Here is a 122600-nt window from a genome sequence, read left to right on the forward strand (position 1 = left end):
GCCCCTCGAAACCCCGCGCGGCCCCAGACCGGCCTCCAGCCGAGCCCGGTTTGGCGGCGCCCACCCTGTCCTGCGCCGTCGCGCCACCGCTAGGCATGTCGGGAGCGCGGCGCAGGCCGGTGGCGTCCCCACAGCGCTCCGTGCGCGTGCGCAGCGGAGCCGCGCCCCGTTCCCAGCAGTCCGCGCGCGTCCGCCCGCTTCCGGCGGCGGCGCGGGTGTCCGGAAGCGGTGGCCGGCGAATCCCGCGGCGCCAGCTCGGGCGGCGGGAGCATGCGGGGCGGCCGGCGGCCCGCGCGCAGCGCCTTCGTGTCGGCACGGCGGTGGCGGCGGCGGCGCGCGGCGCCTCCGGCGTGAGCGGCGGGCGGGGCGGCGGGCCGCGGGCTCGGGTGGCGGGGGCCGCGGCGGCCTCGGGCGCCATGTGGAGCGGCCGCAGCTCCTTCACCAGCCTGGTGGTGGGCGTGTTCGTGGTGTACGTGGTGCACACCTGCTGGGTCATGTACGGCATCGTCTACACGCGCCCGTGCGCCGGCGCCGCCAACTGCATCCAGCCCTACCTGGCGCGCCGGCCCAAGCTGCAGGTGAGCGCCGCGGCCGCCGAGCGCGGCCCGCGGGAGCTGAGGGGGCGCTGCGGGCCGAGGGGGCGCTCCGGGCCGAGGGGGCGCTCCGGGCCGAGGGGGCGCTGCGGGCTGAGGGGGCGCTCCGGGCCGAGGGGGCGCTCCGGGCCGAGGGGGCGCTGCGGGCTGAGGGGACGCTCCGGGCCGAGGGGGCGCTGCGGGCTGAGGGGGCGCTCCGGGCCGAGGGGGCGCTGCGGGCTGAGGGGGCGCTCCGGGCCGAGGGGGCGCTCCGGGCCGAGGGGGCGCTGCGGGCCGAGGGGGCGCTCCGGGCCGAGGGGGCGCTCCGCGCGCCGGCCGCCGCCCCCACGGGGCCCCCACGCGGTCCCCACCCCTCCCCGCCGCCGGCCCCGCTGCCGGCCCCGCTCCGGGCTGAGGAGGCGCTCCGCGCGCCGGCCGCCGCCCCCACACTAGGCACCCCTGCCATACCCTGGTGTCACAGTCCCAGGTCCCGGTGGACCCATGGCAGCCAGAGTCTGGCTGCACTGCCCCTGGCCGCAGTCCACTCCCGGTGGACTCCCAGGCCCCGCATGTCACTAACTACCAGGCGGGCATCCGCCCCCCGGGAGGAAGCCCTCTGTGCTGCCATATGTTTCCCGTCCATTCTGCTTACCTGTCCTCTCCTTTCCAGCTGAGTGTGTACACCACCACACGGTCCAGCCTGGGGGCAGAGAACAACGTGGACTTGGTCTTGAATGTGGAAGACTTCGATGTGCAGTCTAAATTTGAAAGGTGTGAGGTGGGGTCAGGGTGTCAGTGTTGGTACCGTGATGTCAAGGTTTAGCACTGTGCGTGCGGTGAGGTTATAGCTTGGAAACCCTACACAGTGCATAGCAGGCGATGACTTTCTGTCACTGGGAAGTAGTGGCTCATGCCTATAACCCTAGCTACTCAGGAGGCTGAGGTCTGAGGACCGTGCTTTGAAGCCAGCTAGGGCAGGAAGGCCTGTGAGACTCTTCTCTCCAATTATCCCCCAGAAAAGCAGAAGTGACCTTGTGGCTCAAAGTGATAGAGCTCAGGGACAGTGCATAGGCCAAGAGTTCAAGCGCCATGAGCCTCCTAAAAAAAGCTGACAAAGTTTTAGAGAATATTTGCCTTCAGAGTCAAGATTCTACCTTTCCTCATTGGCCCTGCCCAGGAGGCTGCACACCTCTAGTGAGCCAGCCCCCCTGGCCCGTGTGGAAGCATATTGGCCAGGTCCAAGCACCACTTTGACATAGCCTCAGATCCTAAGGAGCTAGGCAAGTGACCAATCCCTCTGAACCTTAGGAAAGGGAGGTGGGAAGTGCCTGCTTCCTCCTTCATGCACAGTTGTCCACTGCTAAGACATGCCAGAACAAGCCTGCATCGGGTTCTGCTTCACAGATGTGGATGCTACTTCTACTGTGCTGGGCTCTGTGCCAGTTATTGAGGACAACTAGTGAGCATTTCATTTCTGGGCCTGGAAGAAAGAGAAGCATGAGTGCCCTGGAACAGGCACCTACAGCCCTGAGCCTCACCACTGCTTTGCTGTCCAGAAACCCCAGTGTAACCCCACACCTCTCCCCCACCCCCCAACACAGAGCCATTTGGTGTCCTGGGAGGTACCTGCTTGTGTGGTGATATAAAGCCTGTGTTTTTCTCTGGGTAGAATTCTGACTGTAAGATTTGTAGAAGAGGGAGGAGCAGGTGCATTCATGGTTGTACACAGGTGGAATGTGTGGGTTCTCACAGGAGCTCTGACTTTGGAGTGGAGGTGAAGAGCCTGTTACCTGGGCTGGCACCTGCAGTACCCCCTGGTGAGGCCTCCACTTGTTTCACAGTCTGGGCCAACCAGAGACCTGAAAGTTCATCTTCAGTGGTCAGTAGTCTCCCACTTCTTCTTTAAAAATACATCAGAAACCAAACACCCACCCACATAAGTATTGCTGTGCTTCCTCATGGGTGATTGCAGAGTTGTTCAGGGTCTGAATTCTAGTGCTGAAATTTGTGGGTTGGATTACTTATTGTGCTGTAGAAACCAGCTGTCTCTTGACCAGCTGTAGCAAGTTATTGCCCCCTATCCTTTTTAAACCTTGCTAAATGGAGACCGAAAGTCCTGGCTTGTTCACTGTTACAGCTACTCGGGATTTTCAGAATGCTCAAGACATGTCTGTTCAGGACTCAATAAATTCACAGGCACATGGGTTTCGTTTCTACTAGTTCTGTGCTAAAGTTAGATGATGTGAAAAGGCATTATCTGAAGAGATTTGAGTAGCCTCTGCATGTTTATAAATATAGAATTAAAGTAACTCATGCGTTTGAAATGGTTGGTTTTAGGACAGTTAATGTTTCCGTACCTAAGAAGACAAGAAACAATGGGACGCTGTACGCATACATTTTCTTGCATCATGCTGGAGTTCTGCCATGGCATGATGGGAAGCAGGTGCACCTGGTCAGTCCTCTGACCACCTACATGGTCCCCAAACCAGAAGAGATGAACCTGCTCACAGGGGAGCCGGCTGCACAGGTGAGACGCTGCCCCCCAGACACCTCTGCTTGGTCTGCATCGCACAGTTGGGAGGGAGGGCTTCGCTGCTCTGAGGGCCGCTGCCCACAGAGCTGACTTCCATCTAAAGAGCTTCCCAAGGGTCTTCAGATCTATTTTATAACAAGCCAAGGGAGCACAGCAGCTTCTCACTCCACCCAGGTTCCTTCTCAGCAGCGGGCCTTCTGCATGCTAGAGGGACTGTGTGCTCCTCTGAGGGCTGGCTCACGCTGCAGAGCATAGCTGGGGCCTTCCTGTCTGAGCTGTCCCTTCGGGTTGCACTTTATAATACTTTGTATTGGAGTGAGTGAGCAAACACTTACTCTAAGTTTGTGATTCAGAATTATAAAGTACAGGTTCTAGACCCGTAGAAAGTTAAATGTGCAAAGGAAAGTTAGAAACCAGAAAAATGTCACATGAGAACCTTGGATAAAGGAAATCTGATATATGGTTCTGTTGAATAGAAGATGAAGTAAATTGCAAAATAAGATGGCAGCTCTGCAGGAAGCAGCATGATTTTAAAAACCCTCTAGGCTCATTCCCACTGTGTCCCCTCAGGAGTGGTCCTCATAAAGACAGTGGCCCCTACTCCTGGTGTCTTAAGTAGTGAGTGATGGGTGTGGAGAGGGGCTTCTGGAATGTAGCAGATTCACTATGAAAGCATGTTGGTGTTACTCTGATGACTACATCTAGTGAAAGCTGTTACAATATTGTTAAGAAGGAAATAAGATGATATTGCTTCCTCAAATACCAGCTGGTGTTAAGATAAAGTATGATTATGTAGTTGCTCTGAGTGTTTTGACTTTGGGTTTTATCTCGAATATGCCCGATCCTGGGCATGCACCCTTTCCCAGTCACATCTGCTTAGTGTGCCAGTCTCCTCCCCACCTGCAGGGCTGTTAGTTAGCTCCTGACTGGTGCAGTCTCCACCTCTCAAGACCACAGGAGTGGGCTGAAATTGGAGTCTGACCATATGGCCAAGGGGAAGGGGAAGTCCCATGGTCAGAAACCGGCCCCGCAGAGTTCCCATGGCTCTCCCGGCTCTCCTCCCCACTACATCTGGCTGGGCCCTCCCAGAGCTCCCATGGCTCTCCCGGCTCTCCTCCCCACTACATCTGGCTGGGCCCTCCCAGAGCTGCTGACAGGTCTGCTGCCTGGTCCTCTCCATGTGTTGTTTCCTACTTCAGTGTGGCCTCTGTTTTTCATTTGTAGCAGCAAATTGAAGCGGAAAAGAAGCCATCAAATGCCCTGGATGAGCCTGTCTCTCATTGGAGACCCAGGCTGACCCTGAATGTGATGGTGGACGACTTTGTCTTTGACGGGTCCTCGCTGCCTGCGGATGTGCACCGGTACATGAAGATGTAAGTGTCAGGTGGGGCCTGCAGAGGGGCGGCACCGCCCCCCGGAGCTCACTGCGTAGGGGTGGGGGGTCCTAGGTCCAGGAACCTGCTAGAACGCTCGACAGGCTACTCCAAGAGTGAGTCATGTGAGTGCATCCTGGAGCCCCAGTGCCTCACCTGGTGCTGAGCCGCCGCTCTCGGCTCCGTGGTGGCATTGGTGCTGCCCGTCCTGCATCCCAGCCTTGAGACACACATGAGCTTTTTACAACGTGGCTCATTTAAATTCACCGTAGACCAAGACTGTTGCCTTGCCTACCATTGTGAGTTGGGTGTAATCTCTCTCCTACCTTTGGGGATGCTGTGTTGATATCTGGTGGCTCTGGGAGTGTCTGAGAGTCCTTTGCTGGAGTTTTTTGTTGCTACTGTGTGTGTGTACATGTACATGCCCGTCCAGGGGCTTCAGTTCTGGGTCTGCACACTGTCCTGGACAGTTCATGCTCAAGGCTAGTGCTTTACCACTCGAGCCACAGCTGGGTGTCTGTCTTTTTGCTGGTTAATCAGAGATGAGAGTCCTTTGGACTTCCCAGTCTGGGCTGACTTTCAACTGCAATCCTCAGATCTCGGCCTCTGGGTAGCCAGGATAAGACTTAAATATGTATATATTTTTGAGGTGCCTTATGTATAGTAATTAAGTGATTCATGCCTGACCTATCTTCCCAACCCCTATCTTGTTTTTCTTCTTTGCTCTCCTATGCCGGGGATCAAATTCGGGACTTAGGATATGCTAAACAACAGTGTTATAAAACTACATTTTTAGCATTCTTAAGTCTTTTTTCTTTTTTTTTTAAATGTACTAGTTGGTGGGAGCTTTAGCCCCCTTTTCCCTTTTTGCATTATTTTCAGGACTGAATTGTCTTGGTGTAGATCCTTCCACGTGCCCCATACTCCCTCCTCTGTGCTCCCCGTGGCCTCTGGGTGACAGGCATGCACCACAGCACCAAACCATTCAGCCAACCTCAAGCTACAGCCCCCAGTCTCTGTCTCCCAAGCAGCCAGGATTGCAGACCTGAGCCACTACACCTAGTCTAAGTCTTATCTGTAAATAGGTGGTTGTGCATATGGCCCAAAGTGTAAGAGGTACATAAAAGGTCCTCTCATGAAAATCCCACATCTTGGGGCTGGGGGTTTGCTTGCCTGGCATGCACAGAGGCCCGGCTTCAATTCCCTGGTACCACATACATAGGAAAAAGCCGGGCGTGATGCAGTGGTAGACCTCTAGGCTTGAGAAAGCCCAAGGACAGTGCTCAGGTCCTGAGTTTAAGCCCCAGGACTGGCTAAATAAATAAATAAATAAATCCCAGATCTAGCTGGGTGCTGAGGGCTCAAGCCTATAATCCTTGCCATTCAGGAGGCTAAGATCTGAGGATTGCAGTTTGAAGTCAGCCTGGGCAGAAAAGTCTCTGAGAGAATTTTTTTTTTGGGGGGGGGTCTGTTGTGGGCTTTAACTCTATGCCTAAGTGCTTTCCCTGAACTCTTCAGCTCAAGGCTATTACGCTGCCACTTGAGCCACTTTTGGTTTTCTAGTGGTCAATTGGAGGTAAGAGTCTCATGAACTTTCATGCCCAGGTTGGCTTTAGACTTTGATCCTCAGCTCTCAGCCTCCTGAGTAGCTAGGATTGCAGATGTGAACCACCAGCACCTGGCTCTGCAAAAGTCTCATCTGCAAGTAGGCACTCAAAAGCCGCAAGTGGAGCTGTTGCTCAAAGTAGTAGTGCATTAACATTGAGCAGAAGAGCCCAAGGACAGTGTCCGGGCCATGAGTTCGAGCCCCACAGCTGACAAAAAAAAAAAAAATCCCAGCTCCGTCTTCAGCCTCCGTCCAGTGTCCTCAGTGGTTATGGTCTGTGCACGGGGTTTCGTCACCTCTCTCTGTTGGAGTGGAGATGGGCCCCTGGCTCCTATAACCTGCTGTAGAGCACATGTTTATCACGCAGTGTCAACACCCTATCGGGGAGGGCTGTGTCCTGGGGGTGCAGTGACAGGCCTGCTGGAAGGCGGCCCTGGGGGAGCTGGCTCCTGAGGACCTTGTGCTTTTCCTTTCAGGATCCAGCTAGGCAAGACGGTGCATTACCTTCCCATCCTCTTCATTGACCAGCTGAGCAACCGGGTGAAGGACTTGATGGTGAGCCCCGCTCTCCCTTAACTCGCTCTGCCCATAGTCCACCGCACTGGTGAGGTGGGCTTGGGATAGGTCTGCTCCATCCAGACAGACGTGGTAGACAGGTTGTATCTGGACCCCTCTCAGGTGTGTGGCTGGGGAGGCGCGCCACATCCTGAATTGTGATTGTGTCTGCCTTGCTGCTGGCTGCGTTCTGCGTGCTCAAGCCCCCTTTTCCTAGTGCAGGAGGAGGTATCACACACTCGGCTGGCAGCCACACAAAGCCCACATTGCTGCGTCGCTTCAGGGCACCTGGGCAGTCTCAGATCCCAGGGCTGAGCCTGTAGGAAGCTAGAGATGAGTTTCAGGGCCCAGCCAGAGGGAGCTGCAGCTTTGCTCACGACAACGCCAGGCCACAGTACTCTTGTAGGCAGCTCAGGCACTCTTCTATGAGGGAAAGAAAGATGGCCAGCCTTTGGTAAAGAAAATCCTAATTAATATTTAACATCCTCCGCACCAGGCCAAGCTCTTCCTGGATGCTGTAACGGTTGCTCTAGGAGCCGTGTCGCCCTCCTTGGTTCTTAGCTGAGGTTACATGGGGTAGCATGGGGAACTCTGGCTGGGGTACGTATGAGCAAAGTGTGTTAGTGAACACCTCTGTCTCTTCGCACAGACAAGCCTGCTGAGTCTGAGTCCTAGTGGGTCCTTGTATTGGAATGGCCATAGGTTGTGTGCTGAAAGGAGCTTCTTGTTCAGACAGGGGCCTGCAGACGACCAGCTTCCTCAGGCCGCCTGCTGTGTGTCTTTAGGGAACCACCTGCGGGGTACCAGAGGTCCCCCTGCCTGCAGTAGGCCTCTGCACTGCATGGGCCCTAGTACCTGACCACCAACCTCAGGACACCCAGGCCTGCTGGCCAGCTAATTGGCATGTTTTAGACATCAGCTCCCCTTGCCCCACCCAGCACAGTTCATCAGGGGATTGGTGGGGGGGGTCCAGTGCATGGTTGGGGTAGGTGGCACACACAGTGCATTCCATTGGAGTGGGCCCTGGTGCCTAGGGCTGTTCCTCACCACCAGGGCGGCGGCATCCTGGGTGCTGGGGGGTGTGGCCCAGGGCTCCATTTCCCTGGTAATGCCTCTCTACAGCTGTGCTGTGTGGTCAGCTCACTCCTTACACCACCTCTGCACCTCAGAAGGTGCCAGCACCATCCTGCCACTCATCCGGTGAATCCAGCAGGTTCCTGGTGGTGGCGGCGGTAGTGGTGAATTGTCTCCTGACCTCGGAAGGGTCCACAGGGTGCTGCTCATTGGATGAGCTCACAGCAGAGGTCGTGGGGAGGGTTCCGTGGACTTAGGTCGTGGAGAGGTGAGCAGGGCACTAGAGTTAGGAGAACTGTGAGTGGTCACCCAGCTGACATGGCAGCTGGCAGCTCTTATCTCCTAAGGGAAAAGCTCAGGGCAGGGTGAGCTGCAGAGCCCACGGACTGGCATGGAGCCACCAGCTGTGGCAGTGTTCTGGAGTGCACTGGCCATGGCTGTGCAGGGAGCCTGGCATTGAGGACTGCTCCTGAGAGCCTGTGGCTGGGCCCTGGGTCCTTGGCAGTGGCGGGCGGGCCCTCACCTGTGGTTTTCTTGGTGGCAGGTCATCAACCGCTCCACCACTGAGCTGCCACTCACCGTGTGCTATGACAAGATCTCGCTGGGGCGTTTGCGCTTCTGGATCCATATGCAGGACGCTGTGTACTCCCTGCAGCAGTTCGGTGGGTATCCTGGCTGGGCTGGGTCACTCCAGGAATAAGAGCACCCCCTGAAACGTGCTGTTCGTGCCGTTCATTGGGTCTCTGCTTACCTCCTTGAAATGACCTTGTGGATTATTTGCAAATGGGCTTTATTCAGAAATAATGCTTCAAATGCTATATTTTCAGGCAAGAGAACTTTTGCTGCTAGTTTAAATTCTTTCTTTTCTTTCTTTTCTTTCTTTTCTTTCTTTCCTTCCTTCCTTCCTTCCTTCCTTCCTTTCTTTCTTTCTTTCTTTCTTTCTTTCTTTCTTTCTTTCTTTCTTTTTTTGCCAGCCCTGGGACTTGAATGCAGAGCCTAGGCACTGTCCTTGAGCTTTCTCAAGCTAGAGCTCTACCACTTAAGCTGTGTATGTGGTACCGAGGAATCAAATCCAGGGCTTTGTGTATGCTAGGAAAGCACTCTACCACTAAGCCACACTCTATCTGAAGTTTAATTTAATTAATTAATTTTTATTTATTTATTTATTTTTGTTGGTCATGAGGCTTGAACTCTGGACCTGGGTGCTGTCCCTGAGCTCCACCTTACCCCTTGAGCCACAGCACCACTTCACTTCCGGTTTTCTGGTGGTTAGTTGGAGATAAGAGTCTCATGGACTTTTGTGCCCAGGCTGGCATTGAACCACCATCAATGCTGAGATCTCGGCCTCCTGAGTAGCTAGGATTATAGGCGTGAGCCACTGCACCCAGCTGAACTTTAAATTTTCTGCATTCAGAAATAACTTCATTCTGAAGGCTCATCTTTCATTGGGTTGTGCGTCTTTTTTCTTGCAGGGTTTTCAGAAAAAGATGCTGATGAAGTGAAGGGGATTTTTGTGGACACCAACTTGTACTTCCTTGCCCTGACCTTCTTTGTGGCCGCATTTCACGTGAGTTCTTGGGAGGGAGGTAGCCACAAGTGCTGAGGAGTCTCCTTAGCACTGACACCTTCCCACGGGCACCATTTGACGTCCCAGCAGCACTGGGGCTTCCAGGATCCCCTGGGATCTAGGATGTTGCTCCTAGTCCAGCAGCTTCTGGATGTGTGATCGCTGCTTTGGAGGCAGTTTTCGGGAGAGGCTCTGTAGTTGTTTGTACAGTGTCCCCAGCACTGGGTTTAACTTTGCAGAGTGGTCATTTTGTGGTGTAACTTTTATAAGATGATGTTAATTTGAGAAGGCATTTTGCATGTAGCCATGCATTAGGCCCAGAACCCAGAGCTCCATGAGGTGGTATGCTGGGTGGAGTCTGAGTGAAAGACTGAGCTGGTGGATCTTCTGGGCACCAGTCATGTTAGTGGTTACCTAAATCGGGTGAGAAGCCAGTGTCACCTCTCTTTTTTTTCCAGTCCTGGGCTTGAGCTCAGGGCCTGAGCACTGTCCTTGGACTTTCTCAAGGCTAGAGCTCTACCGCTTGAGCCTCAACACCACTTCCGTTTTTTTTTTCTATGTATATGGTACCGAGGAATTGATCCCAGATTTTCGTGCATGCTAGGCAAGCACTCCACCACTAGGCCAAACTCCTGGCCCCCATTGTCACCTCTCGGAGAAGATTCAGTGTGCACAGCAGGGCCTTGTTCCTGAATTACGGGTGGGGCAGAGTGCACCCCAGGGCGGGGCAGGTAGCACCACATGCCGTCCCAGCCCTGTCCCTGGAACTTGGGTCAAAGCTCCTCTCCAACTTACACAGCTCCGGCTCGCAGAGCCAGTATAGGAATGGATTCCATGGGGTGTCCGGCCAACCCCAGGGCTCGGACCCCTCTCAGTGGCAGCTTTCCGGGAGGGGACTCATGACAGAGTGTCTGGGGTGCAGACTGCTGTCCTGTCTGTTCTTTGCAGCTTCTTTTTGACTTCCTGGCATTTAAAAATGACATCAGTTTCTGGAAGAAGAAGAAGAGCATGATTGGCATGTCCACCAAAGCAGGTAGGGTGCAGGAGTGGAGTGGTTCACCCCTTCATCCCGAGGGTATCCTGAGGCCTGCAGCCCTGGCTGACGGCGGTGCCCTCTCATCTCAGCCCCAGGCCCGAGGCCGGGCACGAGAGCATGGCTGGAGGTGGGGACAGAGATGGAGACAGGCGTGTGTGGAGTCTGAGCACACTCCAGGATCTGTTAGAGGCCTGGGTGATTGGAACATGGATGGAGCCGGATACCCACATTCCCCCTCTACCTCCTGCCAGCCAAAAGGATGCTGTCTACAGCTTCCAGAGGCAGTGAGAGAACCGTGTGTGTGCCCTCCCTCCACCTGTCTGTGGGGAGTTGGCGTTGGCCTCTAGCGTTAGGTTTAAATGGAAGACAGCCTTTATTGTTTTGTCAGGCTCGAGGCTTGAACTCAGCCTGAGCACTGTCCCTGGCCTCTTTTGCTCAAGGCTAGTGCTCTACCACGTTGAGTCACAGTTCCACTTCCGGTTTTCAGGTAGTGAGGTGGAGATAAGTCTCATGGTTTTTCCAGGCTGGTTTTGAACTGCTGTTCTCAGATCTCAGCCCTTGAGTACCTAGGATTACAGTGTAAGCCCAGTGCTCAGGTGCAAGATCTTTCTCTCTCCTGAGGACAAACCCTGGGTAGCTCCTAGTGTCACCAGCCTCCAGAAAAGGGGAGGGTCTCGGGCTGGCTCTGCGGGAAGACATGGGCACTCACCAGGGTGTGTCCGCAGCCCGCGGGTCCCCAGATGCTCACGGAAGGACGGACAGACTGGGATGGCTTTCAGTGTATATCTTGAGAAGGAAAAAGTACACTTTATAAAAGCCAGTGCTTTGTCACAGAACATTACGGCACAGGAGATGCAGAGGAGGCAAGAGCGTCCTAGTCCTAGTGACAGTAACGCCACACAGCTTGCTTATGGGTGTGTCTGTCACCCAGACACACTGACTGGCTGGCGCTCTGCCCGCTGTTCAGTTCTGTGGCTTTCCAAGAGCGTTCCAGAGCTGCATGGTGATTCTGAGGATAGCGCTCAGGGCCCTGCCTTGCCAGGCAACTACCAGCCAGTGAGCTGCGTCTCAGCACCCCCCGTAGAGGGGCTTGCGGTGCATGTGCACGGGGAGGGGGAAGCAGGCCTCAGGGTTGAGTGGCCCCCTCACCATGCCCACCTTGCCCCCAGTACTCTGGCGCTGTTTCAGCACTGTGGTCATCTTCCTGTTCCTGCTGGATGAGCAGACAAGCCTGCTCGTGCTAGTCCCTGCAGGAGTGGGGGCCGCCATCGAGGTGAGTCCTGGGGTCTGGGTGGACAGGACCCTCAGGGCCATAGGCTCCAGGGTTTGCTTGGCTCTCCGAGTCCTGAGCTGCAGGGCCTTCTGTGAGGGGCTGCTCACCTGTCCCCAGGAGTGTGCATGCTCAGCTGCTCAGGTGTGGGGTGTGTGGACAGTGCTCCCATGGCAGAGGGCGCTGTGAGGGACACTGTGAACCTGTGGAGGTTGCGTCCGTCCATAAGGTGCAATCAGCAGAGCACGGGGTAGCCGAAGAGGAGCTCGGGCTTTGGCTGGGATTTGAGACAGGATACCATGTGAGCAGTGACTAAAGCCACCTGGCACTTGGGGGGCCTTGGTGGCTAAGTCTGGAAGGAGGGCTGGGGCCAGGTCCAGTGAGCCCCCACTCAGAGCCCCGCCGGCCTTGGTTCTGGTGAGACCTGCTGCAGGCACCAGCCATGTGGCTGCTGGGCCTGCCAAGGTGTAGCGACCGTTAGCTCACAGTGGTCGTGGGGTCACTCGCTCCACATGGGCTGGGCAGGACTGTCTGCAGAGGAAGGGGGGGGGATCTGTTAGGTCCTGCCAATGGTCGCTGGGTAGGCTCAGAAGTAACAGTCGTACCTGGTGGGTAGCCCTGCGGTAGGGGCCACGCCTGGGTGGCCTGCAGCAGCAGTGAGGCAGAAGGAGGATGTGTGGGTAGGTGGGCAGGGGTGGTGGGCTGGTGGCCGTATGAATGGGCCCTTCCTGGGCAGCTGGTTCTCCCTGGTGTCTCAGAGTCCTGAGCATATAGTGTTTCCCTGTTTTCTCCTCAGCTCTGGAAGGTGAAGAAGGCACTGAAGATGACGGTGACCTGGAGGGGCCTGAGGCCACGGCTCCAGGTGAGCTCTGTAGTGAGCATCCTTTGCTGCTGCCAGACCCGCTCTCCCTCCCCGCCCCTGCCAGACCCCTGCCAGACCCTCTCCCCTCTGCTCTCCCTCCCCACCCCTGCCAGACCCACTCTCCCCTCTGCTCTCCCTCCCCACTCCTGCCAGACCCTCTCCCCTCTGCTCTCCCTCCCCACCCCTGCCAGACCCACTCTCCCCTCTGCTCTCCCTCCCCACCCCTGCCAGACCCACTCTCCCCTCTGCTCTCCCTCCCCACTCCTGCCAGACCCTCTCCCCTCTGCTCTCCCTCCCCACCCCTGCCAGACCCACTCTCCCCTCTGCTCTCCCTCCCCACCCCTGCCAGACCCACTCTCCCCTCTGCTCTCCCTCCCCACTCCTGCCAGACCCCTGCCAGACCCTCTCCCCTCTGCTCTCCCTCCTCACCCCTGCCAGACCCACTCTCCCCTCTGCTCTCCCTCCCCACCCCTGCCAGACCCTCTCCCCTCTGCTCTCCCTCCCCACTCCTGCCAGACCCACTCTCCCCTCTGCTCTCCCTCCCCACCCCTGCCAGACCCACTCTCCCCTCTGCTCTCCCTCCCCACCCCTGCCAGACCCACTCTCCCCTCTGCTCTCCCTCCCCACCCTTGCCAGACCTGCTCTCCTTTCTGCTCTCCTCTACCTCTTTTTGTTCCCTGTCTGTCCCTCTTTACCAAGCTGCCTCTGTTCTTAGGGTTGGGGGGGAGGTGGGGGAGGTTGTAGGCTTGAACTCGGGGCTTGTGTGCTGTGTTTGAGCTTTTTTGCTCCAGTCTAGCACTCTACCACTAGAGCCATAACTGTACCCAACTTTTTGGTGGTTAGTTGGAGATAAGAATCTCATGGATTTTCCTGAGTTGTCCCTAAACTGAGATCCTCAGAGCTCAGCTTCCTGGATAGCTAGGGTTACAGGCAGGAGCCACTGTGCCCAGCCCACCTGTGTCTTTCTTAGTTGTACCCGTTAGCATCACATCTACCAAAGGCCGGTGGTTGTCACCCAGGCCTGGGGAGGCTGACACTGACTCTGGTCAGCTGTCAGTTCTTTCTTCAGCCAGGAGACCAGATGCTGATCTCAGAAGCAGAGAGTCGAGCCTCTAGGCCTAAAGCCACCTTGGGGAAGGAAGGTGCCCAGTTTAGCATTCTCACTGGGCTCAGCTCCAGCCATGATGCTGAGAGACCCGGGCTGGGCTCATGAAGTCACCTGGGGGAGAGGGGGTGGTTAAGTTCAACCCCAGGTCTTGTTCGGGAGCTGTGTTTTCTTGGATGGACCTAGACTGCGCTGGCCCTAGGGGGTGGGGTGGGTATGGTCCCCCTTCGGGCAGAGGCCAATGCCCGGTCCAAGTCTGGGGGACTCAGGGACACTGGCTGGGCCGTGGGTGTGGTTCCTCTCACTGCCCAGTCTCACACTGAGAGCCTTCCCCGCCCACTGACGGCTAGCTCTGCTCTTACGACAGTTTGGCACCTACAATGAGTGTGAGAGGAAGACTGAGGAGTACGACACCCAGGTGAGCTGTGGGGGGCGTGGTGCCTACCAGCCACTGGGTCATGATTCCCTGGGGAGGGTGACAGGCCAGCCTAACCGTAGACCCCATGTGGCTCCCTGCTGGCCCGGGCCTGCAGCAGGCGTCTGGGTGGGGTGGATTTGGTGGGCTGTGTCCACATAGATGGATTTAGGTTTTGTTTGGATGCCCATCGGTTGCAATCACAACGAAGCTCAGATCAGCACAGCTGCAGGAACCTGTGATTCTCCCGGTTTTCTGCTGCTCCTGTTGATTGGCATACCCGTCCTACTTGCCTTGAATGAGTTGGAGTCCCTGTGTTAGGACCACCCAATACTTGGAGTTTGCACACCACCACTCGAGGCCACCATTGTCATGACACCCAGCGTGTCACCACCCTGACGTGGCGGGTTGAGTCTGGTTGTCACATCCTTCCCTCGGGAGGCACGTCTGCTCAGGTGTGTGGTGCACCTAACTGGCACGCGTCTGTCCTCCGCAGGCCATGAAGTACTTGTCTTACCTCCTGTACCCACTCTGTGTCGGGGGTGCCATCTACTCGCTGCTGAACGTCAAGTATAAGAGGTGGGTGATGCCGCGGCCTGACTCGGGAAGGTCAGCTCCTCCGTCAGTGCTTCAGTGTAACGCCTGCGGCAGGCAGGCTCTGTCCCCACGCTGCAGAGCCATCGGCGTTGCACCTGATCTCCTCTGAGACGTGCGTCCCTGGCTGTGAGGCTGGGGTCTGTCACCACACAGCACAGCACACGCGTGTAGGCTTCCCTCTCCACATTAGACAGGCCAGGTAGCATGGAGGAAGGACAGACTGGCAGAGAACCTGTCTGCTTTGCTCACTGCTTCAGCTGCACGTGAACAGGCAGGGGGACCGAGAGAGACTGTGGGCCGTTGGGTGCTGGCCAGAGGCCAGGCAGGATGGCAGCTGTGGGTCTGCACCTCACTGGGACTTGTGGAATGAAACGTTGCTGGGCAGTGCCCTGTCTCCTCCTGAACCTTGTGTTTCTGTCTGGAGCAGTTTTCTGTGCCAATGGTCTGTGGTCAGTAGAGGAGTCAGGGTGGGGCTTGGTCTTTCTGTGGACACAGGACCTCGCCCCACAGCACAGCTGCCCAACAAGGGCTGGGGATGGTGACAGGAGATTTGTTTTGCTTTATTGTGGTTGCTGGGGTTTATTATTATTTTTTTAATGAAATAACATTTTCCTTGTTAAGATATTTAGTTGTGGAAAACAACAGGCCTGTGTGAGGGCTGTGGTGTGGTGTGGTGTGAGGACATCGGGCCTGTGTGAGGGCTGTGGTGTGGGGACAAAGGGCCTTTTGAATGGGACGCCTCCTTTCTTTCCTTTCAGTTGGTATTCATGGCTTATCAACAGCTTCGTGAATGGTGAGTCCACATGCTGGTTGTTCCCGTGGCAGAGGCCACCTTTCAGCTCCTTCCGCCCACTGTGGCTGGCACCCAGCATCTGTGTTGAACAGGATGCGTCCCCCAGATTTGGTGGCTCCCCAAGAGCAGGCCACTCACGTGTTGAGGCCCTCTAGACCTCTGATCATTTAGAACTGCCCAGAGCTTCAGGCTAGAGGGGAGCTGGCCTCCCTGCGGGGCCAGCCAGGGAGCCTACCGTGCCCCTGCGTGTCCTGTGTCTGGACCTCTGAGAGGGTACAGTGCACACCTCCGTGCCCCAGGCCAGCCCCAGGGACGATGGCAGACAGATGTGCCCTTTGGGTGTGAGTGCACGCGGAGGTGACGGTGTCCTCTCCGAGGCTTCCGTGCTTCCCGCTGCTGAGCTCCTGCCTGGTCCATGGGCAGGCGCAGAGCGCAGGCCCTCCTGGCCGTGGAGCCAGGATGCAGCCTGCAGCACAACTGCTGCTGGTCTGCAGGAGCAGGAGCTGGCGGGGCCCGGGCAGTGAATTTCGCCTTGGTGGGTCTCTCCTCTGCAGGAGTGTACGCCTTTGGCTTCCTCTTCATGCTGCCTCAGCTCTTTGTCAACTACAAGGTAGGTCTGGGTGGCTGGCCTTGGCGGGGCCCTGCTCCCTGCTCTCCAGCTCACCCTTGTCTCTGCCGTCTCAGATGAAGTCGGTGGCTCACCTGCCCTGGAAGGCCTTCACCTACAAGGTATGTGTGCCTCCCAAGGGGGGGCGGGTGGCAGGGAGCCCTTCAGCCAGCCACAACTTTCGTGTGTGTGGCCCCATTCGTTTTGTTGAAAAAGAGCCATGGGGGGCCGGGAGTTTGGCCTAGTGGTTAAAGTGCTTGCCTAGCATGCATGAAGACCCGGGTTCGATTCCTCGGTACCACATACATAGAAAAAAGCCGGAAGTGGTGCTGAGGCTCAAGTGGTAGAGCTCTAGCCTTGAGAAAGTCCAAGGACAGTGCTCAGGCCCTGAGCTCAAGCCCAGGACTGGCAAAAAAGAAAAGAAAAGAAAAGAAAAAGAGCCATGGGAGCCCTGAAGCCCTGTCTCACCCCCAGCCCCGTCACGGCCAGGCCTGGGCTGGGTCGCTGCTCCGCGCCCTGTCCTCTGGGCCCTGGGTGCAGCCTGGGTCACTTGGGCTGACGCCTTGCTCCCCTGGCCACCTCCCTGTGGTGATGGCCACAGCCAGTCTAGTGTCATCCGTGAGGCCACACACTGATGTAGATTACAAACCAGCGGGGTTCAGACAGCCCCCCCTCCCGCCTCCCTTCACAGAGAGCGCAGTGGGGTTCAGACACCATCCCCTGCCTTCTCCCCCTGGCTGCAGGCTTTCAACACCTTCATTGATGATGTCTTCGCCTTTATCATCACCATGCCCACGTCTCATCGCCTGGCCTGCTTCAGGGATGATGTGGTGTTTCTGGTCTACCTGTACCAGCGCTGGTGAGTGATGGGGACTTGGAGTTTGATGGGACGGGAGGGAGGCCCCCACTCTGAGCACCGCAGAGGCCTGTCAGGTAGCCCTTGGGGTTCCTCCCTTCCACGCGGGGTCTGCAGCGCCCGGCAGCAGGCTGCATGGCCCCTCCTGTGTGTCGTTTGGGTCTGGGAGGAGATGTTTCCTTCTTTGCAGTGTGTCGTGTGGGGGAGGGGACTTTTTTTTTTTTTTTTTTTTTTTTTTGGCAAGTCCTGGGGCTTAAACTTGGGGCCCGGGCACTGTCCCTGAGCTTATTTGTGCTCAAGACTAGTGCTCTACCACAGTGAGCCACAGCACCACTTCCAGCTTTTTCTAAGTAGCTTATTTACTGCCTAGCCTGGCATTAAACCTGGATCCTCAGATCTCAGCCTCTTGCGGAGCCCCCAGCACAGCTTGGCATTTCCATCTTTTTGTGGCCTCTGCATGGCCTGTCTGGTGGGGGCCCAGGGCCAGTGCCGGGCTCAGGTCTGCAGCCCAGTGCCTGATGGTAAAGGTAGAGACGGGGTAGTGGTGAACTGCTCCACGGATGTGCCTGGCGCAGGGCCGCTCCTCATGTCCCTGCACTTCCCTGCTTCCTGCTGCTTTCTCCTCAAGGCCCTGTGTGTCCACTCCAGTCCTGCAAGCCGTTCATCCCCGCGGGACCCGGGGCTGTTGGTGGGAAAGTGTGTCAGTGTTAGAGCTGCAGTTGGTGTCTGTGCCCGTGGGGCTCAAACAGCAGGCACCGTGCCTCCCCACCCCGCCCCCGGCCCACCCCTGCCTCAGTGTCCTATAAGCAATGTGATGTTGACGAGGGCCTGGGGTCCCTGGACTAAGCTCTGGCCGAGGGAAGGCTTGCAGGGGCCAGGGCCCCGACTGGGGATGGTGCAGTAGCATAGTGGAGTTTTACAGACCACCGTGAGCACAGGGGTGGATGCTGCCAGCACCCTACCTACCCTTCAGACCACAGAAAGCCCTGCTGGCCTGGCCCTGAGCTGCAGAGCTGTCGTTACAGGCTTTATCCTGTGGATAAGAGCAGAGTGAACGAGTTTGGGGAGTCCTATGAGGAGCGGCCCAAGCGCAAATCTCATGCTGACTGAAGGCCTCGGTCGGGGCTGCTTGATGGACAGGGAGGCCCAGAAGCCTGGGGCATTCCCAGACGCCACATCTTCACGTTGCCAAACCCCTCAGCACCACCCAAGCCCCTCCTGACGCACTCGCCTGGACAGGACTCGGCCGCAGTGCTGGGCTGGCAGGGGCAGGCCGGCGGCCCTCGCACCCCAGTCCTGTGTGGCCTGTCCACCTCCACGGTGCCCTCCTCTGCTAGGCACGGGCGATCAGGGGAGACGGCGGGCTTCCATGTCGAGTTGTTTTTCAAGTGCTCTTTACGTGAATTTCAAATGCGTATGGAAATTAATTCCATACGAACTCTGGGATCAAATGGCTCTTTCCCTCTTGTTTAAAATTTGATTGTTTTCAGCTTAATGTATGTTTCTACTTTAAAATAAATTTCTCTGGCTGTGACTTTTTTTTTTGACCTGGAATAATGAAATCTCTCAGGTATTCAGTTTCACCTTTCCCAGAAATTAACACATAAGAGGGATTTATTTATGCATTAAAAGGTATAAATATGGCCTGTCCCAGCCTCTGAATCACAAATGTTCTCCAGTCTTAGGTCTTCGTTATTTTTTTTCCCCCAGTCCTAGGCATTGAACTCAGGGCCTGAGCACTGTCCTTAGGCTTTCTCAAGGCTAGAGCTCTACCACTTGTGGCTTTTTTTATATATGTGGTACTGAGGAATTGAACCCAGGTCTTCATGCATGCGAGGCAAGCACTCTACCACTAGGCCAAACTCCTGGCCCAGGTCTTGGCTGTCTAAGAGCCAGTTGTTAGGTAGTCCCACGTGCTCCAGTTAGTCACATTTTAAGAGATTTACTAAGGACTTGGATGTATAAGAGTTGGAGAGCTGCTACAGAAAGGCTAAGGCGATCCTGCTCACAGGTCAGGAAGCTGGACCCAGCCAAGCAATGGGGGAGTATAGAAACAGATTTTCTTATTACCTATGACATCTACTCCAGTCTGATCAAAATCGGTATTTCCAAATGGGCTTGTAACGAATGAAGACGGAAGGGCACAGTAGTGGGAGCAGCAGCAGACGGCTTCCGCTCTGCCGTCTCACAGAAGTAAGAATTGTTCCAAGGGACCAGGGCAGTTGTGTGGTTAGTCCAGCCACGGGAACGTCAGGCTGTGTCCTGTGGCAGTGTCTCACCTATCTTTCCTCCCTTCCCAAGTTTGGGTCTTGTGGTTGTCATTGTATGGTTCTTTCTTCACTGTACAATGCATTTATGTTTCCAGTACGTTCATGTTTTCAGTGTCCTGAGCAGTGTCTCTCCACACGTTTTCCATCTGCTCCTGCAGTGAGTCTCCTCATCCTCTCCAAACTATGTGCTCAACTCCTATTTCTTTTCTTTTCTTTTTTTTTTTTTTTTTGGCCTGTCCTGGGCTTGAGCTCAGGGCCTGAGCACTGTCCTTGGGTTTTCTCAAGGCTAGAGCTCTACCACCTGAGCCTCAGCACCACTTCCGGCTTTTTTCTATGTATGTGGTACCGAGGAATCGAGCCCGGGTCTTCATGCATGCTAGGCAAGCACTTTAACCACTAGGCCCAACTCCCGGCCCCCCTTTCTTTTCTTTTAATGGCACGGTGGTTTTCAACGCAGGGCCTGTCACGCAGGCCCCTTTTGCTTTATGTGCTTTATGTTTTCAGATAGGTCTGAGAGCCAGCCTTGGATCTGAATCCTTCTGCCTGTGCCTTCTGAGTAGCTGGACTCACAGACATGAACCACCATGCCTGACTTACTTATTGCAGTGGGGTCTGGCTAACGTTTTTCTTGGGTTAGCCTCCAGCTTTGCTCTTTCCTGTGTCTGCCTCGTGAGTACCTAGGGGCCCCTGGCACCCAGCTGAACTCTTAAGTTTCCTTTTCAGGGATGGGGGGACTTGAACTCTCACTTAGCTTAAGGCTGATGCTCTGCCATGAGCAACACTCCCACTTCCAGCATTGTTTCTGGTTAGAGATTAGTCTCACAGACAGCTCTGCCAGGACTGGCTTTGAACGGTGTTCCTCAGATCTCATCAGCTGGAGTAGCTAGGATTATAAGTATGAGTCACAGAGCTGGATCTAATTTCTTGAATTCAGCTCAGCTCTTTTGGTCACTTATCAGGAGCCACATTTTCACTTCGCCTGAAGTCTTTAAATTGTGTTTCCTAAACTACTTTTTTATCTAATTTCATACCTGATTTGCTTACGTATTTTCTGTTCACGTAGTTTTTTTTTTGTTGTTTTTCGTTTTTTCCTGGTCCTGCAGCTTAGGCCTGGGCACTATCCCTGAGCTCCTTTTGCTCAAGACTGGCACTCTGCCCCTTGAGCCACAGCTCCACTTCTGGCCTTTTCTATGACTAACTGGAGATAAGAGTCTCATCGACTTAGCTGCCCAAACAGGCCTTGACCCTCCATCCTTAGATCTCAGCCTCCGGAGTCGCTAGGATTAGAGGTGTGAGCCACGAGTCCCCAGCTTAGACACATTTTTTTATTTCTAGTTTTATCTGCTCCCTCCAAATCTCCCTGGTCTACCCTGACACCCTGCCCTCTTGTTTCACTTGGCCTCCTCGTGTATTGTAAACCTGTGTGTCCAGTACTATGGGCATTTCAGCTGCAGAACTTAGATGTCAGCTTAGGCTCTGGTTTGGGAGGTGCTGGCTCTTACTTTGTACATCCATTCCTGGTGTTTTTTTTCCATGTGTGTGTGTCATTTTGATTTTGTTAAACTAAACTATGAATGTAAATCCCAAAATGCCAGCAATTTCTTCTGGTAAGGATTCAGTGTCTGGTAGGGTCCAAGTGGCTCAGTGGATTAGAGCCCGTGCAGAATCCTGTTCTGACATGCCACACACAGCTGTCGGGCTTGGAAGACTGGAGATTCATCCTGAGCACTGCACTGGTATGTATGTGGTACTGAGGTGGCTTGAGTTCAGAGCCCTGTCCTTGCTAGCACCAAGCTCCAGCACTTGTTGCCTTCGTTATTTTCAGGATAGAGTCCCATGTCTGGGCCAGCCTGGACCAAAACCCTTCTGTTGACACTTCCCTCATAGACAGGTGACAGGCGACACTGCACTGGGCCCCAGCTATTGGTTGAGATGGGGTCTCGTGAACTCTCTGTTCCTGGGCTGGTCTTGAACCAGTGATCTTCCTGGTAACTGGGATTCCAGGCATGGACTCCCAGAGCCTGGTAGGAGTTGCATCTTTTAAAAACAAAAGGTATGGGCTGGGAGTTTGGCCTAGTGGTGGAGTGCTTGCCTAGCATGCACAAAGACCTGGGTTTGATTCCTTGGTACCACATACATAGAAAAAAAAGCCAGAAGTGGTGCTGAGTCTCAAGTGGTAGAGCTCTAGCCTTGAGAAAGCCCAAGGACAGTGCTCAGACCCTGAGTTCAAGCCCAGGACTGGCAACAACAAATGATAGACCTACTAAATACACTTCCCAGATGCCCCCACGGTGGTGGCTTGTCACCACCTGCTCTTGGTGAGTGCAGCCAGCTCACACTGCCTCACCTGCTCCGGTGAGAGAGGACCCCTGTTCAGGCCAGCTTCCTCAGAAGAGGAGTCCGCCAGCTGTTGGCAGCCACCCCGGCCTGCCCCTGTGTTTTCACAGGGGGTGGTAAACACACTAGATTTCATGAGCAAACTTGACCTTTCCACATCCCCGGGGATGGGCTTTACCCTGCCATTTTCGTAAATTTCATCAAATAGCTTTCAAAGGGGCAAAAATCCAAAGATGTAAAACAGGAACTAAGCTGTTTGCCCAGCTCTATGGATTAAACAACCACATTGGAAGGATTTTTTTTTTTGCCTTAAGTACATTTTATTGGTTTTCATTAGTTAAAGTGAGGGGAAAGCAAATAAAGGTGGGAGCTGTGTGAGCATGAACAAGGTGACAGCAGAGAAGGCAAAGAAACAGGACCCTGTGAGCTGCCCTGGCATCGACCTCTGACCTCACACCTGTGTGGGGACCTCACACCTGTGTGGGGACGCCAGCCGTGTAGCCACCCTCACTTAGTGGCTCCCCTTGCTCTCCCGTTGTCCAAAGGTGAAGAAGAAACATTGAGAAATTGCCATGTCATAAAATGATACAAATGAAGACCTTCGCTAAGAATTAATTAAGCACATGACCCATGACCACTGGGCCTGTGACAAAAGGCCACAGCAAAGAACAGCCATATAACAGGTGTGTGTGGGGGGGAGATTGGGCCAGCAGGTGACTGAAGATGGTAGGGCCAGAGGCAGGCCACCCCCTCCCCACAGGCTCGGTCCCCGTGGCCCAGCCGACCTCCTTCCTGGGTGCCACTCTGAATCCCTTCTCCATCCCCTTCAGCAAAAGAACTGGCCTTTTCGCTGGGGAGTCTGCTGAGGTATTCCCACCCCACAGCTCCTCCAGCCGCGGCCTTTCCAGGACCACTTTCCCCACGCCAGACCTGGGAACCTGTGTGTTGCAGCACTCTGCTCACAGCCCTCCTTGAAGGGCTCCAGGAGTCCATGTGGTGCCTTTTCCCTCTCTGCCACTGTGGACACACTCCAAAGGGAGATACTGTCTCCCTGCTGGCGGGGTGGCTTCATGTTGTGGAGCTGGCCTCGGTGCTGTGGCCTGTGTGAGTCCCTCACTCGCAGGAGGGATGGTGAGGGGAGCCTGTCCACAGATCACTCTGTGTTGTTGGCCTTCTTTATGTATTTACCTTATTATTGTTATTATTTTTGCCAGTCCTGGGTCGAGCTCAGGGCCTGGGCACTGTCTTTGGGCTTTCTCAAGGCTAGCGCTCTACCACTGGAGCCACAGCACCACTTCTAGCCTTTTCTGTGTATGTGGTGCCAGGAAATGGAACGCAGGGCGTAGTGCATGCTAGACAAGCACCCCACCACCAGGTGAGCTGCCCGCCCTGGCCTCCTTCGTGTTCAGGAGGTTTTTCCCTTGCATGGTTTGACATAGCGACACCAGTTCTCCGTGATGCTGGAGAAAAGTCTGGGTGGTTGACCCTCTTCCCCAGCGACTTGATGTGCATCATGCGCCCTGCCGTTTTCTGCCTTCCCTCTGGGTTACCACCCCGGTCTGCTCCTCTTTCCCCTCGCCTTGCTCGCCCGAGGCTGGGGCTCCGCCGCCGTCCGCGCCCCCACGCCACTTTGGGCCGCCCTCTTCAGCTCTGCCTCTCTGAGCACGTTCCGTGTGGCTTTCCCTCGGAACCCGACTACCTCAAGCTGGCCTCAGATCTCCAGGGGCCCGGGTCCGCCCTCCCCCGACACACCCCGGGATCCCCGCTGGCCCTTCCCTGGCCAGCCTTCTCCACGCAGACCCCGTCCCTGCCCGGACCCGCCCCCTCCGCCGCGGACCCGCCCCCTCCGCCGAGGGCCCCGCCCCTCCGCCGCGGACACGCCCCCTCCCAGGCGACCCCGCCCAGCCGCCGCGGACTCGACCCCGCCCACCCGCCGCGGACACGCCTCTTCCTCCGGAGGCCCCGCCGCCGTGAACACGCCCCCTCCCCGGCGACCCCGCCCCCCGGCTGCGGACACGCCTCTTCCGCCGCCGCGGACACGCCCCCTCCCAAGCGACCCCGCCCCTTCCGCCGCGGACACGCCCCTTCCTCCGAGGACTCCGCCCCGCCGCCGCGGACACGCCCCCTCCCAGGCGACCCCGCCCCGCCGCCGCGGACACGCCCCTCCCAAGCGACCCCGCCCCTTCCGCCGCGGACACGCCCCTTCCTCCGAGGACTCCGCCCCGCCGCCGCGGGCACGCCCCTCCCAGGCGACCCCGCCCCGCCGCCGCGGACACGCCCTTTCCGCCGGGGGCCCCGCCCCCGTGGCGCGCGCGGGCCGAGGCTGGCACGTGCGGGCCCCGGGTCCGTCCCCCGCCATGCCTCGCGGGCCCCGGTGCCGCGCCGTGCGCGCCCTGCTGCGCAGCCAGTACCGCGAGGTGCTGCCGCTGGCCGCCTTCGCGGGCCGCCTGGGGCCCGAGGGCCGGCGGCTGGTGCGGCCGGGGGACCCGGAGGCCTTCCGCGCGCTGGTGGCCCGGTGCTTGGTGTGCGTGCCCCGGGACGCGCCGCCGCCCCCCGCGAGTCCCTCCTTCCGCCAGGTGGGCGTCCCGGGGGCCTCGGGCGGCGGCGGGGGGGGGCCGTGCGGCCCGCGCGGCCCCGGTGCCCACGCGCGTCCTCTCGCCCCGCAGGAGTCCTCCCTGAAGGAGCTGGTGGCCCGCGTGGTGCAGCGGCTCTGCGAGCGCGGCGAGCGGAACGTGCTGGCCTTCGGCTTCGCGCTGCCCAGCGGCGCCCGCGGCGGGCCGCGCCTGCCCTTCAGCCCCAGCGTGCGCAGCCACCGGCCCAACACGGCGGCCGAGACGCTGCGGGGCAGCGGCGCCTGGGAGCTGCTGCTGCGCCGCCTGGGCGACGAGGTGCTGGGCCACCTGCTGGCGCGCTGCGCGCTCTACCTGCTGGTGCCCCCCAGCTGCGCCTACCAGGTGTGCGGGCCGCCGCTCTACCTCCTCCCGGGCCCCGGGGGCCGCGGCGGGGCCGGGGCGGCGCCCACGCCCGCGGACGCCCCTCGGGAGCCGGGCCGCGGGCCCCCAGCGCGCACCCGGGCCTACACGGAGACCCAGCGCTTCCTCTGCGCCGCGCGGGGCGCGCGGGAGCGGCTGCGCCCCTCGTTCGTGCTGAGCGCCCTGCGGCCCAGCCTGGCCGGCGCGCGCAGGCTCGTGGAGACCATCTTCCTGAAGAGCCCCGGGCCCCGGCCGCGCCCGCCGCGCCGCCTGCCGCCCCGCCTGTGGCGGGCTCGGCCCCTCTTCCGGGAGCTGCTGGCGAACCACGCGCGGTGCCCCTACGGCGCCCTGCTCCGCGCGCACTGCCCGCGCCGCGCCGCGGACGCGCGGGGCCTGGAGCGGCTGCTGCGCGCGCACTGCAGCCCCTGGCAGGTGTACGGCTTCCTGCGCGCCTGCCTCTGCCGCCTGGTGCCCGCCGGCCTGTGGGGCTCCGCGCGCAACCGCCGTCGCTTCCTGAGGAGCGCCAAGAAGCTGCTGTCCCTGGGGAAGCACGCGCGGCTGTCGCTGCGGGAGCTGACCTGGAAGACGAAGGTGCGGGACTGCGCCTGGCTCCGCGGCGGCGCGGGTGAGCGGGGGGCGCGGGTGAGCGGGGGGGCCCGGGGCAGCAGCTTCTGCAGCCCAGGATGTCGGGTGGATTCCGCCCGAGCTCGGCCTCTGGCCCCTCCTGGTCAGCCCGCAGAGGCGCGGGGTCGTGGGCGTTGGGAACAGCCCGGGACAGAGGAGCCGGGGACAGACAGGGAAGCCCTGGCGTGGAGGTCCGCACCCGCACCCCTGCCCGGTCACCTGTGGACCTGAGGGCAGGGCTTGGCTGCAGGGGTGAGCGGAGGGGGGGGGGCACCAGAGCCCAGTCTGCCCCGTCTTCAGGTGCTGTTGTGCACCTGTGGTTTTGTGTTTGTGTCCATCCTGGGGCTTGAACTCCGGGCATGGGGCGCTGTCCCTGAGCAGCCTCTGCTCAGGCAAGGCCAGCGCTCCACCCCTTGAGCCACGGCTCCATGACAGGCTTTGTTTAGGTAGTTGAGTGGAGACAGGAATCTCGCAGTCTTTCCAACCCTGGCACTCCTCCCATCTCAGCATCCTGTCTTTCCTTACTCCCCCCCACTCCTTCCTTTTCCCCAGTCCCGGACCTTCGAGGCTGAACCCTAGATACCATCTCTCGCTAAGCTGCCTGTGCCCTTCTAAATCTCCCTCCAGAAAGGACTGGAACCAGACAGCAAGGAAGCCTCACCCGCTCCCCTGGTTTTCTGGATCTGATGTTGAGGTTGGGCCTCTCCAGCCTCTCACAACTCTGTCTTCTGGTCACCGCTGTGCCAGAGGTGGACAAGACCACCTCCACTTTCTGCTTTCCTTACTAAGATGGAATGGCAGCCAAAGCAGACCAGACTTGCTTTCCATTTAACTTTCTCCCCCAAAGCCCCAGGACATTTACAACTCCTGAAAGAAGACGGCAGAGCCATTTGCCCACAATAGGTTTTTGAAAACCATGGCTCCATCCTCAGAGGCATGGCTTGGCCATACAGGCCACTCCTTGGCTGGTTCCATGGTACAGGCCACAGCTTGACCTGGGCTGTTACCTTCCTCCTGGGGCTTTGCTTTCTCCTCCTCTTTCCCCTTTGGTACGGCCACGGGTCTATGTGCAGGACTTTGCCTCTGCCTGCTGGCTGCCCCACCAGCAGCATTGGTCTCCATGGCCTCCTTTCCCTGCTCATTGGCTTGCTTGTCGTCCACTGTCCACACCTGTGTCCAGTGTGGTTGAGGACTGGGCCCCAAGGACTCTGCACACTTCCTCTAGGCCAAACTCCTGGCCCCATCGAGCTTTTTTTGTTCAAGGCCGGTACTGTTCCACTTGGGCCACTACTTCAGTGCTTACTTGGGGATGAGTCTCATGGAAGCCAGGGACCTGAGTCACACCTGTCACTACAGATGCTTAGGAAGCCGAGATGTGAGGGCTGTGGTTCAAAGCCAGCTTGGGCAGGAAAGCCTGTGGGACTCATCCCCAGTTAATCACCAAAAAGCTGGAAGTGGAGCTGTGGCTCAAATGGTAGAGTGCTGCTAGCCTTGAACACAAAAGCTCAGCGCCAGTATCCATGCCCTGCTGGGAATGTGGCTCGGTAGTGGAGTGCTTGCTGAGTAATACCACAGCACCGGGTTTAAACCCGAGCACTCCAGAGAAAACAGCAAAAAGCAGCTATAAAACAGGAAGGTAATTGATGTGACAACAGCCAATAATAGCTTTTCTTGGTACGATTCCTAGGACTTGAACTCAGGACCTGGGCACTGTCCCTGAGTTTTTGTGCTCAAGACTAGTGCTCTACTATTTAAGCCAGAGCTCTATTTCAGCATTTTCATCATTAGTTATAGATTATAGTCTCATGGACTTTTTCTGCCCAGCTGGCTTTGAACCATGATCCTTAGAACTCAGCCTCCTGAGTAGCTAAGCTGGGTATGAGCCATTGGTGCCTGGCTGTAGTCACACTTTTGGGGGACTGGTCCTGAGGCTTGAACCCGGGCACTGTACCCTGAGCTCCTTTTGTTCAAAGCTAGCACTCAACCTCTAGATTCACAGCGCCACTTTGGGCTTTTTCTGAGTGGCTTATTAGAAATGAGAATCTTGGGAACTTTCCTGTTCAGGCTGGCTTCAAATCATGATCCTTAGATCTTAGCCTCCTGAGTAGCCAGGATTATAGATGTGAGCCACCAGCCCCTGGCTTGGCCATCATATGTATATGTATGCTTTCTTCTGATTGATGCTTAGTTTTTATTTTATTTTTTGCCCATCTCAGGGCTTGAACTCAGAGCCCGCTCTATCATTTGAATCACGGCACCACTTCTGGCTTTTTCTGCATATGTGGTATCTAGGAATCAAACCCAGGGCTTTGTGCTAGGCGAGCACTCTACCACTAGACCACACTCCTGGCCCCTGATCGATTTTTAACTCCATTGTCTGTTGTTCTGTATAATTTTGTTTGCAAATTGATGAAGAATGTTTTGTGTTTGTGCTAGTGCTGGGGCTTGAACTTAGGGTTGGGCGCTGTCACTCAAGGCTACCACTCTACCAATTGAGCCACAACTTTACTTTGGGCTTTTTGCCGCTTATGCAAAGATAGTTGTGTCGTGATTTGCTAGTCCTGGGCTTGAACTCAGGGCCTGAGCACTGTCCTTGGACTTTCTCAAGGCTAGGTCTCTACCACTTGAGCCTCAGCACCACTTCTGGCTTTTTTCTATGTATGTGGTACCAAGGAATTGAACCCGGGTCTTCATGCATGCTAGACAAGCACTCTACCACTAGGCCAAACTCCCAGCCCCATGTCGTGAACTTTTCTGCCTGGGCTGGCTTCCCACCTTGACCTTCAGATCTCAGCCACCGGAGCCTGGCTAGCAGAGCTTGTTTGGTAATGCCGTGGTGGCAGTTTTCGCCCATGTTCCGAGCATGTCTGTTGTCCTGCAGTTGCTTGCCGCCATCACTCTTTGAGGGGGGCACTGTGTAAAAGTTCTGCTTGCTTCTGGGGACGTGGACACACACACGACATGCTCACACAACGTCACGGTGTGACTTGGAGGGTGGGTGTTGTTTATTTCCTCTGCTGATATTTATCCACATGAGCATTATGTGTGTGCACCTCAGAATCTCTACCATCGTGATTGCAGAATTCCGTCTGTCTGCCTCAGAGTCTTCCATACTGAGATTTCAGGCACGAACTTCCTCCTTTTCTTTCCTTCTCTCCTCTTTCTCCTCCTCGTTCTCCTCCCTTTCCCTCACCTCTTCCTTCTCTCCTCCTCCTCCTTCTTTTTCTTCTTCTTTTATTTATTTTTTTGCCAGTCCCAGGGCTTGAATTCAGGGCCTGGGCACTGTCCTTGGGTTTTCTCTAGGCTAGAGCTCTACCACTTGGGCCACAGCATCAATTCCAGCTTTTTCTGTGTATGTGGTGCTGAGGAATGGAACCCAGGCCTTCGTGCATGCTGGGCCCCCTGCCCTTTCATTTCATGTTTGTTATCCTCAAGAATTTTTTCATCTGGTCTGATGCCAGTTTGGCATTTATTGTCATTTAACTGCGTGACTTCATTTTTTTTTTTTTTTTTTTCCAGTCCTGGGCTTGAGCTCAGGGCCTGAGCACTGTCCTTGGACTTTCTCAAGGCTAGAGCTCTACCACTTGAGCCTCAGCACCACTTCCAGCTTTTTTTTTCTATGTATGTGGTACCGAGGAATCGAACCCGGGTCTTCATGCATGCTAGGCAAGCACTTTAACCACTAGGCCAAACTCCGGCCCCTGCGTGACTTCATTTATTTATGACCAGAGACATGTCTGAGTGTCAATCATGAACCTGTTCCTTCTGTCTGTGGGGCTAGGACTTACAAAGAGCCCTGTGTGTGCTGGCTGTGTCCCTGTTCCTGGGGTTTCTGGGCCGGGCTCTCAGTGTAGTTCAGGTTATCCTTGAGCCTCTGGGGCTCTGCAGAGATGACTCGTGCCACCCCTTCTCAGCTTGCTTTCTCTCTGTTTTATCTCTCTTTTCCTGTCATCTTTTGGATTACGTTAAGCATTTCTTTGCTCTGTAGGTAGTTGGAAGTTAAGGATATGGTTGCTTAGTTGTTTCTGAAGATTTTTAACCAAGTCTGTGATGTTATTACCTTCCTCCCAGCAGTGAGAGCCATAGCACATGGCCCTTCTTAGTTCTATCTTGGGTTATCTCTAAGTTAAACTTTGTTTTCTAAGGTTTTTTTCTTTTATTTAGCTCTTTTATTAGCTATGCCCCTAGGCCAGCATTTGTTGGTGAACTGGTGATAAAGTCTCAAGGATATTTCTGCCCCAGGCTGGCTTTGAACTATTATCCTCTAAGTCTCAGCCTCTCAAGTAGGTAGCTTGGATTACAAGAATGAGCTGCTAGTGTCTTGCTTTACTTACTTTGTGGTGCCAGCACCAGCTGTGGGCAGTCTGGAGAAGACATTCCTACCTTTTCCAGCCTCCTGCTAAGCCAGTGTTCTGTAGTAGTAGTAGTAGTAGTAGTGTGTGTGTGTGTGTGTGTATTTTTGTTCCTGCAGTTTGAACACAGGGCCTGGATTCTGTCCCTTAGCTTTCTTGATCAGGGCGGTTTACCACGTTAGTAGCAGTAATCCCATGCTCAGTTTGTTTTGGTGGTGATTTGGAGATTAGCATCTCAGGGGCTTTCCTTCTCAGCTGGCCGCCAACTTTACTCCCCAGATAGCAGATAAGCCTGGCAGCCCTCGGGAGGATGTGGGGTGCTGTGGACAGCGCCCGAGGTCTCGTGGCTGGGGTGTGCTGTGCAGCGGAGCTGCCGGGAGCTGGGCTGAGTCACGGCCATCTCCTGTTGCAGGGGATGTCTGTGCCCCAGCTCCCGAGCACTGGAGGAGGGAGGGGATTTGGGCCACGTTCCTGTTCTGGCTGATGGACACGTATGTGGTCGAGCTCCTCAAGTCCTTCTTTTACGTCACTGAGACGACATTCCAGAAGAACAGGCTCCTCTTCTACCGCCACAGTGTGTGGAGCCAGCTGCACCGCGTTGGAGTCAGGTACCACTGCATTCCTGCCGTCCAACCCCGGGTCCGGCCCCGAGTCCTGAATGAGGGGCAGGCGGGGGCATCGAGAAGCAGGCGCTGGCTGCCTGTGAAGTAAGGGGTTTGGGTAGTCCGTCTCCAGGCTCTCTAGAGCGGAGGAATTCAGGCCGAATGGAAGTAGCAGGGAGAAAACACCCGAGGCCTGGGAAGCTTCGGGGAAGGCGCCCTCTCTGGACAGCCAGGGCGTTGACCAGCCCTGCAGCCCGGGCCTGGTGGCGAGCGCCGTGAGCTCCCTGCTGCTCGGATGGGCACGGCGTCTCCGGCATGGCTCCTCTGTCACAGGCAACACTTGGAGAGGGTGCAGATGCGTGAGTTGTCCGCATCCGAGATCAGACAGCATCAGGCCGCCAGGCCAGCCCTGCCCGGGTCCAGACTCCGCTTCATCCCCAAGCCCTGTGGACTGCGGCCCATCGTGAACATGGACTGCATCTCGAGCCCCAGAGCTGTCTGCGGAGGGCAGAAGAGGGTGAGCGCACCTTCACCGTTCCATAGGGGCCTGGACAGGGCAGGCGCTCCTGCGTCCAGCCTGGCTGTGTGAGGACACCTGACGGACAGGAGACGGGCTCAGGAGCAGTGGGGACAGCTGCTCCGGGCAGGGGACACTCGGGCCATGAGAGGCCGATGCCACTGCCTGTTCTGCACTCCTGGGACAGAGACCTCCAGAACAGCTGGTGCCAGGAGGGAGGGTGGGCGGGTGAGGGTCCTGCCCCGATGTGAGTTGCTGGGATGCTGGAACCCTTGGGAAAGGGGTGTGGGCGGAAGTCGCCGGCCTTGGGGCAGCGGCCAGGCCCCCTCTGCTGACCACGCCCCCTCGCTGCCCCACCTTTCACCCAGTCCATCAAGACCCTGTTCAGCGTGCTCAACTACGAGCGGGGGCGGCGTCCCGACCTCCTGGGGGCCTCAGTGCTGGGCCTGGACGACATCTTCACCACCTGGAGGGCCTGGGTGCTGCGGATGCGAGCCCAGAACCCTGCACCCAGGCTGTACTTCGTGAAGGTGGGCCCTGGTCCTGGGCCGCCCGCCAGGAGGGCGGCCTGCCCTGCGCCCACATCCATGTGGTCACGGCTGCTGTGTCTTGTGGTCCTCCAGGAGTGGGGTCACCTGTGCACCCCACTGTGGGGTGCCGCTCCCCTCGGGCAGAAGCTTTGAGCTTGCGGGGGCTTCATGGACGCAGTGCACCAGCTGCCCTGGCTCCTCCCACCCTGTGCCCCAGCTCCTCCTCCTCCTCTGGCTCCTTTCAGGGTCTGAGATGGAGCTGGGGATGAGGGCTCTGGCGCCCTCGCTTGGGGTCAGCCCGGGAGCTGGCTGAGTCCTGGATGGCCAAGAGAGCAGCAAGACCTTTTCCAGCCTCCGGGTCCTCAGCCTGGGGTGGTTCGGGCGAGGCTGGGACATGGGCCTGCCTTGCTCTTGGGGTCTTTGTGAGAAGGCTCTGCTGGATTCCCCTGGAGTCTGAGGGTGCCGAGCAAGGGCCTGGCTCTGGAATCAAACACTCGGATCGGGCGGGGGTCCCGTCTTGGGGCAGAGCCTGCAGGACCCCTGGCTCCTGGGCCAGGCCTCACGCTCGGCAGTTCTGTATCTCGTGTAGGCAGATGTGACCAGGGCCTATGAGGCCATTCCCCAGGACAGACTTGTGGAGGTGGTGGCCAGAGCCATCCAGCCCGGAGAGAGAACTTACTGCATCCGCCACTACGCCGTGGTCCAGAGGACCTTCCAGGGACGTGCCCACCGGTCCTTCAGAACACACGTAAGGCCACGAGGAAAGTGGTTGTGACAGGGACATACAGGGCACCTGGTGTGTGTCCGTAGCACAGCACGTTGATGACCGTGCATTGTTACGTGGGGCCCCCTCTCCAGCGGGTGCTGGACGAGCCCCCTCCATCTTCACAGAGGGAGGGCTGGCACCCCGGTCTTGGGCTTCCCACCAGGCCAGTGGTGGAAGGATTTCACAGAGGCTAAGGCCTGGAAAAAGTGAGTACAACGTAGGGATGGCTTCCATTTCCTACGGAGGCAAGAGAGGCGTGCGTCCCCACGAGCCTGCGTGGCACAGTGGCTGTGGCTGCATAGGGGTTTCTCCCTGTGTGGCCAGGCCTGAGCGCCTGTGAGTCCATTGGGAGTTCCTGGTTTCTGCAGGGCTCCAATGCCCAACTGGACCCTGGTGCCTCTCAGGCTTGCCAGGAGATTGCACGTTAACTGTTTTTTCTGAAAACTGGCTTTATGTACATCTACCGTTTCTTTCTGCGTAGCTGGATTATTCTGAATCACTGCTTTTGTTTGGCTTAGGGTTAATTTCTTTTTTTTGTGGTGCGAGCTTTGACTGTGGATATTTGAACACCCTTTTCCACGTAAGCATCTGAAGACACACACATTTCCCTCAGACCTCTTCAGAATGGGTCCTTGTGATTTGGGATACAAAAATGGTCACCCCCAGCGGTCAGGGCCATTCCCTTCCTGTGCCTTCCTGATGCTTCCTCCTGTCCACACACCCCCTGCTCTTCAAACCCTCCTGGACACACGCGATTGCCGCTTGTTCTGGGAGTGGTCAGTCGTGGGATCGAGGCTTAGGAGGGCAGCTTCGGCGTTTGCAGCTCCGTCTGCCTGCTGCCTGCTGCTGCCCCGACAGCAGCTTGTGGCCTGGCTGGAAGATCACATACCCTGCTCGCCTCCTCATCCCTCCAGGTCTCCACCTTCTCAGACCTCCAGCCCTACCTGCGCCAGTTCCTGGAGCATCTGCAAGACACACGCTCACTGAGGGACGCCGTCGTCATCGAGCAGGTCCCCTGTGGGCCCTGGGTTAGGCGTCCCGGTGACAGCCTACTTTGGGGAGAGGGGACCCTGTGTTCCACGGCCCAGCGGTGGTTGGCAGCACTCTTCTGGCAGAGGGCTCTCTGGGCTGTAGGCCCTGTGCGGTCCTTGCCAGGCCCGTTGGTCCTTGTCCCTTCTCCGCTTGCTCGGTGGAGGGGCGGCAGAGGTTTGGGATTGAAGGCCTCGGGAGCATGTCCCTTTAGAAGACTGGCGCCCTGACTTGCTGCCTGGCCTGGGTCCTGGAAGGGGGCCCCCATGAGAGGTGCCTCTCGTGCTCTGTGGCTCTCCCTTACTGCCAACTGCAGTTTGGGGCAGCCGCTTGGGCATATTTTCTTCATCTCAGTATTCTGTGGGCTATAGGGGCCCAGACCCACCATCACAGGGGCCAGTGCAGGCCAGCTTTCAGATGTCATAGCCCGCAGGAGATCTGACCCTGGCCAGGAGATGGGGACCTGGGTCTAGCCTGACTTTACCATGATGCCTGGTGGGTCTGGGCGCCCTGTGTCCTCATGTCGGCCTCCCTGTCTGATTGCTTTTCCAGAGCTGCTCGCTGCACGAGGCCAGCAGCGACCTGTTTGACTTTTTCCTGAGCTTTGTACACAGCAGTGTTGTGAGGATCGGCAGCAGGTAGGAGGCTCTGCTGTCTGTCATCTCCCTGAGTCCTGAGGCTGTGGAGGGCACAGGGGCTCACCTGATTCCGTCTGCTCCTTGCTCCTCCCCCTCCCCCCCACGTGCCCCGTTTGCGAGTGGCAGCTCCTGCCCAGGCTCCTCGGGGACCCTGGGGCACCATTGCCAGCGGGCAGTCCACGGCCCCGGGTGGGTTGGGAGTGCTAAGCTCTAGATCCCTTTCCATTCCTAAAGTTAGCGTTGTTATTACACGGTCGTGAATGCTCATTCCTTTATGGCATGCATTCCTGCAGTATTAAAGTGTGTGATCTGTGCGTCCTGGGAAAGATGGGGTGGCAGGTGTACAGCAGAGTGGATTTTGACAAGGAAACTCAAGTGAAGGAGTTTCTGTGTTCTGATGGGTCATTGAGTGCTACTGTTCCTACGTCTGTGTCCTGCATCAGGAAAGGGTCTGTCACCTACTCCCGAGAGGAGGCCTGCCGTGACCTTCCCCACAGTACTTCAGACCACAGCTTAGTGGGGAGCCCCGGAGCCTCTGCTGAGGGGACCTGGCCTTGGGGCGGCTGGGCTCACCCATGGCCTGGCCCCTGGGCACAGCTCTCTGGACTGTGCCTGCCCCGCCCTCCTCCCCCTCTTCCTTGCCCTTGCGTGTTCACAGGTACTAGCCTGTTCCCTGAACAAAAGTTCTGATCATTTTTTTCCCCCGTCTATGACCGCCTGGAGGTCATCTGTATTGATGTGTAGAGAAATTGCTCCAAAAGTAATAGGTCCCGCTGGGCCCTGGGGCTCACATGGGAACCCTAGCCGCTCTGGAGACTGAGGGCTGCGGATGGCACAGCCCCCCAAGAGGAAAGTCTGAGAAACCCTCATCTCCGTTAACCACCCGAAAACTGCAGGTGGAACTGTGGCTTCAGGTGGAAGAGTCCTAGCCCTGGGCAAAAGAATTTGGGGACAGCTCCCAGGCCCGCATTCCATTGCGTGTCTTACTCTTCAGTTAATGGAGTCAGTGTGATGTTGTCACAGCAGCCCAGCATGCAGCGAGAGCTAAGGGCGGGGTTGTGTGTGTGTGAGTCCTGTGGGAAGGGGTGGTGGTCTGTGCACATTTGTGTCAGATGCCAGTCAGAACCCCTGTAGCCTGCTGTCTTCAGCCCTCGTCTCCTCACCCCAGATACTACGTCCAATGCCAGGGGATCCCGCAGGGCTCCATCCTGTCCCCCCTGCTCTGCAGCCTGTGCTACGGAGACATGGAGAACAAGTTACTGGCTGAGATTCAGCAGGATGGGTGAGTGTCTTCATCCTCACTGGCCCTGTGTGGGATGTGACAAGGCCGTCACTCTGGCCCCCCACGGGGTAGCTGTGACACAGCTCTCTGTGAGAAGCAGGCAGAACTTTGGCCAGCTGGACCCTGTGGCCTTGAGCAGGTGGGGTGTTGGCGGGGTACGGGCCAGCACGCGGGACCCGAGCTCAGGGGACACTGACATGGGAGAATCATGGTGCCGCCTTGGGAAGCAAGTTCTTAAAGCTCCATCTCCTCAGATAAACAACAGTGTGGTGTGCACGTCTCACCCTAGAAAAGGTGGGGCCACGGTCCTGGCACAGCCCTGATCTCAAATCAATGGGGAGGAGAGATGATTCGGTGGTAGAGCCCCTGACTGGCAAAGACGAGTCCGTGAGTTCAAACCCCAGTACAAGAAAATAGGAGGAGGAAACTGAAACTTCCATTTAACCTCTTCAGAGAATATTCCTTATTCAACTTGAGTTTAGCTGTTAAAAGCATTGAGCTAGAAATCCTCACAGGGTAAGAGTGTTTTCAGAGTGTAACCCTGATCACTCACCAGTGAGACTGCTCTTTTTAGAGTGCTCTTGCGGTTGGTCGATGACTTTCTGCTGGTGACGCCTCACCTGTCCAAGGCGGAAGCTTTCCTCAGGTGAGAATAAATGTTTCTGTGTCTGTGGGTCTCCGTGAGGTGAGGGTGTGTATGTGTGTGTATGAAGATCAGTGTGATGAAAGAGAGGAGGGTAGGGTGTGGTCAGGTGTGGAGTCTGCAGGGTGGAGGAGGAGGAGGAGGAGGAGGAGGGGTGTGGTCAGGTGTGGGGCCTGCAGGGTGGAGAAGGAGGAGGAGGAGGAGGGGTGTGGTCAGGTGTGGAGTCTGCAGGGTGGAGGTGGCAGGTTCTTGTTGCCCTTTGCTCCCTCCCGGGAGTGGAGTTCTCTTTGAGTGTGTCTCGGGGTTAGAACCTGGTATGAAGAAGCATCGTCTGATGTGGATCTCGACCTGGCCCCTCTGCAGATGGGGTCCCCCTGATGGGCTCTCTGGGTCTTCCACACATTTCAGAGGCAGGCCGTCGGTCCAAGCACTCCTTGCAGTCACACCTCTCCGGGTCTGACTCTCCAGGGCCCTGTGCTGACTGGCACAGGGCAGGGCTGGGTCCCAGGTCCCGCTCTGTGGACTCCAGGTCCACTGTGACCGTGGCTGTGGTCCGCCCTGGTCTTCTGCAGGGTCCTGGTCCAAGGTGTGCCCGCATACGGCTGTGAGATCAACATGCAGAAGACGGTGGTGAACTTCCCAGTGGAGGGGCTGGACTTGCCGGGGGCTGGGCCAGTCCAGCTGCCGGCTCACTGCCTCTTCCCCTGGTGTGGACTGCTGCTGGACACCCAGACCCTGGAGGTCTTCTGTGACTACTCCAGGTGAGGCCCACCTGGTGGCGGAGGCCTGACGGCTGTCTTTTTAGAATTGTTCTTGTTTTGTGTGTGTGTGTGTGTGCGTGTGCGTGTGTGTGGGGGGGTCATGGAGCTGGAACTCGGCCTGGGCACTGTCCCTGAGCTCTTCAGCTCAGGGCTACCACCCTACTCCTGAGCCAAGCCCCACTTCTGGTTTTCTAAAGGTTAATTGGAGATAAGAGTGTCAGGTCCTTTTGTGCCCAGCCTGGCTTTGAACCTTGATCCTTAGATCTTGGCCTCCTGAGTAGCTAGGATTGCAGGCGTGAGCCACCACACCCTGCCTGACAGCAGTTTTGCAGGAGACATCACCAGGGCGGGAGTCGCCCACTTCTGTTTCTGCCCCAGGCAGCAGAGAAGACACAGCGGGGCAGACATGTACCTGCTTCACAAGTTTCTGCTGCTAGCTTGGAAGAGGGAAGGTGCAGGAGAGTGCCAGGTCTGACCCCGCATGGAGACTCATGCCCACCTCATCCCTGTCCTCTGAGTGTGTAGAGTCTGTAGAGGTGGGGTCTCACCTCCTTCCTGTGTGTGGAGTCTGTAGAGGTGGGGTCTCACCTCCTTCCTGTGTGTGGAGTCTGTAGAGGTGGGGTCTCACCTCCTTCCTGTGTGTGGAGTCTGTAGAGGTGGGGTCTCACCTCCTTCCTGTGTGTGGAGTCTGTAGAGGTGGGGTCTCACCTCCTTCCTGTGTGTGGAGTCTGTAGAGGTGGGGTCTCACTTCCTGTGTGTGGAGTCTGTAGAGGTGGGGTCTCACCTCCTTCCTGTGTGTGGAGTCTGTAGAGGTGGGGTCTCACCTCCTTCCTGTGTGTGGAGTCTGTAGAGGTGGGGTCTCACCTCCTTCCTGTGTGTGGAGTCTGTAGAGGTGGGGTCTCACCTCCTTCCTGTGTGTGGAGTCTGTAGAGGTGGGGTCTCACCTCCTTCCTGTGTGTGGAGTCTGTAGAGGTGGGGTCTCACCTCCTTCCTGTGTGTGGAGTCTGTAGAGGTGGGGTCTCACCTCCTTCCTGTGTGTGGAGTCTGTAGAGGTGGGGTCTCACCTCCTTCCTGTGTGTGGAGTCTGTAGAGGTGGGGTCTCACTTCCTGTGTGTGGAGTCTGTAGAGGTGGGGTCTCACCTCCTTCCTGTGTGTGGAGTCTGAGGAGATGGGGTCTCACTTCCTGTGTGTGGAGTCTGTAGAGGTGGGGTCAGCTAACCTGAATGCAGACCTGGGGCCTCCACCTGAGCAGGAGGTGTGAAGCCCCAGTGTCCGGGTGGGAGTTGGCATGCTGTCTGTCTGTTCCTGGTGTATGGTCCCGCTTGTGGTCCCGCTCCTGGGTCTCTGGCCAAGTCTGGACTCTCTTGCCTCCCAGATGCCCTCTGGGAACTGGCACCACAAGGCCTGTTGTGCCCAGTGGGCCCTGCTCTGGGCCTCCGGACACTGATCGCTGGCCGCCCTGGCCTGGCTGTTGCTGTGCTCAGCGCCCAGCGTGGACTTGTCGGTTTTGACACCTCTGGCCGGGTGGGCCCAATTCTGACCTCGGTCCCAACAAGGGGACTGGACCCGCGCTGGGTGCCATTGCACCCCCTGCCCCACTCCCAGCTTGAACTGAGGGCCTAGGCGCTGCCCCTGAGCTCTTTTACTCAAGGCTGGGGCTGAACCACTTGAGCCACCGCTCCCCTCAGCTTTCTGGTTAATTGGAGACGAGTCTCCCAGGCTTTCTTGCCCAGCGAGACCCTCAGACCTCAGCCTCTTGAGTAGCCAGGATTGCTGTTGTGTCCCCAGCACCCTGCTTTGAGTCTTTGAATGAATCCCTTCTGCGCACCTGGAGGAGGCCAGAGAACAGGGCACCCTACAGTCGAAGCCAGGTGGGCCCAGAACGAGCAGGAAGGCGTCGGCTGTGGCACCCGTTCCAGGAGTTGCCAGTAATGCTGTGGTGTGGGAGGCCAGCGTGTGCCCAGCTGTGTGAGCAGAGCCCACACCAGGCCTGGGCCGAGCTCAGAGTGTGACTAGAAAACGTCTCAGCAGAGGAGAATAGCTTGGCTGCCATTGCGTGTACTGGCAATATCAGCCACGAGGGAAGCTGGAACAGGAGGATTGCAGTTCCACACCAGCCAAAGTAGGGAAGTCCATAAGACTCGTCTCTCTCACCACCAAAAGGCTAGAAGCGCCAAGTGGCGGAGCACTAGCTTTGAACAAAAGCTCAGCTACAGAGCCCAGGCCCTGGGTTCAAGCACCAAGACAGGCAAAAAATAATAAGCTAAGAGAGAATGAGAGCATGGGGATTTGTTCTAATCCCCAGGCGTGACGCCTCTGCACCCTCAGGTGTCCTTCCGTGGTGTGTACATGCGTGGCCCTGTACATGGCATTGTGCATGCTTGTACTTTACACCTTCCACACGTACTGAGCCTGGCCTCACCGGACATAAGTTTCCTTAGTCGTGGGCCGTTATTTACTGCCAGGGGTGGCCCAGCTTGCCGCTACAGAGGCCTGGTCCGTTGTTGCACACTCGTTCACATTTCCACACGTGCCATGGCACCGACAAGTACTTAAACATGCTTGGGTCCACAGGTGGGCTGTGCACACACCACACGTGTCCTTGACAGCCCCTCACTCCTCCCTGTGTCCTGCACACGTCCCGCAGGCTCTGTGAGGGCGCCATTCACAGACACCCCTTCTCCAGGAAGGTGCCCTGGAGCAGTGCAGGCAGGCGTGGTGGATTTGGAGTCTGTGGAGGGGGTTAGTGTTCTGGCTGGATGGCATGTGGGCTTGGTGGTCCAAGCTCAAGGGAACACGAGCACTGTCGGCCGAGTCCCGAGGGGTCTCAGTGTGCGGTGTGGACTGTGATCCTGCCTAGTCCACTGCTTCTTCCTCTCCAGGTAGAGCCGAGAGCACAGGGAGGGCCAAGAGAGTGATGTGGGGTCCACCGGCGGGGAGGGGGCGCACAGAGGGGCTGGTGTGGCCGTCCACACGGCGGGCGGGGATAACGGGTGACTCCCTGTCCACAGCTACGCCCAGACGTCCATCCGGGCCAGTCTCACCTTCCACCGTGGCTCCAGGACAGGGAAGGGTCTGCGGCACAAGCTCCTGGCGGTGTTACGTCTGAAGTGTCACAGTCTGTTCCTGGACCTGCAGGTGAGCAGGGCGGGGGCAGCTCACAGGTCTGAGCGCAGGGCCCCGTGAGCCAACAGCACGGGGTTAGCCGAGTGCGTGTTGGCGTGCACGCATGTCACCTGGGCACCTGTGCGTGCCTGGGGTGGGGCCTGGTTTCCATGGTGGGCTGTGGCCCCCGTGCGGGCCTGTTGCCCTCCTTGGCGGTTTCTCTGCAGGCAGCCTCCTCCAGCGTGGCACGTGATTGCGGGGTGGCGGGTGTGTGCTGTCTGGGAATGCGACTGAGAGTTGTTCTGTGTCCAGGTGAACAGCCTCCAGACGGTCTGCATAAACGTGTACAAGATCTTCCTGCTGCAGGCATACAGGTGTGCCACGGCGTGCTGCCACCAGAGGGCGGCACAGGAACGGGATGCGGGGAGCCCTGGCTTCTCCGCCCTGAGTACCGTCCAGACTCCATGTTAGGAGACACGGTGGCACCCACGGTGTCTCTGTCAGAAGTGGCATTTACAGTGTCTGCACTGGCCACGTTTGCCGGAGAAGGAAGAGGCCTCCGTGCGTCTACAGCTGATGTGCCAGGCTGGGACTGGAGCCACAGTGGGTAAAGAGCACTGTGGAGTCAGGACTGAAGGTCAGGGAGGTGGATTTGGGACCCCAGAGAGCAGAGGAAAGAGAGAGACTAACTTCCTGTGCCCCCACGTGGAAGGAGGCCGGCGTCCTGCCAGTGAGCCTGTCCCCAGGGCTCCAGCCAGAGCCCCCAGCCTCAGTGTGGCCTCATGTGGGCCCTAGGTAGAGTCCGCGACGGGAGATCGGCCAGTGGAGCCCCTTGCCTTTCTTGGCAGGCACCAGGCTGGAGTCCTCAGCCAGACAGGTGTTCTCCCCGTCAGGGACGAGCTGGATATGGCTGGCTCGCTGTGGGGTTTTGTTCTGGAGCTTGAACTCAGCCTTCTACTCTGGCTTAGCTTTTTTGTTCAAGGCTGGCACTCTCCTCCTTGAGCCACATCTCCACGTTCAGCCTTTTGCTGGTTTATAATAGATGGAAATCTCGAGCTGGACGTGAGCACCTGTAATCTTAGCTGCTCACTGGCCCGAGGATTTCATTTCAAAGCCAGCCCAGGAAGGAGACTTTGAGATTCTTATCTCCAGTGAAGCACAAAAAAGCTGGAAGTGGAGCCATGGCTTAAGTGGAAGAATGCTTAGGGACAGAGCCCAGGTCCTGATTTTGGAGCCCCAGGACTCCTTCCCTTCCCCCCCCCCCCAAGAAAAAAAAGAACCTCTGACTGACTTCAAACCTGTCTCAGCATCATCCTGAGTGGCCAGGATGGCAGCTGTGCCCTGCGGATGCCTGGCTGGCCTGTTCCTTTAAGAACATTTCTGGGCCTGACCTCCCTCTGTGGCACACTGGGCGGCAGGCCACCGTGCAGCCGAGTCTGCGTCCCTGGCCCATGCGGGGTCTGGGGGTCAGTGAGACGGTGGAGGGGGCTTGCAGATGTGTCTCTGTGTGAGACACACACGGTGCTCTTGGTGGGCTTGTGTGTGTCACGCAGGCTTGCTGGTGACAATGTGGTATGTAGATGAGGGCACACATGCTCGTGGGTGTGTATCACAACACGGTGGGCAGGCACATGTGGGCGTGTGTATGTGACAACGCGGTGTGCAGACTCGTGTGTTCACATTTGGTACCCCCCCCCCCCCCCCCCCGTCTCTGCTGCAGGTTCCATGCCTGTGTGCTGCAGCTTCCCTTTGACCAGGGAGTGCGGAAGAACCCTTCATTCTTCCTCGGCCTCATCTATGACATGGCGGCTTGTTGCTTCTCCCTCCTGAAAGCCAAGAACATAGGTGAGTGAGAGCGTCAGGGAGCAGGCTGGGTGCTGCATGGCCCCTGCTCCTCCCCTGGTCCTCCCCTGGCTCTCCCCTGCTCCTCCCCCTGCTCCTCCCCTGGCTCTCCCCTGCTCCTCCCCCTGCTCCTCCCCTGGTCCTCCCTTCTGGATCTCCCCTGGCTCTCCCCAGGTCTTCCCCTGGCCTGATCCTCCCCTGGCTCTCCCCTGGTCCTCCCCCTGGCTCTCCCCTGGCATGGTCCTCCCCTGCTCCTCCCCTCCCCTGGCTCTCCCCTGCTCCTCCCCCTGGTCCTCCCCTGGATCTCCCCTGGTCCTCCCCTGGCCCTCCCCTGGCGTGGTCCTCCCCTGCTCCTCCCCTCCCCTGGCTCTCCCCTGCTCCTCCCCCTGGTCCTCCCCTGGATCTCCCCTGGTCCTCCCCTGGCCCTCCCCTGGTCCTCCCCTGGTCTTCGCTTCCCCTGGATCTCCCCTGGCTCTCCCCAGGTCCTCCCCTGGCTCTCCCCTGGTCCTCCCCCTGGCTCTCCCCTGGCCTGGTCCTCCCCTGGCCCTGGACCCCGGGCCCCGGTTCTGCGCTGGCCCTCAGCCCAGCTTCCTCCCCAGGGCTATCGCTGGGATCCAAGGCTGCCTTTGGCCCTTTTCCCTCCGAGGCTGCACAGTGGCTCTGCTTCCAGGCCTTCTTGCTCAAGCTGGCCTGTCACCATGCCACCTACAAGTGTCTCCTGGCACCACTCAGGACAGGTAGGCGCAAGAGGCAGGCAGAGCTCTCCATGTGGCTGGGATCCTCCCCGAGCACCAGGGTCTTGGCTTTGACTCCCACCCGACAGGCGGCCTCATGGGGGCCCTGGTGGGGGAGGCGTCTGGGCTGCCGCTCCAGCCTTGCTGTTCTGCCCTCCTCCAGCTCAGAGCCTCCTCTTGCAGTTAGGAAGCCCCAGGGCTGTGCCTCCCTCAGGAGCCATCTGAAGCCTGCAAGGAGGGGCCTCTAGCGCAGGCCTTGCTCCTGTCCCCTGTCTCCCCCCCCCCCCCGCCTCCCGCTGGTCCACCACTGCTCTAGGCCTGTCTACCCTTGGCTTGGCTAGGAGGTCTCTTGCCCATGCTCTGCCAGCACCAAGTGGGCACTGGGCTGCAGCCCCCGTGCGTCCTTGGTGCTGGGCTGAAGAACTCCAGCCCCTTCTGGAAGCAAATCTGAGTTCCGCCCCCTCTGCCCCAGCCCAGACACAGCTGTGCTGCAAGCTCCCCGAGGCCACATTGGCTGTCCTCAAGGCGGCCTCGGACCCTGCGCTGACCAGGGATTTCAAGACCATCCTGGACTGACAGGCCTCGCGGCCAGGACCAGCTCAGACACCAGCTACGGCCACTCCCAGGCCGGCCAGTAGCCAGACTCACGTGATCTCCTGGACCTGCATCGTGGTGGCACAAGGCCATGTGGGAGCAGTGTGAGGGCTGTCCCAGGGCCCACCTCCCAGGGCGGCTCCGGGTCCTCCCCGTGTCCTCCCAGTCCACTCGGAGCCGTCCCCAGAGTGGGTGACGAGGCCAGAGGGTGCTGATGTGGGTGAGGCTTCTTCCTATGCATGGCACCCCATGAGCCCTTCCCGAGAGCAGAGGTGAGGTCACCTGAGGCCCACTCCACATCAGTGTCATGGTGGAGACCTGGTGGCCAGGTGCTGGGGCCACATGTGCTCCTGGACTGAGGGAGGAAGTAGACCAGAGGCCTGTTCACCAAGCCACCAAAGCAGGCAGAGGCCAGCCTGGGCTGTGGGGAGGGGAGCTCAAAAACAAAACAGTCCATTAAAGGGAACCTGTCTGTATCGCACGTGGCTTGAGAGAAGTACGTATCCCAGCTTCTCAGGAGGCTGAGATTGAGGATTGAGGCTTGACGCCACCTTGGGCAGAAAGTTTAGCAATGGTTCAAATGGTAAAGCGCTGGTCGTGAGCAGAAAAAGCCAACTGAAAGCCCACGGCCCAGTGCTCAAGCTGCAGCTCCAGTCCCCGCATGTCTGTGCACAAGCAGCGCTTGCTCTTGGCCTCAGAGCTGTGGGAGCTGGCCTGCCTGCCAGGACCAGCTGGGCTTGCTGCAGACGCTTCCGGAACCATGGAAACCGCACTGGCCAGGCCTGACACGCCTGGCAGGCGTGTGCCAGGAGTTCATGGCAGCCAGTTACTGCCTCCTTTCTCTTGTGGCCTTGGGTGCAGCCCAGTGACTACGCCTATTGCATTTATGGCAGAGCCAAGTCCAGGAAGCGCTCATGAGTGCACCTGGTGCCTGGGGCCACACTGAAGTTGAGCATTTGGGTTCCTGGCTGCTGACCCCACCCAGGACGGGGCGAGATGGGAACGGAACAGGGTGGGGATCCACAAGACCATGATGAATCTGCCCCACTGGGCGGGGGCACCCGAGGCCACCGAGGAGGGGTGGAGTCACAGAGCCAGGAGGTCAGAGGAAACAAGCACGCGCCTCTCGTGCTCATGCGTGTGGACAGCAACTTACACTTGGCACATTTCTGGATCTCCCATTGATGCGCTGTGATCCAGACATCCATAGTCCAGGTATAGGAATGTTGAAGGCCTCCTTCTGGGCCTTTAGCCACTCCATTCCAGTCCCACTCCTATCCCTCTGCATCTCATCGGCCTGCTGGGTCGCCTCCTGTCCCTCCGCCTGTATCTCATCGGCCTGCTGGGTCGCCTCCTGTCCCTCTGCCTATATCTCATTGGCCTGCTGGATCACCTCCTGTCTCTCTGTATCTCATTGGCCTGCTGGATCACCTCCTGTCCCTCTGCCTGTATATCATCAGCCTGTTGGGTCGCCTCCTGTCCCTCTGCCTGTATCTCATTGGCCTGCTGGATCACCTCCTGTCCCTCTGCCTGTATCTCATTGGCCTGCTGGATCACCTCCTGTCCCTCTGCCTGTATCTCATTGGCCTGCTGGATCACCTCCTGTCCCTCTGTATCTCATTGGCCTGCTGGATCGCCTCCTTTCCCTCTGCCTGTATCTCATCAGCCTGTTGGGTCGCCTCCTGTCCCTCTGCCTGTATCTCATTGGCCTGCTGGATCGCCTCCTATCCCTCTGCCTGTATCTCATTGGCCTGCTGGGTCGCCTCCTGTCCCTCCGCCTGTATCTCATCGGCCTGCTGGGTCGCCTCCTGTCCCTCTGCCTGTATCTCATCAGCCTGCTGGGTCGCCTCCTGTCCCTCTGCCTATATCTCATTGGCCTGCTGGATCACCTCCTGTCCCTCTGTATCTCATTGGCCTGCTGGATCGCCTCCTTTCCCTCTGCCTGTATCTCATCAGCCTGTTGGGTCGCCTCCTGTCCCTCTGCCTGTATCTCATTGGCCTGCTGGATCGCCTCCTATCCCTCTGCCTGTATCTCATTGGCCTGCTGGATCACCTCCTGTCCCTCTGCATCTCATCAGCCTCCTGGATCACCTCCTGTCCCTCTGTATCTCATTGGCCTGCTGGATCACCTCCTGTCCCTCTGCCTGTATCTCATTGGCCTGCTGGATCACCTCCTGTCCCTCTGTATCTCGTCAGCCTGCTGGATCATCTCTGTCCCTCTGTATCTCATTGGCCTGCTGGATCGCCTCCTGTCCCTCTGTATCTCATCGGCCTGCTGGATCACCTCCTGTCCCTCTGTATCTCATTGGCCTGCTGGATCGCCTCCTGTCCCTCTGTATCTCATCGGCCTGCTGGATCACCTCCTGTCCCTCTGTATCTCATCGGCCTGCTGGATCACCTCCTGTCCCTCTGTATCTCATCGGCCTGCTGGATCACCTCCTGACCCTCTGTATCTCATCGGCCTGCTGGATCACCTCCTGTCCCTCTGTATCCTATCGGCCTGCTGGATCACCTCCTGTCCCTCTGCCTGTATCTCATCAGCCTGCTGGATCACCTCCTGTCCCTCTGTATCTCATCAGCCTGCTGGATCACCTCCTGTCCCTCTGCCTGTATCTCATCAGCCTGCTGGATCACCTCCTGTCCCTCTGTATCTCATCAGCCTGCTGGATCGCCTCCTGTCCCTCTGTATCTCATCGGCCTGCTGAGCAGGGTGCCCTGGGATAGGGAGGGCACCAGTGCCCTTGAGGAGGTGCTCCTCCCAGCCGTGAGAGAGAGCCTGGACTGCTTTGTGCTGTCCTGCACCTCAGGTTCCACCCTCCCCCAGGTGTCTGCCACGTGATATGGAGGATCCGTCCAGGAGGGTTGGTGACCCCAACCCGCTGTCCCCAGCCCCTGGTTGTTAGGGTCCGGGGCTGGCCCTTCCTCATGTGGGTCTTGAGGAGCAGTGCTGGCTTCCCGCGGTCCCTCTCAGCAGTTCCCTTCCCCACCCTCGCCAGGGTCAGCCAGCCAGGCGCGTGCAGTTTTACGTCTGGACCCCGGTGGAGGGAGTGTTTCCCTCTAGTCACTACCTAGAATCCCACGGACAGCCAGCCCTGAGATGCCCCGTGCACACTCTCTGGGGACGCTGAAGTCCAGCCGGGGCAGCCAGCCCTGACAGCCAGGGACTGTCCTTGGCTTCCAGTTCCGGTTTGTTTGTTTTTTGGTCAGTCAGGGGACTTGAACTGTGGGCCTGGGCACTGTCCCTGAGCTCTTCGGCTCAAGGCTCCCACACTCCACTTGGTTTTCTAGTGGTTAATTGGAGGTAAGTCTCACAGACTTGTACCTGGGCTGGCTTTGAACCACGACCTTCAGATCGTGGCCTCTTGAGTAGGATTACAGGCGTGAGCCCCGGCGTGAGCCCCACCGCACCAGGCTGGTTTGGGTTCACTGGTTACGGCTGAGGGACAGCTGGCTGGTGGTGACAGCAGTTTCCGTGACTCCACGTGTGCCCTTAGCCTCACGACGGGTGTGGACTGTGTGCCCCACTAATGGCCTCGTGACAGGCACGGGAGGGTCATGGCCTGAGGTGCTGGCGTGTGCAGGGCACTTCAGGTGGGGACCCTGCAATCAGTTCCATGTCTGGTGCCCTGGCTTTGCAGGCAGGTAGTCCTGAGTGTGCCTTTGTTTACTCTGGGGTCCCAGCTGCCACGACAAGGGTGGCTCACAATAGGAGCCAAGCACGGCATCCCGTCCCACTGTGACACTAAGCACAGCGTCCCATCTAACTGTGACACCAAGAACAACACCCCATCCCACTGTGACACCTATAAAGTGCTATATCCTGGCCCACTGTGTTACCTTGCTAGTTTGGCTTTTCAGCATCAAGGCCGCCCCACAAGGCCAGTCAGTTTCCGTGAGGAGCCAGGGCCTGCGTGAAGCCATTCTGGCTCTGGCTCCCCATCCAGCACCCCTGGCTTTGGAGCTGGCCCTGGCCCACACTGCTGCTCGGGGGAGCCTGGGCTCATGAAGACCAGTGTTCTGAGGTCAGCTGCGGTCCTGGTGATTGCAAAGGCCTGGCGGAGTGACTGAGGCAGTATCACCCCTGACCCTGAGAAAGGAGAATTTTATGTGTGTGTGTGGGTCATGGAGTTTGAACTTGGCCGTGGGCGCTGTCCCTGAGTTCTTCAGCTCAAGTCTCGCCCTACCCTTAAGCCAAGCCCCACTTCCTGTTTTCTAGAGGTTAATTGGTTGGCTTTGAACCTTGATCCTCAGATCTCAGCCTCCTGAGTAGCTACGGGCGTGAGCCACCTTGCCTGATTCTGTTGTACCTTCTTGGCTAAAATGAGTGCTGAGAACATAAAAATGGCACCTCCACATTTCTTGTCAATAAGGCCAGGCCTTGGTGGCCTGTGGCTCCGGTGGGAAGGCTGGCCTGGGCATCTGGCCCTCTGTGCCCTCACGAAGGCGGTGACCTCAGATGGGTTTGGGTAAAGACCAGGTGCTTCATCGTATTTTAGCTCGGCCCTTTTCTTGGAGACCAGCCCTGGATTAGATTCCTGTAACTTGTGACGTGGAGACCACACACCTAAAATGAGTTCCCAGCTCTGCTTGTCACCATTCTGACTGCGCCCGCCCCAGCCAGTGTGGATTCCCGTGAGTAGCAGATGCCTCCCGCCCCGGCGACTCAGCTGGGAGAGGACCACATGCCCCAGAGTCCAGTGTTGGACACTGGTGTCCTGGCTCCTGAGAACCTCCGCAGGTTCTGAGGGTGAACCGCCCTCCGTGGTGAGGGTGAACCGCCCTCTGTGGTGAGGGTGAACCGCCCTCTGTGGTGAGGGTGAACCGCCCTCCGTGGTGAGGGTGGGCTGTGTCTCGGCGAGCGCGAGCGAGGCAGTGGGCTCCATGCATCAGTGGTAGAACACATGTAATGAACAGGTACAGGCAGGAGCCCCGGCCAGCCAGCCCCTCCCCGCCCTGGCGTCCATCTTACAGCTTTAGCCCAGCGTCCGGCTGGGTGCCCCTCCTCTGTCTGTTCCGAGCCAGCAGCTGGACCAGTGCAACGACTGGGACCCACAATACAGGCAGGCTGGTCAGGGCCAGGCCGGTGACTTGCACCCAGCCTGGGTACAGCTTTTCCTCCCGCAGGGGGAATTGTGCCTGCGGGGACAGGAGAGCAACTCAGGCCCTGCGCCCAGGTGTGTGGGGGGGACTGCCTGACAGGAACAGACGGCCAGCTACGGCTTCACTTCCTTTCTTCAGAGACAAAAGAGCAGGAGCTCCTTTGTCTCAGGAAGCCTGGTCTGCTCGTTCTCCACCCTGGACCTCATACTGAAATAGAGGAGCGCGTGGAGGAATGGGTGGTGCTCATGGAATTCTCCAGAAGAACGTTGCCCCATCTTCTCTGTCTAGTTATTGCTGCCGAGGGCGCCCTGGCTAGAGTGAGAATGGACAGGAATTGGGCCCACGCTCCCCAGAAGGCAGGAGAAGGTTGGAGCTGAGCGTTAGAGGCCATGGGGCTGTCAGGGTGGCTCCCTCCTGGACTGTGTACTGTGGAGAGCCACAGTGGGGCCACGGTGACATGTGCAAAGTCAATGGAGTCATGTGACAAACATGAAGCCCCTTCTGCCACTTGTCAGTGATGCAGAATGACCAGATTGGGACTTCTGTCCCCTAGCACCTGGGCAGTCAGGAGTGAGGCCACATCCCAAAGGAGGCAGAGAGACCGGCCATGGCCAGAGGAGCCTGCCATGGCCGTGGTGTCCATGCACTCCGCTGGGCCCCGGCTCCAGGCTCCCTGGGGTCATAGAGCACCCACGGCCTCAGGCCTCAGCAGAGCCGGCCGTGCCCTCCCCTGGTCACTGCCCGTGGCCAGGCCATGCTGTCACAGAGGCGTGTCCACATGGGGATGGGCCCTGGTGGCACTGTGGGAGCAAGTGGGACGCAAAGAGCCCCGCGTTTCACAGGAGGACCTACGTAGTGGGGGTTCCAGGCCTGGTAGCTGGGTGGACTGCGGGCCAGGAGGACGACGCAGGACAGGAAGATGCAGAGCAGCAGCAGCGGGCTCACCACGGCCCACGTCGCCCGCCAGTAGAGGTTGGGCCTTCGGCCGGTCATCCACGCGACGTCATCACAGAACCTACGACGGCACAGGACGCTCTGGGCCCCAGGCAGGCCCACGCACGGGCCGGAGCCAGGAGCTGTGGGCCCCCCAGGACCCGCACTGCAGCGTGCCGGGTGATATGAGAGGCCTGTCCCACCACCTTGCCGTGTCCGCATGGAGCTCCGGAGAGGGGACGGGGAGGGGGGCTCACCGCTTCATCCCGTAGACGTAGATGACTCCAACCACCTCACAGAAGGCGAAGATGAGCAGGTTCAGAGACGCCACGAAACTATCAAAGATCTCAAGCCAGTAGCTCCCGGACTGCAGCACGAAGCAGGTGGAGCAGAGAAAGCAGGCCAGGCAGACCAGCCCTACGGGGTGGAGTGGGGACGCAGGTATAAGGGGCCCGGGGGGGGGCCCGGGGCGGCTCCTCCCTGCCTCTCCCGGGGCTGGGGGGCCCTGGGACCCGGAGCTAGCTGTGGGCCTTCCCCTCCCGCGGTGGGCAGCCCGCAGTCTTCGTGCGGGTCCAGGCACGGCCGCATGTGCACGGTGGGCCCAGGCCCTCGCCGTCCACAGGGCCCACTCACCGGTCAGGACATCCTTCGGGACGCCTCTGGGCAGGCGGCCCATGTCAAGCAGGGGCGTGAGGATCCCCTCCATGGTCCCGAACATGGAGGACAGGCCCAGGGTGAAGAGCATGCCGAAGAAGAGCACGGCCCACACGGCCGCCCCGGGCATGTGCAGCACGGCCTCCGTGAACACCAGGAAGGCCAGGCCCGGGCCTGAGGCGCTCTGCAACGCAGACCCTGCCTGAGGCCTGCACGGCCTGGCTTGTGCCACCGGGCCAGCCACGGGTTCTCTCCCTTCCCCTTCCTCCTCCTACCTTGCCCCCACCCCCTCCCTGGACTCAGGGCCTTGTGCTCTCGCCTGACTCTTGCGTTCAAGGCTGGTGTGTAGCCACCAGCGTCGTGGAGCCACAGCTCCACTTACAACGCTGTGCTGGTGGAGTGGAGACAGGAGTCTCAGGGCCTCTGCCCGAGCTGGCTCAGACCTGGGCCTCCTGAGCAGCCAGGGTTAGGGGTGTGGGCTGGCTTTGCAGGTTCACTTCTGAGGGACCAGCGAGCAGGTGAGCAGGAACGCCAGGGCTCTTGAGGCCAGCGTGAGTTACGGCTGTGAGAACTTGCCTCCACCCTGCTATCTCTGAGTCTCAGGACTCCACTGGCCTCGGCCACCAGAACTCTGGCTGTCCCTTCCTGGAATCTGTCCCCATGGGGTTTGCTCCCTCAGCCTGGCCTGGCCCTCAGTTACAGACGGGTGAGTTCACGGCCCACGGCCTTTCCTGGGCCTGGTCTGTGGGAATCAGTCCTCTGAGCCACTTTCTGCAAGACTGACACTGCGTGGTCCCCGTCTTCCTGTGGACAGCCCCCTGCCCGTCCCCCTCCAACCCTGCGTGGTCCCCGTCTTCCCGTGGACAGCCCCCTGCCCGTCCCCCTCCAACCCTGCGTGGTCCCCAACCCTGCGTGGTCCCTGTCTTCCTATACACAGCCGCCCTGCCCCATCCTTCCACAGCACTCACACCGCCTCGTCCGCCTTACCCTACCTTATCCAGGAAGTCCTCCAGGTGGCATGTCTTCAGGGAGAGTTGAGCCACTCTGTCTGGACAGGTGGCGTTCAGGTGCATGAGGACAGTCGGGTAGTCGTCCCTGGAGATGCTCTGCTCGGGGAAGTCAAACTCATTGATGAGGCTGAGGATGTTTCTGTAGGGCGGAAGGAGGCTGGTGAGCGCGGCTGGGTGCAGCACACATGCCAGGAAATGCTTGCACACAGAGCCGCATCACCTCAGCCGCCACTCCCCCCGTGGCTCCGTGGACTGCACTTCAGGCCAAACTTCCAGGCGCCTGCCAGCTCCGCACACACAGTGGGGAGGCGGCTCCGGCCCTGGGCCTGAGTGAGGTCCCCGGGCACTCTGTGCACACAGTGGGGAGGCGGCTCCGGCCCTGGGCCTGAGTGACCCTGAGGAGGACAGTTGTCAGCTTCCCGACAGGCAGGTGGAGGGCAGCTGCAGGCAGGCCTGGCATCTCAAGGTTTGCCTGGGGAGGGGGCCCCTCCTTTCCCCCTCCCCCCAGCCTCCAACATGTCCTTGTGACTTTAGGACCCGAGGTTCAAACCCAGGGCCACACAAATCGGAGCTTCAGTCCACCAAGTGGGTGCACTCGCACTCTGCCAGGGTGTCGGCGCGTTGCAGGAGCCCAGTGAACCTGAAGCCCCGGCCGCGCTTGGGCGTTAAAAGTTTTCAGTGTTTCCAGCGGCGCCTAGGCCTTGTGCCATCCTGGCTGCGGCTCTGCCCCAGCGCCGGGCCGCACCCCAGCACAGTACCTGAGCTCTCGAGTAGTTCCGGGCAGACACTGGGAGCAGCACAATCTAAAGTCAGTGGCTCACAGGTTCCTGCCAAGGTGAGAAGCCACTGCTTCATCTTGTGCTGCAGACACATCTCTTTGGTGCCCTGTGGAGTGCCATATTGTCCACATTTTTGCCAGTGATCTTGCCAAACAAACAGTGCAGACATGCTGCCTGTGTCCCCGTACCAGGTGGCTGTGACGAGCATGGCAGAGGTGGCGTGGCAGGTGTCATGCAACAGAAACAGGAAGCAGGCCGGAGTCCTGGGGGTGATGAAGGTGTAGCAGGCTCGCAGTCCCCAGAGCAGTGGCCCAGCGTCCCATGACTCTGGCTCTGGGACTACACGGAATGGTGACCGGGCTGGCTGGGTACCGGCTCAGTGTGGCTGCAGGTGGAGCTGCGTGCCTGCAGGGCTCACTAGGGCTTGAGCACATGTGTGCTCATCTTATTTCTATCATGGAGAAAAAGATTCTCCGGCAGGGTCCAGCCTTGGTTTTCACAGTTGCAGATAGGGGAAGAACTCTCATTCTTTAGGGCTCGTGCAGGGCCTGGGCACTGGGCCGTCCCCCTCGTGGTTCTCATACGCCGCTCACGGCTCTTCACAGCTTTGGAAGCATGGGGTTCAGGCTGGACTTGCCATGGCCAACCTGTCTTCTGTATGTCCCTCTCTGCCAGCAGGGTGAGAGCACTGCAGACACCTGAGGAGTTGGCTGGACACAGCAGCATGCCAAGGACACCTGGATGCCAGGGTGTTTCTTCCCTGACCTCCCGGTGGTACCAACCAAGTCGTCTCCGGGCCTGGTCAAAGTCCCAGTGGGGGCAGAATGGCTGGTGTTTGAGATGTGTCCCTGCTGCTCCCGGTGCCCAGGGGTGCCCACGGCCTCATCGCAGCCCACGGCCACAACCTCACAGCCTCATCACAGCCCAAGCCTTGTCACAGAGTTATTACAACCCATGGCCATGTCACAGCCTTGTCACCGTCATGGCCACATCACAGCATTGTTCTCACATCCCCAGATGCTGTCCGTCCTTGTTCTTGTCTGTCTAAGGACACTTGCTGTTGGATTTAAGCATTTTTGCTCAGTCCTTACCTTAGCTCCACTTGCAGAGACTCTGCACTCAGATGGGCTGCACCTTGTGGTGACCAGTCACCAACTGTGCTCACCTGTCCAGACACCTCACCTGTCCAAAAGACACCTCCCCTGTGCTCACCTGTCCAGACACCTCCCCTGTCCAAAAGACACCTCCCCTGTGCTCACCTCTCCAGACACCTCCCCTGTCCAAAAGACACCTCACCTGTGCTCACCTGTCCAAAAGACACCTCCCCTGTGCTCACCTCTCCAGAACCTCACCTGTCCAAAAGACACCTCCCCTGTGCTCACCTCTCCAGACACCTCACCTGTCCAAAAGACACCTCACCTGTCCAAAAGACACCTCCCCTGTGCTCACCTGTCCAGACACCTCCCCTGTCCAAAAGGCACCTCCCCTGTGCTCACCTCTCCAGACACCTCCCCTGTCCAAAAGACACCTCACCTGTGCTCACCTCTCCAGAAGACACCTACCCTGTGCTCACCTGTCCAAAAGACACCTCACCTGTGCTCACCTCTCCAGACACCTCACCTGTCCAAAAGACACCTCACCTGTGCTCACCTCTCCAGACACCTCACCTGTCCAAAAGACACCTCACCTGTGCTCACCTCTCCAGACACCTCACCTGTCCAAAAGACACCTCCCCTGTGCTCACCTGTCCAGACACCTCCCCTGTGCTCACCTGTCCAGACACCTTTTGTGGTCAGTGGTGGCCTTGAACCCCATGATGGAGAAGATGGTGATGGAGGCATACAGGGAGGTCAGGCTGTTGACCACGCTGATGATGACAGCATCCTTTGCACAATTGTTCCTGGACAAAAGCACAACGCATCAGTGACTCTGTGGCTAACCACCTGCCCAGCTTGGGGAAAGCGGGCCCTCCTCCTCCCAGCCCAGGTCCCGCTCTGAGCGCAGAGCCTGCCGGGATCCCTGAGCTCCCCGGTCCTAGCCCCGCCCTGATGCAGCTCAGGGCCACCTCGTGGGCTCCAGACAGAGCAGCAGCAAGTCGAGGGCCGGGCACTGGCAGAGCCTGCACCCTGGCGCACTGTAGTGTAGTGTGCTGAGTAGCTTCCCACTTGCTCGGAGACCCGAGCCCCGCTCATCTGTCCCTGAAGAGGGTTAGGGAGCACAGGAGTCCTCTGTCTCAGCCTTTCCACTCACTCCTTAGGGGACAGAAAGGCTGCCAACTGCAGGAAGTCCCTCGGTTTAAAGTCCATCCTGGAGCTTCCTGGCTGTGGATCTGATGACTGTGGGCGGCACTTTAGAGCGCTGAGTGTGCAGGGCCGCACCAGGCAGCCTCTGCATCAGCAGCAAGGCGTCAGGGACGTCACGATCCCCACACAGGGCTGTGATGGCCCTTGTGTCGAAGGCATTTTTGCCAGCATCCCGCCCAGTGTGAAGGTGAGGCAGAACGAGAGTCATAGCTGCCCAGGTGACACAGGGGCCACCAGAACCTCTGGCAGGAAGCACTTCTGTGAGGACGTCAGCCAGCAAGGGTCTGGTCAGCCGGGCCTGGTGCTGTCCTGATTGTCCATCACCATCCCTAAGGGCCATTGTGTCAGCTGTCTTCCACCTCCCTCCTCCTCTTTGCCTCTCATCACTGCCTCTTGCCTGGCCCCTCTTTGAATCCACCCATAGCGGCACTCAAGCTCTCACTTTCACTGTTCTGCTCTTTCCAAACCATTGTTTCTGGAGCATCTCCGATGGCCTCCCCAGATAGACGCAGAGCTGTGGGCTGGGCTGCTGGCTGACTTTCTGGGTGATGCTGTGGGCTGCTACCAGGCCCACCTGGCAATCCTCAGGGACACCCCACACTGTCCTCAGGGACGGCTCTCATGTCGTGTCACTGGGCGCCAAGCCCAGCACAAGGTCCCAGGGATGCCTGGTTCCCATAGCCACCACCAAGAAGAAGAAGCACTTGCCTGATATCAGACGAGTGGCTCAACACCGCACCCACGCTGGCCACATACCTGGATGGGTGGTAGCTTGTCCACACCTACCTGGCCAGGTGGCAGCTTGTCCACACTTACCTGGGTGGGTTGTAGCTTGCAAACGCAATGTGACCTCCAAAGGCCAGCGAAAGAGAGAAGAAAATCTGAGTGGCAGCATCCAGCCACACCCGGGGGTTCTGCAGAATCTGCATCTGGAACAAGACAAGGAGGCCTAGGCAGAAAACCACATCTCCCAACCGGTCCAACTGCCCCAGAACCTTCTCTGGGGTCCTCTGCCTCACTTTTATAAGGGAGCAACCATAGGAGAGAACAGACGCTCAAGAGTTCTCAGGGCATGGGGGGGTGGAAGAGCTGGTTCTATTATTTGGTGTGGAGGGAAAGCTGGTCCTGTTGTATGGTCTGTGTCATGGCATGATACTCTTCTGTAGTGTGGAGGAGTGGCAGCTGGATCTGTGCTGTGGTCTGGTGTGATGGTATGGATCTGTGCTGTGGTCTGCTGTGGTGGTGTGGATCTGTGCTGTGGTCTGGTGTGGTGGTGTGGATCTGTGCTGTGGTCTGGTGCGAAGGTGTGGATCTGTCATGTGGTCTAGTGTGGTGGTGTGGATCTGTCCTGTAGTCTGGTGTGATGGTGTGGATCTGTGCTGTGGTCTGGTGTGGTGGTGTGGATCTGTGCTGTGGTCTGGTGTGGTGGTGTGGATCTGTGCTGTGGTCTGGTGTGATGGTGTGGATCTGTGCTGTGGTCTGGTGTAGTGGTGTGGATCTGTGGTGTGGTCTGGTGTGGTGGTGTGGATCTGTGCTGTGGTCTGGTGTGGTGGTGTGGATCTGTGGTGTGGTCTGGTGTGGTGGTGTGGATCTGTGCTGTGGTCTGGTGTGGTGGTCTGGATCTGTCCTGTGGTCTGATGTGGTGGTGTGGATCTGTGCTGTGGTCTGGTGAGGTGGTGTGGATCAGTGCTGTGGTCTGGTGTGGTGGAGTGGATCTGTCCTGTGGTCTGGTGTGGTGGTGTGGATCTGTCCTGTGGTCTGGTGTGGTGGTGTGGATCTGTGCTGTGGTCTCGTGTGGTGGTGTGGATCTGTCCTGTGGTCTGGTGTGGTGGTGTAGATCTGTCCTGTGGTCTGGTGTGGTGGTGTGGATCTGTGCTGTGGTCTGGTGTGGTGGAGTGGATCTGTCCTGTGGTCTGTTGTGATGGTGTGGATCTGTGCTGTGGTCTGGTGTGATGGTGTGGATCTGTCCTGTGGTCTGGTGTGGTAGTGTGGATCTGTCCTGTGGTCTGGTGTGGTGGAGTGGATCTGTCCTGTGGTCTGGTGTGGTGGTGTGGATCTGTGCTGTGGTCTGGTGTGATGGTGTGGATCTGTCCTGTGGTCTGGTGTGGTGGAGTGGATCTGTCCTGTGGTCTGTTGTGATGGTGTGGATCTGTACTGTGGTCTGGTGTGGTGCTGTGGATCTGTGTTGTGGTCTGGTGTGGTGGTGTGGATCTTTGCTGTGGTCTGGTGTGGTGGTCTGGATCTGTCCTGTGGTCTGGTGTGGTGGTGTGGATCTCTGCTGTGGTCTGGTGAGGTGGTGTGGATCTGTGCTGTGGTCTGGTGTGGTGGTGTGGATCTGTGCTGTGGTCTGGTGAGGTGGTGTGGATCTGTGCTGTGGTCTGGTGTGGTGCTGTGGATCTGTGCTGTGGTCTGGTGTGGTGCTGTGGATCTGTGCTGTGGTCTGGTCTGGTGGTGTGGATCTGTCCTGTGGTCTGGTGTGATGGTGTGGATCTGTGCAATGGTCTGGTGTGGATTTGTGGATCTGTGCTGTGGTCTGGTGTGGTGGTGTGGATCTGTCCTGTGGTCTGGTGTGATGGTGTGCATTTGTGCTGTGGTCTGGTGAGGTGGTGTGGATCTGTGCTGTGGTCTGGTGTGGTGCTGTGTATCTGTCCTGTGGTCTGGTGTGATGGTGTGGATCTGTGCTGTGGTCTGGAGTGGATTTGTGGATCTGTGCTGTGGTCTGGTCTGGTGGTGTGGATCTGTCCGGTGGTCTGGTGTGATGGTGTGGATCTGTCCTGTGGTCTGGTGTGATGGTGTGGATCTGTCCTGTGGTCTGGTGTGATGGTGTGGATCTGTCCTGTGGTCTGGTGTGATGGTGTGGATCTGTGCTGTGGTCTGGAGTGGATTTGTGGATCTGTGCTGTGGTCTGGTCTGGTGGTGTGGATCTGTCCTGTGGTCTGGTGGTGTGGATCTGTGCTGTGGTCTGGTGGTGTGGATCTGTGCTGTGGTCTGGTGTGGTGGTGTGGATCTGTGCTGTGGACTGGTGTGGTGGTGTGGATCTGTGCTGTGGTCTGGTGGTGTGGATCTGTCCTGTGGTCTGGTGTGGTGGTGTGGATCTGTGCTGTGGTCTGGTGTGGTGCTGTGTATCTGTCCTGTGGTCTGGTGGTGTGGATCTGTGCTGTGGTCTGGTGGTGGTGGTGTGGATCTGTGCTGTGGTGTGGTGTGGTGGTGTGGATCTGTGCTGTGGTCTGGTGTGGTGGTGTGGATTTGTGCTGTGGTGTGGGGGTGTGGATCTGTGCTGTGGTCTGGTGTGGTGGTGTGGATTTGTGCTGTGGTGTGGTGGTGTGGATCTGTGCTGTGGTCTGGTGTGGTGGTGTGGATTTGTGCTTTGGTGTGGTGGTGTGGATCTGTGCTGTGGTCTGGTTTGATGGTGTGGATCTGTCCTGTGGTCTGGTGTGGTGGTGTGGATCTGTGCTGTGGTCTGGTGTGGTGCTGTGGATCTGTCCTGTGGTCTGGTGGTGTGGATCTGTGCTGTGGTCGGGTGGTGGTGGTGTGGATCTGTGCTGTGGTGTGGTGTGGTGGTGTGGATCTGTGCTGTGGTGTGTGTGATGGTATGGATCTGTGCTGTGGTCTGGTGTGATGGTGTGGATCTGTGCTGTGGTCTGGTGTGGTGGTGTGGATCTGTGCTGTGGTCTGGTGTGGTGGTGTGGATCTGTGCTGTGGTCTGGTGATGTGGATCTGTGCTGTGGTCTGGTGTGGTGGTGTGGATCTGTGCTGTGGTCTGGTGTGGTGGTGTGGATCTGTGCTGTGTTCTGGTGTGGTGGTGTGGATCTGTGCTGTGGTCTGGTGGTGTGGATCTGTGCTGTGGTCTGGTGTGATGGTGTGGATCTGTGCTGTGGTGTGGTGTGGTGGTCTGGATCTGTCCTGTGGTCTGGTGTGGTGGTGTGGATCTGTGCTGTGGTCTGGTGTGGTGCTGTGGATCTGTCCTGTGGTCTGGTGGGATGGAGTGTATCTGTCTTGTGGTCTGGTGTGATGGTGTGGATCTGTGCTGTGGTCTGGTGTGATGGTATGGATCTGTGCTGTGGTCTGGTGTGGATTTGTGGATCTGAGCTATGGTCTGGTGTGGTGGTGTGGATCTCTGCTGTGGTCTGGTGTGGTGCTGTGCATCTGTCCTGTGGTCTGGTGTGATGGTATGGATCTGTCCTGTGGTCTGGTGTGATGGTGTGGATCTGTCCTTTGGTCTGGTGTGATGGTGTGGACCTGTCCTGTGGTCTGGTGTGGTGGTGTGCATCTGTGCTGTGGTCTGGTGTGGTTTTCTGGATCTGTGCTGTGGTCTGGTGTGGTGGTGTGGATCTGTTGTGTGGACTGGTGTGGTGGTGTGGATCTGTGCTGTGGTCTGGTGCGGTGGTGTGGAACTGCGCTGTGGTGTGGTGGGGTGGTGTGGATCTGTGCTGTGGACTGGTGTGGTGGTGTTGATCTGTGCTGTGGTCTGGTGGGGTGGGGTGGATCTGTTCTGTGGACTGGTGTGGTGGTGTTGATCTGTCCTGTGGTCTGGTGTGATGGTGTGGATCTGTGCTGTGGTCTGGTGTGATGGTGTGGATCTGTCCTGTGGTCTGGTGTGGTGGTGTGGATCTGTCCTGTGGTCTGGTGTGGTGCAGTGGATCTGTCCTGTGGTCTGTTGTGATGGTGTGGGTCTGTGCTGTGGTCTGGTGTGGTGGTGTGGATCTGTGCTGTGGTCTGTTGTGGTGGTGTGGATCTGTGTTGTGGTCTGGTGTGGTGGTGTGGATCTGTGTTGTGGTCTGGTGTGGTGGTGTGGATGTGTGCTGTGGTCTGGTGTGGTGGTGTGGATCTGTGCTGTGGTCTGTTGTGGTGGTGTGGATCTGTGTTGTGGTCTGGTGTGGTGGTGTGGATCTGTGCTGTGGTCTGTTGTGATGGTGTGGATCTGTGCTGTGGTCTGGTGTGGTGGTGTGGATCTGTGTTGTGGTATGGTGTGGTGGTGTGGATGTGTGCTGTGGTCTGGTGTGGTGGTCTGGATCTGTCCTGTGGTCTGGTGTGGTGGTGTGGATCTGTGCTGTGGTCTGGTGAGGTGGTGTGGATCTATCCTGTGATCTGGTGTGGTGGTGTGGATCTGTGCTGTGGTCTGGTGAGGTGGTGTGTATCTGTGCTGTGGTCTGGTGTGGTGCTGTGGATCTGTGCTGTGGCCTTGTGTGGTGCTGTGGATCTGTGCTGTGGTCTGGTCTGGTGGTGTGGATCTGTCCTCTGGTCTGGTGTGATGGTGTGGATCTGTGCTGTGGTCTGGTGTGGATTTGTGGATCTGTGATGTGGTCTGGTGTGTTGGTGTGGATCTGTCCTGTGGTCTGGTGTGATGGTGTGGATCTGTGCTGTGGTCTGGTGTGATGGTGTGGATCTGTGCTTTGGTTTGGTCTGGTGGTGTGGATCTGTCCTGTGGACTGGTGTTGTGGATCTGGGCTGTGGTCTGGTGGTGTGGATCTGTGCTGTGGTCCTGTGTGGTGGTGTGGATCTGTCCAGTGGTCTGGGGTGGTGGTGTGGAACTGTGCTGTGGTGTGGTGTGATGGTGTGGATCTGTGCTGTGGTCTGGGGTGCTGGTGTGGATCTGTGCTGTGGTGTGGTGTGGTGGTGTGGATCTGTGCTGTGGTCTGGTGTGATGGTGTGGATCTCTCCTGTCGTCTGGTGTGGTGGTGTGGATCTTTGCTGTGGTCTGGTGTGTATTTGTGGATCTGTGCTGTGGTCTGGTGTGGTGGAGTGGATCTGTCCTGTGGTCTGTTGTGATGGTGAGGGTCTGTGCTGTGGTCTGGTGTGGTGGTGTGGATCTGTGCTGTGGTCTGGTGTGGTGGTGTGGATGTGTGCTGTGGTCTGGTGTGGTGGTCTGGATCTGTCCTGTGGTCTGGTGTGGTGGTGTGGATCTGTGCTGTGGTCTGGTGAGGTGGTGTGGATCTATCCTGTGATCTGGTGTAGTGGTGTGGATCTGTGCTGTGGTCTGGTGAGGTGGTGTGGATCTCTGCTGTGGTCTGGTGTGGTGCTGTGGATCTGTGCTGTGGCCTTGTGTGGTGCTGTGGATCTGTGCTGTGGTCTGGTCTGGAGGTGTGGATCTGTCCTCTGGTCTGGTGTGATGGTGTGGATCTGTGCTGTGGTCTGGTGTGGATTTGTGGATCTGTGCTGTGGTCTGGTGTGTTGGTGTGGATCTGTCCTGTGGTCTGGTGTGATGGTGTGGATCTGTGCTGTGGTCTGGTGAGGTGGTGTGGATCTGTGCTGTCATCTGGTGTGGTGCTGTGGATCTGTCCTGTGGTGTGGTGTGATGGTGTGGATCTGTCCTGTGGTCTGGTGTGATGGTGTGGATCTGTCCTGTGGTCTGGTGTGATTGTGTGGATCTGTCCTGTGGTCTGGTGTGATGGTGTGGATCTGTGCCGTGGTCTGGAGTGGATTTGTGGATCTGTGCTGTGGTCTGGTCTGGTGGTGTGGATCTGTCCTGTGGTCTGGTGGTGTGGATCTGTGCTGTGGTCTGGTGGTGTGGATCTGTGCTGTGGTCTGGTGTGGTGGTGTGGATCTGTGCTGTGGTCTGGTGGTGTGGATCTGTCCTGTGGTCTGGTGTGGTGATGGGGATCTGTGCTGTGGTCTGGTGTGGTGGTGTGGATCTGTCCTGTGGTCTGGTCGTGTGGATCTGTGCTGTGGTCTGGTGGTGGTGGTGTGGATCTGTGCTGTGGTGTGGTGTGGTGGTGTGGATCTGTGCTGTGGTGAGGTGTGGTGGTGTGGATCTGTTCTGTGGTCTAGTGTGGTGGTGTGGATTTGTGCTGTGGTGTGGTGAGGTGGTGTGGATCTGTGCTGTGGTCTGGTGTGATGGTGTGGATCTGTCCTGTGGTCTGGTGTGGTGGTGTGGATCTGTGCTGTGGTCTGGTGTGGTGGTGTGCATCTGTGCAGTGGTCTGGTGTGGTGGTGTGGATCTGTGCTGTGGTCTGGTGTGGTACTGTGGATCTGTCCTGTGGTCTGGTGGTGTGGATCTGTGCTGTGGTCCGGTGGTGGTGGTGTGGATCTGTGCTGTGGTCTGGTGTGGTGGTGTGGATGTGTGCTGTGGTCTGGTGTGGTGGTGTGGATCTGTGCTGTGGTCTGGTGTGATGGTATGGATCTGTGCTGTGGTCTGGTGTGAAGATGTGGACCTGTGCTGTGGTCTGGTGTGGTGGTGTGGATCTGTGCTGTGGTCTGGTGTGTTGGTGTGGATCTGTGCCGTGGTCTGGTGGTGTGGATCTGTGCCGTGGTCTGGTGTGGTGGTGTGGATCTGTGCTGTGGTCTGGTGGGGTGGGGTGGATCTGTGCTGTGGTGTGGTGTGGTGGTGTGGATCTGTGCTGTGGTGTGGTGTGGTGGTGTGGATCTGTGCTGTGGTCTGGTGTGGTGGTGTGGATCTCTGCTGTGGTCTAGTGGTGTGGATCTGTGCTGTGGTCTGGTGTCGTGGTGTGAATCTGTCCTGTGGTCTGGGGTGGTGGTGTGGATCTGTGCTGTGGTGTGGTGTGGTGGTGTGGATCTGTGCTGTGGTGTGGTGTGGTGTTGTGGATCTGTGCTGTGGTCTGATGTGGTGGTGAGGATCTGTGGTGCGGTCTGCTGTGGTGGTGTGGATCTGTCCTGTGGTCTGGTGTGATGGTGTGGATCTGTCCTGTGGTCTGGTGTGATGGTGTGGATCTGTCCTGTGGTCTGGTGTGATGGTGTGGATCTGTGCTGTGGTCTGGAGTGGATTTGTGGATCTGTGCTGTGGTCTGGTCTGGTGGTGTGGATCTGTCCTGTGGTCTGGTGGTGTGGATCTGTGCTGTGGTCTGGTGGTGTGGATCTGTGCTGTGGTCTGGTGTGGTGGTGTGGATCTGTGCTGTGCTCTGGTGTGGTGGTGTGGATCTGTGCTGTGGTCTGGTGGTGTGGATTTGTGCAGTGGTCTGGTGGGGTGGTGTGGATCTGTGCTGTGGTCTGCTGTGGTGGTGTGGATCTGTCCTGTGGTCTGGTGTGGTGGTGTGGATCTGTCCTGTGGTCTGGTGGTGTGGATCTGTGGTGTGGTGTGGTGGTGTGGATCTGTGCTGTGGTCTGGTGTGGTGGTGTGGATCTGTCCTGTGGTCTGGGGTGGTGGTGTGGATCTGTGCTCTGGTGTGGTGTGGTGGTGTGGATCTGTGCTGTGGTCTGGTGTGGTGGTGTGGATGTGTGCTGGGGTGTGGTGTGGTGGTGTGAATCTGTGCTGTGATGTGGTGTGGTGGTGTGGATCTGTCCTGTGGTCTGGTGTGGTGGTGGGGATCTGTGCTGTGGTCAGGTGTGGTGGTGTGGATCTGTGCTGTGGTCTGGTGTGGTGGTGTGGATCTGTGCTGTGGTCTGGTGTGGTGCTGTGGATCTGTGCTGTGGTCTGGTGTGGTGGTGTGGATGTGTGGTGTGGCCTGGTGGTGTGGATCTGTCCTGTGGTCTGGTGTGGTGGTGTGGATCTGTGCTGTGGTCTGGCGTGCTGCTGTGGACCTGTCCTCTGGTCTGGTGTTGTGGATCTGTGGTGTGGTCTGGTGGTGCTGGTGTGGATCTGTGCTGTGGTGTGGTGTGGTGGTTTGGATCTGTGCTGTGGTGTGGTGTGGTGGTTTGGATCTGTGCTGTGGTCTGGTGTGAAGATGTGGACCTGTGCTGTTGTCTGGTGTGGTGGTGTGGATCTGTGCTGTGGTTTGGTGTGGTGGTGTGGATCTGTGCTGTGGTCTGGTGGTGTGGATCTGTGCTGTGGTCTGGTGTGTTGGTGTGGATCTGTGCTGTGGTCTGGTGTGATGGTGTGCATCTGTGCAGTGGTATGGTGTGGTGGTGTGGATCTGTGCTGTGGTCTGGTGGTGTGGATCTGTGCTGTAGTCTGGTGTGGTGGTGTGGATCAGTGCTGTGGTCTGGTGTGGTGGTGTGGATCTGGGCTGTGGTCTGGTGTGGTACTGTGGATCTGTCCTGTGGTCTGGTGGTGTGGATCTGTGCTGTGGTCTGGTGGTGGTGGTGTGGATCTGTGCTGTGGTGTGGTGTGGTGGTGTGGATATGTGCTGTGGTCTGGTGTGGTGGTGTGGATCTGTGCTGTGGTCTGGTGTGGTGGTGTGGATCTGTGCTGTGGTCTGGTGTGTTGGTGTGGATCTGTGCCGTGGTCTGGTGGTGTGGATCTGTTCCGTGGTCTGGTGTGGTGGTGTGGATCTGTGCTGTGGTCTGGTGGGGTGGGGTGGATCTGTGCTGTGGTGTGGTGTGGTGGTGTGGATCTGTGCTGTGGTGTGGTGTGGTGGTGTGGATCTGTGCTGTGGTGTGGTGTGGTGGTGTGGATCTGTGCTGTGGTGTGGTGTGGTGGTGTGGATCTGTGCTGTGGTCTGCTGTGGTGGTGTTGATCTGTCCTGTGGTCTGGTGTGATGGTGTGGATCTGTCCTGTGGTCTGGTGTGGTGATGTGGATCTGTCCTGTGGTCTGGTGTGGTGATGTGGATCTGTCCTGTGGTCTGGTGGTGTGGATCTGTGCTGTGGTCTGGTGGTGTGGATCTGTGCTGTGGTCTGGTGTCGTGGTGTGGATCTGTCCTGTGGTCTGGGGTGGTGGTGTGGATCTGTGCTGTGGTGTGGTGTGGTGGTGTGGATCTGTGCTGTGGTGTGGTGTGGTGTTGTGGATCTGTGCTGTGGTCTGATGTGGTGGTGTGGATGTGTGCTGTGGTCTGCTGTGATGGTATGGATCTGTGGTGTGGTCTGCTGTGATGGTGTGGATCTGTCCTGTGGTTGGTGTGATGGTGTGGATCTGTCCTGTGGTCTGGTGTGATGGTGTGGATCTGTACTGTGGTCTGGTGTGATGGTGTGGATCTATGCTGTGGTCTGGATGGATTTGTGGATCTGTGCTGTGGTCTGGTCTGGTGGTGTGGATCTGTCCTGTGGTCTGGTGGTGTGGATCTGTGCTGTGGTCTGGTGGTGTGGATCTGTGCTGTGGTCTGGTGTGGTGGTGTGGATCTGTGCTGTGGTCTGGTCTGGTGGTGTGGATCTGTGCTGTGGTCTGGTGGTGTGGATCTGTGCTGTGGTCTGGTGTGGTGGTGTGGATCTGTGCTGTGGTCTGGTGGTGTGGATCTGTGCTGTGGTCTGGTGTGGTGGTGTGGATCTGTCCTGTGGTCTGGGGTGGTGGTGTGGATCTATGCTGTGGTCTGGTGTGGTGGTGTGGATCTGTGCTGTGGTCTGGTGTGGTGGTGTGGCTGTGTGCTGTGGTGTGGTGTGGTGGTGTGAATCTGTGCTGTGGTGTGGTGTGGTGGTGTGGATCTGTCCTGTGGTCTGGTGTGGTGGTGTGGATCTGTGCTGTGGTCAGGTGTGGTGGTGTGGACCTGTGCTGTGGTCTGGTGTGGTGGTGTGGATCTGTGCTGTGGTCTGGTGTGGTGGTGTGGATCTGTGCTGTGGTCTGGTGGTGTGGATCTGTCCTGTGGTCTGGTGTGGTGGTGTGGATCTGTGCTGTGGTCTGGCGTGCTGCTGTGGATCTGTCCTCTGGTGTGGTGGTGTGGATCTGTGCTGTGGTCTGGTGGTGCTGGTGTGGATCTGTGCTGTGGTGTGGTGTGGTGGTTTGGATCTGTGCTGTGGTGTGGTGTGGTGGTTTGGATCTGTGCTGTGGTCTGGTGTGAAGATGTGGACCTGTGCCGTTGTCTGGTGTGGTGGTGTGGATCTGTGCTGTGGTTTGGTGTGGTGGTGTGGATCTGTGCTGTGGTCTGGTGGTGTGGATCTGTGCTGTGGTCTGGTGTGGTGGTGTGGATCTGTGCTGTGGTCTGGTGGTGTGGATCTGTGCAGTGGTCTGGTGGGGTGGTGTGGATCTGTGCTGTGGTGTGGTGTGGTGGTGTGGATCTGTTCTGTGGTGTGGTGTGGTGGTGTGGATCTGTGCTGTGGTGTGGTGTGGTGGTGTGGATCTGTGCTGTGGTCTGGTGTGGTGGTGTGGATCTGTGCTGTGGTCTGGTGTGGTGGTGTGGATCTGTGCTGTGGTTTGGTGGTGTGGATCTGTGCAGTGATCTGGTTGGGTGGTGTGGATCTGTGCTGTGGTGTGTGTGATGGTATGGATCTGTGCTGTGGTCTGGTGGGTTGGTGTGGATCTGTGCTGTGGTCTGGTGTGGTGGTGTGGATCTGTGCTGTGGTCTGGTGTGGTGGTGTGGATCTGTGCTGTGGTCTGGTGTGGTGGTGTGGATCTGTGCTGTGGTCTGGTGGTGTGGATCTGTGCCGTGGTCTGGTGGGTTGGTGTGGATCTGTGCTGTGGTCTGGTGTGGTGGTGTGGATCTGTGCTGTGGTCTGGTGGTGTGGATCTGTGCCGTGGTCTGGTGGGTTGGTGTGGATCTGTGCTGTGGTCTGGTGTGGTGGTGTGGATCTGTGCTGTGGTCTGGTGTGGTGGTGTGCATCTGTGCAGTGGTATGGTGTGGTGGTGTGGATCTGTGCTGTGGTCTGGTGGTGTGGATCTGTGCCGTGGTCTGGTGTGGTGATGTGGATCTGTGCTGTGGTCTGGTGGGGTGGGGTGGATCTGTGCTGTGGTGTGGTGTGGTGGTGTGGATCTGTGCTGTGGTGTGGTGTGGTGGTGTGGACCTGTGCTGTGGTCTGGTGTGGTTTTGTGGATCTGTGCTGTGGTCTGGTGTGGTGGTGTGGATCTGTGCTGTGGTCTGGTGGTGTGGATCTGTCCTGTGGTCTGGTCGGTGGTGTGGATCTGTGCTGTGGTCTGGCGTGCTGCTGTGGATCTGTCCTCTGGTCTGGTGGTGTGGATCTGTGCTGTGGTCTGGTGGTGCTGGTGTGGATCTGTGCTGTGGTGTGGTGTGGTGGTTTGGATCTGTGCTGTGGTGTGGTGTGGTGGTTTGGATCTGTGCTGTGGTCTGGTGTGAAGATGTGGACCTGTGCCGTTGTCTGGTGTGGTGGTGTGGATCTGTGCTGTGGTTTGGTGTGGTGGTGTGGATCTGTGCTGTGGTCTGGTGATGTGGAACTGTGCTGTGGTCTGGTGTGGTGGTGTGGATCTGTGCTGTGGTCTGGTGGTGTGGATCTGTGCAGTGGTCTGGTGTGGTGGTGTGGATCTGTGCTGTGCTGTGGTGTGGTGGTGTGGATCTGTGCTGTGGTGTGGTGTGGTGGTGTGGATCTGTGCTGTGGTCTGGTGTGGTGGTGTGGATCTGTGCTGTGGTCTGGTGTGATGGTGTGGATCTGTCCTGTGGTCTGGTGTGGTGGTGTGGATCTGTGCTGTGGTCTGGTGTGGTGGTGTGGATCTGTGCTGTGGTCTGGTCTGGTGGTGTGGATCTGTGCTGTGGTCTGGTGGTGTGGATCTGTGCTGTGGTCTGGTGGTGTGGATCTGTGCTGTGGTCTGGTGTGGTGGTGTGGATCTGTGCTGTGGTGTGGTGTGGTTGTGTGGATCTGTGCTGTGGTGTGGTGTGGTAGTGTGGATCTGTCCTGTGGACTGGTGGTGTCGATCTGTCCTGTAGTCTGGTGTGGTGGTGTGGGTCTGTGCTGTGGTCTGGTGTGGTGCTGTGGATCTGGGCTGTGGTCTGGTGTGGTGCTGTGGGTCTGTGGTGTGGTCTGGTGTGGTGGTGTGGATCTGTGCTGTGGTCTGTTGTGGTGGTGTGGATCTGTGCTGTGGTCGGGTGGTGTTGATCTGTGCTGTGGTCTGGTGTGGTGGTGTGGATCTGTGCTGTGGTCTGGTGGTGTGGATCTGTCCTGTGGTCTGGTGTGGTGGTGTGGATCTGTGCTGTGGTCTGGTGTGGTGGTGTGGATCTGTGCTGTGGTCTGGTGTGGTGGTGTGGATCTGTGCTGTGGTCGGGTGGTGTGGATCTGTCCTGTAGTCTGGTGTGGTGGTGTGGGTATGTGTTGTGGTCTGGGGTGGTGGTGTGGATCTGTGCTGTGGTGTGGTGTGGTGGTGTGGATCTGTGCTGTGGTCTGGTGTGTATTTGTGGATCTGTGCTGTGGTCTGGTGTGGTGGTGTGGATCTGTGCAGTGGTGTGGTGTGGTGGTGTGGATCTGTGCTGTGGTGTGGTGTGGTGGTGTGGATCTGTGCTGTGGTCTGGTGTGTATTTGTGGATCTGTGCTGTGGTCTGGTGTGGTGGTGTGGACCTGTGCTGTGGTCTGGTGTGATGGTGTGGAACTGTCCTGTGGTCTGGTGCGGTGGTGTGGATCTGTCCTGTGGTCTGGTGGTGTGGACCTGTGTTGTGGTCTGCTGTGATGGTGTGGATCTGTCCTGTGGTATGGTGTGGTGGTGTGGATCTGTCCTGTGGTCTGGTGTGTTGGTGTGGATCTGTCCTGTGGTCTGTTGTGATGGTGTGGATCTGTGCTGTGGTGTGGTGTCGTGGTGTGGATCTGTGCTGTCGTCTGGTGTGGTGCTGTGGATCTGTCCTGTGGTGTGGTGGGATGGAGTGGATCTGTCTTGTGGTCTGGTGTGATGGTGTGGATCTGTCCTGTGGTCTGGTGTGGTGGTGTGGATCTGTGGTGTGGTCTGGTGTGGATTTGTGGATCTGAGCTATGGTCTGGTGTGGTGGTGTGGATCTCTGCTGTGGTCTGGTGTGGTGCTGTGCATCTGTCCTGTGGTCTGGTGTGATGGAATGGATCTCTCCTGTGGTCTGATGTGATGGTGTGGATCTGTCCTTTGGTCTGGTGTGATGGTGTGGATCTGCCCTGTGGTCTGGTGTGGTGGTGTGGATCTGTGCTGTGGTCGGGTGTGGTTTTCTGGATCTGTGCTGTGGTCTGGTGCGGTGGTGTGGATCTGTTGTGTGGTCTGGTGGGGTGGTGTGGATCTGTGCTGTGGTCTGGTGTGTTGGTGTGGATCTGTTCCGTGGTCTGGTGGTGTGGATCTGTGCCGTGGTCTGGTGTGGTGGTGTGGATCTGTGCCGTGGTCTGGTGGGGTGGGGTGGATTTGTGCTGTAGTGTGGTGTGGTGGTGTGGATCTGTGCTGTGGTGTGGTGTGGTGGTGTGGATCTGTGCTGTGGTGTGGTGTGGTGGTGTGGATCTGTGCTGTGGTGTGATGTGGTGGTGGGGATCTGTGCTGTGGTCTGGTGTGATGGTGTTGATCTGTCCTGTGGTCTGGTGTGATGGTGTGGATCTGTCCTGTGGTCTGGTGTGGTGATGTGGATCTGTCCTGTGGTCTGGTGGTGTGGATCTGTGCTGTGGTCTGGTGGTGTGGATCTGTGCTGTGGTCTGGTGTCGTGGTGTGGATCTGTCCTGTGGTCTGGGGTGGTGGTGTGGATCTGTGCTGTGGTGTGGTGTGGTGGTGTGGATCTGTGGTGTGGTGTGGTGTGGTGTTGTGGATCTGTGCTGTGGTCTGATGTGGTGGTGTGGATGTGTGCTGTGGTCTGCTGTGATGGTGTGGATCTGTGGTGTGGTCTGCTGTGATGGTGTGGATCTGTCCTGTGGTTGGTGTGATGGTGTGGATCTGTCCTGTGGTCTGGTGTGATGGTGTGGATCTGTACTGTGGTCTGGTGTGATGGTGTGGATCTGTGCTGTGGTCTGGATGGATTTGTGGATCTGTGCTGTGGTGTGGTGTGGTGGTGTGGATCTGTGCTGTGGCCTGGTGTGGTGGTGTGGATCTGTGCTGTGGTCTGGTGGTGTGGATCTGTGCTGTGGTCTGGTGTGGTGGTGTGGATCTGTCCTGTGGTCTGGGGTGGTGGTGTGGATCTGTGCTGTGGTGTGGTGTGGTGGTGTGGATCTGTGCTGTGGTGTGGTGTAGTGGTGTGGATCTGTGCTATGGTCTGGTGTTGTGGTGTGGCTGTGTGCTGTGGTGTGGTGTGGTGGTGTGAATCTGTGCTGTGGTGTGGTGTGGTGGTGTGGATCTGTCCTGTGGTCTGGTGTGGTGGTGTGGATCTGTGCTGTGGTCTGGTGTGGTGGTGTGGATCTGTGCTGTGGTCTGTTGTGGTGGTGTGAATCTGTGCTGTGGTCTGGTGTGGTGGTGTGGATGTGTGCTGTGGTCTGGTGGTGTGGATCTGTCCTGTGGTCTGGTGTGGTGGTGTGGATCTGTGCTGTGGTCTGGTGTGGTGGTGTGGATCTGTGCTGTGGTCTGGTGTGGTGGTGTGGATCTGTGCTGTGGTCTGGTGGTGCTGGTGTGGATCTGTGCTGTGGTCTGGTGTGGTGGTTTGGATCTGGGCTGTGGTGTGGTGTGGTGGTTTGGATCTGTGCTGTGGTCTGGTGTGAAGATGTGGACCTGTGCCGTTGTCTGGTGTGGTGGTGTGGATCTGTGCTGTGGTTTGGTGTGGTGGTGTGGATCTGTGCTGTGGTCTGGTGGTGTGGATCTGTGCTTTGGTCTGGTGTGGTGGTGTGGATCTGTGCTGTGGTCTGGTGGTGTGGATCTGTGCAGTGGTCTGGTGGGGTGGTGTGGATCTGTGCTGTGGTATGGTGTGGTGGTGTGGATCTGTGCTGTGGTGTTGTGTGGTGGTGTGGATCTGTGCTGTGGTCTGGTGTGGTGGTGTGGATCTGTGCTGTGGTGTGGTGTGGTGGTGTGGATCTGTGCTGTGGTGTGGTGTGGTGGTGTGGATCTGTGCTGTGGTCTGGTGTGGTGGTGTGGATCTGTGCTGTGGTCTGGTGTGATGGTGTGGATCTGTCCTGTGGTCTGGTGTGGTGGTTTGGATCTGTGCTGTGGTGTGGTGTGGTGGTTTGGATCTGTGCTGTGGTCTGGTGTGAAGTTGTGGACCTGTGCCGTTGTCTGGTGTTGTGGTGTGGACCTGTGCTGTGGTTTGGTGTGGTGGTCTGGATCTGTGCTGTGGTCTGGAGGTGTGGATCTGTGCTGTGGTCTGGTGTGGTGGTGTGGATCTGTGCTGTGGTCTGGTGGTGTGGATTTGTGCAGTGGTCTGGTGGGGTGGTGTGGATCTGTGCTGTGGTGTGGTGTGGTGGTGTGGATCTGTGCTGTGGTCTGGTGTGGTGGTGTGGATCTGTGCTGTGGTCTGGTGTGGTGGTGTGGATCTGTGCTGTGGTGTGGTGTGGTGGTGTGGATCTGTGCTGTGGTGTGGTGTGGTGGTGTGGATCTGTGCTGTGGTCTGGTGTGGTGGTGTGGATCTGTGCTGTGGTCTGGTGTGATGGTGTGGATATGTCCTGTGGTCTGGTGTGGTGGTGTGGATCTGTGCTGTGGTGTGGTGTGGTGGTGTGGATCTGTGCTGTGGTCTGGTCTGGTGGTGTGGATCTGTGCTGTGGTCTGGTCTGGTGGTGTGGATCTGTCCTGTGGTCTGGTGTTGTGGATCTGTGCTGTGGTCTGGTGGTGTGGATCTGTGCTGTGGTCTGGTGTGGTGGTGTGGATCTGTCCTGTGGTCTGGGGTGGTGGTGTGGATCTCTGCTGTGGTGTGGTGGTATCAATCTGTCCTGTGGTCTGTTGGTGTGGATCTGTGCTGTGGTCTGGTGGTGGTGGTGTGGATCTGTGCTGTGGTCTGGTGTGGTGGTGTGGATCAGTGCTGTGGTGTGGTGTGGTGGTGTGGATCTGTGCTGTGGTGTGGTGTGGTGGTGTGGATCTGTGCTGTGGTCTGGTGTGGTGGTGTGGATCTGTGCTGTGGTCTGGTGTGGTAGTGTGGATCTCTGCTGTGGTCTGGTGGTGTCGATCTGTCCTGTAGTCTGGTGTGGTGGTGTGGGTCTGTGCTGTGGTCTGGTGTGGTGCTGTGGATCTGTGCTGTGGTCTGGTGTGGTGCTGTGGGTCTGTGGTGTGGTCTGGTGTGGTGGTGTGGATCTGTGCTGTGGTCTGGTGTGGTGGTGTGGATCTGTGCTGTGGTCTGGTGGTGTGGATCTGTCCTGTAGTCTGGTGTGGTGGTGTAGGTCTGTGCTGTGGTCTGGTGTGGTGCTGTGGATCTGTGCTGTGGTCTGGTGTGGTGCTGTGGGTCTGTGCTGTGGTCTGGTGTGGTGGTGTGGATCTGTGCTGTGGTCTGGTGTGGTGGTGTGGATCTGTCCTGTGGTCTGGTGTGGTGGTGTGGATCTGTGCTGTGGTCGGGTGGTGTGGATCTGTCCTGTAGTCTGGTGTGGTGGTGTGGGTATGTGCTGTGGTCTGGTGTGGTGCTGTGGATCTGTGCAGTGGTCTGGTGTGGTGGTGTGGATCTGTGCAGTGGTGTGGTGTGGTGGTGTGGATCTGTCCTGTGGTCTGGTCTGGTGGTGTGGATCTGTCCTGTGGTCTAGTGGTGTGGATCTGTCCTGTGGTCTGGTGTGGTGGTGTCGATCTGTGCAGTGGTGTGGTGTGGTGGTGTGGATCTGTGCAGTGGTGTGGTGTGGTGGTGTGGATCTGTGCTGTGGTCTGGGGTGGTGGTGTGGATCTGTGCTGTGGTCTGGTGTGTATTTGTGGATCTGTGCTGTGGTCTGGTGTGGTGGTGTGGACCTGTGCTGTGGTCTGGTGTGATGGTGTGGAACTGTCCTGTGGTCTGGTGCGGTGGTGTGGATCTGTCCTGTGGTCTGGTGGTGTGGACCTGTGCTGTGGTCTGGTGTGATGGTGTGGATCTGTCCTGTGGTATGGTGTGGTGGTGTGGATCTGTCCTGTGGTCTGGTGTGATGGTGTGGATCTGTCCTGTGGTCTGATGCGGTGGTGTGGATCTTCCTGTGGTCTGGTGTGTTGGTGTGGATCTGTCCTGTGGTCTGTTGTGATGGTGTGGATCTGTGCTGTGGTGTGGTGTGGTGGTGTGGATCTGTGCTGTGGTCTGGTGTGGTGCTGTGGATCTGTCCTGTGGTCTGGTGGGATGGAGTGGATCTGTCTTGTGGTCTGGTGTGATGGTGTGGATCTGTCCTGTGGTCTGGTGTGGTGGTGTGGATCTGTGGTGTGGTCTGGTGTGGATTTGTGGATCTGAGCTATGGTCTGGTGTGGTGGTGTGGATCTCTGCTGTGGTCTGGTGTGGTGCTGTGCATCTGTCCTGTGGTCTGGTGTGATGGTATGGATCTCTCCTGTGGTCTGGTGTGATGGTGTGGATCTGTCCTTTGCTCTGGTGTGATGGTGTGGATCTGTCCTGTGGTCTGGTGTGGTGGTGTGGATCTGTGCTGTGGTCTGGTGTGGTTTTCTGGATCTGTGCTGTGGTCTGGTGCGGTGGTGTGGATCTGTTGTGTGGTCTCGTGTGGTGGTGTGGATCTGTGCTGTGGTCTGGTGCGGTGGTATGTATCTGCGCTGTGGTCTGGTGTGGTGGTGTGGATCTGCGCTTTGGTGTGGTGTGATGTTGTGGATCTGTGCTGTGGTCTGGTGGGGTGGTGTGGATCTGTGCTGTGGACTGGTGTGGTGGTGTTGATCTGTGCTGTGGTCTGGTGGGGTGGGGTGGATCTGTGCTGTGGTCTGGTGTGGTGGTGTGCATCTGTGCTGTGGTCTGGTGTGATGGTGTGGATCTGTCCTGTGGTCTGGTGTGGTGGTGTGGATCTGTCCTGTGTTCTGGTGTGGTGGAGTGGATCTGTCCTGTGGTCTGTTGTGATGGTGTGGATCTGTGCTGTGGTCTGGTGTGATGGTGTGGATCTGTCCTGTGGTCTGGTGTGGTGGAGTGGATCTGTCCTGTGGTCTGTTGTGATGGTGTGGGTCTGTGCTGTGGTCTGGTGTGGTGGTTTGGATCTGTGCTGTGGTCTGGTGTGCTGGTGTGGATCTGTGTTGTGGTCTGGTGTGGGGTGTGGATGTGTGCTGTGGTCTGGTGTGGTGGTCTGGATCTGTGCTGTGGTCTGGTGTGGTGGTGTGGATCTGTGCTGTGGTCTGGTGAGGTGGTGTGGATCTGTGCTGTGGTCTGGTGTGGTGCTGTGGATCTGTGCTGTGGCCTTGTGTGGTGCTGTGGATCTGTGCTCTGGTCTGGTCTGGAGGTGTGGAATTGTCCTCTGGTCTGGTGTGATGGTGTGGATCTGTGCTGTGGTCTGGTGTGGATTTGTGGATCTGTACTGTGGTCTGGTGTGGTGATGTGGATCTGTGCTATGGTCTGGTGTGGTGGTGTGGATCTGTGCTGTGGTCTGGTGTGGTGGTGTGGATCTGTGCTGTGGTCTGGTGTGGTGGTGTGGATCTGTGCTGTTTTCTCATGTGGTGGTGTGGATCTGTCCTGTGGTCTGGTGTGATGGTGTGGATCTGTGCTGTGGTCTGGTGAGGTGGTGTGGATCTGTGCTGTGATCTGGTGTGGTGCTGTGGATCTGTCCTGTGGTGTGGTGTGATGGTGTGGATCTGTCCTGTGGTCTGGTGTGATGGTGTGGATCTGTGCTGTGGTCTGGAGTGGATTTGTGGATCTGTGCTGTGGTCTGGTCTGGTGGTGTGGATCTGTCCTGTGGTCTGGTGGTGTGGATCTGTGCTGTGGTCTGGTGTGGTGGTGTGGATCTGTGCAATGGTTTGGTGGTGTGGATCTGTCCTGTGGTCTGGTGTGGTGATGGGGATCTGTGCTGTGGTCTGGTGTGGTGGTGTGGATCTGTCCTGTTGTCTGGTGGTGTGGATCTGTGCTGTGGTCTGGTGGTGGTGGTGTGGATCTGTGCTGTGGTGTGGTGTGGTGGTGTGGATCTCTGCTGTAGTGTGGTGTGGTGGTATGGATCTGTTCTGTGGTCTAGTGTGGTGGTGTGGATTTGTGCTGTGGTCTGGTGTGGTGGTGTGGATCTGTGCTGTGGTCTGGTGTGGTGCTGTGGATCTGTCCTGTGGTGTGGTGTGATGGTGTGGATCTGTGCTGTGGTCTGGAGTGGATTTGTGGATCTGTGCTGTGGTCTGGTCTGGTGGTGTGGATCTGTCCTGTGGTCTGGTGGTGTGGATCTGTGCTGTGGTCTGGTTGTGTGGATCTGTCCTCTGGTCTGGTGTGGTGATGGGGATCTGTGCTGTGGTCTGGTGTGGTGGTCTGGATCTGTGCTGTGGTCTGGTGTGGTGGTGTGGATCTGTGCTGTGGTCTGGTGAAGTGGTGTGGATCTGTGCTGTGGTCTGGTGGTGGTGGTGTGGATCTGAGCTGTGGTGTGGTGTTGTGGTATGGATCTGTTCTGTGGTCTAGTGTGGTGGTGTGGATCTGTGCTGTGATGTGGTGAGGTGGTGTGGATCTGTGCTGTGGTCTGGTGTGATGGTGTGGATCTGTCCTGTGGTCTGGTGTGGTGGTGTGGATCTGTGCTGTGGTCTGGTGTGGTGGTGTGCATCTGTGCAGTGGTGTGGTGTGGTGGTATGGATCTGTGCTGTGGTCTGGTGGTGTGGATCTGTGCTGTGGTCTGGTGTGGTGGTGTGGATCTGTGCTGTGGTCTGGTGTGGTGGTGTGGATCTGTGCTGTGGTCTGGTGGTGTGGATCTGTCCTGTGGTTTGGTATGGTGGTGTGGATCTGTGCTGTGGTCTGGTGTGGTACTGTGGATCTGTCCTGTGGTCTGGTGGTTTGGATCGGTGCTGTTGTCTGGTGGTGGTGGTGTGGATCTCTGCTGTGGTGTGGTGTGGTGGTGTGGATCTGTGCTGTGGTCTGGTGTGGTGGTGTGGATCTGTGCTGTTTTCTCATGTGGTGGTGTGGATCTGTCCTGTGGTCTGGTGTGATGGTGTGGATCTGTGCTGTGGTCTGGTGAGGTGGTGTGGTTCTGTGCTGTGATCTGGTGTGGTGCTGTGGATCTGTCCTGTGGTGTGGTGTGATGGTGTGGATCTGTCCTGTGGTCTGGTGTGATGGTGTGGATCTGTGCTGTGGTCTGGAGTGGATTTGTGGATCTGTGCTGTGGTCTGGTCTGGTGGTGTGGATCTGTCCTGTGGTCTGGTGGTGTGGATCTGTGCTGTGGTCTGGTGTGGTGGTGTGGATCTGTGCAGTGGTTTGGTGGTGTGGAATTGTCCTGTGGTCTGGTGTGGTGATGGGGATCTGTGCTGTGGTCTGGTGTGGTGGTGTGGATCTGTCCTGTGGTCTGGTGGTGTGGATCTGTGCTGTGGTCTGGTGGTGGTGGTGTGGATCTGTGCTGTGGTGTGGTGTGGTGGTGTGGATCTGTGCTGTAGTGTGGTGTGGTGCTATGGATCTGTTCTGTGGTCTAGTGTGGTGGTGTGGATTTGTGCTGTGGTCTGGTGGTGGTGGTGTGGATCTGTGCTGTGGTGTGGTGTGGTGGTGTGGATCTGTGCTGTAGTGTGGTGTGGTGGTATGGATCTGTTCTGTGGTCTAGTGTGGTGGTGTGGATTTGTGCTGTGGTCTGGTGTGGTGCTGTGGATCTGTGCTGTGATCTGGTGTGGTGCTGTGGATCTGTCCTGTGGTGTGGTGTGATGGTGTGGATCTGTGCTGTGGTCTGGAGTGGATTTGTGGATCTGAGCTGTGGTCTGGTCTGGTGGTGTGGATCTGTCCTGTGGTCTGGTGGTGTGGATCTGTGCTGTGGTCTGGTGGTGTGGATCAGTGCTGTGGTCTGGTGTGGTGGTGTGGATCTGTGCTGTGGTCTGGTGGTGTGGATCTGTCCTCTGGTCTGGTGTGGTGATGGGGATCTGTGCTGTGTTCTGGTGTGGTGCTGTGGATCTGTCCTGTGGTCTGGTGTGGTGATGGGGATTTGTGCTGTGGTCTGGTGTGGTGCTGTGGATCTGTGCTGTGATCTGGTGTGGTGGTGTGGATCTGTGCTGTGGTCTGGTGGTGGTGGTGTGGATCTGAGCTGTGGTGTGGTGTGGTGGTGTGGATCTGTGCTGTGGTGTGGTGTGGTGGTATGGATCTGTTCTGTGGTCTAGTGTGGTGGTGTGGATTTGTGCTGTGATGTGGTGAGGTGGTGTGGATCTGTGCTTTGGTCTGGTGTGATGGTGTGGATCTGTCCTGTGGTCTGGTGTGGTGGTGTGGATCTGTGCTGTGGTCTGGTGTGGTGGTGTGCATCTGTGCAGTGGTGTGGTGTGGTGGTGTGGATCTGTGCTGTGGTCTGGTGGTGTGGATCTCTGCTGTGGTCTGGTGTGGTGGTGTGGATCTGTGCTGTGGTCTGGTGTGGTGGTGTGGATCTGTGCTGTGGTCTGGTGGTGTGGATCTGTCCTGTGGTCTGGTGTGGTGGTGTGGATCTGTGCTGTGGTCTGGTGTGGTACTGTGGATCTGTCCTGTGGTCTGGTGGTGTGGATCTGTGCTGTGGTCTGGTGGTGGTGGTGTGGATCTCTGCTGTGGTGTGGTGTGGTGGTGTGGATGTGTGCTGTGGTCTGGTGTGGTCGTGTGGATCTGTGCTGTGGTCTGGTGTGAAGATGTGGACCTGTGCTGTGGTCTGGTGTGGTGGTGTGGATCTGTCCTGTGGTCTGGTGTGGTGGTGTGGATCTGTCCTGTGGTCTGGTGGTGTGGATCTGTGCTGTGGTCTGGTGTCGTGGTGTGGATCTGTCCTGTGGTCTGGGGTGGTGGTGTGCATCTGTGCTGTGGTGTGGTGTGGTGGTGTGGATCTGTGCTGTGCCGTGGTGTGGTGGTGTGGATCTGTGCTGTGGCGTGGTGTGGTGTTGTGGATCTGTGCTGTGGTCTGATGTGGTGGTGTGGATCTGTGGTGTGGTCTGCTGTGGTGGAGTGGATCTGTCCTGTGGTCTGGTGTGATGGTGTGGATCTGTCCTGTGGTCTGGTGTGATGGTGTGGATCTGTCCTGTGGTCTGGTGTGATGGTGTGGATCTGTGCTGTGGTCTGGAGTGGATTTGTGGATCTGTGCTGTGGTCTGGTCTGGTGGTGTGGATCTGTCCTGTGGTCTGGTGGTGTGGATCTGTGCTGTGGTCTGGTGTGGTGTTGTGGATCTGTGCTGTCTTCTGGTGTGGTGGTGTGGATCTGTGCTGCGGTCTGGTGTGGTCGTGTGGATCTATCCTGTGGTCTGGTGTGGTGGTGTGGATCTGTGCTGTGGTCTGGTGTGGTGGTGTGGATCTGTGCTGTGGTCTGGTGTGGTCGTGTGGATCTATCCTGTGGTGTGGTGTGGTGGTGTGGATCTGTGCTGTGGTCTGGTGTGGTCGTGTGGATCTATCCTGTGGTCTGGTGTGGTGGTGTGGATCTGTGCTGTGGTCTGGTGTGATGGTGTGGATCTGTGCTGTGGTCTGCTGCGATGGTGTGGATCTGCCTGTGGTCTGGTGTGGTGGTGTGGATCTGTCCTGTGGCCTGGTGTGATGGTGTGGATCTGTCCTGTGGTCTGGTGTGATGGTGTGGATCTATCCTGTGGTCTGGTGTGGTGGTGTGGATCTGTGCTGTGTTCTGGTGTGGTGGTGTGGATCTGTGCTGTGGTCTGGTGTGGTGGTGTGGATCTGTGCTGTGGTCTGGTGTGGTGGTGTGGATCTGTGCTGTGGTCTGGAGGTGTGGATCTGTCCTGTAGTCCGGTGTGGTGGTGTAGGTCTGTGCTGTGGTCTGGTGTGGTGCTGTGGATCTGTGCTGTGGTCTGGTGTGGTGCTGTGTCTCTGTGCTGTGGTCTGGTGTGGTGGTGTGGATCTGTGCTGTGGTCTGGTGTGGTGGTGTGGATCTGTGCTGTGGTCGGGTGGTGTGGATCTGTGCTGTGGTCTGGTGTGGTGGTGTGGATCTGTCCTGTGGTCTGCTGTGGTGGTGTGGATCTGTGCTGTGGTCTGGTGGTGTGGATCTGTCCTGTAGTCTGGTGTGGTGGTGTGGGTATGTGCTGTGGTCTGGTGTGGTGCTGTGAATCTGTGCTGTGGTCTGGTGTGGTGCTGTGGATGTGTGCTGTGGTCTGCTGTGATGGTGTGGATCTGTGCTGTGGTCTGGTGTGGTGGTGTGGATCTGTGCAGTGGTCTGGTGTGGTGGTGTGGATCTGTGCAGTGGTGTGGTGTGGTGGTGTAGATCTGTCCTGTGGTCTGGTGTGGTGGTGTGGATCTGTCCTGTGGTCTAGTGGTGTGGATCTGTCCTGTGATCTGGTGTGGTGGTGTGGATCTGTGCAGTGGTCTGGTGTGGTGGTGTGGATCTGTGCAGTGGTGTGGTGTGGTGGTGTGGATCTGTCCTGTGGTCTGGTGTGGTGGTGTGGATCTGTGCTGTGGTCTGGTCTGGTCTTGTGGATCTGTCCTGTGGTCTGGTGTTGTGGATCTGTGCTGTGGTCTGGTGTGGTGGTGTGGATCTGTCCTGTGGTCTGGAGTGGTGGTGTGGAACTGTCCTGGGGTGTGGTGTGATGGTGTGGATCTGTGCTGTGGTCTGGGGTGGTGGTGTGGATCTGTGCTGTGGTCTGGTGTGATGGTGTGGATCTCTCCTGTCGTCTGGTGTGGTGGTGTGGATCTGTGCTGTGGTCTGGTGTGTATTTGTGGATCTGTGCTGTGGTCTGGTGTGGTGCTGTGGATCTTTCCTGCGGTCTGGTGTGATGGTATGGATCTGTCCTATGGTCTGGTGTGATAGTGTGGATCTGTCCTGTGGTGTGGTGTGATGGTGTGGATCTGTGCTGTGTTCCGGTGTGGTGGTGTGGATCTGTGCTGTGGTCTGGTGTGGTGGTGTGGATCTGTGCTGTGGTCTGGTGTGATGGTGTGGATCTGTCCTGTGGTCTGGTGTGGTGGTGTGGATCTGTCCTGTGGTCTGGTGTGGTGGTGTGGATCTGTGCGGTGGTCTAGTGAGGTGGTGTGGATCTGTGCTGTGGTCTGGTGTCGTGCTGTGGATCTGTCCTGTGCTCTGGTGTGATGGTGTGGATCTGTCCTGTGGTCTTCTGTGGTTTTGTGGATCTGTGCTGTGGTATGGTGTGGTGGTGTGGATCCGTGCTGTGGCCTGGTGTTGTGCTGTGGAACTGTGCTGTGGTCTGGTGTGGTGGTGTGGATCTGTGCTGTGGTCTGGTGTGATGTTGTGGATCTGTGCTGTGGTCTGGTGTGGTGGTGTGGATCTGTCCTCTGGTCTGGTGTGATGGTGTGGATCTGTCCTGTGGTCTTCTGTGGTTTTGTGGATCTGTGCTATGGTCTGGTGTGGTGGTGTGGATCTGTCCTGTGGTCTGGTGTGATGGTGTGGATCTGTCCTGTGGTCTGGTGTGATGGTGTGGATCTGGTCTGTGGTCTGGTGTGGTGGTGTGGATCTGTGCTGTCGTCTGGTGTGGTGATGTGGATCTGTGCTGTGGTCTGGTGTTGTGGTGTGGATCTGTGCTGTGGTCTGGTGTGGTGGTGTGGATCTGTGCTGTGGTCTGGTGTGGTGGTGTGGATCTGTGCTGTGGTCTGCTGTGGTGGTGTGGATCTGTGCTGTGGTCTGCTCTGGTGCTGTGGATCTGTCCTGTGGTCTGGTGTGGTGGTGTGGATCTGTGCTGTGGTGTGGTGTGGTGGTGTGGATCTGTGCTGTAGTGTGGTGTGGTGGTATGGATCTGTTCTGTGGTCTAGTGTGGTGGTGTGGATTTGTGCTGTGGTCTGGTGGTGGTGGTGTGGATCTGTGCTGTGGTGTGGTGTGGTGGTGTGGATCTGTGCTGTAGTGTGGTGTGGTGGTATGGATCTGTTCTGTGGTCTAGTGTGGTGGTGTGGATTTGTGCTGTGGTCTGGTGTGGTGCTGTGGATCTGTGCTGTGATCTGGTGTGGTGCTGTGGATCTGTCCTGTGGTGTGGTGTGATGGTGTGGATCTGTGCTGTGGTCTGGAGTGGATTTGTGGATCTGAGCTGTGGTCTGGTCTGGTGGTGTGGATCTGTCCTGTGGTCTGGTGGTGTGGATCTGTGCTGTGGTCTGGTGGTGTGGATCAGTGCTGTGGTCTGGTGTGGTGGTGTGGATCTGTGCTGTGGTCTGGTGGTGTGGATCTGTCCTCTGGTCTGGTGTGGTGATGGGGATCTGTGCTGTGTTCTGGTGTGGTGCTGTGGATCTGTCCTGTGGTCTGGTGTGGTGATGGGGATTTGTGCTGTGGTCTGGTGTGGTGCTGTGGATCTGTGCTGTGATCTGGTGTGGTGGTGTGGATCTGTGCTGTGGTCTGGTGGTGGTGGTGTGGATCTGAGCTGTGGTGTGGTGTGGTGGTGTGGATCTGTGCTGTGGTGTGGTGTGGTGGTATGGATCTGTTCTGTGGTCTAGTGTGGTGGTGTGGATTTGTGCTGTGATGTGGTGAGGTGGTGTGGATCTGTGCTTTGGTCTGGTGTGATGGTGTGGATCTGTCCTGTGGTCTGGTGTGGTGGTGTGGATCTGTGCTGTGGTCTGGTGTGGTGGTGTGCATCTGTGCAGTGGTGTGGTGTGGTGGTGTGGATCTGTGCTGTGGTCTGGTGGTGTGGATCTCTGCTGTGGTCTGGTGTGGTGGTGTGGATCTGTGCTGTGGTCTGGTGTGGTGGTGTGGATCTGTGCTGTGGTCTGGTGGTGTGGATCTGTCCTGTGGTCTGGTGTGGTGGTGTGGATCTGTGCTGTGTTCTGGTGTGGTGGTGTGGATCTGTCCTGTGGTCTGGTGGTGTGGATCTGTGCTGTGGTCTGGTGGTGGTGGTGTGGATCTCTGCTGTGGTGTGGTGTGGTGGTGTGGATGTGTGCTGTGGTCTGGTGTGGTGGTGTGGATCTGTGCTGTGGTCTGGTGTGAAGATGTGGACCTGTGCTGTGGTCTGGTGTGGTGGTGTGGATCTGTCCTGTGGTCTGGTGTGGTGGTGTGGATCTGTCCTGTGGTCTGGTGGTGTGGATCTGTGCTGTGGTCTGGTGTCGTGGTGTGGATCTGTCCTGTGGTCTGGGGTGGTGGTGTGCATCTGTGCTGTGGTGTGGTGTGGTGGTGTGGATCTGTGCTGTGCCGTGGTGTGGTGGTGTGGATCTGTGCTGTGGCGTGGTGTGGTGTTGTGGATCTGTGCTGTGGTCTGATGTGGTGGTGTGGATCTGTGGTGTGGTCTGCTGTGGTGGAGTGGATCTGTCCTGTGGTCTGGTGTGATGGTGTGGATCTGTCCTGTGGTCTGGTGTGATGGTGTGGATCTGTCCTGTGGTCTGGTGTGATGGTGTGGATCTGTGCTGTGGTCTGGAGTGGATTTGTGGATCTGTGCTGTGGTCTGGTCTGGTGGTGTGGATCTGTCCTGTGGTCTGGTGGTGTGGATCTGTGCTGTGGTCTGGTGTGGTGTTGTGGATCTGTGCTGTCTTCTGGTGTGGTGGTGTGGATCTGTGCTGCGGTCTGGTGTGGTCGTGTGGATCTATCCTGTGGTCTGGTGTGGTGGTGTGGATCTGTGCTGTGGTCTGGTGTGGTGGTGTGGATCTGTGCTGTGGTCTGGTGTGGTCGTGTGGATCTATCCTGTGGTCTGGTGTGGTGGTGTGGATCTGTGCTGTGGTCTGGTGTGGTCGTGTGGATCTATCCTGTGGTCTGGTGTGGTGGTGTGGATCTGTGCTGTGGTCTGGTGTGATGGTGTGGATCTGTGCTGTGGTCTGCTGCGATGGTGTGGATCTGCCTGTGGTCTGGTGTGGTGGTGTGGATCTGTCCTGTGGCCTGGTGTGATGGTGTGGATCTGTCCTGTGGTCTGGTGTGATGGTGTGGATCTATCCTGTGGTCTGGTGTGGTGGTGTGGATCTGTGCTGTGTTCTGGTGTGGTGGTGTGGATCTGTGCTGTGGTCTGGTGTGGTGGTGTGGATCTGTGCTGTGGTCTGGTGTGGTGGTGTGGATCTGTGCTGTGGTCTGGAGGTGTGGATCTGTCCTGTAGTCCGGTGTGGTGGTGTAGGTCTGTGCTGTGGTCTGGTGTGGTGCTGTGGATCTGTGCTGTGGTCTGGTGTGGTGCTGTGTCTCTGTGCTGTGGTCTGGTGTGGTGGTGTGGATCTGTGCTGTGGTCTGGTGTGGTGGTGTGGATCTGTGCTGTGGTCGGGTGGTGTGGATCTGTGCTGTGGTCTGGTGTGGTGGTGTGGATCTGTCCTGTGGTCTGCTGTGGTGGTGTGGATCTGTGCTGTGGTCTGGTGGTGTGGATCTGTCCTGTAGTCTGGTGTGGTGGTGTGGGTATGTGCTGTGGTCTGGTGTGGTGCTGTGAATCTGTGCTGTGGTCTGGTGTGGTGCTGTGGATGTGTGCTGTGGTCTGCTGTGATGGTGTGGATCTGTGCTGTGGTCTGGTGTGGTGGTGTGGATCTGTGCAGTGGTCTGGTGTGATGGTGTGGATCTGTGCAGTGGTGTGGTGTGGTGGTGTAGATCTGTCCTGTGGTCTGGTGTGGTGGTGTGGATCTGTCCTGTGGTCTAGTGGTGTGGATCTGTCCTGTGATCTGGTGTGGTGGTGTGGATCTGTGCAGTGGTCTGGTGTGGTGGTGTGGATCTGTGCAGTGGTGTGGTGTGGTGGTGTGGATCTGTCCTGTGGTCTGGTGTGGTGGTGTGGATCTGTGCTGTGGTCTGGTCTGGTCTTGTGGATCTGTCCTGTGGTCTGGTGTTGTGGATCTGTGCTGTGGTCTGGTGTGGTGGTGTGGATCTGTCCTGTGGTCTGGAGTGGTGGTGTGGAACTGTCCTGGGGTGTGGTGTGATGGTGTGGATCTGTGCTGTGGTCTGGGGTGGTGGTGTGGATCTGTGCTGTGGTCTGGTGTGATGGTGTGGATCTCTCCTGTCGTCTGGTGTGGTGGTGTGGATCTGTGCTGTGGTCTGGTGTGTATTTGTGGATCTGTGCTGTGGTCTGGTGTGGTGCTGTGGATCTTTCCTGCGGTCTGGTGTGATGGTATGGATCTGTCCTATGGTCTGGTGTGATAGTGTGGATCTGTCCTGTGGTGTGGTGTGATGGTGTGGATCTGTGCTGTGTTCCGGTGTGGTGGTGTGGATCTGTGCTGTGGTCTGGTGTGGTGGTGTGGATCTGTGCTGTGGTCTGGTGTGATGGTGTGGATCTGTCCTGTGGTCTGGTGTGGTGGTGTGGATCTGTCCTGTGGTCTGGTGTGGTGGTGTGGATCTGTGCGGTGGTCTAGTGAGGTGGTGTGGATCTGTGCTGTGGTCTGGTGTCGTGCTGTGGATCTGTCCTGTGCTCTGGTGTGATGGTGTGGATCTGTCCTGTGGTCTTCTGTGGTTTTGTGGATCTGTGCTGTGGTATGGTGTGGTGGTGTGGATCCGTGCTGTGGCCTGGTGTTGTGCTGTGGAACTGTGCTGTGGTCTGGTGTGGTGGTGTGGATCTGTGCTGTGGTCTGGTGTGATGTTGTGGATCTGTGCTGTGGTCTGGTGTGGTGGTGTGGATCTGTCCTCTGGTCTGGTGTGATGGTGTGGATCTGTCCTGTGGTCTTCTGTGGTTTTGTGGATCTGTGCTATGGTCTGGTGTGGTGGTGTGGATCTGTCCTGTGGTCTGGTGTGATGGTGTGGATCTGTCCTGTGGTCTGGTGTGATGGTGTGGATCTGGTCTGTGGTCTGGTGTGGTGGTGTGGATCTGTGCTGTCGTCTGGTGTGGTGATGTGGATCTGTGCTGTGGTCTGGTGTTGTGGTGTGGATCTGTGCTGTGGTCTGGTGTGGTGGTGTGGATCTGTGCTGTGGTCTGGTGTGGTGGTGTGGATCTGTGCTGTGGTCTGCTGTGGTGGTGTGGATCTGTGCTGTGGTCTGCTCTGGTGCTGTGGATCTGTCCTGTGGTCTGGTGTGGTGGTGTGGATCTGTGCTGTGGTCTGGTGTGGTGGTGTGGATCTGTGCTGTGGTCTGGTGTGGTGGTGTGGATCTGTCCTGTGGTCTGGTGTGATGGTGTGGATCTGTCTTATGGTCTGGTGTGGTGATGTGGATCTGTGCTGTGGCCTGGTGTGAAGGTATGGATCTGTGCTGTGGTCTGGTGTGGTGCTGTGGATCTGTGCTGTGGTCTGGTGTGGTGGTGTGGATCTGTGCTGTGGTCTGGTGTGATGTTGTGGATCTGTGGTGTGGTCTGGTGTGGTGGTGTGGATCTGTCCTGTGGTCTGGTGTGGTGGTGTGGATCTGTGCTGTGGTCTGGTGTGGTGGTTTGGATCTGTGCTGTGGTCTGGTGTGGTGGTGTGGATCTGTGCGGTGGTCTAGTGAGGTGGTGTGGATCTGTGCTGTGGTCTGGTGTCGTGCTGTGGATCTACCTGTGGTCTGGTGTGATGGTGTGGATCTGTCCTGTGGTCTTCTGTGGTTTTGTGGATCTGTGCTGTGGTCTGGTGTGGTGGTGTGGATCTGTGCTGTGGCCTGGTGTTGTGCTGTGGATCTGTGCTGTGGTCTGGTGTGGTGGTGCGATCTGTGCTGTGGTCTGGTGTGATGTTGTGGATCTGTGCTGTGGTCTGGTGTGGTGATGTGTATCTGTCCTCTGGTCTGGTGTGATGGTGTGGATCTGTCCTGTGGTCTGGTGTGGTGGTGTGGATCTGTCCTGTGGTCTGGTGTGGTGGTGTGGATCTGTGCTGTGGTCTGGTGTGGTGGTGTGGATCTGTGCTGTGGTCTGGTGTGATAGTGTGGATCTCTCCTCTGGACTGGTGTGGTGGTGTGGATCTGTGATGTGGTCTGCGGTGGTGGTGTGGATCTGTCCTGTGGTCTGGTGTGATGGTGTGGATCTGTGGTGTGGTCTGCTGTGGTGGTGTGGATCTGTCCTGTGGTCTGGTGTGATGGTGTGGATCTGCCCTGTGGTCTGGTGTGGTGATGTGGATCTGTGCTGTTGTCTGGTGTGGTGGTATGGATCTGTGCTGTGGTCTGGTGTGGTGCTGTGGATCTGTGCTGTGGTCTGGTGTGTATTTGTGGATCTGTGCTGTGGTCTGGTGTGATGGTGTGGATCTGTGGTTTGGTCTGGTGTGGTGGTGTGGATATGTCCTGTGGTCTGGTGTGGTGGTGTGGATCTGTCCTGTGGTCTGGTGTGGTGGTGTGGATCTGTGCTGTGGTCTCGTGTGGTGGTGAGGATCTGTGCTGTGGTCTGGGGTGGTGGAGTGGATCTGTCCTGTGGTCTGGTGTGATGGTGTGGATCTGTCCGGTGGTCTGGTGCGGTAGTGTGGACCTGTCCTCTGGTCTGGTGGTGTTGATCTGTCCTGTGGTCTGGTGTGGTGGTGTGGATCTGTGCTGTGGTCTGGTGCAATGGTGTGGATCTGTCCTGTGGTCTGGTGTGGTGGTGTGGATCTCTCCTGTGGACTGGTGTGATGGTGTGGATCTGTCCTGTGGTCTGGTGTTGTGGATCTGTGCTGTGTTCTGGTGTGGTGGTGTGGATCTGTGCTGTGTTCTGTTGTGGTGGTGTGGATCTGTGCTGTGGTCTGGTGTGGTGTTGTGGATCTGTGCTGTGGTCTGGTGTGATGGTGTGGATCTGTGCTGTGGTCTGGTGTGGTGGTGTGGATCTGTGCTGTGGTCTGGTGTGATGGTGTGGATCTGTCCTGTGGTCTGGTGTGATGGTGTGGATCTGTCCTGTGGTCTGGTGTGGTGGTGTGGATCTGTCCTGTGTTCTGGTGTGATGGTGTGGATCTGTCCTGTGGTCTGGTGTGATGGTGTGGATCTGTCCTGTGGTCTGGTGTTGTGGATCTGTGCTGTGGTCTGGTGTGGTGCTGTGGATCTGTGCTGTGGTCTGGTGTGAGGGTGTGGACCTGTGGTGTGGTCTGGTGTGGTGGTGTGGATCTGTCCTGCGGTCTGGTGTGTTGGTGTGGATTTGTGCTGCTGTGGTGTGGTGCTGTGGATCTGTGCTCTGGTCTGGTGTGGTGGTGTGGATCTGTGCTGTGGTCTGGTGTGGTCGTGTGGATCTGTGCTGTGGTCTGGTGTGGTGGTGTGGATCTGTGCTGTGGTCTGGTGTGATGGTGTGGATCTGTCCTGTGGTCTGGTGTGGTGGTGTGGATCTGTGCTGTGGTCTGGTGTGGTGGTGTGGATCTGTGTTGTGGTCTGGTGTGGTGGTGTGGATCTGTGCTGTGGTCTGGTGTGGTGGTGTGGATCTGTGCTCTGGTCTAGTGTGGTTGTGTGGATCTGTGCTGTGGTCTGGTGTGTTTGTGTGGATCTGTCCTGTGGTCTGCTCTGGTGCTGTGGATCTGTCCTGTGGTCTGGTGTGATGGTGTGGATCTGTCCTGTGGTCTTCTGTGGTTTTGTGGATCTGTGCTGTGGTCTGGGTGGTGGTGTGGATCTGTGCTGTGGTCTGGTGTGGTGGTGTGGATCTGTGCTGTGGTCTGGTGTGGTGGAGTGGATCTGTGCTGTGGTGTGGTGTGGTGGTGTGGATCTGTGCTGTGGGCCGTTGTGATGGTGTGGATCTGTGCTGTGGTCTGGTGTGATGGTGTGGATCTGTCCTGTGGTCTGGTGTGTTGGTGTGGATCTGTCCTGTGGTCTGGTGGTGTGGATCTGTGCTTTGGTCTGGTATGGTGGTGTGGTTCTTTGCTGTGGTCTGGTGTGGTGGAGTGGATCTGTGCTGTGTTCTGTTGTGGTGGTGTGGATCTGTGCTGTGGTCTGGTGTGATGGTGTGGATCTGTGCTGTGGTCTGGTGTGATGATGTGGATCTGTCCTGTGGTCTGGTGTGGTGGTGTGTATCTGTCCTGTGGTCTGGTGGTGTGGGTCTGTGCTGTGGTCTGGTGTGGTGGTGTGGATATGTGTTGTGGTTTGGTGTGGTGGTGTGGATCTGTGCTGTGGTGTGGTGTAGTGGTGTGGATCTGTCCTGTGGTCTCGTGTGGTGGTGTTGATCTGTGCTGTGGTCTGGTGTGGTGGTGTGGGTCTGTGCTGTGGTCTGGTGTGGTGCTGTGGATCTGTGCAGTGGTATGGTGTGGTGCTGTGGATCTGTGCTCTGGTCTGGTGTGGTGGTGTGGATCTGTGCTGTGGTCTGGTGTGGTGGTGTGGATCTGTGCTGTGGTCTGGTCTGTTGGTGTGTGTCTGTCCTGTGGTCTGGTGTGGTGCTGTGGATCTGTGCTGTGGTCTGGTGTGATGTTGTGGATCTGTGCTGTGGTCTGGTGTGGTGGTGTGGATCTGTCCTGTGGTCTGTTGTGATGGTGTGGATCTGTGCTGTGGTCTGGTGTGGTGGTGTGGATCTGTGCTGTGGTCTGGTGTGGTGGTGTGGATCTGTGCTGTGGTCTGGTGTGGTGGTGTGGATCTGTGCTGTTGTGTGGTGTGATGGTGTGGATCTGTCCTGTGGTCTGGTGTGGTGGTGTGGATCTGTGCTGTGGTCTGGAGTGGTGGTGTGGATCTGTGCTGTGGTCTGTTGTGATGGTGTGGATCTGTGCTGTGGTCTGGTGTGGTGGTGTGGATCTGTGCTGTGTTCTGTTGTGGTGGTGTGGATCTGTGCTGTGGTGTGGTGTGGTGGTGTGGATCTGTGCTGTGGTCTGGTGTGATGGTTTGGATCTGTGTTGTGGTCTGGTGTGATGGTGTCGATCTGTCCTGTGGTCTGGTGTGGTGGTGTGGATCTGTCCTGTGGTCTGGTGGTGTGGATTTTTGCTGTGGTCTGGTGTGGTGGTGTGGATCTGTGCTGTGGTCTGGTGTGGTGGTGTGGATCTGTGCTGTGGTCTGGTGTGGTGCTGTGGATCTGTCCTGTGGTCTGGTGTGATGGTGTGGATCTGTCCTGTGGTCTTCTGGTCTTCTGTGGTTTTGTGGATCTGTGATGTGGTCTGGTGTGGTGGTGTGGATCTGTGCTGTGGTCTGGTGTGGTGGTGTGGATCTGTGCTGTGGTCTGGTGTGGTGGAGTGGATCTGTGCTGTGGTGTGGTGTGGTGGTGTGGATCTGTGCTGTGGGCCGGTATGATGGTGTGGATCTGTGCTGTGGTCTGGTGTGATGGTGTGGATCTGTCTTGTGGTCTGGTGCGGTGGTGTGGATCTGTCCTGTGGTCTGGTGGTGTGGATCTCTGCTGTGGTCTGGTATGGTGGTGTGGTTCTTTGTTGTGGTCTGGTGTGGTGGTGTAGATCTGTCCTGTGGTCTGGTGTGGTGGTGTGGATCTGTGCTCTGGTGTGGTGTGGTGGTGTGGATCTGTGCTGTGGTTTGGTGTGATGGTGTGGATCTGTGCTGTGGTCTGGTGTGATGATGTGGATCTGTCCTGTGGTCTGGTGTGGTGGTGTGGATCTGTCCTGTGGTCTGGTGGTGTGAATCTGTGCTGTGGTCTGGTGTGGTGGTGTGGATATGTGTTGTTGTTTGGTGTAGTGGTGTGGATCTGTCCTGTGGTCTGGTGTGGTGGTGTGGGTCTGTGCTGTGGTCTGGTGTGGTGCTGTGGATCTGTGCAGTGGTCTGGTGTGGTGCTGTGGATCTGTGCTGTGGTCTGGTGTGGTGGTGTGGATCTGTGCTGTGGTTTGGTGTGGTGGTGTGGATCTGTGCTGTGGTCTGGTCTGTTGGTGTGTGTCTGTCCTGTGGTCTGGTGTGGTGCTGTGGATCTGTACTGTGGTCTGGTGTGGTGGTGTGGATCTGTGCTGTGGTCTGGTGTGATGGTGTGGATCTGTGCTGTGGTCTGGTGTGGTGGTGTGGATCTGTCCTTTGGTCTGTTGTGATGGTGTGGATCTGTGCTGTGGTCTGGTGTGGTGGTGTGGATCTGTGCTGTGGTCTGTTGTGATGGTGTGGATCTCTCCTGTGGTCTGGTGTTGTGGTGTGGATCTGTGCTGTGGTCTGGTGTGGTGGTGTGGATCTGTGCTGTGGTCTGGTGTGGTGGTGTGGATCTGTGCTATGGTCTGGTGTGGTGGTGTGGATCTGTGCTGTGGTCTGGTGTGATGGTTTGGATCTGTGCTGTGGTCTGGTGTGATGGTGTCGATCTGTCCTGTGGTCTGGTGTGGTGGTGTGGATCTGTCCTGTGGTCTGGTGGCGTGGATTTGTCCTGTGGTCTGGTGTGGTGGTGTGGATCTGTGCTGCGGTCTGGTGTGGTGGTGTGGATCTGTCCTGTGGTCTGGTGTGGTGGTGTGTATCTGTGCTGTGGTCTGGTGTGGTGGTGTTGTTCTGTGCTGTGGGTGGTGTGGTGGTGTGGATCTGTGCTGTGGTCTGGTTTGGTGGTGTGGATCTGTGCTGTGGTCTGGTGTCGTGGTGTGGATCTGTGCCGTGGTCTGGCGTGGTGATGTGGATCTGTGCTGTCGTCTGGATTGGTGGTGTGGATCTGTGCTGTGGTCTGGTGTGGTGGTGTGGATCTGTGCCGTGGTCTGGCGTGGTGGTGTGGATCTGTGCTGTGGTCTGGTGTGGTGGTGTGGATCTGTGCTGTGGTCTGGCGTGGTGGTGTGGATCTGTGCTGTGGTCTGGTGTGGTGGTGTGGGTCTGTCCTGTGTTCTGGTGGTGTGGATCTGTGCTGTGGTCTGGTGTGGTGGTGTGGATCTGTGCTGTGGTCTGGTGTGGTGGTGTGGATCTGTCCTGTGGTCTGGTGTGGTGGTCTGGATCTTTCCTGTGGTCTGCTGGTGTGGATCTGTCCTGTGGTCTGGTGTGGTGGTGTGGATCTGTCCTGTGATCTGGTGTGATGGCGGTCAACCTGGTCTTTGGTCTGATGGTACTGTCTGTGGTATGGCCGATAAGCACAGCTCTGTTATGCAGTCAGCAGAATATGCGAGCCCGGGCTTGGGTCCCGTTTTTGGTGGTGTGGAGTTGTGGAGTGTGCAGGCAGGAACTGCCGGTGTTGTTTCCACCAGGGACCTGGCTGCCCTGCCCTTTGCTCTTGCTTTCACATGCAGCCCTCATGGCTCCGTAACCTCACCCCCGGAGCGCATGGTACATGCCCTGAGACCTTGGACACCTCGGCGTGGCCTAGGAGGTGTCAACTGCCCAAGAGCAGCCTGATATGAGTGGCATGCAGGGTGCAGCCCCTAGGTCCCCAGGCAGTTTCTCCCTTGTGTCCAACCTCTGTCACTGAGCTGATCTAAGTCAACATCCACAGGTACCAACGTCCGCCTCTTCCAGACCGCAGGGCGCCAAACTCCTCCTGAACCCCATCCCTCCCCTGCACAATCTGGCTGCCTGGCCTCTACCTGCCTGCCCCAGGCAGTCTAGAGGCCAGCCTGCACCTACCTTAGGAGTGAACAGGTAGGTGAGCCCCTCCGCTGCCCCGGGCAGGGTCAGGCCCCGGACGAGGAAGACTGTAAGGACCAGGTAGGGGAAGGAGGTGGTGAAGTAGATGGCCTGTAGGGACAAGGAGGCATTAGCAGCTGTCACCAGGAAAATGGGGAGGGGTGGACAGGAAGCCCAGGGCACAGCCCGGACGTGGTGTGTGGGTGCAGGACAGGTCACATGAGGTCATGTGGAATCACACTGCGGTCCTCAGGACATCACACATGCCGCCGTTTCACCACTGTTCCTCTGTGGGGACAGCTAGATGGACATAAACTGTCTAGGACGGGCAGAGGACAGCTGAGACAGACCAACCACTGCTTTCTGATAGAGGCCTGAGCTATGTTTCTCTTCTGCCTCAATTCCAGCCTCTTCCCCTACCCTCCTATCCTCTTCCCCATCCCCCCCAGCTTCCTCCTCTCTCACCTACCCCTTTCCTGCAGCCTGCCTGCCCCTCACCATTCCCCCAGCCTCCTCCTCTCTCATCTCCCCCTTTCCTCCAGCCTGCCTGCCCCTCTCCATCCCCCCAGCCTCCTCTCTTTCCCTGCCTCCATTCAGCCTTGCTGCCCTACTTCCAGAATACCTCTGGCCTCCTTGTATCCCCTGGGCATCCTTATTTCTGACCTTTCCCTGTGAGGCTGCCTCCACAGCCTCCCTCCTATTGGTGAACCAGGCCAGGACCTTGTCTCTCCCATTCTCTTCATCCGGTGCCCCGCTGGCTGCAGGGCAGGGCCTTGGCTACATTGACCTCTCTCCTCCCCTGCACACAGCCCCTCTCCACGAGGCATGGGAAGGCTCTGGACTCTGAGGACACACACACAGGTAATGATTTGCAGGTGGATGTGCATCCCGGGTGGCCTGCACCACAGGTGACCTCACAGTTGCCCGGTGTGTGTTCTCAAGGGGCTGTGTGGAAGCCTTGCTAGCGGGCCTGCTCCTGGACTAGTGCAGTCACCTCATTCTTGGGGAGCCTGAGAGAGGGCTCTGCAGCTGGCCGAGCACCTGTACAGAGTAAATGGGTCCAGGGCCAAGACCCTGGGGGCCCCTCAGGGGACCCAGCACCTAAACATGAGCATGACCCTGTGATGCCATGGAGCTTCAGGAGTACTGCTGAACAATGCATGTTTTCTTATTGCCCTGAGCAGGGCATCACTGGGGTAAGAGAGGGCCTGTGATGGAGGGACCCACCCTCTAAGAAGACGCCCAGAACCCTCTGAGAAGACATCCAGAGCCCTCTAGAAGACGCCCAGAGCCCTCTAGAAGACGCCCAGAGCCCTCTAGAAGACACCCAGAGCCTTCTAGAAGACGCCCAGAGCCCTCTGAGAAGACACTGCGGAGCCCTCTGAGAAGACGCCCAGAGCCCTCTAGAAGATGTCCAGAGCCCTCTAGAAGAAGTCCAGACCCTCTAAAGACACCCAGTGCCCTCTAGAAGACGCCCAGTGCCCTCTAGAAGACGCCCAGCGCCCTCCAGAAGACGCCCAACGCCCTCCAGAAGACGCCCAGAGCCCTCTAGAAGACGCCCAGAGCCCTCTAGAAGACATCCAGCGCCCTCTAGAAGACATCCAGAGCCCTCCAGAAGACACTGGAGTGAGGCTAGGGAGCTCACCTTCCCCGTGCTCTCAATGCCTCTGATCACACACAGGTACACAACTGTCCAGCAGGCCACCAGGCAGAGACACAGCCGCCACTGGATGACACCACTGTCGCTGATGTCAGCAGTTACGTTCAGTGTCTGCCGGTACCAGAAGTAGTTCACAGCGCTGCTGGCCTGGCACTCCTGCACAAACCCTGCAGCCAGAAGGGCGGTCATGGGCTGACCCTGGAGCCAGGGTGGGCACACTGCCGCCCCAGGAGGCCTGAGAGCCAAGGCTGTGCTGCACGGTGGTCCTGGGCCTGACGAAGGCCCCAGCCGCCGGCTCTTCACAGCAGGCCCTGGAAGAGCCCTGGCCAGGGCCGGGCGCTGTCTCTGCTTCCCTTCTGGGCCTTGGAACCCTTTCTCCCTTCCCTGGGTCCCAGGCTGGGGTAGACGATGTCTGCCAAGCCCCTCCCTTTGCGTGGATGGGCGGGGGCCTGGGTCCAGTAGAGGCTGAGGGCGGAGGGGAAGGGTTGGACTTCCAACATGCACACACTGGCAGGGAGCGAGGGAGGACTCTGCCCCATCTCTCATCCGTACCCGCTGTGCTCTCCCTGGACCGCCCAGCTCTGCTGGCCTGACCTGTCCTGTTGAGGCCCACCGGGCAGATGCTCCAGGGCAGTGGGTGTTGGAAGGAGTTGAGGAAGAACCACAGGACCCACAGGAGGACAGTGTTGTAGTACAGACTGACCAGGAATGACACCGTGAAGCAGCCGAGGCCTGCAGACCACAGTACAAAGGAAACACCCTCCCTGTGGACTGACGGCCGGACACGGCCGGCCTTCCGGCAGTCTGAGGCTTGGTCTTGGAGGCGGGTACACACCTACTCCACCAAGGTAGGGCGAGATGGCTGTCCACACCCCAACGCTGCCCTTTCTCAGGCGCTGGCCGATGGCGAGCTCGATGTGGAAGAGCGGGATCCCCTCGAACACCAGGGCGATGAGGTAGGGGATGAGGAAGGCCCCTGCGGACACAGGTCAGCAGACGCCCCCCACCGGCACCAGGCACTCAGCTCTGGGGTCCCTCCCTGACCCCGCATGGAGGTCTGGGGGCCCCTCGCTGACCCCGCGTGGAGGTCTGGGGGTCCCCTCCCTGACCCCGCGTGGAGGTCTGGGGGTCCCCTCCCTGACCCCGCGTGGACGTCTGGGGGTCCCCTCCCTGACCCCGCGTGGAGGTCTGGGGGTCCCCTCCCTGACCCCGCGTGGAGGTCTGGGGGTCCCCTCCCTGACCCCGCGTGGACGTCTGGGGGTCCCCTCCCTGACCCCGCGTGGAGGTCTGGGGGTCCCCTCCCTGGCCCCGCGTGGAGGTCTGGGGGTCCCCTCCCTGACCCCGCGTGGAGGTCTGGGGGTCCCCTCCCTGACCCCGCGTGGAGGTCTGGGGGTCCCCTCCCTGGCCCCGCGTGGACGTCTGGGGGTCCCCTCCCTGACCCCGTGTGGACGTCTGGGGGGCCTGGAGGTGCCTGTGATAGTCTCTGGGGCGGGGGTCCTTCTGTGGTGGTAGTGAAGGGGCTAGCACCCCGGGTCCAGGCGCACCCTGATCCCTCTCCCCCTCTCCCCTTGGGGTGGCGCCAGCCAGGCTTGCACTCACTCACCTCCCCCGTAGGTATGGCACAGGTACGGAAACCGCCATATGTTCCCCAGGCCCACGGCAAACCCAATGCAGCTGAGAAGGTACTGGACCTTGTTGTCCCACTTGGGCCTCTCCTCGTCACCGTTGTCCACCAGTGTGCCTGGACCCCTGGCCTGGGCCATGTCGGAGGTCACCCTGACGTGACCGGCTGGCCCGCAGTAGCTGGGAGCCTCTGCTGGGGAAGCAGAGCCGAGCAGTCACTCCCTCCCGGACGTTGCCTTGATTTAAGGCGTTGGTTAATTGGTAACTTAGGCCCGTTCCCAAGGGGGTCCTGGCGCCCTGCCCGCCTGGCTGCCCACCCCGGGCACCGCGTCCATGGACAGGCCAACCTGCTTGTCGCACAGCTCAACAGTGTCTCCCTCGGGGTTCCTGGGACGCAGGCCTTTAAACAGAACATTGGTAAGCAAGCTTCCCAGTGCAGACCATGAAACGCACACTTCATGAGAGACCCCAGGAGACCAGGGCCTGGCTCCCAGCATGGACACAGGGATACCACACTCCCTGGCCAGCAGGCTGCCCACTGCCCCTCCTTAGACCTGGCCCCCAGAGCGCCTTTAGCTGTCTGCCTTCTATCCACAGAGCCCCGGGGCAGTCTGCAGGGCCTGTGCTGTCCCCTTGAGGGCCCTGGGTTGTCCCTGGCCCTCGTCGTGCTGAGCACAGCGTGGGGAGGACATGTGTGTTTCAGTGCCTCACCCATTGCCTGTCATAGGTGTGACTGCAGTGGGAACCGGCAGTCTTGTGGGGCCCTGCACGCCGCACCTCTCTGCTGGGCACTGGTGGCAGTCCCTCTCCTCAGGTGGCTCTGAGTGCAGGCTTGATTCTCAAAGTCCCTTCCCTGAGATCTCCTCCTCCCAGTTGAGGCCGCTCCTGCTCCAGGCCCTGCACTAGCCAGGCCCCTGCTGAGTGCAGCACACCCTCTGCTCCTTGAGATCAGAGGGCAGGCTGGCTGGGGACACAGCCCCGTCCCCCTCTCCACACACAGCTCCACCCAGCCCCGGGCAGATGACATGATGGGCAGCACATACCCATGGAGGCTGGACCTCCCTTTGCCTGGGGGTCCAGACAGGGCAGGGCCCTGGAGTGTTCCATGGCCTTTGGGCTCCCAGCCCCACTGCCATAATCATGGTGACCAAGGGTTACACCTGTGACTGTCACATTCCTACCATGAGAACGCAATTCCAAATATGTGATTCCACAGCCAGGCAGGTGGACACATGCTGTTAGATTCCTTCCCCCACTGTATGAACACAGGGGTCACTCCCTCCCCGCTGTGTGAACACAGGGGTCACTCCCTCCCCGCTGTGTGAACACAGGGGTCACTCCCTCCCCGCTGTGTGAACACAGGGGTCACTCCCTCCCTGCTACATGAACACGGGGGTCACTCCCTCCCCCACTGTGTGAACACGGGGGTCACCCCCTCCCCCCTACATGAACACAGGGGTCACTCCCTCCCCCACTGTGTGAACACGGGGGTCACCCCCTCCCCAGCTGCGTGAACACGGGGCTCACTCCCTCCCCCGCTCCCTGAATACGGGGTCACTCCCTCCCCCGCTGCGTGAACACGGGGGTCACCCCTCCCCCGCTGCGTGAACACGGGGGTCACTCCCTCCCCGACAGGGTGAACACGGGGGTCAATCCCTCCCCCTCTGCGAGAACAAAGGGGTCACTCCCTCCCCCGATGGTGAACACAGGGGTCACTCCCTCCCCCGCTGCGAGAACACAGGGGTCACTCCCTCCCCCTCTGCATGAACACAGGGGTCACTCCCTCCCCCTCTGCTTGAACACAGGGGTCACTCCCTCCCCCTCTGCGTGAACACAGGGGTCACTCCCTCCCCCTCTGCGTGAACACAGGGGTCACTCCCTCCCCCGCTGCGTGAACACAGGGGTCACTCCCTCCCCCGATGCGTGAACACAGGGGTCACTCCCTCCCCCGCTGCGTGAACACAGGGGTCACTCCCTCCCCCGCTGCGTGAACACAGGGGTCACACCCTCCCCCGCTGGGTGAACACAGGGGTCACTCCCTTCCCCTCTGCGTGAACACAGGGGTCAATCCCTCCACATCTGTGTGAACACAGGAGTCACTCCCTCCCCCACTGGGTGAACACAGGAGTCACTACCTCCCCCACTGGGTGAACACAGGAGTCACTACCTCCCCTGTAGCGTGAACACGGGGGTCACTCCCTTCCCACTGCATAAGCACAGGGGTCACTCCCTCCCCTGCTGGGGGAACACAGGGGTCACTCCCTCGCCTGCTGCGAAAACATGGGGGTCACCCCCTCCCGACCTGGGTGAACACAGGGGTCACTCCCTGCCCCAATGCATGATCACACTCTGTTAGGACTCCTCCTCTTACTCACTGTGTGATCACACTCTGTTAGGACTCCTCCTCCTCCTCACTGTGTGATCACACTCTGTTAGGACTCCTCCTCCTCCTCACTGTGTGATCACACTCTGTTAGGACTCCTCCTCCTCCTCACTGTGTGATCACACTCTGTTAGGACACCTCCTCCTCCTCACTGTGTGATCACACTCTGTTAGGACTCCTCCTCCTCCTCACTGTGTGATCACACTCTGTGAGGACTCCTCCTCCTCCTCACTGTGTGATCACACTCTGTTAGGACTCCTCCTCCTCCTCACTGTGTGATCACACTCTGTTAGGACTCCTCCTCCTCCTCCCTCTGTGATCACACTCTGTTAGGACTCCTCCTCCTCCTCACTGTGTGATCACACAGCTAGGACTCCTCCTCCTCACTGGGTGATCACACTCTGTTAGGACTCCTCCTCCTCACTGTGTGAACACACTCTGTTAGGACTCCTCCTCCTCCTCACTGTGTGATCACACTGCTAGGACTCCTCCTCCTCACTGTGTGATCACACTCTGTTAGGACTCCTCCTCCTCATTGTGTGATCACACTCTGTTAGGACTCCTCTTCCTCCTCACTGTGTGATCACAGTCTGTTAGGACTCCTCCTCCTCCTCCTCACTGTGTGATCACACTCTGTTAGGACTCCTCCTCCTCCTCACTGTGTGATCACACTCTGTTAGGACTCCTCCTCCTCCTCCTCACTGTGTGATCACACTCTGTTAGGACTCCTCCTCCTCCTCACTGTGTGATCACACTCTGTTAGGACTCCTCCTCCTCCTCACTGTGTGATCACACTCTGTTAGGACTCCTCCTCCTCCTCACTGTGTGATCACACTCTGTTAGGACTCCTCCTCCTCCTCCCTCTGTGATCACACTCTGTTAGGACTCCTCCTCCTCCTCACTGTGTGATCACACAGCTAGGACTCCTCCTCCTCACTGGGTGATCACACTCTGTTAGGACTCCTCCTCCTCACTGTGTGAACACACTCTGTTAGGACTCCTCCTCCTCCTCACTGTGTGATCACACTGCTAGGACTCCTCCTCCTCACTGTGTGATCACACTCTGTTAGGACTCCTCCTCCTCATTGTGTGATCACACTCTGTTAGGACTCCTCTTCCTCCTCACTGTGTGATCACAGTCTGTTAGGACTCCTCCTCCTCCTCCTCACTGTGTGATCACACTCTGTTAGGACTCCTCCTCCTCCTCACTGTGTGATCACACTCTGTTAGGACTCCTCCTCCTCCTCACTGTGTGATCACACTCTGTTAGGACTCCTCCTCCCTCTCACTGTGTGATCACACTGTGTTAGGACTCCTCCTCCTCCTCACTGTGTGATCACACTCTGTTAGGACTCCTCCTCCCTCTCACTGTGTGATCACACTCTGTTAGGACTCCTCCTCCTCCTCACTGTGTGATCACACTCTGTTAGGACTCCTCCTCCCTCTCACTGTGTGATCACACTCTGTTAGGACTCCTCCTCCTCATTGTGTGATCACACTCTGTTAGGACTCCTCCTCCCTCTCACTGTGTGATCACACTCTGTTAGGACTCCTCCTCCTCCTCACTGTGTGATCACACTCTGTTAGGACTCCTCCTCCTCCTCACTGTGTGATCACACTCTGTTAGGACTCCTCCTCCTCCTCACTGTGTGATCACACTCTGTGAGGACTCCTCCTCCTCCTCACTGTGTGATCACACTCTGTTAGGACTCCTCCTCCTCCTCACTGTGTGATCACACTCTGTTAGGACTCCTCCTCCCTCTCACTGTGTGATCACACTCTGTTAGGACTCCTCCTCCTCATTGTGTGATCACACTCTGTTAGGACTCCTCCTCCCTCTCACTGTGTGATCACACTCTGTTAGGACTCCTCCTCCTCCTCACTGTGTGATCACACTCTGTTAGGACTCCTCCTCCTCCTCACTGTGTGATCACACTCTGTTAGGACTCCTCCTCCTCCTCACTGTGTGATCACACTCTGTTAGGACTCCTCCTCCCTCTCACTGTGTGATCACACTCTGTTAGGACTCCTCCTTCTCCTCACTGTGTGATCACACTCTGTTAGGACTCCTCCTCCCTCTCACTGTGTGATCACACTCTGTTAGGACTCCTCCTCCTGTTCACTGTGTGATCACACTCTGTGAGGACTCCTCTTCCTCCTCAGTGTGTTCACACTCTGTTAGTACTCCTCCTCCTCCTCACTGTGTGATCACACTGTTAGGACTCCTCCTCCTCCTCCTGACGGTGATCACACTCTGTTAGGACTCCTCCTCCCTCTCACTGTGTGATCACACTCTGTTAGGACTCCTCCTCCTCCTCACTGTGTGATCACACTCTGTTAGGACTCCTCCTCCTCCTCACTGTGTGATCACACTCTGTTAGGACTCCTCCTCCTCCTCCTCACTGTGTGATCACACTCTGTGAGGACTCCTCCTCTTCCTCACTGTGTGATCACACTCTGTTAGGACTCCTCCTCCTCCTCACTGTGTGATCACACTCTGTTAGGACTCCTCCTCCTCCTCACTGTGTGATCACACTCTGTTAGGACTCCTCCTCCTCCTCCTCACTGTGTGATCACACTCTGTTAGGACTCCTCCTCCTCCTCACTGTGTGATCACACTCTGTTAGGACTCCTCCTCCCTCTCACTGTGTGATCACACTCTGTTAGGACTCCTCCTCCTCCTCACTGTGTGATCACACTCTGTTAGGACTCCTCCTCCTCCTCACTGTGAGATCACACTCTGTTAGGACTCCTCCTCCTCCTCACTGTGTGATCACACTCTGTGAGGACTCCTCCTCTTCCTCACTGTGTGATCACACTCTGTGAGGACTCCTCCTCCTCCTCACTGTGTGATCACACTCTGTGAGGACTTCTCCTCCTCCTCACTGTGTGAACACACTCTGTTAGCACTCCTCCTCCTCCTCACTGTGTGATCACAGTCTGTGAGGACTCCTCCTCCTCCTCACTGTGTGATCACACTCTGTTAGGACTCCTCCTCCACCTCACTGTGTGATCACACTCTGTTAGGACTCCTCCTCCTGCTCACTGTGTGATCACACTCTGTTAGGACTCCTCCTCCTCCTCACTGTGTGATCACACTCTGTTAGGACTCCTCCTCCTCCTCACTGTGTGATCACACTCTGTTAGGACTCCTCCTCCTCCTCTCTGTGTGATCACACTCTGTTAGGACTCCTCCTCCTCCTCACTGTGTGATCACACTGTTAGGACTCCTCCTCCTCCTCACTGTGTGATCACACTCTGTTAGGACTCCTCCTCCTCCTCACTGTGTGAACACACTCTGTTAGGACTCCTCCTCCTCCTCACTGTGTGATCACACTCTGTTAGGACTCCTCCTCCTCCTCACTGTGTGATCACACTCTGTTAGGACTCCTCCTCCTCCTCACTGTGTGATCACACTCTGTTAGGACTCCTCCTCCTCCTCACTGTGTGATCACACTCTGTTAGGACTCCTCCTCCTCCTCACTGTGTGATCACACTCTGTTAGGACTCCTCCTCCTCCTCACTGTGTGATCACACTCTGTTAGGACTCCTCCTCCTCCTCACTGTGTGAACACACTCTGTGAGGACTCCTCCTCCTCCTCACTGTGTGATCACACTCTGTTAGGACTCCTCCTCCTCCTCTCTGTGTGATCACACTCTGTTAGGACTCCTCCTCCTCCTCACTGTGTGATCACACTGTTAGGACTCCTCCTCCTCCTCACTGTGTGATCACACTCTGTTAGGACTCCTCCTCCTCCTCACTGTGTGATCACACTCTGTTAGGACTCCTCCTCCTCCTCACTGTGTGATCACACTGTTAGGACTCCTCCTCCTCCTCACTGTGTGATCACACTCTGTTAGGACTCCTCCTCCACCTCACTGTGTGATCACACTCTGTTAGGACTCCTCCTCCTCCTCACTGTGTGATCACACTGTGTTAGGACTCCTCCTCCTCCTCACTGTGTGATCACACTCTGTTAGGACTCCTCCTCCTCCTCTCTGTGTGATCACACTCTGTTAGGACTCCTCCTCCTCCTCACTGTGTGATCACACTGTTAGGACTCCTCCTCCTCCTCACTGTGTGATCACACTCTGTTAGGACTCCTCCTCCTCCTCACTGTGTGATCACACTGTTAGGACTCCTCCTCCTCCTCACTGTGTGAACACACTCTGTTAGGACTCCTCCTCCTCCTCACTGTGTGATCACACTCTGTTAGGACTCCTCCTCCTCCTCTCTGTGTGATCACACTCTGTTAGGACTCCTCCTCCTCCTCACTGTGTGATCACACTCTGTTAGGACTCCTCTTCCTCCTCCCTCTGTGATCACACTCTGTTAGGACTCCTCTTCCTCCTCACTGTGTGATCACACTCTGTTAGGACTCCTCCTCCTCCTCACTGTGTGATCACACTCTGTTAGGACTCCTCCTCCTCCTCACTGTGTGATCACACTCTGTTAGGACTCCTCCTCCTCCTCACTGTGTGAACACAGTCTGTTAGCTCTCCTCCTCCTCCTCACTGTGTGATCACACTCTGTTAGGACTCCTCCTCCTCCTCACTGTGTGATCACACTCTGTTAGGACTCCTCCTCCTCCTCACTGTGTGATCACACTGTTAGGACTCCTCCTCCTCTTCACTGTGTGATCACACTCTGTTAGGACTCCTCCTCCTCCTCACTGTGTGAACACAGTCTGTTAGCTCTCCTCCTCCTCCTCCTCACTGTGTGATCACACTCTGTTAGGACTCCTCCTCCTCCTCACTGTGTGATCACACTCTGTTAGGACTCCTCCTCCTCCTCACTGTGTGATCACACTCTGTTAGGACTCCTCCTCCACCTCACTGTGTGATCACACTCTGTTAGGACTCCTCCTCCTCCTCACTGTGTGATCACACTGTGTTAGGACTCCTCCTCCTCCTCACTGTGTGATCACACTCTGTTAGGACTCCTCCTCCTCCTCTCTGTGTGATCACACTCTGTTAGGACTCCTCCTCCTCCTCACTGTGTGATCACACTGTTAGGACTCCTCCTCCTCCTCACTGTGTGATCACACTCTGTTAGGACTCCTCTTCCTCCTCCCTCTGTGATCACACTCTGTTAGGACTCCTCTTCCTCCTCACTGTGTGATCACACTCTGTTAGGACTCCTCCTCCTCCTCACTGTGTGATCACACTCTGTTAGGACTCCTCCTCCTCACTGTGTGATCACACTCTGTTAGGACTCCTCCTCCCTCTCACTGTGTGATCACACTCTGTTAGGACTCCTCCTCCTCCTCACTGTGTGATCACACTCTGTTAGGACTCCTCCTCCTCCTCACTGTGTGATCACACTCTGTTAGGACTCCTCCTCCTCCTCACTGTGTGATCACACTCTGTTAGGACTCCTCCTCCCTCTCACTGTGATCACACTCTGTTAGGACTCCTCCTCCTCCTCACTGTGTGATCACACTCTGTTAGGACTCCGCCTCCTCCTCACTGTGTGATCACACTGTGTAAGGACTCCTCCTCAACCTCACTGTGCGATCACACTCTGTTAGGCCTCCTCCTCTTCCTCACTGTGTGAACACACTCTGTTAGGACTCCTGTTCCTCCTCACTGTGTGATCACACTCTGTTAGGACTCCTCCTCCTCCTCACTGTGTGATCACACTCTGTTAGGACTCCTCCTCCTCCTCACTGTGTGATCACACTCTGTTAGGACTCCTCCTCCTCCTCACTGTGTGATCACACTCTGTTAGGACTCCTCCTCCTCCTCACTGTGTGATCACACTCTGTTAGGACTCCTCCTCCTCGTCACTGTGTGATCACACTCTGTTAGGACTCCTCCTCCTCCTCACTGTGTGATCACACTGTGTTAGGACTCCTCCTCCTCCTCACTGTGTGATCACACTCTGTTAGGACTCCTCCTCCTCCTCACTGTGCGATCACACTCTGTTAGGCCTCCTCCTCCTCCTCACTGTGTGATCACACTCTGTTAGGACTCCTCCTCCTCCTCACTGTGTGAACACACTCTGTTAGGACTCCTCTTCCTCCTCACTGTGTGATCACACTCTGTTAGGACTCCTCCTCCTCCTCACTGTGTGATCACACTCTGTTAGTACTCCTCCTCCTCCTCACTGTGTGATCACACTCTGTTAGTACTCCTCCTTCTCCTCACTGTGTGATCACACTCTGTAAGCACTTCTCCTCCTCCTCACTGTGTGATCACACTCTGTTAGGACTCCTCCTCCTCCTCACTGTGTGATCACACTCTGTTAGGACTCCTCCTCCTCCTCACTGTGTGATCACACTCTGTTAGGACTCCTCCTCCTCCTCACTGTGTGATCACACTCTGTTAGGACTCCTCTTCCTCCTCACTGTGTGATCACACTCTGTTAGCACTCCTCCTCCTCCTCACTGTGTGATCACACTCTGTTAGGACTCCTCTTCCTCCTCACTGTGTGATCACACTCTGTTAGTACTCCTCCTTCTCCTCACTGTGTGATCACACTCTGTAAGCACTTCTCCTCCTCACTGTGTGATCACACTCTGTTAGGACTCCTCCTCCTCCTCACTGTGTGATCACACTCTGTTAGGACTCCTCCTCCTCCTCACTGTGTGATCACACTCTGTTAGGACTCCTCCTCCTCCTCACTGTGTGATCACACTCTGTTAGGACTCCTCCTCCTCCTCACTGTGTGATCACACTCTGTGAGGACTCCTCCTCCTCCTCACTGTGTGATCACACTCTGTTAGGACTCCTCCTCCTCCTCACTGTGTGATCACACTCTGTGAGGACTCCTCCTCCTCCTCACTGTGTGATCACACTCTGTTAGGACTCCTCCTCCTCCTCACTGCGTGATCACACTCTGTTTGGACTCCTCCTCCTCCTCACTGCGTGATCACACTCTGTGAGGACTCCTCCTCCTCCTCACTGTGTGATCACACTCTGTTAGGACTCCTCCTCCTCCTCACTTTGTGATCACACTCTGTTAGGACTCCTCCTCCTCCTCACTGTGTGATCACACTCTGTTTGGACTCCTCCTCCTCCTCACTGCGTGATCACACTCTGTGAGGACTCCTCCTCCTCCTCACTGCATGATCACACTCTGTGAGGACTCCTCCTCTTCCTCACTGTGTGATCACACTGTGTTAGGACTCCTCCTCCTCCTCACTGTGTGATCACACTCTGTTAGGACTCCTCCTCCCTCTCACTGTGTGATCACACTCTGTTAGGACTTCTCCTCCTCCTCACTGTGTGAACACACTCTGTTAGGACTCCTCTTCCTCCTCACTGTGTGATCACACTCTGTTAGGACTCCTCCTTCTCCTCACTGTGTGATCACACTCTGTAAGCACTTCTCCTCCTCCTCACTGTGTGATCACACTCTGTTAGGACTCCTCCTCCTCCTCACTGTGTGATCACACTCTGTTAGGACTCCTCCTCCTCCTCACTGTGTGATCACACTCTGTGAGGTCTCCTCCTCCTCCTCACTGTGTGATCACACTCTGTTAGGATTCCTCTTCCTCCTCACTGTGTGATCACACCCTGTTAGCACTCCTCCTCCTCCTCACTGTGTGATCACACTCTGTTAGGACTCCTCCTCCTCCTCACTGTGTGATCACACTCTGTTAGGACTCCTCCTCCTCCTCACTGTGTGATCACACTCTGTTAGGACTCCTCCTCCTCCTCCTCACTGTGTGATCACACTCTGTTAGCACTCCTCCTCCTCCTCACTGTGTGATCACACTCTGTTAGGACTCCTCCTCCTCCTCACTGTGTGATCACACTGTGTTAGGACTCCTCCTCCTCCTCACTGTGTGATCACACTCTGTTAGGACTCCTCCTCCTCCTCACTGTGTGATCACACTCTGTTAGGACTCCTCCTCCTCCTCACTGTGTGATCACACTCTGTTAGGACTCCTCCTCCTCCTCACTGTGTGATCACACTCTGTTAGGACTCCTCCTCCTCCTCACTGTGTGATCACACTCTGTTAGGACTCCTCCTCCTCCTCACTGTGTGATCACACTCTGTGAGGACTCCTCCTCCTCCTCACTGTGTGATCACACTCTGTTAGGACTCCTCCTCCTCCTCACTGTGTGATCACACTCTGTGAGGACTCCTCCTCCTCCTCACTGTGTGATCACACTCTGTTAGGACTCCTCCTCCTCCTCACTGCGTGATCACACTCTGTTTGGACTCCTCCTCCTCCTCACTGCGTGATCACACTCTGTGAGGACTCCTCCTCCTCCTCACTGTGTGATCACACTCTGTTAGGACTCCTCCTCCTCCTCACTTTGGGATCACACTCTGTTAGGACTCCTCCTCCTCCTCACTGTGTGATCACACTCTGTTTGGACTCCTCCTCCTCCTCACTGCGTGATCACACTCTGTGAGGACTCCTCCTCCTCCTCACTGCATGATCACACTCTGTGAGGACTCCTCCTCTTCCTCACTGTGTGATCACACTGTGTTAGGACTCCTCCTCCTCCTCACTGTGTGATCACACTCTGTTAGGACTCCTCCTCCCTCTCACTGTGTGATCACACTCTGTTAGGACTTCTCCTCCTCCTCACTGTGTGAACACACTCTGTTAGGACTCCTCTTCCTCCTCACTGTGTGATCACACTCTGTTAGGACTCCTCCTTCTCCTCACTGTGTGATCACACTCTGTAAGCACTTCTCCTCCTCCTCACTGTGTGATCACACTCTGTTAGGACTCCTCCTCCTCCTCACTGTGTGATCACACTCTGTTAGGACTCCTCCTCCTCCTCACTGTGTGATCACACTCTGTGAGGTCTCCTCCTCCTCCTCACTGTGTGATCACACTCTGTTAGGATTCCTCCTCCTCCTCACTGTGTGATCACACTCTGTTAGCACTCCTCCTCCTCCTCACTGTGTGATCACACTCTGTTAGGACTCCTCCTCCTCCTCACTGTGTGATCACACTCTGTTAGGACTCCTCCTCCTCCTCACTGTGTGATCACACTCTGTTAGGACTCCTCCTCCTCCTCCTCACTGTGTGATCACACTCTGTTAGCACTCCTCCTCCTCCTCACTGTGTGATCACACTCTGTTAGGACTCCTCCTCCTCCTCACTGTGTGATCACACTGTGTTAGGACTCCTCCTCCTCCTCACTGTGTGATCACACTCTGTGAGGACTCCTCCTCCTCCTCACTGTGTGATCACACTCTGTTAGGACTCCTCCTCCTCCTCACTGTGTGATCACACTCTGTGAGGACTCCTCCTCCTCCTCACTGTGTGATCACACTCTGTTAGGACTCCTCCTCCTCCTCACTGTGTGATCACACTCTGTTTGGACTCCTCCTCCTCCTCACTGCGTGATCACACTCTGTTAGGACTCCTCCTCCTCCTCACTGCGTGATCACACTCTGTGAGGACTCCTCCTCCTCCTCACTGTGTGATCACACTGTGTTCGGACTCCTCCTCCTCCTCACTGTGTGATCACACTCTGTTTGGACTCCTCCTCCTCCTCACTGCGTGATCACACTCTGTGAGGACTCCTCCTCCTCCTCACTGCATGATCACACTCTGTGAGGACTCCTCCTCCTCCTCACTGCGTGATCACACTCTGTTAGGCCTCCTCCTCCTCCTCACTGCATGATCACACTCTGTGAGGACTCCTCCTCCTCCTCACTGTGTGATCACACTCTGTTAGGACTCCTCCACCTCCTCACTTTGTGATCACACTCTGTTAGGACTCCTACTCCTCCTCACTGTGTGAACACACTCTGTTAGGACTCCTCCTCCTACTCACTGTGTGATCACACTCTGTGAGGACTCCTCCTCCTCCTCACTGTGTGATCACACTCTGTTAGGACTCCTCCTCCTCGCTGTGTGATCACACTCTGTTAGGACTCCTCCTCCTCCACACTGTGTGATCACACTCTGTTAGGCCTCCTCCTCTTTCTCACTGTGTGAACACACTCTGTTAGGCCTCCTCCTCTTCCTCACTGTGCGATCACACTCTGTTAGGACTCCTCCTCCTCCTCACTGTGTGATCACACTCTGTTAGGACTCCTCCTCCTCCTCACTGTGTGATCACACTCTGTTAGGACTCCTCCTCCTCCTCACTGTGTGATCACACTCTGTTAGGACTCCTCCTCTTCCTCACTGTGCGATCACACTCTGTTAGGACTCCTCCTCCTCCTCACTGTGTGATCACACTCTGTTAGGACTGCTCCTCCACCTCACTGTGTGATCACACTCTGTTAGGACTCCTCCTCTTCCTCACTGTGCGATCACACTCTGTTAGGACTCCTCCTCCTCCTCACTGTGCGATCACACTCTGTTAGGCCTCCTCCTCTTCCTCACTGTGTGAACACACTCTGTTAGGACTCCTCTTCCTCACTGTGTGATCACACTGTGTTAGGACTCCTCCTCCTCCTCACTGTGTGATCACACTCTGTTAGGATTCCTCCTCCTCCTCACTGTGTGATCACACTCTGTTAGGACTCCTCCTCCTCCTCACTGTGTGATCACACTCTGTTAGGACTCCTCCTCCTCCTCACTGTGTGATCACACTCTGTTAGGACTCCTCCTCCTCCCTCACTGTGTGATCACACTCTGTTAGGACTCCTCCTCCTCCTCACTGTGTGATCACACTCTGTTAGGATTCCTCTTCCTCCTCACTGTGTGATCACACTCTGTTAGCACTTCTCTCCTCCTCCTTGTGTGATCACACTGTGTTAGGACTCCTCCTCCTCCTCACTGTGTGATCACACTGTGTTAGGACTCCTCCTCCTCCTCACTGTGTGATCACACTCTGTTAGGACTCCTCCTCCTCCTCACTGTGTGATCACACTCTGTTAGGACTCCTCCTCCTCCTCACTGTGTGATCACACTGTGTTAGGACTCCTCCTCCTCCTCACTGTGTGATCACACTCTGTGAGGACTCCTCCTCCTCCTCACTGTGTGATCACACTCTGTTAGGACTCCTCCTCCTCCTCACTGTGTGATCACACTCTGTTAGGACTCCTCCTCCTCCTCACTGTGTGATCACACTGTGTTAGGACTCCTCCTCCTCCTCACTGTGTGATCACACTCTGTTAGGACTCCTCCTCCTCCTCACTGTGCGATCACACTCTGTTAGGCCTCCTCCTCCTCCTCACTGTGTGATCACACTCTGTTAGGACTCCTCCTCCTCCTCACTGTGTGAACACACTCTGTTAGGACTCCTCTTCCTCCTCACTGTGTGATCACACTCTGTTAGGACTCCTCCTCCTCCTCACTGTGTGATCACACTCTGTTAGTACTCCTCCTCCTCCTCACTGTGTGATCACACTCTGTTAGTACTCCTCCTTCTCCTCACTGTGTGATCACACTCTGTAAGCACTTCTCCTCCTCCTCACTGTGTGATCACACTCTGTTAGGACTCCTCCTCCTCCTCACTGTGTGATCACACTCTGTTAGGACTCCTCCTCCTCCTCACTGTGTGATCACACTCTGTTAGGACTCCTCCTCCTCCTCACTGTGTGATCACACTCTGTTAGGACTCCTCCTCCTCCTCACTGTGTGATCACACTCTGTGAGGACTCCTCCTCCTCCTCACTGTGTGATCACACTCTGTTAGGACTCCTCCTCCTCCTCACTGTGTGATCACACTCTGTGAGGACTCCTCCTCCTCCTCACTGTGTGATCACACTCTGTTAGGACTCCTCCTCCTCCTCACTGCGTGATCACACTCTGTTTGGACTCCTCCTCCTCCTCACTGCGTGATCACACTCTGTGAGGACTCCTCCTCCTCCTCACTGTGTGATCACACTCTGTTAGGACTCCTCCTCCTCCTCACTTTGTGATCACACTCTGTTAGGACTCCTCCTCCTCCTCACTGTGTGATCACACTCTGTTTGGACTCCTCCTCCTCCTCACTGCGTGATCACACTCTGTGAGGACTCCTCCTCCTCCTCACTGCATGATCACACTCTGTGAGGACTCCTCCTCTTCCTCACTGTGTGATCACACTGTGTTAGGACTCCTCCTCCTCCTCACTGTGTGATCACACTCTGTTAGGACTCCTCCTCCCTCTCACTGTGTGATCACACTCTGTTAGGACTTCCTCCTCCTCCTCACTGTGTGAACACACTCTGTTAGGACTCCTCTTCCTCCTCACTGTGTGATCACACTCTGTTAGGACTCCTCCTTCTCCTCACTGTGTGATCACACTCTGTAAGCACTTCTCCTCCTCCTCACTGTGTGATCACACTCTGTTAGGACTCCTCCTCCTCTCACTGTGTGATCACACTCTGTTAGGACTCCTCCTCCTCCTCACTGTGTGATCACACTCTGTGAGGTCTCCTCCTCCTCCTCACTGTGTGATCACACTCTGTTAGGATTCCTCCTTCCTCCTCACTGTGTGATCACACTCTGTTAGCACTCCTCCTCCTCCTCACTGTGTGATCACACTCTGTTAGGACTCCTCCTCCTCCTCACTGTGTGATCACACTCTGTTAGGACTCCTCTTCCTCCTCACTGTGTGATCACACTCTGTTAGGACTCCTCCTCCTCCTCCTCACTGTGTGATCACACTCTGTTAGCACTCCTCCTCCTCCTCACTGTGTGATCACACTCTGTTAGGACTCCTCCTCCTCCTCACTGTGTGATCACACTGTGTTAGGACTCCTCCTCCTCCTCACTGTGTGATCACACTCTGTTAGGACTCCTCCTCCTCCTCACTGTGTGATCACACTCTGTTAGGACTCCCCTCCTCCTCCTCACTGTGTGATCACACTCTGTTAGGACTCCTCCTCCTCCTCACTGTGTGATCACACTCTGTTAGGACTCCTCCTCCTCCTCACTGTGTGATCACACTCTGTTAGGACTCCTCCTCCTCCTCACTGTGTGATCACACTCTGTGAGGACTCCTCCTCCTCCTCACTGTGTGATCACACTCTGTTAGGACTCCTCCTCCTCCTCACTGTGTGATCACACTCTGTGAGGACTCCTCCTCCTCCTCACTGTGTGATCACACTCTGTTAGGACTCCTCCTCCTCCTCACTGCGTGATCACACTCTGTTTGGACTCCTCCTCCTCCTCACTGCGTGATCACACTCTGTGAGGACTCCTCCTCCTCCTCACTGTGTGATCACACTCTGTTAGGACTCCTCCTCCTCCTCACTTTGTGATCACACTCTGTTAGGACTCCTCCTCCTCCTCACTGTGTGATCACACTCTGTTTGGACTCCTCCTCCTCCTCACTGCGTGATCACACTCTGTGAGGACTCCTCCTCCTCCTCACTGCATGATCACACTCTGTGAGGACTCCTCCTCTTCCTCACTGTGTGATCACACTGTGTTAGGACTCCTCCTCCTCCTCACTGTGTGATCACACTCTGTTAGGACTCCTCCTCCCTCTCACTGTGTGATCACACTCTGTTAGGACTTCTCCTCCTCCTCACTGTGTGAACACACTCTGTTAGGACTCCTCTTCCTCCTCACTGTGTGACCACACTCTGTTAGGACTCCTCCTTCTCCTCACTGTGTGATCACACTCTGTAAGCACTTCTCCTCCTCCTCACTGTGTGATCACACTCTGTTAGGACTCCTCCTCCTCCTCACTGTGTGATCACACTCTGTTAGGACTCCTCCTCCTCCTCACTGTGTGATCACACTCTGTGAGGTCTCCTCCTCCTCCTCACTGTGTGATCCACACTCTGTTAGGATTCCTCTCCTCCTCACTGTGTGATCACACTCTGTTAGCACTCCTCCTCCTCCTCACTGTGTGATCACACTCTGTTAGGACTCCTCCTCCTCCTCACTGTGTGATCACACTCTGTTAGGACTCCTCCTCCTCCTCACTGTGTGATCACACTCTGTTAGGACTCCTCCTCCTCCTCCTCACTGTGTGATCACACTCTGTTAGCACTCCTCCTCCTCCTCACTGTGTGATCACACTCTGTTAGGACTCCTCCTCCTCCTCACTGTGTGATCACACTGTGTTAGGACTCCTCCTCCTCCTCACTGTGTGATCACACTCTGTGAGGACTCCTCCTCCCTCCTCACTGTGTGATCACACTCTGTTAGGACTCCTCCTCCTCCTCACTGTGTGATCACACTCTGTGAGGACTCCTCCTCCTCCTCACTGTGTGATCACACTCTGTTAGGACTCCTCCTCCTCCTCCTCACTGTGTGATCACACTCTGTTTGGACTCCTCCTCCTCCTCACTGCGTGATCACACTCTGTTAGGACTCCTCCTCCTCCTCACTGCGTGATCACACTCTGTGAGGACTCCTCCTCCTCCTCACTGTGTGATCACACTGTGTTAGGACTCCTCCTCCTCCTCACTGTGTGATCACACTCTGTTTGGACTCCTCCTCCTCCTCACTGCGTGATCACACTCTGTGAGGACTCCTCCTCCTCCTCACTGCATGATCACACTCTGTGAGGACTCCTCCTCCTCCTCACTGCGTGATCACACTCTGTTAGGCCTCCTCCTCCTCCTCACTGCATGATCACACTCTGTGAGGACTCCTCCTCCTCCTCACTGTGTGATCACACTCTGTTAGGACTCCTCCACCTCCTCACTTTGTGATCACACTCTGTTAGGACTCCTACTCCTCCTCACTGTGTGAACACACTCTGTTAGGACTCCTCCTCCTACTCACTGTGTGATCACACTCTGTGAGGACTCCTCCTCCTCCTCACTGTGTGATCACACTCTGTTAGGACTCCTCCTCCTCGCTGTGTGATCACACTCTGTTAGGACTCCTCCTCCTCCACACTGTGTGATCACACTCTGTTAGGCCTCCTCCTCTTTCTCACTGTGTGAACACACTCTGTTAGGCCTCCTCCTCTTCCTCACTGTGCGATCACAGTCTGTTAGGACTCCTCCTCCTCCTCACTGTGTGATCACACTCTGTTAGGACTCCTCCTCCTCCTCACTGTGTGATCACACTCTGTTAGGACTCCTCCTCCTCCTCACTGTGTGATCACACTCTGTTAGGACTCCTCCTCTTCCTCACTGTGCGATCACACTCTGTTAGGACTCCTCCTCCTCCTCACTGTGTGATCACACTCTGTTAGGACTGCTCCTCCACCTCACTGTGTGATCACACTCTGTTAGGACTCCTCCTCTTCCTCACTGTGCGATCACACTCTGTTAGGACTCCTCCTCCTCCTCACTGTGCGATCACACTCTGTTAGGCCTCCTCCTCTTCCTCACTGTGTGAACACACTCTGTTAGGACTCCTCTTCCTCACTGTGTGATCACACTGTGTTAGGACTCCTCCTCCTCCTCACTGTGTGATCACACTCTGTTAGGATTCCTCCTCCTCCTCACTGTGTGATCACACTCTGTTAGGACTCCTCCTCCTCCTCACTGTGTGATCACACTCTGTTAGGACTCCTCCTCCTCCTCACTGTGTGATCACACTCTGTTAGGACTCCTCCTCCTCCTCACTGTGTGATCACACTCTGTTAGGACTCCTCCTCCTCCTCACTGTGTGATAACACTCTGTTAGGATTCCTCTTCCTCCTCACTGTGTGATCACACTCTGTTAGCACTTCTCTCCTCCTCCTTCTGTGATCACACTCTGTTAGGACTCCTCCTCCTCCTCACTGTGTGATCACACTGTGTTAGGACTCCTCCTCCTCCTCACTGTGTGATCACACTCTGTTAGGACTCCTCCTCCTCCTCACTGTGTGATCACACTCTGTTAGGACTCCTCCTCCTCCTCACTGTGTGATCACACTGTGTTAGGACTCCTCCTCCTCCTCACTGTGTGATCACACTCTGTGAGGACTCCTCCTCCTCCTCACTGTGTGATCACACTCTGTTAGGACTCCTCCTCCTCCTCACTGTGTGATCACACTCTGTGAGGACTCCTCCTCCTCCTCACTGTGTGATCACACTCTGTTAGGACTCCTCCTCCTCCTCACTGTGTGATCACACTCTGTGAGGACTCCTCCTCCTCCTCACTGTGTGATCACACTGTGTTAGGACTCCTCCTCCTCCTCACTGTGTGATCACACTCTGTTTGGACTCCTCCTCCTCCTCACTGAGTGATCACACTCTGTGAGGACTCCTCCTCCTCCTCACTGCATGATCACACTCTGTGAGGACTCCTCCTCCTCCTCACTGCGTGATCACACTCTGTTAGGACTCCTCCTCCTCCTCACTGCATGATCACACTCTGTGAGGACTCCTCCTCCTCCTCACTGTGTGATCACACTCTGTTAGGCCTCCTCCTCTTCCTCACTGTGTGAACACACTCTGTTAGGACTCCTCCTCTTCCTCACTGTGTGATCACACTCTGTTAGGACTCCTCCTCCTCCTCACTGTGTGATCACACTCTGTTAGGACTCCTCCTCCTCCTCACTGTGTGATCACACTCTGTTAGGACTCCTCCTCCCTCTCACTGTGTGATCACACTCTGTTAGGACTCCTCCTCCTCCTCACTGTGTGATCACACTCTGTTAGGACTCCTCCTCCTCCTCAGTGTGTGATCACACTCTGTTAGGACTCCTCCTCCTCCTCAGTGTGTGATCACACTCTGTGAGGACTCCTCCTCCTCCTCACTGTGTGATCACACTCTGTTAGGATTCCTCCTCCTCCTCACTGTGTGATCACACTGTTAGGACTCCTCCTCCTCCTCACTGTGTGATCACACTCTGTTAGGACTCCTCCTCCTCCTCACTGTGTGAACACACTCTGTTAGGACTCCTCCTCCTCCTCACTGTGTGATCACACTCTGTTAGGACTCCTCCTCCTCCTCACTGGGTGATCACACTCTGTTAGGACTCCTCCTCCTCCTCACTGTGTGATCACACTCTGTGAGGACTCCTCCTCCTCCTCACTGTGTGATCACACTCTGTTAGGACTCCTCCTCCTCCTCACTGTGTGATCACACTCTGTGAGGACTCCTCCTCCTCCTCACTGTGTGATCACACTGTTAGGACTCCTCCTCCTCCTCACTGTGTGATCACACTCTGTTAGGACTCCTCCTCCTCCTCACTGTGTGATCACACTCTGTGAGGACTCCTCCTCCTCCTCACTGTGTGATCACACTCTGTTAGGACTCCTCCTCCTCCTCACTGTGTGATCACACTCTGTTAGGACTCCTCCTCCTCCTCACTGGGTGATCACACTCTGTTAGGACTCCTCCTCCTCCTCACTGTGTGATCACACTCTGTGAGGACTCCTCCTCCTCCTCACTGTGTGATCACACTCTGTTAGGACTCCTCCTCCTCCTCACTGTGTGATCACACTCTGTTAGGACTTCTCCTCCTCCTCACTGTGTGATCACACTCTGTTAGGACTCCTCCTCTCCTCACTGTGGGAACACACTCTGTGAGGACTCCTCTTCCTCCTCACTGTGTGATCACACTGTGTTAGGACTCCTCCTCCCTCTCACTGTGTGATCACACTCTGTTAGGACTCCTCCTCCTCCTCCTCACTGTGTGATCACTCTGTTAGGACTCCTCCTCCTCCTCACTGTGTGATCACACTCTGTTAGGACTCCTCCTCCTCCTCACTGTGTGATCACACTCTGTTAGGACTCCTCCTCCTCCACCTCACTGTGTGATCACACTCTGTTAGGACTCCTCCTCCTCCTCACTGTGTGATCACACTCTGTTAGGACTCCTCCTCCTCCTGCACTGTGATCACACTCTGTTAGGACTCCTCCTCCTCCTCACTGTGTGATCACACTCTGTTAGGACTCCTCCTCCTCCTCACTGTGTGAACACACTCTGTTAGGACTCCTCCTCCTCCTCACTGTGTGATCACACTCTGTTAGGACTCCTCCTCCTCCTCACTGTGTGATCACACTCTGTTAGGACTCCTCCTCCTCCTCACTGTGTGATCACACTCTGTTAGGACTCCTCCTCCCTCTCACTGTGTGATCACACTCTGTTAGGACTCCTCCTCCTCCTCCTCACTGTGTGATCACACTCTGTTAGGACTCCTCCTCCTCCTCACTGTGTGATCACACTCTGTTAGGACTCCTCCTCCTCCTCACCCTGTGATCACACTCTGTTAGGACTCCTCCTCCTCCTCACTGTGTGATCACACTCTGTTAGGACTCCTCCTCCACCTCACTGTGTGATCACACTCTGTTAGGACTCCTCCTCCTCCTCCTCACTGTGTGATCACTCTGTTAGGACTCCTCCTCCTCCTCACTGTGTGATCACACTCTGTTAGGACTCCTCCTCCTCCTCCTCACTGTGTGATCACTCTGTTAGGACTCCTCCTCCTCCTCACTGTGTGATCACACTCTGTTAGGACTCCTCCTCCTCCTCACTGTGTGATCACACTCTGTTAGGACTCCTCCTCCTCCACCTCACTGTGTGATCACACTCTGTTAGGACTCCTCCTCCTCCTCACTGTGTGATCACACTCTGTTAGGACTCCTCCTCCTCCTGACTGTGATCACACTCTGTTAGGACTCCTCCTCCTCCTCACTGTGTGATCACACTCTGTTAGGACTCCTCCTCCTCCTCACTGTGTGAACACACTCTGTTAGGACTCCTCCTCCTCCTCACTGTGTGATCACACTCTGTTAGGACCTCCTCCTCCTCCTCACTGTGTGATCACACTCTGTTAGGACTCCTCCTCCTCCTCACTGTGTGATCACACTCTGTTAGGACTCCTCCTCCCTCTCACTGTGTGATCACACTCTGTTAGGACTCCTCCTCCTCCTCCTCACTGTGTGATCACACTCTGTTAGGACTCCTCCTCCTCCTCACTGTGTGATCACACTCTGTTAGGACTCCTCCTCCTCCTCACTGTGTGATCACACTCTGTTAGGACTCCTCCTCCTCCTCACTGTGTGATCACACTCTGTTAGGACTCCTCCTCCTCCTCACTGTGTGATCACACTCTGTTAGGACTCCTCCTCTTCCTCACTGTGGGAACACACTCTGTGAGGACTCCTCTCCTCCTCACTGTGTGATCACACTGTGTTAGGACTCCTCCTCCCTCTCACTGTGTGATCACACTCTGTTAGGACTCCTCCTCCTCCTCCTCACTGTGTGATCACTCTGTTAGGACTCCTCCTCCTCCTCACTGTGTGATCACACTCTGTTAGGACTCCTCCTCCTCCTCACTGTGTGATCACACTCTGTTAGGACTCCTCCTCCTCCTCACTGTGTGATCACACTCTGTTAGCACTCTCCTCCACCTCACTGTGTGATCACACTCTGTTAGGACTCCTCCTCCTCCTCACTGTGTGATCACACTCTGTTAGGACTCCTCCTCCTCCTGACTGTGATCACACTCTGTTAGGACTCCTCCTCCTCCTCACTGTGTGATCACACTCTGTTAGGACTCCTCCTCCTCCTCACTGTGTGAACACACTCTGTTAGGACTCCTCCTCCTCCTCACTGTGTGATCACACTCTGTTAGGACTCCTCCTCCTCCTCACTGTGTGATCACACTCTGTTAGGACTCCTCCTCCTCCTCACTGTGTGATCACACTCTGTTAGGACTCCTCCTCCCTCTCACTGTGTGATCACACTCTGTTAGGACTCCTCCTCCTCCTCCTCACTGTGTGATCACACTCTGTTAGGACTCCTCCTCCTCCTCACTGTGTGATCACACTCTGTTAGGACTCCTCCTCCTCCTCACCCTGTGATCACACTCTGTTAGGACTCCTCCTCCTCCTCACTGTGTGATCACACTCTGTTAGGACTCCTCCTCCACCTCACTGTGTGATCACACTCTGTTAGGACTCCTCCTCCTCCTCCTCACTGTGTGATCACTCTGTTAGGACTCCTCCTCCTCCTCACTGTGTGATCACACTCTGTTAGGACTCCTCCTCCTCCTCCTCACTGTGTGATCACTCTGTTAGGACTCCTCCTCCTCCTCACTGTGTGATCACACTCTGTTAGGACTCCTCCTCCTCCTCACTGTGTGATCACACTCTGTTAGGACTCCTCCTCCTCCACCTCACTGTGTGATCACACTCTGTTAGGACTCCTCCTCCTCCTCACTGTGTGATCACACTCTGTTAGGACTCCTCCTCCTCCTGACTGTGATCACACTCTGTTAGGACTCCTCCTCCTCCTCACTGTGTGATCACACTCTGTTAGGACTCCTCCTCCTCCTCACTGTGTGAACACACTCTGTTAGGACTCCTCCTCCTCCTCACTGTGTGATCACACTCTGTTAGGACTCCTCCTCCTCCTCACTGTGTGATCACACTCTGTTAGGACTCCTCCTCCTCCTCACTGTGTGATCACACTCTGTTAGGACTCCTCCTCCTCCTCACTGTGTGATCACACTCTGTTAGGACTCCTCCTCCCTCTCACTGTGTGATCACACTCTGTTAGGACTCCTCCTCCTCCTCCTCACTGTGTGATCACACTCTGTTAGGACTCCTCCTCCTCCTCACTGTGTGATCACACTCTGTTAGGACTCCTCCTCCTCCTCACCCTGTGATCACACTCTGTTAGGACTCCTCCTCCTCCTCACTGTGTGATCACACTCTGTTAGGACTCCTCCTCCACCTCACTGTGTGATCACACTCTGTTAGGACTCCTCCTCCTCCTCACTGTGTGATCACACTCTGTTAGTACTCCTCCTCCTGCTCACTGTGTGATCACACTCTGTTAGGACTCCTCCTCCTCCTCACTGTGTGATCACACTCTGTTAGGACTCCTCCTCCTCCTCACCCTGTGATCACACTCTGTTAGGACTCCTCCTCCTCCTCACTGTGTGATCACACTCTGTTAGGACTCCTCCTCCTCCTCACTGTGTGATCACACTCTGTTAGGACTCCTCCTCCACCTCACTGTGTGATCACACTCTGTTAGGACTCCTCCTCCTGCTCACTGTGTGATCACACTCTGTTAGGACTCCCTCCTCCTCCTCACTGTGTGATCACACTCTGTTAGGACTCCTCCTCCTCCTCACTGTGTGATCACACTCTGTTAGGACTCCTCCTCCACCTCACTGTGTGATCACACTCTGTTAGGACTCCTCCTCCTGCTCACTGTGTGATCACACTCTGTTAGGACTCCTCCTCCTCCTCACTGTGTGATCACACTCTGTTAGGACTCCTCCTCCTCCTCACTGTGTGATCACACTCTGTTAGGACTCCTCCTCCACCTCACTGTGTGATCACACTCTGTTAGGACTCCTCCTCCTGCTCACTGTGTGATCACACTCTGTTAGGACTCCTCCTCCTCCTCACTGTGTGATCACACTCTGTTAGGACTCCTCCTCCTCCTCACTGTGTGATCACACTGTGTTAGGACTCCTCCTCCTCCTCACTGTGTGATCACACTCTGTTAGGACTCCTCTTCCTCCTCACTGTGTGAACACACTCTGTTAGGACTCCTCCTCCTCCTCACTGTGTGATCACACTCTGTTAGGACTCCTCCTCCTCCTCACTGTGTGATCACACTCTGTTAGGACTCCTCCTCCTCCTCACTGTGTGATCACACTCTGTTAGGACTCCTCCTCCTCACTGTGTGATCACACTGTGTTAGGACTCCTCCTCCTCCTCCTCACTGTGTGATCACACTCTGTTAGGACTTCTCCTCCTCCTCACTGTGTGAACACACTCTGTTAGGACTCCTCCTCCCTCTCACTGTGTGATCACACTCTGTTAGGACTCCTCTTCCTCCTCACTGTGTGATCACACTCTGTTAGGACTCCTCCTTCTCCTCACTGTGTGATCACACTCTGTTAGGACTCCTCCTCCTCCTCACTGTGTGATCACACTCTGTTAGGACTCCTCCTCCTCCTCACTGTGTGATCACACTCTGTTTGGACTCCTCCTCCACCTCACTGTGTGATCACACTCTGTTAGGACTCCTCCTCCTTCTCACTGTGTGATCACACTCTGTTAGCACTTCTCCTCCTCCTCACTGTGTGATCACACTCTGTTAGGACTCCTCCTCCTCCTCACTGTGTGATTACACTCTGTTAGGACTCCTCCTCCTCCTCACTGTGTGATCACACTCTGTTAGGACTCCTCCTCCTCCTCACTGTGTGATCACACTGTGTTAGGACTCCTCCTCCTCCTCACTGTGTGATCACACTCTGTTAGGACTCCTCCTCCTCCTCACTGTGTGATCACACTGTGTTAGGACTCCTCCTCCTCCTCACTGTGTGATCACACTCTGTTAGGACTCCTCCTCCTCCTCACTGTGTGATCACACTCTGTGAGGACTCCTCCTCCTCCTCACTGTGTGATCACACTCTGTTAGGACTCCTCCTCCTCCTCACTGTGTGATCACACTCTGTGAGGACTCCTCCTCCTCCTCACTGTGTGATCACACTCTGTTAGGACTCCTCCTCCTCCTCACTGTGTGATCACACTCTGTTAGGACTCCTCCTCCTCCTCACTGTGTGAACGCACTCTGTTCGGACTCCTCCTCCTCCTCACTGTGTGATCACACTCTTTTAGGACTCCTCCTCCTCCTCCCTCTGTGATCACACTCTGTTAGGACTCCTCCTTCTCCTCACTGTGTGATCACACTCTGTTAGGACTCCTCCTCCCTCTCACTGTGTGATCACACTCTGTGAGGACTCCTCCTCCTCCTCACTGTGTGATCACACTCTGTGAGGACTCCTCCTCCTCCTCACTGTGTGATCACACTCTGTTAGGACTCTTCTTCCCCTCCTCCTCCTTCCTTTGACTGGGGACAGTACTCCGGCCCCCTGCTCACTTGGACGCATTCTCACACTTGAGCCATACCCTAGTCCTTTCCTGTTTTTTTTTTTTTGTGTTTCAGATCAGATCTTGTGACGTCTTTATCCAATCTGGGGTGAAATCCTCTTTCTCCCTTTGGCCTCCAGAAGAGCTGGGCTCTAGGCGTATCACCTCACTCTTGGCAGGGGATCCTTTTTGTGTAAGAGGGAAAAGTCATTGAGGAGGTGGGAAAAGAGCCAGGGCAGGGTGGAGAAGAGGGTACTGGACACAGGAGGAAGGCACTGGGCACAGGAGGAAGATACTGGACACAGGAGGAAGGTACTGGGCACAGGAGGAAGGTACTGGGCACAGGAGGAAGATACTGGACACAGGAGGAAGATACTGGGCACAGGAGGAAAGTACTGGACACAGGAGGAAGGTACTGTGCACAGGAGGAAGGTACTGGGCACAGGAGGACGATACTGGACACAGGAGGAAGGTACTGGGCACAGGAGGAAGATACTGGACACAGGAGGAAGGCACTGGGCACAGGAGGAAGGTACTGGGCACAGGAGGAAGGTACTGGGCACAGGAAGAAGGTACTGGACACAGGAGGAAGGTATTGGACACAGGAGGAAGGTACTGGACACAGGAGGAAGGTATTGGACACAGGAGGAAGGTACTGGGCACAGGAGGAAGATACTGGACACAGGAGGAAGGCACTGGGCACAGGAGGAAGGTACTGGGCACAGGAGGAAGATCCTGGACACAGGAGGAAGGTACTGGACACAGGAGGAAGGTACTGGGCACAGGAGGAAGATACTGGACACAGGAGGAAGGTACTGGACACAGGAGGAAGGTACTGGACACAGGAGTAAGGTACTGGGCACAGGAGGAAGATACTGGACACAGGAGGAAGGTACTGGGCACAGGAGGAAGGTACTGGACACAGGAGTAAGGTACTGGGCACAGGAGGAACGTACTGGACACAGGAGGAAGATACTGGACACAGGAGGAAGATACTGGACACAGGAGGAAGGTACTGGGCACAGGAGGAAGGTACTGGACACAGGAGGAAGGCACTGGGCACAGGAGGAAGGTACTGGACACAGGAGGAAGGCACTGGGCACAGAAGGAAGATACTGGACACAGGAGGAAGGCACTGGGCACAGGAGGAAGATACTGGACACAGAAGGAAGGTCCTGGGCACAGTAGGAAGGTACTGGACACAGGAGGAAGATACTGGACACAGGAGGAAGGTACTGGACACAGAAGGAAGGTACTGGGCACAGGAGGAAGGTACTGGGCACAGGAGGAAGGTACTGGGCACAGGAGGAAGGCACTGGACACAGGAGGAAGATACTGGGCACAGGAGGAAGGTACTGGACACAGGAGGAAGGCACTGGACACAGGAGGAAGATACTGGACACAGGAGGAAGGCACTGGACACAGAAGGAAGATACTGCGCACAGGAGGAAGGTACTGGATACAGGAGTAAGGTACTGGGCACAGGAGGAAGGTACTGGACACAGGAGGAAGGCAGTGGGCACAGGAGGAAGGTACTGGACATAGGAGGAAGGTACTGGACACTGGAGGAAGGTACTGGACAAGGGAAGACGAGCGTGCTAGGCCCTGGAGAAGAGTAGTGGGCCCATGAGAAATCTTCTTAAAGTCTCTCAGTTGCTCTTGCCTGGAAGGATTCTTCTCTCCTTCCTGGCTCTTCTTCCCTTCCCCCACTCCCAGATGACATTGGCCACAACTCAAGGCCAAAGGTCCACCTGTCACCAGCCTAGGCAAGAAAGGACCCATTTGTTACTGACCATGTCCTAGTCTTCTCTGGCCTACCAAACAGCCAGGTTTCCCAGGGTGGAAAGTCCAGGGCACAGACCTGAGGCCTCTTCACAGAAGCCCCCACAGTAGAACCTGGCCAAGAGCTAGAGCCCCCGTCGCCTGCCCTCCAGGTCTCAGGGTCTGCCATGGCTCTGCCCATCCAATCATGCCTGTGTCACCAGGGCCAAGAGCGTTGATAAGACTTTATTTAGACAGGCACACGAGATACCATCTACCTGTCCCTCAGACATTTCCAGAGCCAGCACACAGTCAGGGGATACAGGAGAGAGCAGGAGTTGCAGGGACCCTGCAGGACTTCCGGCTGCACCTGGGGGCTCCAGAAACCACAGGGCACAGTGGATGGCGCTGACGCATATTGTCAGCAGGCCAGAAACCTTTGGAAAAGGGATGGTGGACCCCCAGGCCACAAGGGGTCTCCCCGCTTCCCGGGCCGGGCCTGCAGTGCTGGAATCCACATAGGTTATGTAGCTGACCATCTGGTGCACACAGAAGAGAGCAGGGGCCGGCCCCGTGGCTTACACCTGTCTCTCCAGTTACGCAGGAGGCTGAGATCTGAGGATCAAGGTTTAAAGCCAGCCTGGGCACAAAAGTCTTTGACTCTGTCTCCAATCAACCACCAGAAAACCAAAAGTGACTCTGAGGCTCACTGTGGTAGAGTGGTAGCCTTGAGCTGAAGAGCTCAGGGACAGTGTCCAGGCCAGAGTTCAAGACCCACCACACACATACACACACCCACACCCACCCCCCCACACACACCCGAAGTGGGGGGAGGGACCTGCCTGCCTCACGGGGAGGCGGAGGGGCTGGGGCAGGGGCCTGTCTGCCTCAGTGGGGGGAGGGGGCCTGCTTGCCTGTTTGGGGGGGAAGGGCTGCCTGCCAGGCTGCACAGCCTGTGTTCAGAACCGGTAGGCGTCCTCAGCAATGGTGGAGGAGTTACCCAGTAACTCTGCTCTCCTAACGTCTGGCTAAAAATTCACGGGGTTTGTGTCCCCTTTGCAGCACGGAGGGTGATTCCTGCCTTTCGCTGCTCAGCGAGCTATGCTGCTCAGCAATGATTAAACACCTGGGCACTGGCTGCCTCCTCCAGAGGAGCGAACTCCCCCCCCCGCCCCTGCCGTCTCAGCCCGGCTGCTCCGCGGCCCCCAGGCCTTCGACTGGGCACAGAGCGACTCAGACCCACCATGCTAAGGGTCAGAAGCACGGGGCTGGGCAAGGACGGAGGTGGGCAAACCACGGAGAGACTCAGGCTCCGTCTGCTCTCACAGCCTCCTGCCTCGGCTGTGCCCTCGACTCAAGGTGTGTACAGGGCCTGGTGAATCTTGAGGCAGCTCTGCTCCGGGGTTACAGTCCACGCCCCACCATGCCCACAAGGTGTGCAGCTGCAGAGGGCTGCAGGCCTGGGCGGTGTGTGTGTGTGTGCCGTGAACATATAAACACACTTCCATACATGGGTGCAGGTGCACGCACATGTCAGCAACACCAGACCTGTGAGCACATGTACATCTATTTAGATGTCCAACGCACGCGAGCATATGTAATACCTGTATATGCACCACACATGTCTCACACACTCAGACACGCAATCAACATTCATAGGTACTCACAGAATGTATGGACACATTTACATGCGAAATGTGCACGTGTCCACATGCATAACCGCACACATAGATGTACACATAAAGGCACACACATCTCACAAGGCACACAGACAGATAAGACACAGGTGCAAATATAGATTTGTATTTAAACATGTAGACACACACTCCTGTAAATACTCACACATATACGTGTGTGTGCATTAACAGACACATGCAGTACAGACACAACGCATGCTAATACCCACAGGCATGCACATAAAGTACACACGTGTACCCACACAATGCACACACAAAGGAGTAGGCATGTGCATGGATGCATGCCGCATGTGTCTGCACAGATGCAACAACACGCATGCATGTACTCACACGCATTGCAGCCCAGCCACCCCCTGAGGGTCGTGCTGTTCCTCTTCTCTCCACACCGTCTGCTGCCCACAGTGGCGGGCCCTGTGTCAGTACTTGAGGTCCCCATTCACGGAGGCCGTGGACACCGTGCTGACCAGCCCCTGCTGGTCTCCTGGCTTTTGGCAGCGGTTTCTGATGATTGTGTAGATGGCAAAGCACGGGATGATGAGGGAAGGCACGCCAGTCACGACCACCACCACCGCGTACGCCCAGCCCGGATAGTCAATCCGCGGGGACTTAGGGAATTCCTCCTATGGAGACAGAAACCGAGAAGGACATCATCCATGAGAACACGTGGAGGAGGGGGACACCCATGGGGAGCAGACGCGGAGGAGGGGGACACCCACGGGGGCAGCCACGGAGGAGGGGGACACCCACGGGAGCAGATGCGGAGGAGGGGGACACCCACGGGGGCAGCCACGGAGGAGGGGGACACCCACGGGAGCAGATGCGGAGGAGGGAGACACCCACGGGGGACAGCCACGGAGGAGGGGGAGCAGACACCGAGGAGGGGGACACCCACGGGGGGCAGCCACGGAGGAGGGGGACACCCATGGGGGACAGCCGCAAAGGAGGGGGACACCCACGGGGGGCAGCCGCGGAGGAGGGGGACACCCACGGGGGTCAGCCACGGAGGAGGGGGAGCAGACACGGAGGAGGGGGACACCCACAGGGGGCAGCCACGGAGGAGGGGGACACCCACGGGAGCAGATGCGGAGGAGGGGGACACCCACGGGGGGCAGACACGGAGGAGGGGGACACCCACGGGGGACAGCCACGGAGGAGGGGGACACCCACGGGAGCAGATGCGGAGGAGGGGGACACCCATGGGGGACAGCCGCGGAGGAGGGGGACACCCATGGGGGACAGCCGCGGAGGAGGGGGACACCCACGGGGGGCAGCCGTGGAGGAGAGGGACACCCACGGGGGGCAGCCGCGGAGGAGGGGGACACCCACGGGGGACAGCCACGGAGGAGGGGGAGCAGACACGGAGGAGGGGGACACCCACGGGGGGCAGCCGCGGAGGAGGGGGACACCCACGGGGGGTAGACGCGGAGAAGGGGACACCCACGGGGGGTAGCCACGGAGGAGGGGGACACCCACGGGGGGCAGCCGCGGAGGAGGGGGACACCCACGGGGGGCAGCCGCGGAGGAGGGGGACACCCACGGGGGGTAGACGCGGAGGAGGGGACACCCACGGGGGGCAGCCACGGAGGAGGGGGAGCAGACACGGAGGAGAGGGACACCCACGGGGGGCAGCCGCGGAGGAGGGGGACACCCACGGGGGGCAGCCACAGAGGAGGGGGAGCAGACACGGAGGAGAGGGACACCCACGGGGGGCAGACACGTAGGAGGGGGACACCCACGGGGAGCAGATGCGGAGGAGGGGAACACCCACGGGGGGCAGACATGGCGGAGGGGGGCACCCACGGGGGGCAGACACAGAGGAGGGGGACACTCACGGGAAGAAGACACGGAGGAGGGGGAGCAGACACGGAGGAGGGGGACACCCACGGGGGGCAGCCATGGAGGAGGGGGACACCCCCGGGGTTAGCCACGGAGGAGGGGGACACCCCCGGGGTTAGCCACGGAGGAGGGGGACACCCACGGGAAGAAGACACAGAGGAGGTGGACACTCACAGGAAGAAGACACGGAGGAGGGGGAGCAGACACGGAGGAGGGGGACACCCACGGGGGGCAGACACGGAGGACGGGGACACCCACGGGGGGCAGACACACAGACAAGGTCCTCTGACACCCCGATCTCACTTTCAGGCTCAGGTAGTAACACGCAGGGGACTGGAGGCTTTCCTCACCAGGACCTCCCACCACTCCCACGTCTCCCTTTGACTGCCTCATCAT

The 122600-nt window shown here is 57.0% G+C and overlaps 4 protein-coding genes across 5 annotated transcripts in view; 2 read left to right on the forward strand and 2 right to left on the reverse strand.

Moving 5' to 3' along the window:
• Window positions 1-395: 395 nt before the first annotated feature.
• On the forward strand, window positions 396-18355 carry Clptm1l (CLPTM1 like). Of its 2 annotated transcripts, none has more exons than XM_090332155.1 (17): window positions 396-578; window positions 1243-1343; window positions 2910-3099; window positions 4330-4478; window positions 6561-6639; window positions 8258-8375; window positions 9186-9280; window positions 10229-10313; window positions 11486-11589; window positions 12383-12448; window positions 13921-13971; window positions 14465-14547; window positions 15324-15358; window positions 15913-15968; window positions 16043-16087; window positions 16709-16824; window positions 17847-18355. In XM_090332155.1, exons 1-17 carry the CDS (start codon window positions 417-419, stop codon window positions 17929-17931), a joined length of 1620 nt encoding a protein of 539 aa, XP_090188281.1. In that variant the 5' UTR covers window positions 396-416; the 3' UTR covers window positions 17932-18355. The 2 variants fall into 2 exon arrangements, with proteins under 2 accessions (XP_090188281.1, XP_090188282.1); XM_090332156.1 differs by having other exon boundaries at window positions 4333-4478.
• Window positions 18356-23785: 5430 nt separating this feature from the next.
• Window positions 23786-43040, forward strand: Tert (telomerase reverse transcriptase). The gene is made up of 16 exons (XM_090331064.1): window positions 23786-24004; window positions 24095-25025; window positions 29789-29984; window positions 30312-30495; window positions 30846-31025; window positions 31615-31773; window positions 32706-32801; window positions 33373-33458; window positions 34627-34740; window positions 35315-35386; window positions 35956-36144; window positions 39156-39282; window positions 39562-39623; window positions 40970-41094; window positions 41691-41828; window positions 42298-43040. The coding sequence occupies exons 1-16, from the start codon at window positions 23786-23788 to the stop codon at window positions 42399-42401; spliced, it is 2982 nt and encodes a 993-aa protein (XP_090187190.1). The 3' UTR covers window positions 42402-43040.
• A 4274-nt stretch (window positions 43041-47314) lies between these two features.
• Window positions 47315-92123, reverse strand: Slc6a18 (solute carrier family 6 member 18). The gene is made up of 12 exons (XM_090332157.1): window positions 91907-92123; window positions 91139-91279; window positions 90898-91035; window positions 90289-90470; window positions 88644-88754; window positions 54015-54127; window positions 52667-52795; window positions 50099-50255; window positions 49086-49290; window positions 48710-48869; window positions 48372-48534; window positions 47315-47555 (listed from the first exon to the last, which is right to left on the reverse strand). The coding sequence occupies exons 1-12, from the start codon at window positions 92064-92066 to the stop codon at window positions 47385-47387; spliced, it is 1830 nt and encodes a 609-aa protein (XP_090188283.1). The 5' UTR covers window positions 92067-92123; the 3' UTR covers window positions 47315-47384.
• Window positions 92124-120494: 28371 nt separating this feature from the next.
• LOC150064720 (sodium-dependent neutral amino acid transporter B(0)AT1-like) overlaps window positions 120495-122600 on the reverse strand; it is a 7168-nt gene continuing 5062 nt past the window's right edge. The window contains exon 7 of the mRNA XM_090331065.1: window positions 120495-120988. Within this exon, the coding sequence (XP_090187191.1) occupies window positions 120785-120988 (204 nt within the window). The 3' untranslated portion in view covers window positions 120495-120784. The remainder of the gene's footprint in view (window positions 120989-122600) is intronic.

This window comes from Megascapheus bottae, chromosome 4, assembly GCF_031878675.1.
Source record: "Megascapheus bottae isolate mThoBot1 chromosome 4, mThoBot2.hap1, whole genome shotgun sequence".
NCBI classification, from domain to species: Eukaryota; Metazoa; Chordata; class Mammalia; order Rodentia; family Geomyidae; genus Megascapheus; species Megascapheus bottae.

Excerpts from the sequence above, each read along its gene's own strand:
- Clptm1l (XM_090332155.1), top strand. The coding sequence starts at position 417 with ATGTGGAGCGGCCGCAGCTCCTTCACCAGCCTGGTGGTGGGCGTGTTC. Across the intron at positions 15,359-15,912 it reads TATCAACAGCTTCGTGAATG|GAGTGTACGCCTTTGGCTTC; the intron begins GTGAGTCCACAT and ends TCTCCTCTGCAG. Across the intron at positions 16,088-16,708 it reads GGAAGGCCTTCACCTACAAG|GCTTTCAACACCTTCATTGA; the intron begins GTATGTGTGCCT and ends CCCTGGCTGCAG.
- Tert (XM_090331064.1), top strand. The coding sequence starts at position 23,786 with ATGCCTCGCGGGCCCCGGTGCCGCGCCGTGCGCGCCCTGCTGCGCAGC. Across the intron at positions 29,985-30,311 it reads CTGCACCGCGTTGGAGTCAG|GCAACACTTGGAGAGGGTGC; the intron begins GTACCACTGCAT and ends CCTCTGTCACAG. Across the intron at positions 41,095-41,690 it reads CCTGAAAGCCAAGAACATAG|GGCTATCGCTGGGATCCAAG; the intron begins GTGAGTGAGAGC and ends CTTCCTCCCCAG.
- Slc6a18 (XM_090332157.1), bottom strand. The coding sequence starts at position 92,066 with ATGGCCCAGGCCAGGGGTCCAGGCACACTGGTGGACAACGGTGACGAG. Across the intron at positions 50,256-52,666 it reads CACAAAAGGTGTCTGGACAG|AAACATCCTCAGCCTCATCA; the intron begins GTGAGCACAGGG and ends TCCGCCCTACAG. Across the intron at positions 47,556-48,371 it reads AGGCCTGGAACCCCCACTAC|GCACAATTCCCCCTGCGGGA; the intron begins GTAGGTCCTCCT and ends CTGTCCCCGCAG.